Raw genomic sequence first — 134114 nt, 5'->3', positions numbered from 1 at the left:
AAATGTTCTTTAGTTGCGCCAAGCCCAAGCTAGGTAGGGGTGAGTTGCCGGCAGAAGTAATGGTGTTTACGAGCCATCCTAACCTAACCTAACTTAACCTAACCTAACCTAACTTAACGTAACCTAACTTAACTTAACTTAACCTAATCTAACCTAAACTAACGTAAACTAAACTACTCAAATATAGTCAAAGTGGGCCGCCACTTGGCGCAGATTATGAACATATTAATGAACATATCGGGTGGCTCCCTGGAGTAGTAGGCGCAATTCAGGAATACTCGACCCACCATGTACTCGACTACCTGACCACAGAAAACGTATTACTATAACCCAGAATGCCAACCGCATGGTAAAAAGCATTAAGTGGTTTGAGAGAGCTTTGCCTGTCAATCCGTAGGCAGCGCCACCAGCGTTGCTATGCTATTGCATGGCAACGCTGGTGGCGCTGCCTACGGATTGACAGGCAAAGCTCTCTCAAACCACTGCTTTTTACCATGCGGTTGGCATTCTGGGTTATAGTAGTACGTTTTCTGTGACCTGACTCAGGTCAGTTGGCGTAATTAATGCTCGCCCGAGAAAACATCCCAAGAACTTAGGTACCCGCCAAGGTAACCTCGCACTCTATTAACTCGTCCACAGGCAAAGAACCCCATAATTTGCGTAAAAGCTATAAAAATCCGATCTGCTAAAATCACTAAACAAACCGCACATTTTTGTCGACTAAAGCAATGTCAACCCTTAATGATGATGGTACTTTGGCACTGTTGCAAAACAGCTAAAACCACTAAACAAACCGCTCATTTTTGGACTATGGCAAGGCAATGTCAACTCAATGATGATGGTACTTTGGCACCGTTTCAAAACAGCTAAAATCCCTAAATAACTGTCTCATTTCCGGTGATAAGAACCCGAGACAACACGTCAGATCCGATCAAATATTAGTCTCTTCTGTCTACGAGGAACAAGCAACTAGGAATCGTCTTGGAAGACATTTATCAGGCGTAAAACATTATATTACACAAGACCTATACCTATATTTACTATACGATTTGCCAGAACAGATTGGACATTATTTAGCTTGCGTTTAACTTCTATAAATCATGCTTAAGATAACGTTTTCTAAAGTGCCAAATCCACCACTAAATATAACCTAAAAATTGCCTTGACAATTGAAATAGTCTAGATAATTGTCTATACTATTTATTTTCAATTGTTATTGCGTAAATAGAAATAGTTTTGGAACTTATTCAAATTATTAGTGAAATTTTTTTAAAGTTTGAGATTTTTTCACTAACTCTAACTCTGAATGCACTAACTTGTATTAACTGGGTCCATCCAACACAGGTGAAGTGAAACAATATTAGAATATTTATTTTGTTCGATGCAGAGGTTCATGTAAACGTACAAAGTTCACTTTTGCTAACCAAACAAAGTAAACGTTTTACGCCTGTCATTAAAGTCTCTATCGTTAAATATTTTGTAGAATCACCCTAGAATAATCTTCCAAATAAATTTCGTTTTCTGATTTTTTAAAATTTATATCTAGCAAATAACTGATTCCTAGTAAAACACAGTAAATTATTTAGCCAATCACTGAATTTTATGATAAAATTATCTTGTTTACGTCACTGCTTACTTGTAATTAAAAAAAACACGCGGGTGGATGGAAAATGAATTAATATGCATATTTAAAACGATACCTTAACCTCTCGGCCTAAAAGGTAAGAAGGTGTGGGATACATACAGTACTGTACTCAAATGAACAAGTACAATATAAGTTAGGATGTTTCAAAATTGCATTACACCAATTATCACTGCATTTAACTATTCATGCTATTTAAGAACGTTATCTACACAAACAAACACGAATACACAAAAAACACAAAAATAATGACTGTTATAAATACAAAATAATACATTAGTAAGGCTAAAATAAGAATATAACTGACAATTAGATGTAATATATTCCAAAATAACAGTAAATACAATTATTAGTTCAAATATCTACATAATATATATATATTTTTCAGGCTGGTAAAAATATAGGCTACGTATAATACGTTGGTAAATAAGTACAATGTACGGTATCCGAATCGTCCTAAACTGCGTCATATAAATTGTCTGTACCCCTCTGTATTTAAATCCTAGGAAATTTTGGAACAACCAAATACTGTACACTAAAATACCCCCGCCGCAGCAAACCTGCATACTAAGCGAATTTCTATTCACCTGATTTGATTTACACTAAAATGTCTCCTTAAAATATCACATTTATTCCCTATTTAAATGGCATTAGTTTAACGAGTACTTAGGTTTACTGCAACAGAGAAGGTCAAAAAGTGTTTTTCGTTGAATGTTAATAGTTTTGTATGAAACAAATGAATTTCCTAAATTTTATCAAAATATGTTCATAAACAAGTAAACAACAACAATTTACTTATTATCCATAAGAATAACACGGGAATTTTAAATTTACAATTTTTTTTAATTTTTCTCTGTATGAATTAAACGAAAAAGTAAATCGGTCCGGGGTCCAGGTCTTACAATGAGTACTACGGTAATAGCTTATTTCCCTATATGGGAAATTCCCTAAAACAAAAAATAAATATTTTGGCCTGTGTCTAATCACATTTTCGGATTTAAAATTCAACTGTAAATTTGCTAACGCATATAACTTTTTCCGCTAGACAACGTTTATTTACAAGGCCTAAATGAAAATTTGCCTGTAAAAATAATATGTTTTACGTAATATTGTATGTTTCAATATTTAAGAACAGAAACACCTTTGAGGTTTATGATTAATTTATATGAATACTACGTCAAATTTGTATGTTTTATTTAATCATTTGTACGAAATCACTGAATGAAAACAGTAAAATCCAATATGAAATACAATTACTTGTATTAATATCTAATGATACAATCATATAAAGATATTTTACTATTATTAATCTAGATAATTTTACCTACTATTTGCATTTACTTATAAACATAAGATAAATTTATAAATATGTAACAACCCACATATCTCGTCGATCCATGCACTCAAATAAAATGGGCTTCCTTTCTATAATATCTAATAATGAAATAAATCGCAAATAGACATTTACCCTAAAACTAGCACGTATTCTACGTAATCATCTATATCAACTGGATATATTTTTATAGTAGCTAATAATGCCAGTAATTTAAAAATGTCTGATAACCAATATAAAAAATCAAAGTATTTAAAATTATGTAAATATTACAAATACGTTAACAACTAACTCACTTCACTCTTTCCTTAAAACTAACTTTATACAACTTTACGATTTATTATCAATTGTATAGTATCTTTTTTGTATTAATAATGCAATTAGTTTAACAAATTCCTGATAATTAATTAAAAAAATCAAAGTATTTAAAAATATGTAAATATTACAAATACCTTAACAACTTGTTCCTTAAAACTTTATCATCCATTTCAATTGGATTTATTCTGTAATATCTAATAACGCAATTTCAAAAATTCCTATAACCAATATTAATAATCTTCAAGTTTGTAAATTGTCATAAAATTCCAAAAATATGTAACCATTTCTACACTTTCGCAACTTACGTTACTATACTTTAATACTTTATTCTGAAATGGCGACCATACCAACTGGATTTAATTTTTATAAAATCCAATACTGCAATGCAATTACAATCAAATATTTTTTGAAAATTAGTGTATATAATTGTACGTATAAATGAAAATACGCAAACTCACTCCACCATCCCCACTTACGTTATCATCCATATCAATTGTATATCCTTTCTCCGTCATGCTCCGACGGCGGCGTATCGTAGACTGTCGGTCCTTAGTTCTTCTTCTCCGTCCCGAATGACCACTGGTGATAACGCTTATCATGGCGCGCGCCTGACCGTGATAGTGTGACCCCCCCCCCCCCCACCAAGCTACTTGGGTGGTCCGAGCTACTACAGCGATTATAGGGGCTTACAGGCTCCACGCCTTTTTGGAGGGGAAAAAATGGTCGGGATGTCGGTTTGGAGGGAGATTTTGTCGGGTTTTCGTAGGTAATCTTTTTTTGGTGGGAAGCTATTTTTTTTCATTTTCGTATAGCTTTGAAGTTTTATTAAATTTTTCTGTATAGTTTGTAAGGATGTAAATTTAGATTTTGTGTATGATTTTATTTATTTTTTGTTTAAAATATACTGTTTTTTTTCATATTTTATTTTGTACAAAATATTTATGTACAAATCGTGAGCTGTTTTACATTTTGTTTATGTTAAACAGTTTTATTCTATAGATTTTTCTGTATTTTTTGTGGGGCTATTATTTAGATTCTTGTATACACATAGAGTACAGTTGGTGGGTTTAAACTGTTTTGGAATTTTATTACAAAATTCCCGTGTGATTAGTGTTATTTTTATACATTTTATTTTTCGTCTTCAATTTTATTTTGTTGTATTTTCAGTATTATTTATTGTTTGTGAGGGTTTCGGCATAGATCTTTGATATGAGTGTTGATATTTTCGTTGGTTTAGGCCATTTTCCGTGTTTTTATTACAAAATACCGTTCTAACTGCAAACCAGTTGATAAAATTTCCTTTAATTCCCTCGTGTATTGTAGTTTTCTGTATATTCTGTGAGAGCTTCAATTACGATTTTTCAATGGTAATAAACTAGTTGGTTCAATTAATTGCTGTTGCTTATTTTAGTATGCTTAATGTGCGAATTTATTACTTTTCATATTGTGTAACTTTTAAGTTAATACAATTCTTTGTTTAATTCGCTTAGATGTTTTTATATTAACAGTTAACAGTTTTGTATCAACAGTTAATTTGTTTTTCGTTTGTATCATTGTATTATTCAGCGTGACAGTTTTAAATGATTTTGTAAACACCATGACGCAGACATTTGAGGTCTAAACAGCTGGAACTCTTTTAGCTACTTCATTGTTTGGGATAGATTTGTGGTACCAAGGGCTCTAATATGAGCTCTAAGTAATAGACATGCATAATTTAAAAACAAATACCCCGCCGCAGCAAAGCGAATTTCCATTGTCTGATTTCATTCTCACTTAAATCTATTAAAATAACATTAGGCTTAGCGAGTTCCCTCCCTAGGATAGCTGCTATCCCAAAACCCCCCCCATAAAGCCCAGTTCCCATTGTCCGATCATGTTGGTTCGCGAACTCATTCAAGTATACCCCACCTTACATCTTCAAGCCAAATTTAATCAAAATTATGCAAATATTACTCAAGTTATCGTGTTTACGGACGTATGTATATATATATAAATATATATAACTAAAGATAAAGTAAAAAATAAAATATGCTGAGGGTACTTTGATATTTCAATTTAGCTTGCTTATAAACAAATACAAATCAAGATAATGGTATTTTGGGCCTTTAGGGACATCAAAATGAAATAGTATATCGGTCTTACCGTGCCACCTACGGTAATAGACACTTCCCTACAGGGCAATTCGCTAAAAATGAACATTCAAAAGCAAACATTCAATGGGCGGAAATACAATTTATCAAGTTATCAACAATATGAACCTGTACCATAGCCAATATAGGAATTGTAATAAAAGTAGAAGGATGGAAATAAATTCTGATTGTATTAAAAATTACACTTAAAACAATTAAATCATCAGCAAGCAAAATGGTCAAGATTTCAACAAAACTATAACGCCACCATTTGGAATCTTATTTTTTTGAATAAAAGTTATTTAGCCTACTTAGCTGAAGGCTGATATTTTAAAAGTATCTTAGAGGAATAATAAATTATTACCTACATTGTTGAACACTTTTACCTTAAATATTTTATCCCTAGACTATTCAAACCCCACTAAATGCAAGGAGTTAAATGACACCAATAAGTATGCATTTGGATTTTTAGAAATCCAGTGTAAAGTCATGGTCATGCCCCTATAATCGTAATGACCCTATGAATAAAATAAAGTAAAAATATAGAATACAGTAGGCCTTAACCACACTTCTTAGGATGTATACTTTACAAGCTCTCCTAGCTTGAATGATGATGAAATATTACTTTTTGTGGGAAATGATCTAACTTTCAACCATTTCAAACCCCTACCAAGTTTTTCTTTTTCAAAGTTGGCTGCCGTGCCTATGTGTAAAATAATCTAGTATAATAGATGTATATAGCCAATGGTAGAATACATAGAGATGACATGTTTCTTACTATTTTAAAATATATTATCTCATAAAATACAAATTTTGTAAAAAATATTGGTAGCGAAAAATAAATTTGCAAACTCTACAGATGTTCATGCTGTTGTTACTATTTTGTGTGAGTTAAGTATTCATAGTAAAAACCGCAAATAAAGTTCCTTTCAAACATACTTCATTACTAATTAAAAAAATTACACATATAACTCAACTTTAAACTATACAGAAAAAAATAGCAAAAACAAATCAAAAACAATTTTACCTGCTGAGGGAAGAGTGCATAATCCCCAAGTTTCTGTTCCGTAGTCCAAATCATGACACCTCCACTACACACACATTTAACGTCATCCTCCTACCACGGTCGGACACAAACTAAAGCACCCTGTGAAGTGCTACCCCCTCCCCACAGCTGATAACAGAGATAGCTGTGTGGCGCGCGCCGACAAGGGTGGGGGAAGGCACATTGTTATAGCGCGCAGCTATTGTTGCAGCGCGGTATTCCGGGCTTCAATATGAATAAATTGAAACTAAAACTCGACCACTTATTATTTAGGTTTGTTGGTGGAGATATTTAAATTTGAGTAAGCACTATGTGTGTTGTCCGAATAAAGGATGTACATATTTTTGTGCTAGGGTACATATGCTGCACTCGCTTTAAGCCGGAAATCCCCCCAAAAAAGTAGATTTTTAGCACGACGTGTAAGAACGCTATGCGTTGCTCCTCAATAGCTCGGAAAAATTCAAAGTACACGAGAGCTCGAAAACTCGACCAAAAAAGTATGCATTGTAGAAACTTCTCTATTTTACCCCACGTTGTAAATAAAACATGTGATTGGAATTTCTTCCCTTTTTTATTTTCTGTTTATATTTTGTTGTCATTTTTCCACCATCATGGCAACCCATAAGGCCCATGTAATTTAAAAAAATCTAAATTCATTTTTGTGCTTATTTTTGATCCTATTTTAATTAATAATTTTAAAATAGCTCGAGTAAACGTACATTTTGCAATATCAACAGTGAACGTTTACTTTCTTCCATTAACCACGATTGAATTGATACCGGAGACAAGATGTAGCAGAAATACAAACTAATCGATTGGACTGAATCTTCGTGATAACACCTTATAATATTTTGTAAAGAGCCTCCACATTGCGTGATAACACACGAGTTCACGGGTGGTCTTGTCTGTCCAAGTTGGAAGGAGATCGAACTGATTATGTATGTACACTTTCATTTTGACAGCACAGGATGTTTTTTCAGACACATACAAGATGTATTGGGCAACGTCAAAGTCAACCAAATTGTAAAAAAAAAGTTTGTGCAAACTCTTAGTATTTCCATTGTAATAACAGAAGAATAAAATTACAAACGTATTTAATTATGGTAAGTTTGGAACTTAATTTGTTTTACATTTTTTTATCAAATTAATAATTGTTTAATATATCCTACCCATACATAGATTTTTTTCAAATTCTGTTTATATGTCTATCCTTTATTTTGATTTTCGATATTATAATTTTTCCTAACCTCCGCACAACACGTATAGGCTACTATTATTATTTAATATTTTACTTTCATAAAAGTGTTACGAAAATGGCATTATATACCACTATCAGCAGAAAAATATACATTGTCAAAATGAGCTTATGGCTGAGGGGTGGGTGTAACTTTCACAACACAGTAAAAAAATACATTTTCGGTTGGTTTGAAAACTGTAGTTTCGACTTTAAAATTTAAAACTTGAGTACATTCGCTGATGCATTTATTTCGTCCTAAATTTGAACTTTTGGTAATGGTGCTTCGATTCTGCAAATCTAATGATCAAATCATAAAAAAAGTTTACGTAAAGATTCTACGCACTCGTGATTACTAATCTGTGATGTAATAATAAACACATATAATTTTTTGTTTGTTTTTTTGTTGTTGTTAAATATTAACTTGAGCTCGCCCCGTGGTCGAAAACTTGACCAAAAGTATGTATTGTGCAAACTTCTCTATAACCCCACGCTGTAAATAAAACATGTGATTGGAAATTCTTCCATTTGTTTTTATCTTTCCAACAGTATGCGTTGATTTTCCCTGCGATGTACACGAGCTGAGAAAAAATGTGTTTAATAAACATATTTGTCTTTAAAAAAATAGAATCAGCCCCATGTTAAATCTCCTTAAGAAAAGTTGAATTTCTATTTTGAACCCAATTAACATAAATATTCTCAAAAAACAAATAAAACCTGTACATATAGAACTGATTACCTTTCTTTTGGTACAACCCGCGTGTAATTCGGTCCAGTAGTATGGTCAGGCTAGATGACATAAGTTTTGCAAAAATATATAATATATTCATATGTTTTTTGTACATATCAGCCATTTTAGACTGTAGATGGTAAATACAGAGTCAAATAATTAACAATTTTGAGTGCTACCAAAGTCTCTCATCTAAATCGTAGTATGGCATATTTTTACAAACTTAATTGTATCTATGACATTTTCAAGTTAATGTTACAATTATTACATAATGTAAATTAGCTACAAAAGATTTGGATTGCTTGACTAATTCATGACAAGACTCGTTCTCATGAACGAGTTCTGTTCTGTACAATTTCTCGGAGAAGTCATCCGTGCTTATTTGCACGTACTCCACTGCTATCACGTTATGACCGTCCATGGAATGTGCTTATGACGTAAAAAAGCGAACATATGATTGACGACAGTATGACTATTGATATAAGGTTTAGATCAATCCCAGGCCAAGGTTGTATGACCATCTTACTAATATTATAAATCTGAAAGTTTGTGAGTTTGTGTGTTGCTCAATCACGCAATAACTACTGGATGGATTGGGCTGAAATTTGGCATGATGATAGCTAACATTCCCGATTAACATAGGCCTATTCTTATCTCAATATTCCTTTCGGACTTCGCCCCAGTGGCTCTGCAGTTCCCTATGTAACCTTATGAATATTCATATTTAAAAGGAATTAAAGAATTTAGTCAGCTGTTTCAACTTTACAAGTTGGTTCTATAATATGCGCATTAAAAATTTATAATATTTATCAACAGGGTGCATCACTATTATTTTATTTATTTATGAAAACAGCTAATTTGAACCAAAAAAACCGTGATACACAATAAGAACTGTCAAAGTAAACTAAAGGCAATGTCTATAACGACCGGGTGAAGCAGAATTACTGATGGATTAATGGATAAAAATTATTCACTCGCAGAGTGCTATGCCATTGTTGAAGCAATATTTTCCCTTTTAGTCCCATAAGCTATTAATTTATATGGTGATGAATATGCTATACTGTACAGCTGTACTGTAGGATTTCCTTATGGTTACACATTTGGAGTATATTTTCATTTGCTAATGGCCACTTCCTACTAACGACTCAATTATGCTGGATACCTTCAACAAATTTGCTTCTGAGAATTTGTTTTAAGAAGTTATTTGTTGCTCCTTAATAATTCGGACAAATTAGGTATATATTACCATTTGGTAATGGTTTATTCCTATTAAAGCCTCATTTACTTATGCTAGAACACTTCAGCTAATTTGCTTCTGAGATCTAAGAACGCCTCGCGCAGCCGGAACGCCCTGTATATATATATACGTACAGTATGTGTATACGGTGTACTCAAAGCCATAGATGAGTAGCTTTAGATCTATGGTTATTTGTTGTGTGTTAATATATTTCTGTTTTAGACAAAGGAATTTTTTAAACACCCTGTACATTTTACCTTTAGAAGATGACACGGTTTGAATTGAACTCCAGGCCTATGAGATAGCATGTACATTGTACAATACACACACGACGTTCTTTAGAAGATGTTCGAAAACGAAAAGGTTTTGTTCCTATGAATATTCAACAAGATATTTTGTAACCATAACATTTTAGAGGTTGGCTAAAACGTTTGTTACATTTTTATCTGTGAAAGATAAATTATTTTTCTCTGAACGTCATCTATCCAATACAAGGGAAATCGACTACCGAATATTACACATGCCACACGTAGGTATTTTACATTAGGTTTAGCACTCACGTATCTTACTTTAAACAATATGTTATTTAACCAATGGTGTCAGGTGATTTAATAGCTTCCTCTACAAATTGAAGACGGAAAATAACCCTACCTAGGACTAAAAAAAATCAAATGTTTTACTTTATTTTATACTTGACTAATAATAAACGTATTTTGCATTGAACAAATATAGCTGATTAAGTCATTCTAAACAACTTGCAACCCTTCCAAACTGAACAGCAGGAATCTCAGCATTCACAGCTTCCAAGGTCAATATTTTCAAGGATTCAGGCTTCATTTGATAAGATTAAGATTATAACTCATTCCGTGTGTTTAGTGTCATTCGCAGTACAAATGACGGTTTAAAACACACTTAGGTGAGTAATAAATAACGTTGATACAGCGACGACCGAGCAGAAACAAATTACTGAAACGAGTGTATCTTGATGTTTGCCGCAGTTCCTGCCTTAGAACTACTTTAGGGGATGTAATCTTATATCCATCTTGTTATTTTCTTTTCTATTTTATGGAATATATTATGTAACTAACATTTTGTTAGTAGATTCGAAACAATTCCTCGTCATATTGTAGCAATGTTTCAGGCATATCCATAAATCATAAAAATGATGGGTTAAGACAGCTTTCTCTAAAAAGAAATTTCGATCGGATCCCTATAGTCGCATGACTTCCGAAGAATTTCGTTCCCTAGATCGTATTTTCCCATGGCCTTCTTTGAGCTCTCGTCAGTTAAACCAAGACAAAGAACATATGACTCCCAACATAACATATAACAAACATATAAACATTGTTAACATATAGCAAAGAATATATTAATTTTATTTAGTTTATACAATTAATACCTTTTGAAATTTAACTTTACGTTGATTTTTCATAAACTTATGTAATGCTTTTGATTTTATTTTATTTGACTCAATTCTTTAGCGAAGAATATGACTTTGCCACCAACGGGCGTATTCGTGGAAGATTTCGTATTCTCTAAATTTGAATTAGTTTACATAGCAAAACAACATGACGACAGTTTTGTGGAATAAATTACAAACAATATACCAAATTTTCGTTTTGGAACCGTTAATTTAAATAACGGAGCAGTATGACGTAAAATATAGTCAATCATAAGTGTATTTTTGTTCCTCGCTCATTTTTATCTCACTCGATTCGAAAAAGTGGCACTAGTAGTAAATTAAATAGCAGTTTATTTACATTTTATTCTTGCACAATACTTGAATCTATAACTAGATATCACACGGATAAAATTAAATTGTTCTTCCGACACCATGTTTATTTACGTAATAAAGAACCATATAAGCAAGCAGATACGTCTGTCCAATGTCATAAACATAAACATAAACATCAGATGATAAGTGAATAACATAGAGTAGCCAGAATATACAGGGTGCCCCCGTACACATACAGCCAAACTCTGTGAAATGGTTTCATGATTTCATGGTATCGCTTCTTTAACCATATACTGAATCCTCCATTTTGTAATTTTTACTCACCAATTTTTATCTTTAGGTAGTTTCAATCAATCTGTATAGCTTAGTATGCATGTTAAGGTAGAGGTTAGATATGACAAATATGGAAAACAATTGGAGGTTGGTCCAATTTAAAATTTCATAATTGCGACCATTATTTTTTAAAATTTCAATTACTAAAAATATGACTGCCTTTATGAAAAATGCGAAGAAAACTTTTTTTTTAAATTTCCTTAAAATTTCATTTGATAAATGTTATGTAACTTTCTTATATGTTCATATTTGGATGGTTTAACACCCAAATACCTGACTTAAAATGTAAAAATTGTATTGCAAATCTTATAGACGTTTCACTTGAGAAATAAAATATTTATGGTTTTTGGTCTAGGTCTTTATAGAATCCCCTCCAACTATCAACAAGTTAATAGCATGTGGTAGGGTTTAATCTTTGTTGGATGAAATGGTGTTCATACACCGAAATACTTAGACGATTTAGAAGTTTTGTAACTATTATAACATAATTGACCGAACGAAACGAGAATGATGGCGCATCTGGTTAACAGCGTTGTCTGTGAATTTAAATAGAAAATTTGGTTTATTTATTAAACATTCTTCATTCTACATATAGAGGAGAATCAGCCCCTTAATTTAATTACAGCAGATGCTAGAGGTCAAACGGGCACACATTGAATTGTTTCAAGCACGAGTACTCACACATGCTTTATTTCAACAAAAACTTTAGAGTGCAAAACAACTAAGTTACATAAATATGTTTAAATACTTTATAAAAATTATTGTATGATAAAACAACACTCAACATACTTTTACTGCTCGACATACAAATCCTGACAGGGATTAACTCAACTGATAAATATACTGTTAAAAAAATAATTAAAAAAAGAAAACATTCGTTTCCGTGCCAATGTCAGAAAGATGTGTTGTTAGAGTTCATTAGAAAAACAAACCACATTTTACGTTAGTAAACCGCATTAGATTGGTTCCTCAAACAGAACAACGCACGGGGTCAAGAGGGAACCAAACATTACGTTTGCACCCGATGCTCGATTTCGAGCTCCGCTAGCAATAGAGCGAGGTAGCCAATGGGGGAAGTGATAGGCCAGCGTATGAATGGCGTGTGTTGTCAATCGATAATGCGACCAATTATACATAATTAAGACGAGTAGAGTTGGCGCTGGCGGGACCACCCAGGCAGGGACCACACACGGGGACCACACAGGACGCTGGCTGTAGTAGTGGCGCTGCCCGCACACCCGCCACCCGCCAAAACAGATCAGCTGATCGGGGTGGAGGGAGATTTTCATACGGCGAAAACAGCTGTTATCAATAAAATGAGTTGTGGGGAGTTATTTAGGGAGAAAACGAATGAGCTGGAGTCGAGGAAATCTGTGCATTAGCCTACTTCTAAATTCCGCTGTTTTTTACACCCTAGAACATAAATGAATCAGATGCAGTCGGGAAAATCAGATTTTCATACGGCGAAAACAGCTGTTATCAATAAAATGAGTTGTGGGGAGTTTTTTTTTAGGGAGAAAACGAATGAGCTGGAGTCGAGGAAATCTGTGTATTAGCCTACTTCAAAATTCCGCTGTGTTTACACTCTAGAACATAAACGAATCAGATGCAGTCGAGGAAATCTGCGTGTTTTTAAACATTTAAAATTAGTTTGCTTATTTTTCCGGGGGAAATTGTCCTGGTTTGTAAAAAATATTATTGCATCGTAATCAACAGTTTATGAATGAGATGGAGACTATTGACAGACAACACCTTTTTCTATCAGCTGTCCGCTATTATGACAATAATTCTCTTGTCACTTTCCTTTGCCATAAAGAACTTATTTACATTGCAATATCTACTGCATAGGAATCTGGCCTTACTTACGTAAAAGGTGACATTTAACGTTAAAAGCATACACTATTTTAATAATTTATCAAATAAATTTTAAAAGAACTATTTTTTTTAAAGATAATGAGTTTTTCTTGGAACTTAATGACATATTCATTTTGAAACTATTAACAATTAGCAAACTGTACTTATATTGATTATTTAACTATCATCAGATAATTGAGTAAATTATCCATATTAAACCCCTATTTCCGGCTTATTTTGTAAGCGATAATGTAAACTAAGGCTCTCTAATTGAGGAGCTTCACTTCTTTCTTAATGACATATATTTGTGATTTGCCAGTAACTATAAATAATATGGGTGAAAGAAGCCCAGCTTGAGTTCCAAACAGATACAAGAAAGTAGACCCCATTTTCAAACTCGCTGTCATGAAAAACAGTACACACTTTTCTTGAAAACATACTAACATACAAATTCATAAAAACTTATAGAAATTGTAGAGTCATAGACACCATATTCTTTTTTAATTAATTAAAAATAACAATACAGTACGTGGTACGGTACATTGGAAAGTCTTTCCCCCATTTTTACGTTGATGAACACATATATTTTTTTAGCCTTCACAATCCGACACAACATCAATAAGTAAACATATTTATAACACGAATCTGATCAAGCTTTTCAAACTCTTAGATGCATTCGGTGCCTTAACTAATGGAGTGAAAACATTTGAAAAAATTATTTAAATATATAGTTTGTTGAGTTGTTTTAGCAACAAAAAAATGTGTAAGAAAAATTAAGCTGCCTTATATTTTTGCATTGGAAATCCTTTTGCAGACATTTTGTTAGCGGAAAATGTTTATACTGTACGTGCATGCTGGAGAGTCTACCTACCTAATTTTAGGTGTACAATTTATTTATTTGAAAAGCTTTTGAGTTAACAATACCATGAACTCAAAAACTCACTATGTATTCTTTTAAACAATAATTTATGTCAGAGCTCAAAACTATTAGTGTCTTTATTTCATTTAGGCCTACCTTGAAGTTGCACGCCTTTAGCCTTTTGTCCACGTCAAACTAACCTCTTGTCGTGTGTTAAAATATAGGTCATTTTTGTTTTATTTTTAGTTCATGTCCGAGAGTTTAATCAGGGTTAATAATATTATATTTGGACACATATTTGTGGACATACCAAACTTTTTTTAATCCCTTAAATTGTAAGTGCTGGGACTCAGCTCAGGGGACATTCGCGTCATATTGAATTATTGTATTTATTGATCAGCCAATTTATTTATCCACTTTACCACATACAGCACATTTAAACACAAAACATTTTTATTTAATCCGCACATCAAACCGAAATACTCTTTGAACTTCTGTTTTATTTTAAACTCTGACTGATCACTTTTGAACTAGAATTTCAACCAGTCTGCAGGTTTGCTGCAGTGTTGTGTAATTTGATAATCGCTACTGTTAGCGGCCAATGCCTAACTTTCGAGAACGCAACTTTTCCTACTTTCCTGTACTTTATTTCACGTTTACGCCTGGTATTGGAGGACAACCTCGGTGAAAATATTCCGCGGAAAGAATTCTCGTGTTACTAATTTATAAAAAAAATGCTGTTTATCATTCAGAATTAGTTTTTCTCAACAGTAAACAGGGTGAATAAAAAGTCAATACCCCCATCTAATGTTTATACAGCAGATATACAGAGATATCCTTTTGGTGGTCGTGCAATCTTAGTATGAAGTTTTATTTTATGACTTTGATAACCTTGAGTGTCCCCCAAAAATGGGGAGTTTTGGGGGCATTTTAAAATTTTTAAATGGAAACTCCCTTCAAAAGACACCTCATTTTGAACTGTTTACAAAAACTTAAAGAATGATGAAAACCAGAGTTCGCTATCTCCTCTCTATCAAAAATGGTAGCCAATATTATTATTACATTGGTTTTTCCTATCTTGTTAAAGTCCAGACTTCAATCAATTTGACGGGCGTCCATTTTGGTTAGAGAACAGATATTAAACTCTGGTTTTCACCATTCTTTTAGTTTTTATAAACTCTTCAAAATGAGGTGTCACTTGAAGGGGGTTTATAGTAAAAAATTTTGAGTTGCCCCCGAAATACCCCATTTTTGGAGGACACTAAAAATTTTCAAAATTATAAAATGAAACTTCCTGCTAAGATTGTACGACCACCAAAAGGATATCTCTGTATATTTACCTAGGGACAATTTAGAGGGAGGATATTGACTTTTTTTCACCGTGAAAAGAGAGGTGAAAAAGTAGGTGTACTGTAACACACTAGTTTTTAAATATTTAAAATTTTGAAATTTCAAATGATAACTTGGTTCGTAAGAAACTAATTTTGAATTGTAGCTGACTTTTAACAATTTTGGATTTTTTTACCCTCAAAAATGAATTTTGTGAAATCTCCCTGAAATATTTTTGAGTGATTAAAGAACAAATAATTTAGCATTTTGAAGCGTTGTACGCCTAATGGTTATAAGAAAATTAAAACAAAATGAAAATTTAAATCTCTTATGTTATTTTTGCGGAGAGTACATAATATGTTGCAGTTTGTCTGTTTAGGGATCTATTTTCTTAAAAATTTTCAAATTTGTTTATTTCATACTACGCTATTAACATTTCGATTAAAACACACCTTATTACCTTGACTGTAGCAGCAAACCTAAGTAATCATTGACATTTTTATTTAAATCCAAAATAAATCTGAAATTTTTAAGATAATATTTTAGTGCAAATCTTACCAGGTAAATGGAAATTCTTAGTCTACAGGATTGCTGTGGCGGGTTTTAATGTTAGTTTTATTACATGATCCATGTATCACTGTTGGCAGCCCATAGAGCGTCTGAGTTCTCACTATTCAGTTTACGTTATTTACAACGATTATATACAACGTTTCCCAGGACTATATCTGGTTCGAATCCATCAACCATTCCAGAAATATACAGTTCTTGTGAACAGAAGTCGAGCTCTAACTCTGAGACGTACCATAAACTGTAGCACTAACCGATGAAATGGCCCCAAACAAACAAATTCAAGTTTTTTGTAGCCGAAAGAGAACCACCCCCAGCAATTAGTACCGGCGTCTACCACTGATGCCATCTTCAACCCTAATATTGGACTCGGAGAAATCCATGTCCTCGTTAAACGCTGCGAGACAAGCGACAGTTGTAAAATCTCTATTGGGTAATTTTATTTATTTGAAATATTCCCATTTTCAATCTATTTTATTTTAACAATACAATACAATTTTTACCCTTATCCACTATACTATGTTTGAATATTTGTACAAGACTAGCATAACTCTTGACAAACATGTTGGTGCAAAATGATGTAAACAGCTTGACTGTTTCTATACAGAAAGTTTTCGTCCTTTTAAAAATTTAAGTTTTAATGTTTGTTCCATGCCCAGCTACGATTGAGTACGATATTTTTGACAAAGATTTTATGTTATTTGAAGGTATATTTTACCAACATAAATAGACAATTGTTGCTTTATTTCAATTGTAGGATGAAAACCAACTACATTTTGTATTGTAATTCTACGTTATGTAAGTAACAAGTACATTATTTAACACAGCAACATGTTATAAAATAAACCATAGTTCTGACACTCAAAGAACTTAAAGGGAAATGAAATTGAAAATATTTGGCTTTAAAGAGATTTTTCTCCACTAGATATTGTATATAATTTAAATTTTCACTTTCCATCTTTTCAGTCCTGTTGCCAATTACAAAATTGATTTAGACAAATAATTAATTAAAACGTTTAGAGTGTGTCACCGGATACACATAAGCCACATCTGGCCACTCTTTTGCACGTTGCAGATTTGCACTTTGCACATCCTACATGCACGTGTGCAACAGTGTGCAGCGTAGCTAAAGTGATATTATAATGAGAAACAAGCCAAACTGCTGTATGCGATCGCTACACTTTCATTGTTGTTTTACAAACTAAATATCCGTTTTGCTTTTTGAGTTTGTAATTGAAAAATCTGTGAGGACCGGAAAATTTAAGTATTTTGGTATTCTTCAAACTATTGGGACACTTTTGTACAACACAAAAGAAATGTTCGTATGGATACAACGTTTAAAAAACAATCTTCTTATATGCCTCAGAATTGGAGTACAAACCTTGATAGCAAAAACAAGTTTCATAGTTTTGGATACCGGCACAAAAAATTGAGAAAAATTCGTGGATACATTCTTTGAAGATGGAGATTCAAGCATAACAGGTGGTTGTGGCAGTTGTATTTGGAACTGGAGATTGTGGCTGAGTCAAGAATCAGGATGTTGAGGGAATTTAATAAGGAAATAGAACAACATGTTGATAAAAAAATATCGTCAAAAATATTGTAGATAGTGGACAATTTGAGATGGTGAGACCAGATTAGAAAAAGCTGAGAAGACTGGGAAGAAAAAGCAGCAGATCGGGAAGTCAGGAGACAGTGTTTTGGCACAGCAAAGTACCGCATTATGTTTTAAGAGCCACAACAGGTAAAGTACCACCTTTAGTATCAGGAGTCACAACAGGCAAAGTACCACATTGAGTATCAGGAGTCACAACAGGCAAAGTACCACATTGAGTATCAAGAGTCACAACAGGCAAAGTACCACATTGAGTATCAGGAGTCACAACATGCAAAGTACCACATTTAGTATCAAAAGCCACAACAGGCAAAGTACCACATTTAGTATCAAGAGTCACAACAGGCAAAGTACCACATTGAGTATCAGGAGTCACAACATGCAAAGTACCACAATGAGTATCAAGAGACACAACGGATAATGTACCGATTTTAGTATCAGGAGTCACAACAGGCAAAGTACCACATCTGAGGTACCAAAGACTTCTGATACTAAAAGATACTTCTCATCCGGTAAATCTATTTGAGTTAGAATGCACATTTCCCTAGCCAACCTTTTCCCTATAAGATTCCTTACCTGGTAGGCACCAACTTCAGACTCCAGGAAGGGCGAAGGACGACCCATTAGGAGGATCATCAACACGACCGGGCCGGCGCCTAGCGACAGGGCGACATGACGACACGGTGTCGGCCATGAGCTAATTACACCTGTCGCCTGTCGCACGTGTGGCCTGACATCGTAAAACACATTAGCGAAATGGCGAATAGTCAGAACTTACCGGAGAATTAGACGCCGGCGCTGAGAACCCGTCACTGATGAGGTGAAAAACTATCAGGGATAGCCTCAGGAACCAGTATTGCTGTATAATTAAATTTAAGGTCTAGTTTAACAAATTCAAGCCTTCTTGTCTACAGTAATTTTCGGATGAAAAAATGCCACAACGATTTTGATTAAAATTTAGTACCCATGTTATAGTCCTTCGACAAAAGTGAACCCTAATTGCTGTAAAAATTAAGGTTCAAAAGTTATTGCAACGTTTGTGATTTCCCCCATAAATTATCAAAATAACTCACCACTTACCCATGTGCCATGGATATGCTAAATGGAGTTGATAAGTTAATAAGTATTCGTTCATCATTCATTCAGTGACTCAGTGGAGGTTTATCCCTAGGGAGGGTGGACAACTGCGAGTCCCGTTATCATTGAATATATAACACTTTAGCGTTATATGTTCAATGCCATCAGTTAATTAAATCATAACAATAAGGTACTTTGAACCGGGCGACACTGTAAATTCAACAATAAATGTGAATTATTATTGACCACCTCCATGTTCATATCAAATTCCTTTTACAAATTCAAAATTTGATGAAAATTCCCCTACTTTGAATCCTCAAAAAGGTAAAATTTGCCACCGAGAAATAATGCAATACTTCTTAAACAGTATTTTGTGGCATTACACAAGGTTCCATATGAAAAGAAACATTCTTATCTTCAACAATAATTAATTTACCACACAGACGGGATGTCTTCTAAATAAAACAATGCGTATCTCCTAAAACAATTTGTCCGGGATGTTCCACCTATCAGGGACTAGTATCTGTGGTCTATTAGTCCATCTCCAATCTAGGCCTGGACCTACAAGATGAACCTTCGAACAGCTGATGAATTGACTCTCCCCAACAAAGATAACACTCTGCGATGAGTCAGCTGATTCCGAACATTAGGTTACATGTTACAAACTCGGACAATCCATTATTCCCCGCATAGGTGGCGCCACTACGGTGTTATTGATGATACACCAAATAACGATGTTTTTATCGCCGTCGTAAACGTAGAGATAAGTTTCTGATCGTTCTTGGGGGGTTAGTCACTTGTACGTGTAAGTTGAAAATGCAAAGATATGAATTAATTGTTAAAAAGTTACAATGCCATAAAAAGGTTCTCTCCATTAATAAATATTTTCACAGACTCACATGAAATAAGGTATGCTATAATTTACAATAAATAATATTGTCCTATAAGTTTGGCTTGGCCAAAAAGTAAGCTTATGACAGGAAATCAGTCCTTTACATCAGCACACTCTATTGATGGTTCAACTCAACTAAGTTTAATTCGTTAAAACCATTGTTTTAGCCCCGAAACTGCTATTTAGACTAAAATAAGGTGAAGGTTATTACCTCGTCTGCAGATCCAAAATTGTAGTTTGTACTGTAGTTACATGTTTCGGGCAGAACGCCATTATCAAACTGGCGTAATACAGGAACATCAAAATCCACTTATTGTAGCTTCGTCAGGTAGACATTTAGTTCACATACACACGATGTCACATACACGAAGACACATACGGACGGATAAAATACATTTACGTAGGCCTACCGATTTGTACATTGCCGCGACCACGAGCAGGAACAGACCCAAACATGTAACTACAGTACAAATTACAATTTTGGAACTGCAGACGAGGTAATAACCTTCACCTTATTTTAGTGTATTTCGTTCTTAAACCAGCTACAACATTATCTATCATTTTAAGGATGTAATTTCCAGTTTTATTCGTAGTCAAAAGCGGAATTGAGTGGACGATTTGTGTAGCTCTGACAGCTCTGTCCTAGTAACTAACAGCTGTTTCCTTAGCAAGAACCAAAGAAACAGCTGGGTTCAGTTCAGAACCATAAAAAAGCCACTAACTTTTTCAGAATTTCAAGACCAACTTCGAACTTTTGAGTTCGTGTTCATCGGTGTTTTTGGAGTCAACAGATGTTTCGAGAACCAATTGTTGCACAACGCCTCTATTTTGCTAACTTTTCACGGAACGGACATTACGCCGAGCCAAGCACAGGAGGAGCGGACAGTAGTGCTCGCATTCCCCACTATCGTGCGCCCACATTGGCAATGATAGTGTTTTATCAAATTACACTAAATTGCAGCCCAATTAACAAAGGAGTGGGCCCAAGTGTGCGGCGCCCCAGCCCCGACCAAACTTGGAAAATTGCCCTTTGTGCGGTTAATAGCAGTGTCCATTAAAAGGATGCAAATAGAAAGTACGGTAGACCCACATAAAAGGGTTTAAACCCATCTTTGACTATGGAGAGTAGTAATCGTCTCATTATTAAAGTTGTATCTACCTGAATGAAAACGTTAATAGCAGTTTCTATTGTAATCATGCAAAAAGAAAATACGGTAGACCTACATAGGAGGGTTTATTCGTTCGACTATGGAGTGTAGTGTAGTCATCTCATTCATTAAGTTGTAGCCAGGTTATCAATGATAATGGGCGTAGTTGCATTTAGCCAACGATATTGTTTGTTTTGCTGGGCAGCTGAGTGGTTATGGAGGTTGTGAAAATACATTTATTTCTTACTAAACTGTTAACATTTTATACTACAAAAAAACTTTTACCCTCCCTATTGAAGCAAGCCTTAGTACTAGTTAAACTAATTATATTTAAATAGAAGGGAATAAATGTGATATTTTAAAGGAAACATTTTAGTATAAATCCAATCAGGCAAATGGAAATTCGCCTAGACTGCAGGTTCGCTGCGGCGGGGGTATTATTTAATAATCCTAGCTAAAGAACAAGTTCATCTTAGTCAGTAACTAAGTTATTATTTAATTCATTCAACTCTCATCCTCCATTTATATTTGTCTCTTCACATCTACTGACTCTTAGTGTTTTGGCATCGTAGATACACAGACTTTTGAAAGCCAATCCCAAAGGGAAAAAATCGAGTTTTCAGAGTTATAAGTAAAAAATGTTTGATAATTAATTAGTCTTAGAAAGGAAGGACCTTTTATGATTTTACCATTGAATTTCCACTATTAAGAAAACGTTGCAGACACTAAATTTATTACAATTCAAATAAAAACTCTCAGCTATAAAAAAAATGTTTGAGCAAAATTAATAAGACAAACGGCTTAAATTAGATGCAAATTATTCAACATTCTCTCCGTTTTATCCACTAATGTACATACCGACAAAGTATGTAATATTACTACAAGATATTTCTTAAACGCAAATTGAATTTAAACTACCGTCATTAACGCACAGGATAAATTCCCCTATTAAATCGGAAAGAACGTCGAGAATTCATTTAAGGAGAGTTCCCATTTGAGAATGCGATTTACCAGGACATTAACACGGCGTCCCATTTGTTCTATGTCCAGCGACATACAAACTGCCATTAAGTCTAACCGATAATTATACACGACAAAAACGCCAGTTTAAAGCGGTAGGGAAAATAGTAGCGCGATAAAAACAATTTAGTGTCCACAAATAACGTGGACATTGCGAGGCAGGACTCCGGCCGTTAGAGTTTACAGCCACGGGATAAGCCATGTGAACGGAGGGGATTTTGGATTTCGGGAGTAACTCGATAGGGCATTGTGAGGCTGATATATGTGCCACAACGGTCGGCTTTTCAATTTCATCTACTTTATTTCACGGGTTGAAATTGATTCTGTTTTTGTCGCAGGGAGGGGACTACTTGGGTGGTCGGGCCACCCAAGACGAATCTTCACTTAACACTTGCACTACAGTAGCTCACACTTCTACTGGGCTACACCTCCCTCCACCCTCTGGTAACACTGTACTGTGCTGGTTCAGATGGTCAGGTACAGTCTTCACTTAACACTTGCACTACAGTGTAGCTTACACTTCTACTGGGCTACACCTCCCTCTACTCTCTGGACACTGTACTGTGCTGGTTCAGATGGTCAGGTACAGTCTTCACTTAACACTTGCACTACAGTAGCTCACACTTCTACTGGGCTACACCTCCCTCCACCCTCTGGTAACACTGTACTGTGCTGGTTCAGATGGTCAGGTACAGTCTTCACTTAACACTTGCACTACAGTGTAGCTTACACTTCTACTGGGCTACACCTCCCTCTACTCTCTGGACACTGTACTGTGCTGGTTCAGATGGTCAGGTACAGTCTTCACTTAACACTTGCACTACAGTAGCTCACACTTCTACTGGGCTACACCTCCCTCTACCCTCTGGTGACACTGTACTGTGCTGGTTCAGATGGTCAGGTACAGTCTTCACTTAACACTTGCACTACAGTAGCTCACACTTCTACTGGGCTACACCTCCCTCTACCCTCTGGTAACACTGTACTGTGCTGGTTCAGATGGTCAGGTACAGTCTTCACTTAACACTTGCACTACAGTAGCTCACACTTCTACTGGGCTACACCTCCCTCTACCCTCTGGTAACACTGTACTGTGCTGGTTCAGATGGTCAGGTACAGTCTTCACTTAACACTTGCACTACAGTAGCTCACACTTCTACTGGGCTACACCTCCCTCCACCCTCTGGTGACACTGTACTGTACTGGTTCAGATGGTCAGGTACAGTCTTCACTTAACACTTGCACTACAGTAGCTTACACTTCTACTGGGCTACACCTCCCTCTACCCTCTGGTGACACTGTACTGTACTGGTTCAGTTGGTCAGGTACAGTCTTCACTTAACACTTGCACTACAGTAGCTCACACTTCTACTGGGCTTCACCTCCCTCTACCCTCTGGTGACACTGTACTGTGCTGGTTCAGTTGGTCAAGTACAGTCTTCACTTAACACTTGCACTACAGTAGCTCACACTTATACTGGGCTACACCTCCCTCCACCCTCTGGTAACACTGTACTGTGATGGTTCAGTTGGTCAGGAACAGTCTTCACTTAACACTTGCACTACAGTAGCTCACACTTATACTGGGCTACACCTCCCTCCACCCTCTGGTAACACTGTACTGTACTGGTTCAGTTGGTCAGGAACAGTCTTCACTTAACACTTGCACTACAGTAGCTCACACTTCTACTGGGCTACACCTCCCTCCACCCTCTGGTAACACTGTACTGTGCTGGTTCAGTTGGTCAGGAACAGTCTTCACTTAACACTTGCACTACAGTAGCTCACACTTCTACTGGGCTACACCTCCCTCTACCCTCTGGTAACACTGTACTGTGCTGGTTCAGTTGGTCAGGAACAGTCTTCACTTAACACTTGCACTACAGTAGCTCACACTTCTACTGGGCTACACCTCCCTCTACCCTCTGGAAACACTGTACTGTGCTGGTTCAGTTGGTCAGGTACAGTCTTCACTTAACACTTGCACTACAGTAGCTCACACTTCTACTGGGCTACACCTCCCTCTACCCTCTGGTAACACTGTACTGTGCTGGTTCAGTTGGTCAGGAACAGTCTTCACTTAACACTTGCACTACAGTAGCTCACACTTCTACTGGGCTACACCTCCCTCTACCCCCTGGTGACACTGTACTGTGCTGGTTCAGATGGTCAGGTACAGTCTTCACTTAACACTTGCACTACAGTAGCTCACACTTCTACTGGGCTACACCTCCCTCTACCCTCTGGTGACACTGTAATGTGCTGGTTCAGTTGGTCAGGTACAGTCTTCACTTAACACTTGCACTACAGTAGCTCACACTTCTACTGGGCTACACCTCCCTCTACCCCCTGGTGACACTGTAATGTGCTGGTTCAGTTGGTCAGGTACAGTCTTCACTTAACACTTGCACTACAGTAGCTCACACTTCTACTGGGCTACACCTCCCTCCACCCTCTGGTAACACTGTACTGTACTGGTTCAGTTGGTCAGGAACAGTCTTCACTTAACACTTGCACTACAGTAGCTCACACTTCTACTGGGCTACACCTCCCTCTACCCTCTGGTAACACTGTACTGTGCTGGTTCAGTTGGTCAGGAACAGTCTTCACTTAACACTTGCACTACAGTAGCTCACACTTCTACTGGGCTACACCTCCCTCTACCCTCTGGTAACACTGGACTGTGCTGGTTCAGTTGGTCAGGTACAGTCTTCACTTAACACTTGCACTACAGTAGCTCACACTTCTACTGGGCTACACCTCCCTCTACCCTCTGGTAACACTGTACTGTGCTGGTTCAGTTGGTCAGGAACAGTCTTCACTTAACACTTGCACTACAGTAGCTCACACTTCTACTGGGCTACTCCTCCCTCCACCCTCTGGTGACACTGTACTGTGCTGGTTCAGTTGGTCAGGTACAGTCTTCCCTTAAAACTTGCACTACAGTAGCTCACACTTCTACTGGGCTACTCCTCCCTCCACCCTCTGGTGACACTGTACTGTGCTGGTTCAGTTGGTCAGGTACAGTCTTCACTTAACACTTGCACTACAGTAGCTCACACTTCTACTGGGCTACACCTCCCTCCACCCTCTGGTGACACTGTACTGTGCTGGTTCAGATGGTCAGGTACAGTCTTCACTTAACACTTGCACTACAGTAGCTCACACTTCTACTGGGCTACTCCTCCCTCCACCCTCTGGTGACACTGTACTGTGCTGGTTCAGTTGGTCAGGTACAGTCTTCCCTTAAAACTTGCACTACAGTAGCTCACACTTCTACTGGGCTACACCTCCCTCTACCCTCTGGTGACACTGTACTGTGCTGGTTCAGTTGGTCAGGTACAGTCTTCCCTTAACACTTGCACTACAGTAGCTCACACTTCTACTGGGCTACTCCTCCCTCCACCCTCTGGTAACACTGTACTGTGCTGGTTCAGTTGGTCAGGTACAGTCTTCACTTAACACTAGCACTACAGTAGCTCACACTTCTACTGGGCTACACCTCCCTCTACCCTCTGGTAACACTGTACTGTGCTGGTTCAGTTGGTCAGGTACAGTCTTCACTTAACACTTGCACTACAGTAGCTCACACTTCTACTGGGCTACACCTCCCTCTACCCTCTGGTAACACTGTACTGTGCTGGTTCAGTTGGTCAGGTACAGTCTTCACTTAACACTTGCACTACAGTAGCTCACACTTCTACTGGGCTACTCCTCCCTCCACCCTCTGGTGACACTGTACTGTGCTGGTTCAGTTGGTCAGGTACAGTCTTCACTTAACACTTGCACTACAGTAGCTCACACTTCTACTGGGCTACACCTCCCTCTACCCTCTGGTAACACTGTACTGTGCTGGTTCAGTTGGTCAGGTACAGTCTTCACTTAACACTTGCACTACAGTAGCTCACACTTCTACTGGGCTACACCTCCCTCTACCCTCTGGTGACACTGTACTGTGCTGGTTCAGATGGTCAGGTACAGTCTTCACTTAACACTAGCACTACAGTAGCTCACACTTCTACTGGGCTACTCCTCCCTCCACCCTCTGGTAACACTGTACTGTGCTGGTTCAGATGGTCAGGTACAGTCTTCACTTAACACTTGCACTACAGTAGCTCACACTTCTACTGGGCTACTCCTCCCTCCACCCTCTGGTGACACTGTACTGTGCTGGTTCAGTTGGTCAGGTACAGTCTTCACTTAACACTAGCACTACAGTAGCTCACACTTCTACTGGGCTACACCTCCCTCTACCCTCTGGTGACACTGTACTGTGCTGGTTCAGTTGGTCAGGTACAATCTTCACTTAACACTTGCACTACAGTAGCTCACACATCTACTGAGCTACACCTCCCTCCACCCTCTGGTAACACTGTACTGTGCTGGTTCAGTTGGTCAGGTACAGTCTTCACTTAACACTTGCACTACAGTAGCTCACACTTCTACTGGGCTACACCTCCCTCTACCCTCTGGTAACACTGTACTGTGCTGGTTCAGTTGGTCAGGTACAGTCTTCACTTAACACTTGCACTACAGTAGCTCACACTTCTACTGGGCTACACCTCCCTCTACCCTCTGGTGACACTGTACTGTGCTGATTCAGATGGTCAGGTACAGTCTTCACTTAACACTAGCACTACAGTAGCTCACACTTCTACTGGGCTACACCTCCCTCCACCCCCTGGCAACACTGTACTGTACTGGTTCAGTTGGTCAGGTACAGTCTTCACTTAACACTTGCACTACAGTAGCTCACACTTCTACTGGGCTACACCTCCCTCTACCCTCTGGTGACACTGTACTGTGCTGGTTCAGTTGGTCAGGTACAGTCTTCACTTAACACTTGCACTACAGTAGCTCACACTTCTACTGGGCTACACCTCCCTCCACCCTCTGGTAACACTGTACTGTGCTGGTTCAGATGGTCAGGTACAGTCTTCACTTAACACTTGCACTACAGTAGCTCACACTTCTACTGGGCTACACCTCCCTCTACCCTTTAGTGACACTGTACTGTGCTGGTTCAGATGGTCAGGTACAGTCTTCACTTAACACTTGCACTACAGTAGCTCACACTTCTACTGGGCTACACCTCCCTCTACCCTCTGGTAACACTGTACTGTGCTGGTTCAGTTGGTCAGGTACAGTCTTCACTTAACACTTGCACTACAGTAGCTCACACTTCTACTGGGCTACACCTCCCTCCACCCTCTTGTAACACTGTACTGTGCTGGTTCAGATGGTCAGGTACAGTCTTCACTTAACACTTGCACTACAGTAGCTCACACTTCTACTGGGCTACACCTCCCTCTACCCTCTGGTAACACTGTACTGTGCTGGTTCAGTTGGTCAGGTACAGTCTTCACTTAACACTTGCACTACAGTAGCTCACACTTCTACTGGGCTACACCTCCCTCTACCCTCTGGTAACACTGTACTGTGCTGGTTCAGTTGGTCAGGTACAGTCTTCACTTAACACTTGCACTACAGTAGCTCACACTTCTACTGGGCTACACCTCCCTCTACCCTTTAGTGACACTGTACTGTGCTGGTTCAGATGGTCAGGTACAGTCTTCACTTAACACTTGCACTACAGTAGCTCACACTTCTACTGGGCTACACCTCCCTCCACCCTCTGGTAACACTGTACTGTGCTGGTTCAGATGGTCAGGTACAGTCTTCACTTAACACTTGCACTACAGTAGCTCACACTTCTACTGGGCTACACCTCCCTCTACCCTCTGGTGACATTGTACTGTGCTGGTTCAGTTGGTCAGGTACAGTCTTCACTTAACACTTGCACTACAGTAGCTCACACTTCTACTGGGCTACACCTCCCTCCACCCCCTGGCAACACTGTACTGTACTGGTTCAGTTGGTCAGGTACAGTCTTCACTTAACACTTGCACTACAGTAGCTTACACTTCTACTGGGCTACACCTCCCTCTACCCTCTGGTAACACTGTACTGTACTGGTTCAGTTGGTCAGGTACAGTCTTCACTTAACACTTGCACTACAGTAGCTTACACTTCTACTGGGCTACACCTCCCTCTACTCTCTGGTGACACTGTACTGTACTGGTTCAGTTGGTCAGGTACAGTCTTCACTTAACACTTGCACTACAGTAGCTTACACTTCTACTGGGCTACACCTCCCTCCACCCCCTGGCAACACTGTACTGTACTGGTTCAGTTGGTCAGGTACAGTCTTCACTTAACACTTGCACTACAGTAGCTCACACTTCTACTGGGCTACACCTCCCTCTACCCTCTGGTGACACTGTACTGTGCTGGTTCAGTTGGTCAGGTACAGTCTTCACTTAACACTTGCACTACAGTAGCTCACACTTCTACTGGGCTACACCTCCCTCCACCCTCTGGTAACACTGTACTGTGCTGGTTCAGATGGTCAGGTACAGTCTTCACTTAACACTTGCACTACAGTAGCTCACACTTCTACTGGGCAACACCTCCCTCTACCCTTTAATGACACTGTACTGTGCTGGTTCAGTTGGTCAGGTACAGTCTTCACTTAACACTTGCACTACAGTAGCTCACACTTCTACTGGGCTACACCTCCCTCCACCCTTTGGTAACACTGTACTGTGCTGGTTCAGATGGTCAGGTACAGTCTTCACTTAACACTTGCACTACAGTAGCTCACACTTCTACTGGGCTACACCTCCCTCTACCCTCTGGTGACACTGTACTGTGCTGGTTCAGTTGGTCAGGTACAGTCTTCACTTAACACTAGCACTACAGTAGCTTACACTTCTACTGGGCTACACCTCCCTCTACCCTCTGGTGACATTGTACTGTGCTGGTTCAGTTGGTCAGGTACAGTCTTCACTTAACACTTGCACTACAGTAGCTCACACTTCTACTGGGCTACACCTCCCTCCACCCTTTGGTAACACTGTACTGTGCTGGTTCAGATGGTCAGGTACAGTCTTCACTTAACACTTGCACTACAGTAGCTCACACTTCTACTGGGCTACACCTCCCTCTACCCTCTGGTGACATTGTACTGTGCTGGTACAGTTGGTCAGGTACAGTCTTCACTTAACACTTGCACTACAGTAGCTTACACTTCTACTGGGCTACACCTCCCTCCACCCCCTGGCAACACTGTACTGTACTGGTTCAGTTGGTCAGGTACAGTCTTCACTTAACACTTGCACTACAGTAGCTCACACTTCTACTGGGCTACACCTCCCTCTACCCTCTGGTGACACTGTACTGTGCTGGTTCAGTTGGTCAGGTACAGTCTTCACTTAACACTTGCACTACAGTAGCTTACACTTCTACTGGGCTACACCTCCCTCTACCCTCTGGTGACACTGTACTGTGCTGGTTCAGTTGGTCAGGTACAGTCTTCACTTAACACTTGCACTACAGTAGCTTACACTTCTACTGGGCTACACCTCCCTCTACCCTCTGGTGACATTGTACTGTGCTGGTTTAGATGGTCAGGTACAGTCTTCACTTAACACTTGCACTACATAGCTTACACTTCTACTGGGCTACACCTCCCTCCACCCTCTGGTAACACTGTACTGTGCTGGTTCAGTTGGACATGTACAGTCTTTACTTAACACTAGCACTACAGTAGCTTACACTTCTACTGGGCTACACCTCCCTCTACCCTCTGGTAACACTGTACTGTGCTGGTTCAGATGGTCAGGTACAGTCTTCACTTAACACTTGCACTACAGTAGCTCACACTTCTACTGGGCTACACCTCCCTCCACCCTCTGGTAACACTGTACTGTGCTGGTTCAGTTGGTCAGGTACAGTCTTCACTTAACACTTGCACTACAGTAGCTCACACTTCTACTGGGCTACACCTCCCTCTACCCTCTGGTGACATTGTACTGTGCTGGTTCAGATGGTCAGGTACAGTCTTCACTTAACACTTGCACTACAGTAGCTCACACTTCTACTGGGCTACACCTCCCTCTACCCTCTGGTAACACTGTACTGTGCTGGTTCAGATGGTCAGGTACAGTCTTCACTTAACACTTGCACTACAGTAGCTCACACTTCTACTGGGCTACACCTCCCTCCACCCTCTGGTAACACTGTACTGTGCTGGTTCAGTTGGTCAGGTACAGTCTTCACTTAACACTTGCACTACAGTAGCTCACACTTCTACTGGGCTACACCTCCCTCTACCCTCTGGTAACACTGTACTGTGCTGGTTCAGATGGTCAGGAGGTACAGTCTTCACTTAACACTTGCACTACAGTAGCTCACACTTCTACTGGGCCACACCTCCCTCCACCCTCTGGTAACACTGTACTGTGCTGGTTCAGTCGGTCAGGTACAGTCTTCACTTAACACTTGCACTACAGTAGCTCACACTTCTACTGGGCCACACCTCCCTCCACCCTCTGGTAACACTGTACTGTGCTGGTTCAGTTGGTCAGGTACAGTCTTCACTTAACACTTGCACTACAGTAGCTCACACTTCTACTGGGCCACACCTCCCTCCACCCTCTGGTAACACTGTACTGTGCTGGTTCAGTCGGTCAGGTACAGTCTTCACTTAACACTTGCACTACAGTAGCTCACACTTCTACTGGGCCACACCTCCCTCCACCCTCTGGTAACACTGTACTGTGCTGGTTCAGTTGGTCAGGTACAGTCTTCACTTAACACTTGCACTACAGTAGCTCACACTTCTACTGGGCCACACCTCCCTCCACCCTCTGGTAACACTGTACTGTGCTGGTTCAGTCGGTCAGGTACAGTCTTCACTTAACACTTGCACTACAGTAGCTCACACTTCTACTGGGCCACACCTCCCTCCACCCTCTGGTAACACTGTACTGTGCTGGTTCAGTTGGTCAGGTACAGTCTTCACTTAACACTTGCACTACAGTAGCTCACACTTCTACTGGGCCACACCTCCCTCCACCCTCTGGTAACACTGTACTGTGCTGGTTCAGTTGGTCAGGTACAGTCTTCACTTAACACTTGCACTACAGTAGCTCACACTTCTACTGGGCCACACCTCCCTCCACCCTCTGGTAACACTGTACTGTGCTGGTTCAGTTGGTCAGGAACAGTCTTCACTTAACACTTGCACTACAGTAGCTCACACTTCTACTGGGCTACACCTCCCTCTACCCTCTGGTAACACTGTACTGTGCTGGTTCAGTTGGTCAGGTACAGTCTTCACTTAACACTTGCACTACAGTAGCTCACACTTCTACTGGGCTACACCTCCCTCCACCCTCTGGTAACACTGTACTGTGCTGGTTCAGATGGTCAGGTACAGTCTTCACTTAACACTTGCACTACAGTAGTTCACACTTCTACTGGGCTACACCTCCCTCTACCCTCTGGTAACACTGTACTGTGCTGGTTCAGTTGGTCAGGTACAGTCTTCACTTAACACTTGCACTACAGTAGCTCACACTTCTACTGGGCTACACCTCCCTCTACCCTCTGGTAACACTGTACTGTGCTGGTTCAGTTGGTCAGGTACAGTCTTCACTTCACACTTGCACTTCAGTAGCTCACACTTCTACTGGGCTACACCTCCCTCCACCCTCTGGTAACACTGTACTGTGCTGGTTCAGTTGGACATGTACAGTCTTTACTTAACACTAGCACTACAGTAGCTCACACTTCTACTGGGCTACACCTCCCTCTACCCTCTGGTGACATTGTACTGTGCTGGTTCAGATGGTCAGGTACAGTCTTCACTTAACACTTGCACTACAGTAGCTCACACTTCTACTGGGCTACACCTCCCTCTACCCTCTGGTGACACTGTACTGTGCTGGTTCAGTTGGTCAGGTACAGTCTTCACTTCACACTTGCACTTCAGTAGCTCACACTTCTACTGGGCTACACCTCCCTCCACCCTCTGGTAACACTGTACTGTGCTGGTTCAGTTGGACATGTACAGTCTTTACTTAACACTAGCACTACAGTAGCTCACACTTCTACTGGGCTACACCTCCCTCTACCCTCTGGTGACACTGTACTGTGCTGGTTCAGATGGTCAGGTACAGTCTTCACTTAACACTTGCACTACAGTAGCTCACACTTCTACTGGGCTACACCTCCCTCTACCCTCTGGTGACACTGTACTGTGCTGGTTCAGTTGGTCAGGTACAGTCTTCACTTCACACTTGCACTTCAGTAGCTCACACTTCTACTGGGCTACACCTCCCTCCACCCTCTGGTAACACTGTACTGTGCTGGTTCAGTTGGTCAGGTACAGTCTTCACTTAACACTTGCACTACAGTAGCTCACACTTCTACTGGGCTACACCTCCCTCTACCCTCTGGTAACACTGTACTGTGCTGGTTCAGTTGGTCAGGTACAGTCTTCACTTAACACTTGCACTACAGTAGCTCACACTTCTACTGGGCTACACCTCCCTCCACCCTCTGGTAACACTGTACTGTGCTGGTTCAGTTGGTCAGGTACAGTCTTCACTTAACACTTGCACTACAGTAGCTCACACTTCTACTGGGCTACACCTCCCTCTACCCTCTGGTGACACTGTACTGTGCTGGTTCAGTTGGTCAGGTACAGTCTTCACTTAACACTTGCACTACAGTAGCTCACACTTCTACTGGGCTACACCTCCCTCCACCCTCTGGTAACACTGTACTGTGCTGGTTCAGATGGTCAGGTACAGTCTTCACTTAACACTTGCACTACAGTAGCTCACACTTCTACTGGGCTACACCTCCCTCTATCCTCTGGTGACACTGTACTGTGCTGGTTCAGATGGTCAGGTACAGTCTTCACTTAACACTTGCACTACAGTAGCTCACACTTCTACTGGGCTACACCTCCCTCTACCCTCTGGTGACACTGTACTGTGCTGGTTCAGATGGTCAGGTACAGTCTTCACTTAACACTTGCACTACAGTAGCTCACACTTCTACTGGGCTACACCTCCCTCTACCTTCTGGTAACACTGTACTGTGCTGGTTCAGATGGTCAGGTACAGTCTTCACTTAACACTTGCACTACAGTAGCTCACACTTCTACTGGGCTACACCTCCCTCTACCCTCTGGTAACACTGTACTGTGCTGGTTCAGTTGGTCAGGTACAGTCTTCACTTAACACTTGCACTACAGTAGCTCACACTTCTACTGGGCTACACCTCCCTCTACCCTCTGGTGACACTGTACTGTGCTGGTTCAGATGGTCAGGTACAGTCTTCACTTAACACTTGCACTACAGTAGCTTACACTTCATCACTCTTTCTAAAGGTTTAGAGTCGCTGAATCGTCATATAATAATGTTATCTGTATATAAATGAGTTTTTCGTACATAAATATACCCTTTTACGCCTAAGCGATTGTTCTTGCACGTCATTTTTCATCTCCAGTCGGTGACGTCCGTGTAACGGGGTTACCTCACCCACCGTGACGTTACAGATCACTCTTGGACTATTTGTCAATTGTCACCCTCCACGTGGGTGGTCCAGAGGTTTCGGATAGTTTAGTTTGCGTAAAAGAAACCTTTAAGGGGATACGCCACTATCTCCAACTTTTTTTTTATTATTTTATTTTTGTCAACCTAGTTAGTATATTTTGTTTATACTAGACTTAGTTAGAAGATTTAGGTACAAAAATATTGAATTTATAACTTATTTACTAAATTTATATGCGTTTTTAGTTTTTTTCACCAAAATTTTTAAGAATTCGTTATTGAGAATAACTTTTCAACTACTGATCAGAATGACATATTCTATTTATTTCCTGATTCAGGATGAAATAATGAGTAATTCTGTGTATAATCGTTATGGTAACTAAAAAAACCAAATTTTTAGGACACCTTTTATTCAAAATATAAAAAAGCTGAAAAAAATATTAAAAATTTTTGCGTAAACATAAATATTTTTAGTAAATGTAATGCTATAGGGCTTACTATACACACAATCCTTTATTACTATATAAAGAAGGTCTGGTGAAAATTTGAATACTATAAGTATAGTACTAACGGAGTTATTCAAACTTTTGTACAATAATAACCTAAAAAACACGGTATTGAGATAATCGCAGGTGATGTAACAGGTGGTTGGCAGGAGAAAAATTCCCATAACTACACTAATTTATTATTTTATATTATATATAAAAATAGCAAAGTACTTATTTTGTTTTACATAAATGTACCCTACTTTATACCTTCATAATACATAATTATGATACACAATTAAAAGTGTACATATCAGGAACAAAAAAAATAGTTCAAAATTTTGTTAAATTGCTGGTTGCGGCGTTTTATATTTTATTTTTTTTATACTAGAAGGAGTTGTCAGATTGGCAAACAATTTTAGCTAAATGTTCACATTTAAATGACCTATCTAAAAATGCAACTTTTGGAAAATGTAAAAAAAATTTAAAATATGGCCTACAAATAGTGGCGTATCCCCTTAAAGCCAGCGGGAGTCAAGCGTTACACCCGCAAAGCCCATTAGGCAGTTGACGTGACAACTAAATTGATCGTCGACCTGTATGTTTTCCTTGTACTGTATGGGGCATTTTGCATAATGCTCACGCAAGCAAAGGCCAAAATGCCTACGTTTAGAGTACGGTACATGATTAATGGGCACTTTTAACAAATTTGGTCCCTCTGAGGGAAATTGATACAGGTTAAATTACTTACACAATAACAATCTTATCTAACTTTTTTCAAACTGAAAGTTGATTTCTGAAACAGTGCTATACACATTTCTCCTTGATATTAACAATCGTTATATTTGGAATCCGATGAATGGTGTTATTGATGGGTTATTTCAGGCCATGATATAAATTGCAGCGATAGAGAGTGTATGCACTTCCTCTTCTGATGACGGAGCTACCAAGGCACGCCGATGATGCAGTCTTTCTGATGATCATGGCGTGACAATTACTGCGCCAATTAACTCTCAAGTGACTGATTGTTCTGTGAAGCACTTTATTAAATTAATTAAAGCTAATAGATAACAGTGAACGTTGAAATGATGGTGTGAGACCTTACAGCGGATGCTTACGGCTTAATTGGCAATCCAATTGTTGAAACTGTGCCTTTTCCTGAAATAATTGTTGACCACCCAGAACCATTTTGTACTGTCTACGTCAGTTAATTTCGTATGTGAGAATCTTAAGCGCGTTTGAGAGAAGGATGTCCAAAATACTTTGAATTTTCGTGAATATGACGGGATTGGAAATCGTCCCTCTCGCACTGAGGTCCGAGGCCCACTAAAACTATTAATATTTTATTTAAATAGACATTCTATTTACATGTAGTTGAAATCGTCGATCCTTAGATTTGAAATTAACTTTTTAAACGATCCGAACTGAACAATCAACACATTTTGAACTTCAGTTGCTTCGCTATCTTTTGGTAAGTTTTTTTTTAGTTTTTACTTCTCGATCGGCATCGAAACATTTCCAAGACTCAGTTGGGAATGCATTGCAGGGACTAACAAATGTTATCTTATTCCCTCGGTTTGAGATTTTAGACCACAGATCAAAAAGAATACACACTTTTAATCTACTCTTAACCGGTGATTTAGATATAAAAAATGCTAAGCATGCTTTATACAAATAAAAATAATGCTCCCAACGTATTATTTGACACTACTGTAATAAATCGGCGATCATGTTACAGTTGTTGTCCCGCTGTCTTTAGTAGCTTAATTTCTACTTTCTTCTAATTCTCGGTACTAAACATCTCTAGAATTAAGTAGAGATTCGTGGAAACTAAACAAATTGATCAAACTACCTCAACTTCACGCCGATCCATTGTCCGATAGACCGGACGTTAAGGTCCATAGTTTGGCTGGACAGACATGCAAAATAGACGGGCGCATACATTGTAGGACCACCAGACTCGTACTGTCATTTCCATATTCAAGTGGTCCTAGACCGCGAAGAGCGCCCACCCAGTCCAAGTCCAACTCTTCAACCTTTATATACATTACACTCAACTGATACGTCCGGTAAATACTTAGACTTTATTACGGGTTTCAAGGACACATACGTCTAAAAGCGTAAAAAACATACTAGAATAGCAACATGGTGTATATCCAAAGTCAATGTCTCAACCGATCATTTTCAAGCATCGAAATATCAATGAAAAGCCACAAATCCCTTTGGGATATATCACTACTTATATACAGTATCCTATCAATATCCAAAGTCACTGCATTTACAATGTTTCTTAAAATATCAGGTCCAATACTGTATAGTTCATTATTTTATTTTTCTAGCCTATCTACTCTAGTGGCATTTATAAACGTTTTTTGTAAGAAACGCACCAAACCCTGGTCTTGTTACTATCTAACGTCGACCTATTAGAACGCATAATTAATTGATAGTCAAATGACAAATGACATCTGTGTCTGGTAACGATCTCGCTTGGAATTGAACCAGCGACCTTCAGATTTGAAGGAAGACACTATAACCACACTATAATTTTAGATTTATGCCGATGATTTTTGCCCTTAAATACGACGTACAATAATCCGGATGTCTGAAGGCACCACCAAACGACCTTGTCAACACCAAAGTATGTTTTGATAAATTAGAAACTGGATCCAAATCTAATCGAATATGCGGTTTTATATTTAAACTTCTGAAGGGTGGCCAGTTTTTAATTCGTGACCATATTTGAAGGGGTTCAGCTTTATAAACGTCATCTATCTGTGCCTGCTGGTGTCTGCCTGCATGCCGTTTTCGATCTCTATCTTTATCTCCTTGAGCTCAGAGAATAAGTAGACGGAAAAGGTATCTAGGCCTATTTATATTTATTTAATGAAATATATTTCGACGGCAGCAGGCACAGCTACTTTTAAAAGATTTAACAAAACAATTCTACTGACTAACAACAAATAGGACAACAATCTAACAGTCAATAGAATACAACAAATCAACAAGTAATGAAATATCATAAAACATAAAACTCTACAAAAGTAAATAATAAATGGTGACTGAACGACATACAACAAAATATTTGAATACAACTAATTCAAAGATCCTAGATTCTAATTGACAGGTCACTGCTCACCTAGGATAGAAAGGAATTTTCTTCTAGCCATTTCGTAACCGTCAAAGAAAAAGTCCAAATCGCTTGACACCGTGTTTCTCAGACGAAGAGTTATTGCGAGTGAACTCATAAGTTCATAAGTTCAGTAAATTGAAACATAATTAACACAAAACCAAATTTATTGAACTCACAAATCATACTAAACTAAAAAGTAAACAAAACATAATAATATAAACAGTCATCTAACAGATGTTATAAATAAAACATATTGTTTTATTTCTTGATACATAACACTCCTTCACCTGTCAGGTAGTCCTTGAGATATGCCGGTGGTCGACGGATCCGAACAGATCGAACACTATACTCATTGAAGTGTTTTGGGAGTTTGATCTACAGATACGAGACCGAACAGTTTGTGGACTCGTGATCATGCTAGGGGAGTCTTGAATTAAACCAAAAACGTTGGGACCAGCTAAACCAGAAACGTTTGAAACCAGCATCTGTTTGATGAGGGTTAATTGATCCTTCTATACCACTAAAGGAATTTCGAGATTGTTGCATCGCTGATGGTCGCATTAGTTGTAGCCTACATCTGGTATTCTTCTAGCATTTTTTGTACGTCTGGTATTCTCATCATAAAAGGATTGCGAACCATTGATTGTGGTTGCACTGGAGTGATATGTGCTTCTGGTGATCTCATCTGAATAGTATTCAGGAATAGTGGATGGAACGGTGGGTTTACCGGGGATTCAGGATAATCCAAGTGTGAGTTAGGAGATGCTTTTGATATTTCTGAGCAAGGTCTCAATTGGTCGATATGACGTCATATTTAAATTCTTTATTTTGTTATCAAATGGTAGCTCAGTGGGCCGGTTATCCTAGTGACTTTAGCAGAAATCCACTTTGGTCCTCGTTGATTGTAGCTTCTTCTTGCAAATACGGAATCATTTTAATTTCATCTGAGGTGACTGTGGGTAATCATGAAGCGCTTTATCCAAGATTTTGTCTTCTTTGTCATTTGAAGAATAATCAGGGTGAAGTATGTCTTTTTTTTATAAGATGGTTCTAATACACCTTCCGAACAGCAGTTCACTCGGTGACATATTAGTTGAACAATTTGGTGTTCTATGAGATTATATTAGGAACTAAGCCAATCTTTTTTGCCAATCTTCTTGAGGTATACGTCGCAAGGAATTTTTTGTCTTTTGGACCATCCTTTTTGCCTGACCATTCGATGATGGTATTAACCATGGGTGCGGATACCATTGGTTTCATTAAACGATCGAAATTCTTGTGAAGTGAAAACCGATTCGTTATCATAAGATACTATTGTGTCTGGAACACCATGTGTTGCAAAAAAGCTTCTGAGAACCTTTATAGTCGATCTTGAATCTGTAGAAGGCACCACAACTAATTCTAACCATTTACTGAAAGAATCAACAACAATACAAAACGAATTGTTTTGGAAAGGCCCAGCAAAATCTATGCGGAGACTCCAAGCAACCAACAGGGCAACTGAGCTTCTGATCGAAAATGTATATTTGTACCCGATTGTCATTTCATTGTCATTCTGAAATATATGTAAAACATTTGTCGTCTTTTCCCAGTTCAGGTATCAATGTATGGTATTCGCCATGATCAAATCGCCTTTAGTTGATGTAATATGCACCCACTCCCTATCTTTGCGATCGTCATCTTCAGCTACAGCAAGCAATACCCAAATTTCTTCCTCGTCGTCCGTCATATTTCTAACTAACAACACTTGTTGACTGCAAACTCAATAAATGACGACGAAAAATTACTGTAGACTGCGCTGTCCCCGCAGCGGTGCAGAATCGCTCCGGCGTAAACGCCCCAGCGATGACGCCGCGGTGGTGATGGTAGGGTAAGTGGAGGAGATGAAAAAAACACACCAATATCACCACTGCTCTCATCGCTCCTTTGCGTGCAGGACTTTATGAAACAGGTCAGCAGCATCTCTCCTTCTCTCCGGAAGTTCTAATGAATACAATTCCAGCGCCTGAGCAAAGTCGCCAGTCGGCCATGGGCGCCTCTCTTGATAGAGGTAGCCACTTCTAACACTAACCAGGAGAAGAAATCTTTTCTGGATGGCGTCCAAGCGTTGCCTGTCAATTTCAGTATAGGATAGGGTGATTTCAGAATAAGAAGCATATTCAAGCCCTTGTCTGACTTATGAACATTACAGGGACTCCAAAGCCTGAAGACAACGGATACTGTGTACCTCACGAGAAGGGCATGAGTGGCATGACAAATCCAAACATTTTGTTTACTTTACTGGTAATATGGTCCACATGGTCATCAAATCGTAAGTCGTGTAAGAGAAATATGCATAGATCCTAAATGGTTGAGGTTATTTAAGCAATGTCTTCGCCCAAAAAATAAAAAAATATGAGATGATTAAGAGTTTGAAGACACTTCACTATAAAACTTCAGGCCATCAGTGAATACGAGGGCACCAAACGTCCACCCAAGAAGATCAGTGGTGAAGACATATTGAAAGTTATATTTTGTAGAGGGCTATGGCCTATGATAGCCACTTAAACATACGGTAGACACAATTTATTCCTACTACTGTTAAGTACCAAGTATCTTGTCTATAAGGAAATAAAGATTTTATTTTATTTGATATATATATATATATATATATATATATATAATATTCTTTGGCCGTGCCTAAACCACCCTTGCTGCTTTGCAAACAGCTTCCCAACTATGTCCTAACCAAAATTGGATTACGTCATAAGCTTGATATTTTACAGTAGGATGGGAAGTAAATTATACTTCTGTATCCCATATCAATACTTAAGCGCCTTTATATTTGTAATAATGTATTAACAAAATTGTAAAACTTTTAAGAAACCAGTATCCTTATACGTATAGACTTTTTCACTTTTGTACTATGTTGCATCACTGTTTCTCAAAACAAACAAACTGGATTTGACGTTTTGTTTTTGGAGTGAGTTGCAACATATGATTCTGATTCATTCTCATTCACTGTCAAAGTCTAGGGGTTTCTATAAGTTTGTGTATTGATGTAATAGAAGTGTCGTTTATTTGAGATTTATAGCAAAATTACAATGACTTACAATCTATTAAGTTAGTGTTTTAAGAAACTGAGCTTACCAAACAACCTGAATTATTTAAGATATACATGCCATTTATTAGGTCTATTCAACCAAACACTAACATAACCCTAAATTATATTTAGTTGTCTTGCTCTTGCTGTGTTGAATGATAATCATTTATGAACTACAACTAAAATTGTAAGGATGTACAGTTTTGAGGGCCAGTTTCGCAGGATACCAGAGCAAAATTTAGCAGGTGCAAGTATAAAGGAACATCGTGATGAACTTTTAAATAGGGCTCATTTTGAAAGATCTCAGAGAGAGGTAAGCTAATAAAAAGCAATGTTTTTTTATAGCCTTAGTAAGTTAGACCTTAAGCCCCGTTCACACGGGGTGAGTTTACAAGCTACACGCCGGCTTTTTTACACGCAGCTAGTAAAATAGCTCAGTGTGAACGACGAACTCGCTCAAAAGCTGCTTGTAAAAAAGCTCTGGAAAAAGTTGACGCTGCCGCTACTTTACACGCCAACTCGCCAGCTTTTGAGCAAGTAGGCGTGTAAAGTAGCCCAGTGTGAACATATTCATATTCATATTCTTTATTCATATTTTTTGTACAAAGGTGGTACAATGAAACATAGGCCTAGTTGCTTGTGCGCATGTTATTCAAAGATGTCGGAGGATTTGGTTCAAGCTAGCTACTGAGCGAGTGGAAAAAGCATCGTGTGAAGCGCACTCGCCAATTTGCCGGCGTCTTTTTTACACGTCGGCGAGTTGGCGAGTGGACAATCTCTGTGTGAACAAATACTAGCACACTCGCCAATTCGCCGGCTTCTTACACGCTGGCGAGTAGCTTGTAAACTCGCCCCGTGTGAACGATGCTTTAGTGTATTAGTAAGCATTTTGTTTCAGCAAATCTACAGTTTCCCAAACTTAGCTCCATATTGACTCGAAAGGTGCAGAGTTTGAGAAATGCTGGTTTTCAGGTTGAAGGCTCAAACAATTTAACTTAGACTAAACGGAGACTTATACTAATATAGCCTAGTAAACTTTTGTCTTTTTATGGATATTTTGTATAGGCTATCTCATTCATGGATACGGTACTAAATGTATAACACCATAACATTAAAATACTATAAATAAACTTGTTGGAAGAGAATGCATAGCCTAGCTTAAACCCAATTGCCTTGAAATATAAAATAAAACTTGAATGACAGACTGGCAAGGCTACTGTACTGGCTTGCACACCGGTCTTCAGTTAAGTTGTGTGTAACATGGGCTTAATGTACCGTACCCGCTGCAAGTAATACCACAAGGCAAGGACAATATACTGTACAATTTGGAGCTACCAAGTTCTGTTGTTCGTCACCAGAAGTAGGTTATAGTTATAAAACCGGTGTTGGTTCTGACTTTTGTGAACACATTATTTATGGGTTCGCCCACAAAACCAGCCAGCTGGGTAATCAGGACCAGGTTTGTGAGGCTTTATACTGTACGCCCAAGTTATTGCAAACTCCTAAAATGTTTAGAAAGTATATTTTCTGCTATCTTGGCTTATGCAAACCAGTCAAAACGGTCGTGATACTATTATAAAAACTAGAAAGCTTTCTTTATTTTTTTTTACTTGCTAACCATTTATAAGTTACTGGTTTAGCCTATGTTAATTTATCTAACGTCTTTGTGAAAACTATACAATTTTTGTTGTGATTCTTTATCAACTTTTATCTTTTAATTCTAAAGTAGGCTAATTGATAAGTTACAGTATAGGCTAACCGGTTGAACCCAATTATTCAACCTAAGATTGGAATTCTGATTGAAAGTCAAATTAAGCTTGTTACTGGCTAAAAAAGTAGGCTATAGGCCTACCTAGTTATTTATTTAAAGCTAAAGTTTAAGTAAAAGTAAAGTTTAAGTTTAAGTAAAGCAAACTGTAGAATCTGAGACACAATAACATTCATAATATAGGTAGGCCTATCTATAATCTTCTTTCAACATACAGCCTGTAATCAGGCGTTATTTGTGGACATATGCTTCTACAAATATTTCCTTGCTAGCCTAACCTATCTAGTAAGTCTTCAAGTTCGAATTTCTAGATTAAGCATTGAATTCTAACAATTTTATGTGTGATTAGGAATGTCGAAGAAGGGAGAAAAGTTCAGTGTGCATTCAAGCACACCTAAGGAGCTTTGCGGTACGACAGGCTCAAAAACAGCTAGAACGCAACGAATTTGATGCTATCGTAAAAAAATGTGAATCGTCAGACCCAAATGATGCTACACTTACTTTGCTGGTCCAGAAAATTTTGTTCTTTTACAACCCAGATGTTGATGCAAACAGATTGGTAAGTCTGTAAGGTTATATTTCAGCAAAGGAATTTGTATTTTATAAACTAATTCTGTTCAGTTTTTTTAAAAGGGGCTGTTTCCTAGCCTAGTTTACCTTCTGTTCCAACTGTTTGACTTTTACCTTTTATTTTAAGGTAGGGAATTTAAGAAATTGCATTTTTTTCTCATTGATATTTAAGCCTCGTTCACCCTATTCCTTTAATGTTCTCTTATATAAATTCTATTGTACACAAATGTCATTGCACTAAATTTGTGATTTTACCAAAGTACGGCTTATGCCTGAGCTGCTTCTCCATTTGATGTAATAGTATTTAAATTATCACAATATGAGCTACTTAGATTTAGCAATTGCAAACTTTTTAATCAATCTAATTGATATTGGTTGAAATAAATTTATAACAATAATGTGACTTTTTTAGTAAATTTAGGCCTAGTTTAACTGTGGACTAAAGAATTATATTTCAAATAATGTTAGGCCTGTATTTTAAAATATTGTCTTCTTTAAAACCTATTTCCTTACTAATGAGTTAATGACATGCACAATTTAAGCAACATAATTCAAACAATTACTGATGTTCATGTTTGGCAGGTGATCGTCTGTCGCATGGTGTTGAAGCAATGCAAGCGCTTGCTCACGTCTTGCATTGAGGACTCCCTTTGGCAGTTTAGAGTACGTAAACTTCTCAGCATCTGCATGTCTCGATTTGGACCAACGTTCGACCGAGAAGTCATGGCCACTCCTCTTCGGCTTTTTGAAATCATCACTTCCCAGCAAACGTTGCAAAAAGATGTTGGACTCTCTGAAGAGCGAGCTGTTGCTTTTCTAGTTCAGGTATTTAACAGTGTTTTGTGTTGAAAATCGTGAAGTGGGACCTACTCTAGTTCAGACATTTTGGGTAGTCAATTTGGCCTACATTGAGCCTTACAAACTTTGATTATGGATGTAGCTAGATTTAAGAGATTCTACTAATAACACAGTTTGATGAGGTTGTATCACATACTTGATCTGTTTTCAGATGTTCAAGTTCCTGATCAGGAAGGGTTACTTGGCTCACATGAGATTTCTGTTGGAGGCTACTTGCCCCCCTCTACTGGACGTTACCCCCACTCCCCCCACCCCTCTGGCACAGTGTATCTACGACCTCATCACTAGACCTATGTACCTTGTACACCAGACAACCGACTACGAGTACAGGTTGGTTCACTGAATAATTTTGTTATTCCCACAGTGCTTCTGAGGAGTTTGGATCATCATTGAGAACTATAGATTGGTTCGGAAAAGAAGTAGAGTCAGCTACGGTAACTTACATGAGAAAATAAGAGTAGGCCTATCTAGTGGTTACATAACCAAAGGTTTCAAAACATAACAAATTCCAAAATATAGGACTCCTTCAGAGAGTAGGTTGAAAAGAAAAATGTTTGATTAATCCTATACTAGGAAGTTCTAATCTAGAAAGGCCATTTTCTCAGGCAAGATAGCTGAACTCAATTCATTTGAAAAAATACCTACTAAGCTACTTATCTCTCTTTAAAAAAATAAATACAAAAACAAAAATAGATACAAAAACTGGACAATTTAGTGAATCATATGTCACAATAAAATAATTATAAGTTTCGTACATAAGAGCCTCAATTATATATTAGCCTATTTAGTTTTCCATCTTTCCGTGTGATCCGAAATTCTCTGCCGAAGTTAGAGTACCAAGAAATCAAGTGATATTTTCTTGTAGTATGACTGTGCATGGTAGAGTACGCAAAAACTATCCGCTTTGCCATGCCTGTTTTCTCAAAAGATCTTTAGTGGGGGATGTAGGTAATGGTTTCAGTAGGAAAAAGTCTTGAATACGTTCAACAGAAAACATAATTTTTAACTTGTTTACAATGTTATTTTAGCACTTTTACCTGATATTTTCTCTCATCAAACCTTGCCGCAACCGCTTTAGATTGATTTATTAAGATTCAACTCAATTTGCTTTTTTCCAGAAATTTAATTTCATCTCAGTTCACTAAACCTATTTCTTTGCTAGCATCAGACTTGCATTGTTTAATCCTGATAGATCTGTTTTGAGTTTTATGATTATCGAGAATTTTATGATACTTTAGTGGCGATGAAATCACAGAATATACTCATTTTCAGGCACCTAGTGATGGAGCATGTAGCTAAGGACCTTTTCTGTAGCCAACCATCAGAACCGATTTCTCATTTCCTACTGCCTGCACTCAACAACGACACTCGATTCCCACTCACAGTCTTCATACAGACTCTCAATTCTGGTCACCTTCCCATGTCATCATGGCTACTTCATTCTTACCTGTCCCTAGATAAACAACTTACCTGTAAGTAGTTAAAATTAGGTAAGTCGTGTTTAGTTTAAAAAATGTTATCAACTGTCAATTGGATGTCAATTGGAATGTTATAAACTAATCATCACTGTCTACAATTTGTTGTTGTTTTTAGTAGTAATTAGTGCCATGGTTTTAATACTAGCCTTTATATCCACCAGAATCATACTTCACCTACGTTTCAAGTTTCAACCTAAATACCAACATTTTTATAAAATAAAAAGGCTTTCTCAAATATTTCATTAGTCCTTTGTTATAATAAAATGTGTGGTACAGAAATAGGATTTGATCTTGTCTATCTACCTAAACTGCATCAACTACATTGTGTTGATTGCCTCAATGTATCTTATAAGACTAAAAATACTGTAAAAAGATTACAATATTTATATTTGTCAACGTGATTTGGAATATACAACACAACATGAAGTTAAAAATACTATTTACAATAGATGTTATTAAACATTGTATTGATTCTTAATTCTCAATTTCAGTCAACACAAGCAAAGAGTTGTTGGATTACCTTCAGGTCTTGGCCGAGCTAACTAAAAACTTCAACCGTATGTTGGCACCTCCATCTCGAGACGATGATGATGACGATATGAGCGATACTGAAGAAGACAATGTAAACACATCAGAAAAAATTGAAATTCAGGTATGATTTTTGGTTTGACATTGCTGACATTGTTTGTCATTCTTTTGATATTTTTTGTTTGTCTAATAAGATGATGAGTAAATACAACTAATTGTAGATAAGGCTATTTAAAAAAAACTGGCCTGTCAAAACCCATCTGCCTTTCTCCATCTCTCACTCCTTAGTAGCTTCAATTTGATATCTTTAGTTCGAACATTTTCACTGTAACCTTCCTCTGGGTCTTTTTTACTACTTGTTTTAGACTCTTTATCATCCTATCTTCTCAAAACGTACTTAGCAAAAAATACATTTTAATCTTTTACATAGCATCACAATAAATTCATGATAGCTAGGCCTACACAACACATTCCTTTGTCACCATAGGATAGTGTATTTGACTTTTGATAAAATTTAAATATACTGAATTTATTATCAGTGGAAACTAGGACTGCCTCCTAAGAAAAGGACGACTAAATTTAGATTAAATTCAAGCATTTCATGCTTACTTACACTTAGGTGAAATATTTTTACATTCTCAAACATTAACTGTTTGAACCACTGATCACAAACTTGATTTTTGTAGTTGTTTGAAGACAGATAAAAGCTTGATTCTAAGAGAGATCAGTTCTGAACCTAGATGGCATTAGATTGGAATCAATGATGCTATCTAACAAAATATTAAAGTAACAACACTGGGCTAACATGTCTGTTGTAGGTGTTGGAGAAATGTATTGAGATGATCAGTGGGGAGGAGCGTGTTCAGAGGCTGCTGACAGCTGTAGACAAGATGATTCAGCCAGCTGTACTGCAAGCACTGTGTCAGGTGTGCCACAACCTGCTGATACTGAGGAAACTCAACAACCACAAGCACAGGTGCGCCAACATTGCAACAAAAACTGTTAGAGAGTTTGCCTTTAAATCTAAACACTTTTGAAGATAACTTTATCTGGGTCATCTTTGTCATTAGGCTATCAAATGAGTAACGAAACTCGACGTTACTAACTAAAGGGTTGTTGTTAGTAAGTAAAAATATCAGGTTTGGTAAAAAAAAACTCCATCCTTACAAAAATGTAACACATACTAATGGTAACACTAAATAAAAAACTCTGTGTTTTAGTGACATTTTTGCCAAATTTTATAATCATTCAGAAACTTAAATGTTGGTGCTTGCTATTAATGTTGAGTAGTATATTCTTTAAATTTCTAATGTTCTTTTCTCTCCTTGCTTCTTGATTATGTGTCTCATACAATTAAGGCTTTGTAGATAAAGTAAGGTTAAAAGTATCGTATAAAATTCATTGAATCTTCCTCCAATCAGTGTTCAATTTAAAAACTTAAAAATTGTTCAATTTAAAAAACTGATCAATATCCTCCATTGCAGCCGCCTTCTGTATCTACTCGCCCTCAAACCACAGTTCCTTCAGCAGCTGTGGACGGCCATCCTAGGAGCCAATCAGACGTCACTGTTTGGCTCCCCCACTCCTCTACTCACCGTCATTGCTCGTGGAATACCCATGAGCGAGCAGGAGACTGAGCGGATCGTACCACTGCTCGCTACCTTTTGCTCACTCTTCTCACTGCTGGTCGCTTCACTTCACGATGCAGAGTTCTACAGCGATGATGACATTATGTGTAGGTTATCTGGTGTAAATTTATTTTAATATTTTTGCCCTGGGATTGTGTTATTAAACTATGTATTGGTTATAAATTTTAGTTGGAGGAAAGATGCAATGGTTTGTAACATTCAAGAGGATGTTGTGGCAAATCAGGTTTTATGTAGGGATCGCTCAGTTCCAAATGTTGATTTTCAGTTGTACCTTTTCTTGGCCATGAACCTAAATCAACAATCAATGCTAAGCTTTTCATTTCCCTATTTGATTCATAACAGACTCTCAAGACCTGCATGGATATGATTTTTTTAAATTTCTGATAAGAATAGGAAAGTCTCTAAATGCCTAAAGGAGGGAAAATTGTTTGGACTCTCCATGTTGAGAAAGGGCCAGTGGCCTCGAAATATCCAGTGTTTATTTTGTTTTGTGTTTTCTTGTAAAACCCGCATGCTTGTTTTGTGTTGGTTACATTTCTGTAGTGAATGAAGTGGGATGCCTACATTTCTTAAGCTAAGCCTAGCCTGCTTATCCTATCCTTTCTCACACCTATTCTCAGGCAATAAGCCCTTTCTCTCCAAACCTAAAGAAGGGAAGAGTTATACCAACCAGTTTTAAAATTCCGGGTGGATAAACCAACATAGATTTTCCCAAGGCAGAGGCAGGTAATCTGTCTGGCCATTGATTCAAGCTCGGTTAAGACAGGGTATGATGAAAAGAGGTTTAGTTTAATATCCCATTTACCTATAGATATCTTGTGAGTTTACAACTTATTGTTACAGTAAGAGGGACCACTACAATGCCGTTCTCTCTGCCAACATTGGTCGGGATGACTGCTCGTCTGAAGGAAGTCAGCCTGGGATTGGTGGAACTTGCGTTTCCAGACTCCCGGCCCAGTGTCAAGGACCAGTATAGATCAGCTGTTTGTGCAGACGACAATACCTACGCTAACACAGTCATGTGGTCCCATTTGTTTAAGGTTAGTGGAGTAAGCTGTGTAGTTATTTCAGGTGTTTTTAAATTACATTTGTTTCTATGATGTGACTTTGGAAGATGGATTACTTAATCACTTCCCTAAGACCTACTTGTACTTTTCCTCAATGTTTGGGTTGAAAGGCGAAGAAGGCTAATATGAATCCAGGAAGAGTGTGGAATGAAGGGCATTTGTTAACCTTGTTTACTGACTAAGATGTGATGTCTTAGTAGAGCTATTTGTAAAAAGAAAAAGCCCATTTATTAAGAACGCTGGGTCCAGTATATATTTTTGTTAAAGAGGTTGGCGGTCTCTTTTATCTTGCATTTGCCCGTTCACATGGATCACAGAGGCCTGTGCCTGGAACATATCCAGCAGAGCAAAGGGTGAGCTGGTACAGTACAAGGGCACCAAACCAAGTACAACTGTGCAACAACAAGGGTAAAAGGGTAACTGTACTAATAATAAGTAGTGGCAGGTACAAATTCACGACATTGTCACCTTGGGCAAGTCTGTAGCGCTACCAACTGAGCCACTTACCAATTGAACAAATCATTAAAAATCTACTGTGAAACCAACGACCATGTGATTTTTAGGCAAGCACCTTAACCACTCAACTACCCAGCTCTTCAGCATCATAATAGCTCTTCAGAAGTCTTGGTAATAAGTAAAAACATTGGTTTTGAATTGTTGAAAGAGTTTTTTTGGAGTGAGACCTCTGATATTTAGTGTTCTGATATTTTTGTTGCATTTTTCTCGTACATTGGTGGACCCAAACCTTTGGGTCAGAGAATTATCATAGCTAAAAGCATATGATAATGCATAATGATAAATAGGTGTTTGGTGGGATTTGAACCTGGACCTTCAGTATTGAAGTCCTGAACTCAAATCACTGAGATCTCCCCCAATAACCCCCCCTTTCCCTTATAACTTATATATTTTATTTTAACATGTTTGAATTTTACCTAATTGCCTTAAGTTTTGCTGATGATTGAATCCAGCGTTTGATAATACCACTGTGATTTCACTTTATAGGCGTGTGTGAAGCTGATGCGGCAGTTGTACAGCAGAGACTTGCGACGGACGTTCTGTCCTGAAGGGCACTGGATATCGCAGTCTGTGACGCAGTCCCTGGCAATGGACCGTCCGTCAGATGCGACGCTGCGCAACAGATCACGACTGAGACATCACTACATACCCTTCCATGACATTGTTGCGTTCACCAGAGAAGAGCTGGGTGAGTGATGAGAATGAGAGTTCACTTTTAGTACAGAGTGTCTTTGTGTTATCCGACCCTCACTGTAAATTATTAAGTACCCAGATTTTGTGTGTTTTCCGCAGTGGGTACATTAAGGTTTCTTTTTGCCACTCATGTCTATTGTCAAAGAATTTATCCTCGTATTCCTTTCTGACCATGCACATTCTTTCTGAGCAGAGCTTTACCTTTGAGTTTGTTGATTGCGGTTTTGCCGAAGCAGTCTTAACACCTAGAGTCACATTCTTTTGATAGCATTGCTTCTCAGAGTAACGTCTTTGGAGCTATGCCGTGCACTGCACCTGACTACTTTCTGATTGATTTAACACGCTGTATACCTCACAGTTTGTTTTCTCCTCACACTTCTTGCTTACCTCTTTGCTACCACTTAAGTGTTAGTCAAGGTGCAAATATAGACCTGTGGTTGAGTGGATCGCTTTATCTAGTATTTCATAGATGAAGTGGTGTTGTCTTCAATTTTTTGTTACTATTATATTATTTGTGACAATGGCTTGTAAATAGAAAAAAGCACTATGAAAGATAATTGTTCCTTGAGTTGGCTTTACAACTGAACAACAATTTACATTTTCTGTATTTTTTTACCTTGCCCCTGCTGGTTTACACAATGCAAAATAGTCCTGAACAAAACTTTAATGTAAAGATATTGTTGTTGTATTTTCAAGGCCTATTTTTGTTTTTTTCAGAGGAAGGACCTCCCCCATCAACCAAAGAAGTGCGGATACTCACCATACTTAAGGAGATTCCGTTTGTTGTGGCGTTTCAAGAGCGAGTGCTTGTGTTTCAAAGTTTAGTGTTAAAAGACAAAATAAGCTACCAGTCGATGGCGAGAAACTTCCTGCATGGACCCTCAATAAATATCATGGTCAGACGGAACTACTTGTATGAAGATGCGTTTGACAAACTCTCACCTGAAAACGGTAAGTTCACCTGCCATTATGTTAGGTGCTTTACCCCTTTACACAATGCTAAGCAGTCAACAAGTACATTACAAGTATAAAACGGTGCAATGGAGTATAATTTCGGGTGTGTACTCTAAATATCCTATTTCATTCTAGTTGCACTCCTGATTATCATTCCTCGATCTGGGTTTTATTGGACCTCTCTATGATCTATCTGTATAGAGATCCTCTTCCCCTACCATCTACAATCTCCTCTCATCTGATGTCTCTTCACTTATCTTCCTTTTAGGTCTTAATCTCAGCCTCGTCATTAAATCCATCTTCTAGGAATTCTTACAACATGTTCAAACCCTCTTAATCCAATCGTAATGTGCACTGCATGTTGCCAAGTTTTACAAAATTGTCCCTTGCTGGGTTTCTGACAAACCCTTATTCTCTGAACCTGACAGTGCAATACAGTTGTTTATTTACTAGGGATGGACAAGATTGGATTTTTAGTTCGAGACGAGACGAGACGAGATTTTTTATTTCTCATAAAATTTCGAGACGAGATCGAGACGGGATTTCCCTTCTCATACACAACGGGAAATGCACGTTCAACATTTTTAACTGATTTTGTAACATTGTTAGATGACTGTTTAAATACAAAAATAATGATAATAGGCAAGAATATTTACAATCTTTTATTAAAAAACATCAGTATAACATTTTTTTATTAATCACGCCTAACTTATTAAAAATGCCTACGATTAGGAAACATAGTGATATCAGTTAGGATAGAGTTCAACTTATCCTAAAATAAAATAAATCATAAAATAAAAGCAATATTAATTTTTATAAAATAGTTACTTGTTTTGACTTTTTATAGTAATAAAACATTCCTCACATTGCTTACACTTAACAAAACTTCTCAAATGTTATTAAAGTAATATTATTAAAATAATTAAAGTAATATTTACATTTAAAGAATTAATTAAATAAGAACGCCTTCGCAAAGGAAACACAACTACAACACGCTCCTGTATTGCGGGTATTGCATTGACTTTCTGCAGGCGTTTTTAATTTTTTTAATTTTTTTTTTTTATTCTCGTCTTGATAAAAATCTCGGCCAAAAAGAAATCTCGTCTCGTGTAACGAGATTTAAAATTTCCCGAAAATTTCCCGAAATTTCGAGACTTGACCATCCCTATTATTTACCCCTACATTTCTCTCGTGTCCGCAGAGCCGGAGCTGAGGCTGGTGATGAGGGTACAGCTGGTCAGTGCCGTGGGCTTGGATGAGGCGGGAGTGGACGGTGGAGGGGTGTTCCGAGAGTTTCTCTCCGAGCTGCTCAAGACCGCTTTCGACCCCAACCGAGGGTTTTTCAGACTGACCAAAGACAACCTGTTGTATCCTAACCCTCATGTACACCTGCTGCACCCAAACTTCCTCAAGCACTACTACTTCATTGGCAGGATGCTGGGGAAGGTGAGTACCCTCTGCTAATTTACAAAAACTGTTAGAGAGCAACTTTTAAACTAAAAGAACTCCTACTTTGTGAGAAGTCACCATAATAGCTGCCAAGCTAATTCATTCGGAGAAAGGTGTCCATTGAACTAGTGAATGCAACATAAATATAATCTTAAAAGTTGTTGTAGTGTCTATGCCAAGAACATTTTATAAAAAATAATCACTCTTAAGGGATTTTCTTTCTTTACCCTACCCTCCTAAAATATCAGTGCCATGATTTCGACCATGTATCATACATTTCCTTGGATTTTAACTTTCTCAGGTTAGTTAGATGAACTCTAAAACTCTAAACCCTTTTCAAAGATTTAATAAACACTTTTAAGGAAAAAGGGTCCAAATTCCTTTTAAACGTTTGGTGAATATGACATGAAATGAACCCGTCCCTCTTGCATCAAAGTTCAAGACACTAATCACTAAGCTAGATACACACCCAATACCCAACACTTTTAACACATTTCTTAGCATGTTATGTTTTATGCCCATGTGTAACAGGCCCTGTATGAGAACCTACTAGTAGAACTGCCACTGGCAGAGTTTTTCATGTCGAAGGTCGTCGGACGACACGCTGACGTTGACATGCATCATCTCGTCTCTCTAGACCCGATCCTCTACCACAATCTGCTCTACCTCAAGAACTACGAGGGAGACGTACAGGATCTGGGATTGGACTTCACCGTGGTGCACGACGAACTGGGCGAGACAAAGGTGGGGGGGGGTTCATTTTGGTGGGATTAAATTAAAGAGCATTTACTGTCATTAAACTTGGGTTTTCAATGGACACATTCCCTAAGGTTTATTCATGTACGTTAAACATCTCAGCTGAAACCTTTAGTTAGATTATTACTTTAAGGATGAGACACTTGGAATTGACCATCGTTAAAATGAGAATTACTCAGAGATTATATATTTTTTAACTAATGTTAGTTTTTTTGTTAGCAAAAAGTTGAAAAATTGCTCCTATCTATAACATTTTTTCCCTTTTAGATTTCCTCCTTGTAGAATGTTGCTGCCTGTGTAAATGTGTAGTCAACCATGAGGTAAAATGTTCTTTCAGCTCTTCTTCGCTGTTTAGCCGCAGACCACCAAGAAAAGACATCAGTTGCAGAAACAGATTAAAATCTCTCGGAGGAAGGTCAATTGCTTTTACGTTTTTTCCATTAAGAAAACGAATCTTCGATCGACTTTCACAATCGGCGAGATTCTCAATTAACGCAGCCATTACAAACAAGCACTATGAAGTGCACAACAACAATAGCGAGTTCAAAACAGTGTCATTCTCTTCCAGTTGGCACAGAGTAACTGCCGCGCATGCGCTGAATGGCGATCGTAGTGCTAACATGTGGAATTGTGGAAATGGATCTGATTTTCAGAACGTACTTTTACAAAGCAAACAAAGGGTTTTTTTGGATTGGTATAACGTTCTCAAGGTAGGCAGGCATACTGATTTTGCCTATATGGACATTTCCCTGCAGTTATAATTGGGTTCCTTGGTCTAAAGCCATGATGTCATTTATCCAACACTTTGATTTCTATTCTTGATAATTAATCAAAGTATTATAATGTTAAATTTTATTCTGATTGGATAAAGGTGGATGAGTTGAAACCAGGCGGGAACAATATTCCAGTGACCTCAGCAAACAGAATAGAGTACATTCACCTGGTTGCTGACAACAAACTGAACAAACAAATCAAAATGCAGTGCTCAGCCTTCAAACAGGTTCGTAATTTCTAATTTCCAGTCTTTTAAGTCCATCCATTGTGCCTTTTTTTAACTTTTTTTGTATTCAAATCAAACTAAAAAGCAATACTCGAAAGCAATTTAATTTGACTTTGTAAACAGTGCCGGATTTACCACTAGGCCGCAAGCAAAAGAGGGTTGGTACAGCGTTTTGCACTAAACATTTTTATTTCATAGTATTGATAATTTACTGTACTACAGTTTCGGGTGACGATGACGATGCCCCTAATCGTGGGAGATGTTTATAATTTAGCAGCTATCTCGAGTGGTGACAGTGGCGTTCCCAGGATTTTATTTCAGGGGGGGGGGATGACCACCAATAAGGGGGGCTGGATTGTATGGAATATCTCCCAGAAAAAAAGGGGGTCCCCCCAATATGGAGTTTAAAGCCTAAAAACATATTTTTATACATATTTGAGCTCTTAAATATGCTCAAGCTAATAGTATTTATGTTAGCTAATAAAATATAAAATATTTCGGCGGGAATATATCACTCCCACCCCCACCCCTGATGATGATGTCCAGTGATTGCGGTAAATGTTCTTGATTTCACAGCGATCCCAGTCAGTCGGGGTCCTCCTGTGGTTGGATCGAAGATTAAGGCCTTTTTTCTGCCGATGAAAGTATTTAGCAGTGACCAGGGAACAGGAGTACGCACTAACATATCGCTTATGATTTTTGACTATTGGTAACCTAATGAGGTGTACACCCAAGGGCACCCATACTCGAGGGCAAATAGGGTTAAAGCCAAACCATATTTTCACAAAATTGTTTTACAATACAGTTCTTACAATTAGATTTAGCGAGTGTAGAGTAAAAAATCTTACTGTAGTTTGGATTTTCTCTTATACTACATATTTGTCCAGGGTTTGGCAGATGTTATCCCTTTGGAGTGGTTGCAAATGTTTAGCAACAAGGAGTTTCAAGTGTTAATTTCTGGAGCTGAAATCCCTGTGGATGTGCATGATCTTCAGCTTCACACTAATTATACAGGTACAGTAAATACTGCCTTTAACTATTAATACCTACACCTTTAGTTATCCAATAGTCAATTATACTGCCTTTATTGACCGTTAACTATCAGAAAACGTCCTGTAACATGGTATCACAGAATTTTATTATGTAGCCTATGTATAGTTTTTAATTTGCTCTATATGTTTTTTTTTTATTTTCTACTTTAAAAGTAAAAAGATTATCTGAATTACAATATATTCTTCAGCTGATCTGCTTGAAGAGAAGTGGGGCTAGAGGGAGGTATGAGTAGTTTAATTGCTTGGTAAAGTCTAGAAAAAATTTGAAGATATAAAAAGGAAAGATGCTTGAATTTGAGACTGGTTAAATGTAAATTGTCGATATCAGTAGGGCTTTCAGAAAATTTGTGATTTTTCTCATACTCTTTCCAATAAATTCTCCCCAGTCTAAAAATGATGAACTGGTATTTGTTGGGTATTTATCAAAGCTATTCTGTACAGGAGGTTACACAGCTGAACATCCTACTATCAAAATGTTCTGGACGGCAGTTTCCGACTTTGACGACATTCAGAGAAGACAGCTGCTTAAGTTCGTTACCAGTTGCTCTAGGCCACCTTTATTGGGCTTCAAGGTAAGTAACACAAAGTAGTTTTAATTATCAAAATTGTGTAAAGTGGTTAATGAATACAGTAGATTCTATGGAAATGTGAATTGCTGATTAATTACAATATATTGTATAGTTCCTGGACTCCTCATAAGATAAAAGAATCTTTCTTACCTCTGGGAAATTTAATAAAAAATTATGACTAGTTTTTTGCAAGCGCAATATTATAAATACTTGTGCATCAAAATCCCATGTACATTTAAAGGTTGCAATATTTTTACTCTTAATGTTTTATTTAGTACATACCTAAAACCCAGGAGTACCGAAGGATTTTTGCCACCTAACAATAATGTCACGTTGACGTAAAGCAAATACAGCAAAGTAAACATAGATGTCCTTTTGTTGCCTCTTTCCAAAAGCTCTAACTTTAAAAGGTGAAAGACCAGAGGATAGATCCTTAGTTTGATATAAGGTCCTGTGTACATAGATTATCTTTAGTCAACAAAATCTCATAAAAACATGTTTATTTTTGTTTTTATTTATGCCAGTGGCATTTTTTGACATTTTTTTTGGAATGGAACGGTCTAAACCGGTCTTGTTATCTAACGTCGACCATTTGTTAGATAGCACAAAGACAAATGGCATTATTTAGTACTGTGATTTTTTGCGCCACGGAAAGCCAGATAGTTAAGTGTAAACTAACATTGTAAAGTAACATTTTGTAGTGTAAAAAAAAAAATAAACCATAGCTTTTTAGACACAATTTTCTTTAATTTCAAATTATATTGTCAGAAATGTTTGTTAGGAGTTGGACCCACCGTTTTGCATCCAGCACGCAGGGGTGGCTGACAGGCTTCCGACCGCCTCGACGTGCATGAATCTTCTCAAACTGCCAGAGTTCAAATCGGAGACGTTACTGAGAGACAAACTGCTGTATGCGATACAGTCAGGCTCTGGGTTCGAGCTTAGCTAACACCTGGAGGCCTCTCGTATGTGTCTTTCATTGTATATACACTCTGTAAATAAATATCTGATAGGGTTGTATATGTTGTTTCAGTTTGTAAACTACCTGAATCACTCTATTGTGCTGTATGGTTAGCTGTGTGTTTGTAGCTTACTTTCAAATCTGGAGATTGCTGGTTCAAAACAAAGCCGGGTTGATCCTGAATCCAGCTGCCACTTTTCATTGGACTATTAATATTTATTGATCGTTCTTTCTTCTGCGTGGACCATCTAACTGTATGCTTTTTAACGAGTGAAAAAATGTTATAATGACGTAAAAAACACAAAAATATATAAAGCCCTTTCGTCTTCTAGGTGACAAATTATTAACAGTTTTTTTTAAACCTTTGAGCTCCTTCCATTAAATTAGTTTTCCCCCACATGGTGATTGCAAATAACCTCCGTTATAGATTTTTACGTTAGTTACAGTTTAAGGATTTAAAAATACATATTTTGCATAGAAAACAGAAGTGGTAAACGTCATAACCTCAAGTGGTAATAAAAAAATATGGAGTTAAACACAACGTAGGTTAAACATAAGGCTACAGGTGTTAAGGGTGGCTGAAGTTGAAGGTTTATTAATAATAGCTGTATTTCGATTTCAGGCTTCCAGTTTGAATTTGGTCCCTACTTACCACTGTACTTAAATGGGGGAATAAGGTTGCAATATGTACTAATTAATGAGGGTGTTGTAGGTCCTAGTGTGAAAATCACATTTACCAATTTATCATAAAATCACACACAACGAATTTTTGCATTACATAACTTAAGAATGCTTCCACAGTTTGCCCATTTATATAGTCATCCTCTAAAATGGCTGCTAAGATCAATTACAAAGCTAAGGTTATTCTTAATAAATCAAAACAATATCAATCGATAAAACAAAATTTTATTTACATACATAACAGGAAATAAAATTCTCTAAAATTTACAACATACTTTAAACACTGGATAAATTTTAACAAAAATAAAACCACATCTATAATACACTTATAACTATTTTTCAATAAAATACGTGTACTGTTCTAAGGCACAGGTGATTACAAAATAATACCGTGACACTAACCTCATAATACTTGAAAACGTGACATTGATATTGTGAAAAACTTTCAAACACGATTTATGTGATTCATTTCAACAAGGGATTAAAATTTTCGAACGTTATGTACGTTTGTTCACACACCAACTTCACAAGTGCGATAAAATACATGAGATTTACACCACAAGTCAAATTTAAACGTCACTTTTGACATGAAACAAATTGACAACATTTAGTGACATCCATCACGACAAATGAAAGTGTTACATTCAGCAATTTTTAAACAATATAGAACCAACATTTTATTACATTGTTTTGCCAATACACATACAAATATTTTACAAATTGAATCTTTACCTGGCCTCTAAAAATACTATTTTTGGTTGAAATCACATGGTAACGGTAAAATGTTATAATAATGGTTCATGGATTCATAGGTTGGACCCAAATTTCTTTAGTCAACACCTCTCAGTCTTAAATTCTAATACAGTAAAATATTTATGTAAACCTTATAATGGTAATATGTGTAAATCAGAAACAACTCAAAATTTTGCCCAGGGTATGATTTTTAAATTTTAATATATGTGGCTTAGATAAACATTTACTACGGTTGTAATGTTTTTCACACCTACAAAAATATTTGACACTAACAGTTTTGTGTTAATCAAAAGTCAATAATGATCTTTTGTTGAGAATTAATTATATTAACTACTGTTTAAAACTACTGTGTCACAACTTGGTATTTTGTATAAAAAAAAAATAGGTAAACATTTATTAAGTGTGAATACTACAGGAATGTGTTCAGGAATGTTAAGGATGAGCTTGCAAACTTTAGCAGTTATGCAATTCAAACATCAAAACATAAACTACTTGAATTGAAGGAAATATAAATCATTCAATTAATTAAAGAAGCATCAAGTTGAGAAAATGGAAAATTTCGTTTTTTGACATGAATACATGTAAGGTTACAACATTTTCAAAATTAGCTGTTTTCCCAATGGTAAAGATAAATATTAAAACTACTGCATGCACATTTCCGTTATAAGGCCATGACAATCAGTAAAGAATTGGTAACAATTAACTATCAGGATGGGCCATGAAAAAAGGCATCATGTGATAAAAATCTCGTAAAAATACTATACCCGGAATATCTATAGGCAAAAGATTTACATACAGCTCTTTCAAGGCCACAAAATATTTTTAGGTGGAAATCTCAAATTTTAAGTAGACAAAATCAGTCTTCACTGATGAATACTGAAGGTTAGGATCTCGTGTAGACTATGTGCAAAGCCCCCCAAACACAATAATCACAAAAAGATAAATACAAAACATTCTTCAAACTTATGGTGGTAACATGTCTAGATATATATAAACAATCTTAGAAAACAATAAGAAACTAGTTCTAAAAGTGAGAAAGCAATCGCAAACTGTGTACATATAAAACTATCTTCGGGATAATACATATGTACATTCCATTTACAAGGCTGACTTAAATCATACCTGTTACAAAAGTATAAACTTAACAAATACAAGGTTATTCTGCTTAAAAATACTTAAAAGAAATACAGTGGGTAGGAATGATCTATCATGCGGAAAACAATCAAAATCAACAATTCAAAGTATCACAATAAATATAACAATCATAAAACTCTACAAATTTAATTCACTTATAAAACCCAAAAGTTAAAAAATATTTTAATATCTGTACATTTATTTAAATATCCCTCACAATTTAAAAATCTCCTTTTCAACAACAAATCTTAACAAAACCTAAATTAATTATTGTACAAATAGTTAAATTAACATGAACTTAAAACGAATATATTTGGGTCTACTGGCACTGAAAAGTTTGATTTCCCAATCAAGAAACTGAAATAATAAGTTAGGAATTAGAATTGCTTTAGAAAAGATGCATTCCATTCTCAATATAACTCTAGTTTTAATATATTTTTAAATTTAAATACTATTAAATTCTAATAATTGTGATTTTACTGGACAGTCAATGTTTCCTTGCTTTTATAAGCTATATTAAAATCTTTTTGCTATGAAATTGATAAAATGCTAATAATAAAGTCAAGTTTGCTAATGTCAACTATACATATTGATAATCACTTGTGTGAATTATGCATATCTTGTTAGCTACTTCTGTATCATTTGCTTATGAAAAACCAAATATTGAAAATGGATGCATCTCTTGTTGGCGGAAGACAGAAAATGAATGAATGAGTCAAGGAATGAGATCAACGGGTAACAAAACTTAGGCTTCATGACTAGTAAAGATGTTCTGACGGTTAAGTACATTGTCCTGCAAGTAGTAGTAATTAAAATAACTGAACCGTATAATGAAAAATATGTGGGCTAAACTTAAGTACATTATACGTACTTAAATATTACATTCACACATACATTCTACAGTGTGGTAGAAAAGTCCCGAAACGGTTGTATATATTTGTTACCAATATAGATGAATTAATGATACTTGGTATATAAATAGTAGCTATAAATGTCTACTGTTTTAAGCTATTATAACTTTTTTATGCCTTAAGAAACGCCCACGAGGAGTCAGACAAAATTCTTAAATAGCAGCATAGGTCGAGTTTGGTATCTAATTAAAGGTCTTAGTTAGTAGAATACATTGCCGCAAACCCGAACTCAAACGGACAATTGATTCAAAAATGGCAGCTGTTAAACTATTTCTTGAATCTGCCATTTTGAATCTTTGAGCAGCTGTATTTTTTTACTCAGTTGTTCTATTGGGCTCAAATTTGCAGTATTGTATTCTACTACATAAGACCTTTAATTTGATGTGCATGTCGACATATGCTTACGTTAATGATTTTCTTCCGAATTCTCGCGGTTGCCCCTTGATGAGGTAGCGTAGAATAGCAATGCAAATTCAATGAGTCTTTGAACATCTGTCATTTTTGACTCAGTTGTCCTTTTGAGTTCAGGTTTGCGGCAATGTATTCTACTAAACTAAGACTTTTAACTAGAGACCAAACTCGCCCTATGCTGCTATTTAAGAATTTTGTCTGACTCCTCGTGGACCGTCCCCCCTTAAGACATAAAAAAGTGATAATAGCTTAAAACAGTATACATTTAAAGCTATTATTTATATGCCAAGTATCATTACTTTATCTATATTGGTAACAAATATATTTAACCATTTCGGGACTTTTCTACCACACTGTATATGTTCAAACTATAATCAACAGATAAAGGATATTGTTTTTGTTTGACATAACATGCGACTAAATATACTCTTTTCTATGAAAATACTATAAATTATATAACCTAGAAAACAAAAATAAATCAATTCTTTACGATAACATAAAATAGACTATAAACAACAAACATTTGAACAAAATGTTTAAAATATTCATACATGCAAGCAAGCTTTGAATTGTAACACACCTTAATAAAGATGTAAACAAATTAAAACATTGTCTTTCCTTGACTTAGATGAGTAATTCATCTCCGAACCAGGCACACTTAATATACAAATTGCACTAACCGGCAAATATTTTGGTTTCTAAGTGAGGAACGATTGTACATTATCACACAAATACATACTGGTAAAATGTAAACGCCGAGATATCTCTTAAAAATTTACAAACGTAAACATTTTCTAATATATTATTTCTCATTTTGAAAACATAAATAAATCTGTACAATTGAGGCATCTTTTGGTAAGGCCTGATCTCAGGTGGATACTTCATGACTTTATGCGGTAATGTAATAAAATATATAAAAAATATACATATTTACAAGACAGTCTAAAACACACGTATAAGCTATGATGTCGGATGAGCCAAACCTGCTTTATAAGCACACTTGTGGTAAACACAGTGATAACAAACGATAAAACTTTGTAACTGTACAAACAAGTCGAGGACTTTGGTCCCTTCAGCATTGAGCGTGTCTTTGGTTGGTCTGAGGAACTAGAATTACTGCATTTCAGTCGTCTCCTATCTTATCTCCTGACAAGACTGTATCTTCACTCAAATCTGAACTCCGTTCCTGAAAAAGTTCCTTTTGAACTTAAGTGTTGAGTAAAACCCTAAACATTAGAAGATTTTTGTAATTTGTAAACTCTTTCTTTACACTTGAAAATGTCCTTCAGGGAACAAAATATTGTGTGCACAGTGTTTTTCTACATGTTCTATGACCTACCTACACTTTCAAGGTAAGCTAGCTCCTATCCTCCTTTTTCTACCATTCAAAATCCTGGCCTACAGCCTTTCCTTGAAAAAAACAGAAAAGGTTTAAAAATTAGAAGGTTTTTTTACAAAACTTATTTTACACCTCTTAGACAAATTTGGAGGACATGCATATGAGGTTGGGCGAACTCAATAAAATGGCCTGATGATGTTAAGATCAATTTCAGCCTAACTCCTAACTATTCTAACACATGGTCCTATAGAACAGCCTTAGTCCTGTGGGGTTTCGGCTTTCTGGACTGAAACATCATGAAACTAACTAAAGACAGCCTTCCAGTAATCACACATTTTCAGCAATTTTCCTGCCAAAGTCCAGAACGTGCTGGATTAGCGATCAACTGTAATTTAATTTTACCGATACAACTAAGGATGGGTTTTTCTAAACTAGACTAATGTCTGCATTTCTGTGCTGCATTTCTCTAACGGCGGACACAGCACTAACCGGAAGGCTCCGCTTGGAGGAAGGGCCTCAAAGGAACTTTTTCCCTCTTGAAAAATGCATTTCATCTATAATCTGTTAGCGGATTTGATTTTTGAGCAGACCTTTTGTTCTTGTCATTACCAAAAGCGTTTGCGAAGATTGCGCGATCGAAAATCATGAAAATAAGTGATGACAAATAAGTCTATGGCAATTGAGGTTCCCAAAAGGCATTCATGATTTCACCACGATCTCAGGAGACAGTAAGTATGGCTCCTGAGATCATGCAAGATGATGACCATTTAGGAGATGATGCATAGGTACTCAATTCTTACGCGAACGCGGAAGATGTCCATAATTTCACCGCAACCGTAGGGGGCGCTCACGATTTGGTGACCTAGTTTCGTCGACCTAGGACAATTTAGTTCATTTTCAATTTTGCATCACGTTTACAATTCTGCCATGAATGCAGTAGTTGTTTAACCCATTATAGTCCAGCAATTAATATGATTAAAAATCTACATTCCAAATCAATCTGATTCAGACCAGACCTAATTTGGATTTTGGCTGGCGCGAAAATCTAAATCTTTGACCCTGAGACCCTAAGTACAAAGGTTTGACCCGAGATCCCTAGCATTTTTAAGCCTATTAAAAATAAAATGTCATTATTTGTTGGCTAATCTCCCAGCCTCATAAGTATATTCACCGGTCAGATAGTCGAAAACGAAGAGACGGGTTCTGTGGATAACAATTTTATTAGAAGAAAGATATGTTTATCATTGTACAGGATGAGCTTAAACAATTCATAGGCTTGGTCTACATTTACAAATTGAAATATTTAGGTTTTAATGGCTCATTGTCAATAACTTTACAGAAATTACTAATGAAAAAAAAAAACACTTCTATCAAACACAATGATTGGCAAAGTGACAAGATAAGAATTTGTGTGGATTGAGTGAAACTCATAAAAATTTTCTTGTGTGTGATAAAATTCCTTGTCCCACACTAAATGATAACAGGTTGTAATTCATCAACTGGGTAGTCGAGTGCGTAAAGTGCTTTCAAAACTGAAGTGTTCCCCAAGTGCGACCAGTCTGAATCCAAAGGCCTTGTCAAACTAAGGTTGATTTCAGATAAAACCAAAGCATTCCCTTAAAAAAATGCTGAAAGCCTAAAAAACAAAATAAAGGGATGGACTGTAAAGTAAAAGTAAATGTTAAATATATGATTACCCGCAGGACAGTGTGTAGTGGCGTGGTGTCGTGGTAGACATGTGTGTAGCCGGGTTGGTTGGGTCTCCACTGCAAAGCCCTCAGTTCCGCCCGGGTCAGGGGAGGGATCGCAGGACAGTCGTGACCCGCCACCAGGCGGTGGATAGTGTGCATCGTGTGTCTCTGCGTCAACTCTAGGTGGCGGTGTGACCGGCCCTACAACAAACAATCGCAAGCGTCAAATGAAGGCGGTGGTTCAAAGCACATACTGAATAAATGGGTACATCTGTTAAATAAGTGAGCAAATAAATGTTACCAACAATTTCATTTAGGAATATCGTATCAAATTCACCATGTACAATTCAAAAATTGGTAATTTAATTTTGCACTGCGTTTCCTTTAGAGCCAAGCTGAATTCCATAGCTTACACAAGGTATTTTCATACCTTCTACTAATGTAAATTATTTAATTATTAATTCCTGGTGATATTAGCACTATTTAATGGCCAAATATTTTACTTTTAGTTGAACAATATATTTTACTTTTGTTATTAAAATTTCTAAAAGTAGTTTACAGTAGACTCCCTCTTATCCGGACTCCTCGGGACCGAGGCCAGTCCGGAAAACGGGTTTTCCAGTTAAACCGACGTCCCCAAATCTCGTTAAAATGGACTGTTTACTGTGATATTCGACTTAAAATTAGGAGAGCATTGTATTTAGACACGTGATCAATGGTCTTAAATCTTTCCCACGAGAACAGATGTTTCAGAACTGCCCACTTCCTGCCGATCTAGTACGGTTAAACCAATGTGCCGATAAAAATTTTCCGGTTAAAGAGATGTCATTTCCGCCGAGTTTAGTCCGGTTAAACCGATGTCCGGTTAAGAGGGAGTCTACTGTATGAGAATAAAAATAAATGAAAAATAAAAATATGTAAATTGATTGAGCTTACATGATTTCATGAGTTGTGTAGAGAAACCATGGATAACCGACTATTTCAGACTACTATAAATATCAATATTGATCGAGTAGTAAAACAGTTCATATAGCTTGTGTTTAAAAATCCAAAGCTTGCAGGTTCGTTATTAAGACAGGTCAATTCAGATCCCAAGACAATTTTCTTCCAGTTATCAATTATAACTAACAAGTCAACCTTAGATGGCCGCAAGATATGTAGATATATGTAGGTTGAGGAGCAGAAACTGCTTTAACATTTATTTCAGAAATCAACTATGAAAGAGGATTTAAACACATTATTTGGATCAACAACTTTATAATCAATGCTTGTTACCTGAACATGAAGGCTGTGGCGGGCGGCTGATGAGAAGCTTCTCTGACAAAGTAGGCAGTGGTGAAGCTCCCTGCGGCGTGCGTGTCTGTACGCATTGTGACGAGTCAGCTCTTCCTGCAACAACAGGTTAGAGTTTGACAAACATGTTCTACAAATGTAAATTAAATGTTTTAAAACCAACACTTAGTGAATGTGTAAAAAGCGGTGTTTTTAAATTAGATACTACTTGTTTTTAGACAATTGCACCGTTTAATTTTACTACGACATGATAATGATACAAAGATCCATTATTATTACTTGCAAGACAGCAATGTCATTTAAGTGTGAATTTTAAGCTGAATATTAATACAAGGTTGGTGTAGAATGGAGTGAGGTGAACTGTGTAGCTATGACTAAGACAAACCTTTTCTTTACCCAGGATTATTTTATTACGCCCAATGATCCAGGATAACTGGGTCTAGTTCTATTTAATTGCAGCCTGGTTGTTTTATGATTCTAATCCAGTATCAAATAAAAATCTCAAATTTTTAAACGTAATACAATTGGAATATGAGCATCCTATTCCAAATGTTACATAACATAATCAAACGTTTGCTGGCAACATCTGGCATTACTCATTTCAAAATTTCCGTGTCACAGTGCAAAATAATAAATAGAAATTACCTCTAATACTGATATTTTCTCCAGGCAATGAATCAAGAATTCACATTGTATCAAAGTTATATACATAGTTTATTTGTTACTGTACATAGACCAAAAACGTGTTTCAATTAATGCTAAAAGATTTTAAGGGACACAACGACCAGTATTTTGTCCATAAATTCTAAAAATCAGCAAACTTCAAATGAAGAATTTGTGGGAAACAGCTAATGGATAAGAGCGACTTAGACAACCCGGGATAGAGCGATGGTAACATTAAAAACGTAACAAAATGCTAATGACATAAAAAAATAAAACAAATTTTAGGGATTGGAATTTCAGTCTTGCAATATTGTACATTTTGAGCGGTTGAGTAGAACACTGAAAAATAGAAAAAAAACAGACTTGACAGTTTGATTACACATCATATATCATACCAGCTATGATTACTGTCATTTACCATGATTTGGTATCTGGTAGTGATACCAGATATCTCTTATCAGTTTTTACATGTTTCCAAAATAACAAATGCTGTTGAAGACTGGAATAGTTCAATGGGTTATTTTTGAGACTGGATGGAAAGGTATTGCAATATCATCTTTATCAGTTGGATATGATGTTTACAGATATAGGCGTATTTAAATAATTCAAATGCCCTTAGTCATTCATCTAGAGATGTTAGTTGTTATACTAGTTTTAAGTGTTAATTTAGCTAAGTTTATCACTCATACAAGAAGTTTAATAGTTTAAAATAGGTCAAGAACAATTACCAATGAATACAAACACTTTAAGAAGCTAAATGCTTATGGAGAATAGTCAGACTGGAATTTTGCTGCCGAAATTAGCTTTGAGCGGCCACCACTATGATCGCTTGTGCGGCGGCCGCGCTACTCTCTCTTGCTCTAAGCCGATTCTTTGTCTCACTCTCGCGATAGTCCAACTAGCGGCCGCTGTGGGAACTATCCAAAATTCAAATATTTCCGGACTGAATTTTTTACAAAGGCATTGCGCTTCTTATAAGTTTTGTATTCATTGCAATTACACTAGCCTAGTGGTTTCAAAAATCAGAAAAAAATAATAAAACATGACATGTGTGTTTTACATTGTGTTGTTACTGAGTGAAACACAGTCCAAAAAAAAAAAAAGTTTTTATTTCCGCTCCTATGTTAAACCTAGATGAAAAATTAAAGAAATTGATGAACCACATTATTCTAAGCAGCAAGCAAAAATAATTATCCTGTAAAACAACACAGGTTTAGATTTATTCCTATTTAAAAGCAAACTTACATTGCAAAACATCCAACACATATTTTTCATCCAAAATCAAATTTAATACCAAGATAAGCCTGTAAGTGATACTGTAACTGTAAAATATATCACAAGATCTCAAACATCGTTTGTAAATTTACAATTGCTGGAAGGTGATGATGTTGAAGTTTTGTAAAGAATATTATTTGGTAGTAAGTAGCAAGAAATGTGCTTGCAAAGTGGCAAATAGAACGTGTTGTAACAGGTGTTCCGTTATATGCACAACATGTCTGCAAATATACAATTGTCATGACATCAACATCAATTTAATTTTTACGGCTTAGCTTACACCACATTCACAATTCTTTTGAAATTTGTAAGAGAAGCAGTAAAGGAGTAGAAATCGTGAGTAAGTCTAAATTTATAAATCACAATTATTAGTATAACGAGACCAAACAAAGATGCATTAAGAAATTTCAAAAATAAAGCCCAATTTGTAATAATTTATTAAAGCTTAGTTTGATATGGTTTGAAAAGCTTAGTATGAAACCTAATCATGCCAATGTCTGTTTACCTTTGATGAAGAAATACTTTCTATTATCGCCTAATGCAAAATAAAACTATGTAAAAAAATATAATATTTATTATTTACCTTATTCTTAAAAGTGACATCACAGTCCCGGCAGGTGGTGGAAAGATTCCTGGTCCGTCTCCGTTTGGTATCTTCTCTGAAGTGGCCCTTTCCAGGCCTCTTCAAGCCTCGACCACAATTCCTCAAAGTGCTTTTATCTTCAGACTTTTCAGGTAAAGACGAACCTGGGTTTTCATTTAACCTTATGGGTGAAGAATGTTCTAAATCATAAACACAATTTAAACGAGAGGTATCACAGGTAACAGACAAATCACTTTGATTATCTCCACTTAAGTAGTTATTCCGACGGTTAATTTCATTTTGAGCAAGAGAGGAGGGGATAGTTGTATTTTCTACGACAGTTTCAGTTTCTGAAGGAGCACTTGTAACTACAAGGTCTTGAGAAGATGTATCACTGCCCACAGCTGTGTTTCTATTTCGCCTTATTTTTTTCCTGACAAAGAAATTTTTGGGCATTTTTCTCCTGGTTTTCTTTGTTTGGTCGTAGTGGAATTCTCTTGACGATTCAGTGTTGTTGACTTCACAAGATGAGTTTGAGGAGTTGGAAAAAACTGAAGACTTGTAATCCAGAGGTGTGCTTGGTGATTCGTCTTCTGAATTCATAAATTTTGAAGGTGGTGGGTCAATTGTTTCAGATAAACAATCATCAGGGGATTTTCTTCCAGTTGGTGACTCAGCAACAGTTTCAAATTCATCTCTTTGGGGAAGGATTTCAACTTCAATTAGTGGCTTTGAAATGTCAGTAGTGTTACTTTCCTTGTTCAAATTATCCTTGTCACAACTGTCTGAATGATTGCTATCTACAATTTTGCTCTCCTCAGTAACCTGATCCAAAATGTTGGTTGATGATTTCTCGTCAATAAAAACATCATCATCACCATTTTCAAGGTTTGATGACACTTTATCAACACTTTCTGGGTTGGAATTCATATCAGAATCTGGATACACTTCTCCAGGACTGAAATGAGGATTACTTGGACTATAGATCTTCTCATTTGCCAACGAGTTGCTACAGCCAGTGGGTGAATACTTCTCATATGGTACCCTATCATTTTCATTTGTTTCATAGAATTTGTTTAAACAATACTTCTTTGAAGAGTTTGATATTAAATTATTATCAAACGAATCACTAAATGGTGAACTTTCCCTTGACATGGAGCATGGATTGCCATCACTCACATCAGTATCAGAGTGTTCTGAGGATTCTTCATCTTTGCTGTCATCACTGGAACTTGACTGTGAATTGGAAAGAGATGTGAATGTTTGTGATTGGAGTCTTGAGGTCAACTCGTCTAACTCTTTATTTCTTTTCAACACAACAATCGGTTGCCAGTTTTCATTTTGTGATATATTTTCAGTCAGATAAGAGTCAACACTCAACGTTGATTTCCCATCAATGTGTTCAACAGACGATTTCCTATTTTCATTTTCTTCTTCACTATCTTTTTCTGAATAACTACTGCTGCTATTGTCTGACTCTCTCTGCAGAATAAGACGGCTGACTTTGACAACTGGCGAAGAATTCTCATGATAGTCACTGATAACTTTCCATTCAGCTGATGGCGCTTTTAATCTAACTTCAACATTGGCTGGTCCCAATTCCAAACCAGATTTTTTTGAAGCCTTAGTTTTCTTCTTGTTTTTCTTTTCTTGTTTTTGTGAAATATTCTTGGATATATTAAATATTTTTTTCCAAGGTAAGCTACATTTAAGTTCAATTTTTCTTCCTTCTTCGGGGATTTTATTAGGAAATTCAGATCTATCGTCAAACTCTGCTACCTCCTCTTCCACAAAAGGCCAGTTCCCAATATCATTAATGAGATTTTCATTAATTTCTTCATAGCAGTTAGTAGTAAGAAGTTCTTCACTTCTTCCGAACAAAAGTTTAGATTTAAGTTCATTTTCACAAGCATTTTTCAATCCAATGTCAGGTGGACATATACAAGATTCATTGACTGATAGTTCGGTTGTCAAAACATCAGCACAATCAGCATCCCTGACTGATCCCAACATTACATCTGACTCACTTTTGCCATTATCAAATTGCATTTTACCAGCGTTTTCATCTAAATCCTCAATGATGATGACTAAACTTGTGCTATTATCCAAAGACACATTTGGTATTTCACTTTCAATACCATCCGTACTTTCTTTAAACAACGAATGATTGGTATCTGAGAGGATCCCTAATCCACCAACATAATCATCAATCTTTTCGGAGTCAACATGTACACAAAATATATTTCCTTGAGCTGTTGTATCTTCGTTAGCTATCAACAGCGGACCACCAAAATTATTTTTTGATTCATCATCTGTCAAATGACTACTATCGTTTGTCAATTGAGAACTCGTTTTGTAATCTGAAGTATTATTTGAACAGTTCATAGTGTTGGTTCCTGTGTTCAGACAAGGCTCGATATTTTCACAATGATTTTGTAAGCTGTCTTCTCTATTGTAATCATTTTGTATTGATTCATCATAGTGGTGGGTATTTGAATCAACTTCAGTAGCATCCTGAGTGATTGGTTCAGGTAAAACATCTGAAGTTTTTGGTTTATCTTTTGTATTTCTTTTACGCCTTTTAGTGCGGGGATATGCGAACACACTTTTTCGCTTTTTAGATTTAATTTTGTCATTTACAACTGTATCGGTTTCTCTCTGTTTCATCTCATGTGTAGCACAAGAGGATTTCACAGATTTAAAACGATATTTTCTTTTTGGGTAGGGAATAATATTACAGCTACTAGATGTTACGATTCTAGTCGAATCCCTCAAGTTGTAGTGAGTCTCTTCAAATTTTGAAAACGAGTCTCCATCAACTATAGGGTGATTATTTTTGATCTTTTTTCTGTCAAGAATTTCATCAGCAGTATTAGTTTTTGTTGAATAATCGAGAGATTCATGAGATGGGCTCTCACTAAGAGGTGATTCCACAAAGCCTTCATCTGACTGAGAATAAAGTCCTGGAAAATTGGAATTATTAAGTAACATTTGTTTTGAACCAACATGTTCTAGAGCAAGGGCAGCTTCAACTAAACACTGTAATGGGAAAGTTTCCTTGTTTAAATGTTGATTGTTTCTTAATGAATCGTGGACAGAAGTAATCTTTTCATTTTGACTCTGTGTTATGTTATGTGTCTGATCATCGTCAACACCATCATCAAATGACATGTCACTGTTGTAAGTTTCTTTGTGGCTTACATTGTTGTTTAGAGCTTCATCATCTTGATCATCTACTGGTTGAGTTGTCGAGAACAAAACATCCTTTCCAGTAACCAGCAAAGTTGCATTAGTATCTTCGTTTGGCGCATCCTTTGTTGAAATGTCATTGGTGTTGGAATCATTACAAGATACGTTATCACTGGTCATATCTGTACAGCTAATTGTAGATTCGTTGGATACATCCTCATGGTTAGGAGAAAGTATATCTCTATCTTGACATAAAAAGGAGTTTTCTTCTGGTGACATTGGATGGCTTTCATTATTCAAAGGGCTATTGTGTACTGTTCGCAACAGATTTAAATCTTCAGAAGATGAGGTTGATTGGTTATCTTCTGTCTTTCCTTTCGATTTTTGGTCATGAGCAGATTCTTCAACGCTTCTGTTCAATAGGTAATTAAAGTTGTTCAATTTTGTAGAAAGAAAGCTGGGTTGATTATCATTTGATTCAGTTTCTGGCAAAGCTGGTTTCTGAAGAGCTGGTTTACTATTCTCTCTTAAGTTCTCTTTAAAAGAATCATCCATTTCACTTGGAGAATCAACTAAAATATTGTTTTTATGAGGTTGCAATTCAATAGATGAGGACACACTTATTTCATTTTGCTCTGATTGAGCAATCTCTGTTTTGCTGGGTGGAGAATACACCCCACTATTTTGATTGCTTACTTCTTGAACTGATGATTCAGAAAAACCTTTAAAATTGGTGGAGTCGTTCACTGAAGAACTGAGATCATCATTAGTGTCAACATTTTCACAGTACTGAAGTTTAGAGTTTTCTGGTTTGTGTTGATTGAAAATTCCTGGATAAGCATTTTCTTTACTTTCAGTATAATCACTTTCAGGTTCCGGAGAAAAGATTTCTCTTAAAACTGCTTCTCTTTCTAATATTTTTAGTGAGTCTCTTCTTAAAAAAACTGATTCTTTTTGGTTAAAAAAACAAACCTTGTCTTTCAAAGGGGTCGAACCATCTTCTTCTTCATTTTCATTAGGAGTTTCACCTCCTACTTTCACAGTGGACCTACTCTCAACTGGAACAACTGAATTTATGTCTCCTGACTTGCATAATTTTAAATTTACATTTTTTGGTTTTACTGATTTTTCTTTGGAAAGTTTTCGCTTTAAGTTGTATTTTGTAGGTAACTCATCCTTAACTTCAGAGCTAGAGCACAAGGGATCATCAGGTGAAGCAAGCGGTTCTGTCGATTCATGATCACTACAGTCACTAGCTGCACTTTCAATTGCACATGAATTTTCATTTAGCATAGGCCTCATTGGAATTTTACACAGACGAGTAACTGAGGCTATTTCCTTTGTTTCTTGATGCCCTGATTTGAAGGTTTGAGTTCCCTCTACATTTTCTTTTTTGGAACATAATTTATGAAACCTTTGCCATTTTCTTGTTTTAAAGTCATGGAAATAACTAAATCCATTGGTTTTTATGCCTGAGCTGGGTTCTTCTGCATTAACATATATACACTCGCTAGCACAATAAGAATCTTTCTTGTGAAAATTATTGCAAATAGCTTTTTCTGTTGATAAATCTAAGGGAAGTAGATTTCTTGATGTTATCACTGATGTTTTGCTATGCATCGAAGGCAGTATTGGGGTTTGGAACATTCTATCACCATTTTTAAAACCAGATAAGCATTTTTCTACTGTTGCCATCTTCTCTGTTGAATTCATTTCGCTCTCCAAACTCATTGGAGAACTGGCTTCTTCCACAGAAAACATACCTTTACAGATGTTCATTGCTTCATTTTTTAAAGGATTTTCCAAATAATGTTGTCTTTGGTCTATGTTTTTTGTGACAGCATAATTTATTACCTCATTTATAATATTTCTGACGTTCACAACTGATTCTGAGTAGTTTCTGAATGATCCTTGATAGTGGGGATGACTATTTTGGAAAAGCTCATGATCATTTTTCGAAGAAAAGTAATTAAATGTTTCATTCCTTACTATTACAGAAGTTTCAAGTCGAGACTCTTTGTCTTCAACTGCATTTTCTTCATCGGATCTTTCAATGTCCTTTTCAATACTACACAATACTCCAGTGTTACTTTCGTTAGCAGTTGATGGAAGGACGTCTTTACTTTTGCATGGTTTCTCCAAATTATTAGAATTGTCATTTTCAATTAATGGTGTTAGTTTATCAGTAAAATTGGTGGACTCTTTGTTGTTCGAAGATTGTTTCAGATTTAGGGAATTTGCCCCTGATTGTTGGGAATCTGCTAATGGTGAAAGCTGATCTTCGAGGCAAGTTTCATTTTCTGATGATTCCTGAAGATAATGTAGGTTGTTTTCAGCCAAAACGTTAGAACATTCGGTATGATCACCTACTTCTTGGACAGATTTTACATTTGATAGTCCCATTAATTCAAGAGCATCATCTATTTCCGTGCTATGTTGGTCGGCAGCATGATTTTCAACTTTATTATTAACTAAATCTTCAATAGAAAATATTGCCTTGCTTTCATTTTTTGAGATTTTGTTTTCATCAACTGAAGGAGTCTGGTCAGCATTACAACTTATTTCACATTTAGCACTCAAATCAACATCCATGTTTTCACTGTCATTTACCAAATCAAAACAGCCAATCTTGTTTGAATTACAAGGAGACTGCAAATCTTCGAAGTTTAGTAGGTTTTCCCCTTGACTAGACACAATTTGGGCAACCTCAATGGGTTCATCATCTTCCTTTCCATGATCCGACATAGGAGAAAATATAGACCTAGCTGGTCTCCTCAGATGAGCTACAATATTGTTTGCAGACGGGACTAGTTTTATTACAGAATTAATTTGATAATATTTCTTTTCATTCTGGATGAAAAGCTCAGTTGTCTTCACAATACTTTCTTTTTCTTCTACAACCGGCGAAGATTTGTGTTCCATGACAGACTTAGAAGTACTTAAATTAAGGGCGCAACTACTTGTAGAATCCACTTCACAACTATCAGCATCAGAAGGATTTTCAGTGAAAGGCGCAACATGAGCAACATTGTTTCTTACTGTTTTACATCGGTCTGTGATGGATTTTGAAATCAAATCGTTGATTATGTCTTTGGCAATCAAATTTGCTTCCTCAGTGATTACAGGGAAATGAGTTCCGTATTGATCAAACACTAAGGTTTTGCCCAGTGTAGTTTTAAGTCCACAATACAAGTTCAATTTTTCAAAAATCTTATTTTTTGGAAAATATTTTGTTATTGTACGACATTTGTTTTCGTTTTCTTCAGAAACTTTTTTGTTAATCAAAATAGCTTTTGAACATTGTGAGGATTGCTCCGTGAAAATGCTTTCTGCCAGAATAACACCGTTATGTATTGGAAGATGTGAGGTACATTCACTATTAGTTTCACTTGACAATAGTTGATTTATTTCTGAAAATGTCTGAGCCTCTCTAAAATAGTTTGCCGATGACCTTCTCTTTTCCTCATCTATAGCTTGAGCTAAATCCTTTTCAAGTTCATTAGCAGCATCGATATCAAGAGTTTCATGGCTTATATTTCTGGATCCATCTGAAAGTTTTTCTGTACAGTTATCCATTTGCTCATTTAAATTTTGATTTTTGTTTGCTATACACCACATTTTCTTTGATTCGTTCAATTTCAGCTTTAAGCTAATTGGTGGCATAGGAGGTGACTTTTTGGAATCATCTGATTTTCCGTCATTCAAATGGTCATCTGTTTTATTGAACACCTCATTGTTTGTATCTAGGATGTTTTTGAGACATTTTTTATCATTCATTTGAAGGATGGATCCATCTGCTCTCTCGCTTCTGTCAATATTATCAGAAAAAATTGTTGAAAATGACTGAAAATGTGTATCATGGGAGTTTATATTTGAATCTGACAAGTCTGGAAAATCACAAGTTTTAGTTTGGTATAGATTATTTACATTAGAGTGGTTTATGTCCTCAAACATTCCTTCTACACTTGGAGATGATGGCATTCGGTTGTTCAAGTCTTTGTTGTTTGAAGTATTTCTATCATCGATCTTGAAAAAATCATTTATCTGTGAGTTCATGTCACAATCTGAATACACGTGAAAAGGAGAATAGGTTTCCTTATGGCTTCCCATTTCCTGAGAGTGCAAAAACTCCTCACTAGGAGAAGGTAGGCATGTTGGGATTCTTGCAGGGAAGCTTTGAATTTTTTTGTGAGTTCTAAAGTTTTCATGTTTTGAAATATCTTCAGACATCAGTTCTAAATTAGAACTGGTACTGGTAATTAATTTTTCTGGATCAAAACTATTTTGGTTTTGGCCAATAGATCCATTAGGTTTGTCCAGTTGATTATCATGACTATCATTTATGGACAGTTTGCAGCTTTGGTTGGATTCTATTTGATTTACATCACATTTATTTAATTTCATAGGTTGTACTATTGCCATTTGTGGTGGTTGAGCATTGTATTTATTACCTTTGTTAGAGTCATCCACATTGGAACTACATACCTTGTTTCCAACATCAGAAGGTTCATTAACTTTATTTTTAGAAAGGTTCTCTGCAAGAGAATCGCAGTTTTCTTCTTCTCTAAAGTCATCTAAAGATGGCATATTCAGGTTGCTACTTGTTAGAGGTGGATTCAAACAGTCTTTTTCCCCTGACACTTCACATCTTGGAGTGCTTTCTGAATCTCCTGTGTTGCTTTCAGGTGCAACTTGTGTTTTAGAATTAAGGAGGGCTTTGTTTTCAACTGCCCATTCCTTACTGTTAGGGAGCCTCTTCAATTTAAAACTGGTGGGTTTCTTTGCTTCGTCGTTTGTTGATTTGCTGGGAACTAGTACGTCTGGTTTAGATTTGTTTTTTCCATCTCCATTTTCTACTCTACTTATTTCTTCAGATAGTTCGACCAATGTTGAGTACTGTTGGACGTAGGGAACTTCTACTGTTATAGTGTTGCTTTTTGTTTGGTCGCCGGAATGAAGGGTCACCACATTGTCCTTGTGAGAAGATTTTTTTTCAGGAGGAAATGGAACCCTAAAGATTTCAGGTGGTCCATTCTGAGAGGTTATCAGTACAGTCTTTTCTGCAGGGTTTTGATTTTCATTGTTTATGACGTCCATTCTTTCTCTAATTGAATGGTTCTTATCAGAATATAGTTTATCTCTGCCAATTAGATCTGATTTTTTAACCATTAATGGAGGCATGAAGGTATTAGGATCTCCGTTGGGAAATTCACAGTGAACCTTTTCTTGGTAACAATCATTGAGTTGTGCTTTACGGACTGGATCTAAAAATGCACTTTCAGCAGCTTTGTCCAGTTCTTGATGAAATAACCTCCTCGGATCTTTAGTTAAGTCTTTATTTGAATACAATCTGGCAGGGTCAAAATCCGAAGTGAGTTTATGATAATCATAGTTTGGATCCAGGATTTGAGTGTTGTCATACGGTAGGTACTTGTTTGGGTTTATCGGGTGTTTAAAATTATAATAAGGATCTGGATGTACTGGAGGCTTGTAATGTTGGAAGTTACCTGCAGAGTATCTCGGTGTAACTTTATTGTATATTGAGGGGTTGTTTCCCATTTGTGATTGCTGAAGCCTTGGATCGCAAGGTCGAGTCATTGCAGGTGGAACTTGATGACTATTCACAGCTGACTTGTCTGTGTTATTAACTAGTCTTTCAGTCATTTCTACAAAATCATAGGCACCATCACTGATTCGCCTGGTATCTCCGTAGTAAGAAACAAGGTTATCAAAGGACATACTGCCAGTTTCAGTACTGGGAACTTTGTTTGTTGGCAACTCACTGTGAGTCTGAGGATCATTTTTGCTATGTTCTACATTATTATCTCTTTTTGAGCAATCTAACGGTTGAAATGCACTGTTCTTTCCAGATATCCCTTCACCATCTCTCTCGGCCCCATTCCAAAAACTGACTCCTTTGTCATTGTCATTTAGAAGGTTTGGCATTGAAGGTGCAAATGAGGGTTGATTTTGAAATTCTGCTGACAAAGTAGAATTCTCAGGATTTTCATTTGATCTATTTGATTCATCAATACGTTTTCGTTCATTACTAGGACTACTACTTCTAGATTTTGAGCTACAGTTTTGGGAGGTTTTGAATCTTTCTTGTATTTTGGCAGCAGCCTCACCTTCAAGTGATCTGCAGTCAACCACAATATAAGGTGCTCCACTGTTTCCTAAAGCCAATGGTTCTGACAACCTCGTTCCTTCTTCCTCGTCATCCTCCCATGTGGCTAAATATTGGCGAAGGTCCAAGTCTGGTCTTTTCTTCCCCAATGAAGAATCATATTGAAGGTTCGCCTTGCGTGAGTCAGAAATGGACTGCCCGTCGTCTAACCCAGCTCTAATATACGGATCTCCAGTGGGAAGAGCGAAATTCATAGAGTAACTGAGTTCATTAATGGGGTTGCTGCAATTCATCATACTTCTGTCACTTCCTTGCATGGCATACTGCATTTGGTGGGGATGATACTGCTTGTCACTCGGTATTTTACAAGAGGTGCCATTTTGTGAAACACCTGTTCCTTGAATCTTATTGACCTCACCGAAAGGTACAAAACCTCCTGGGTACCCAAACTCGTAACAACTTTGCAGGTTCGGATCCAAAACGGACCTTTTCGGTTCCGGGACAGGTCTAATTATCTCGGACCCACCACTAGAACCGACCATTCTGTGGCGTTGAGTACCTAACGACTTCTGTGTTGCGTCCATGTAGTGAGGATCTGTCATCTTCAGTCCCGCTTGAAGCTGAGCTCCTTGACTGACAGACTGATGGTAAGGTGGTGGGGGACAGTTCATCCTGGGACCGTAGCTCCTAGTACTGCCCCAGTACGGTGGATACATGGGATACTGAGACCTCATCATCTGCTGCATCTGCTGCCTACTGTCGGGCATGAACTGACCACGACTCATGAACTGGGAATAATGCCTGTCTGGAATGCCTGCAAAACTGTTATCAGTGGGATAAGCCTTCTTCCTCGACAGAGTCGGTTGCATAGACCTCCTGTCTGTGAAGTACTGCCTCGAGTCATCATATCTGGGTTGTGTCGGCTGATACCTCAAGGGAGCCGGGTTGAGGGGATATCTGTCTTGGAAGTGTTGGCAGCATGCTTCTTGACATTTGACCATGGGGGTGGGTACCGGCTGGTGAGGGTACTGGGGGTAGTTGGCATGCTTGGTACTTCCATCGTACGGCCCCATGAACATTGCCTGCTCTCCACTACCGTAGTACATCCCCTCTAGCTGGGAGTTGTAGCTACTCCAGGTTGAGCCGATGTTATGCTGCTTGGCAGCTCCCTCTGTTGTTCGTGATGTTTGCCCATGGTTGCTGTTGAATCCACCCCCACTCTCTGCATAGTTGTTTAACATTTCGCCCTTTGTTCTTCATTAACTGCAACAAAAGAGATGAATATTAATTAGAGTTGATTAATATTTTGGTAGAGGTTATTAGTCGATTGAATTAAAATTAAAGTTAATAACATTTTTTTGGAACATTTTTCACACACTGAAAGACAATCTCTCTGAAAAGGTAAAAAAGCCTCATTATTGTTTACTTACTGTGAAAATAATTGTAAACTGAACATGAAAATTGCTGTGACTAAGTACAAGTAATCTTAAAACTAGATTTTGATCAATTTTCATTTCAAACAGCTGGCCCGACAGAAGTCGTCATATGGTTTTATGTCAAATGCTCGTTCACATCGCTCAATCACGTCCTGGTTTTAAGTGTTATAAGACGTTTCTTTTATTTACTTTCCGTGCAATTTTTTTCAGTACCTACTTATTTTATTTTTAACAATAAAAATAACCTATCTCTTTCTAAACAAAACTGCTACCTAAGAATGATGAAAAGATTATTGATTTTAATTTTAATTTTTAATTTTCATTAAAATTTTAAATTTAAAAAAAAATTAAAATTTTAATTAAAATTTTAATTTTTTAATTTTAGTTTCATATGAAAGAAAGTTTTAGCTCATTATGATGTCTATTTTACCAAGAACATTCATAAACTAATACTGTTTAGGTGAAATTTTATAACAAATCTGTAAAATTGTAATTTCCTAAATATTTTTTTACAAAAAAGGGCTTAAGTTTCTCAAAGTCTAATGGGGAAAACCTGTTGCAACAAACAAATAAAATATACTGCAGTTTTTAAACAGTTTCGTGGTAAAGGGAAATCTAGGTACGTTTTTTAGCCAAGCATCCATTACAAATAAATAAGGGATACTTAGATTTATGCCATGAAAAACTTTCATGACAGTAACTTTGATTACATGTTTAAAGTCTAAAACTAAATAAAGGGATATGCCATTAAAAATATTCATCCCTAACAAGCAATCTACAACAATCAATTTATTCTTCAAAAGGATAATATAGGAACATTATCTAATATTTATTTTTCTTCTCCATAAGAATATTAAACTTTGGTCCTACCATATAACATATTATTTACTCAATAATTTAAGAATAAATGGTATGCATTCACACGCAATGTCTTTTTAAACAATCTTTTTAAACTTTCGTCAATTACCGTAGGCAGGTTTACAGGTTGTTCAAGTAAACTTGACACACATTTATCACGGCAGCATCAATTATTACCTGGGCTGAATTAGTTAAAGTCAATTAATTGAGATGACTATCAGTTATCTAACGTATGATCAACTCCACCCACTGACTGCATGTCACAGGATAGTTGGTGTCAATCGCACAGACGCGTCCTGTTGAGGTAAAAGCTTCAACAGACTTTATAAATATTCATCTGCAGCTTGTACAGGTTTACCAAAAACTGTATGAATTTGCTTTGGAAAGTTTTTTGTTAAAGCTTTGACTATCGATGCACCTACATTCCACTCTCATCTTCAAGTTTTTTTTTATAGTTTTGTCATAGTTGATGTAAGCCACTGACAGATTGCCCTAATGTAAATTACTAAGTCAAATACACACACATTTTTACCAAGTCAAACTGATTAAACGACTTATTGTGAGCTATAGCAACTGTTATGACCTAATATATACATCAGTAAAAAGGTAAAAATAGAATTTTAGACACTAGCGCATTCTGTGACTGGCTCAAAGAAAAATGTTCTTTGTTGATAAAAATTGCAAGATAGATGGGATGTTTACATCAGTATCCAATAGCTAGGGTTAAAGATTTTAAAGTAAGTTTTAAGATAGATCAAGCTTTTTGTTTCATAGGACCAAGGCCACAATATAAACATGTTCATATTAATTGACTTTATGACTCTTATATAGTTTTTTTTTAAAGATCAACAATAAGTGTTATGTGCCTGATTTAAGGGGCAACTCACAAAGCACCAACCATCTGGTCTTTTCCCGTGAGCTTCTCTGACAAACCTTTACAGACCGTTGAGCTATTGGTTGCACAGCTTACCTAGCCAGATATGGAACTTGAACCCACAAACTATGGTGATGTCTTCAGGTTTGACACCGCTCGGTCATTCATCGGACAAAGCATTATACTGTCTACCACACAAACACTAGTCTAAGAAAAAAAGTTAACAGAGGAAACACGCCTATGGGACAACTGTACGCTTTTAGATACTTGTGAGCCCGAGCCCTTACTGATGGAAATTCCTATCGCACTGGACCCAGGGTCTTCCTCAACCATAATCGTTGTAGACCATGATAGCAAGGAGGTGGTGTTGGACTTTGCCCTAGACACTAGTGCTAAACACCACTTAAGTGTACTTTTGCTTGTTTTTTCTGTACCTTAACAAGTTCGCTGCGAGAATTCCTTTGGCAGTACGGTCGGAAATGTGACGCAGCCTAGGCGCGCCAGTGAATCAGCGAACGCAATAGCATTAAAATATTTCAGTCTTGACAGTGGCAAAACAGCGGTGGTGATGGTGCTGTGTTACCCCGAGAGTGGACGTAAGTTCACTGAAAAACTCACAGATAGCAGCACTGCCTGGATCCGTAGCCAGTGTCTTTGTAATGTGGCTCGAAGAGAAAAAGTAGAGAAAAAGAAGAGAGTAAAGTATAGGACCAGCACAACATGCTGACATAGTTTAGTTGATCCCCGATTAATGCGGAGGTCACAATAGACCAACTTGTATAACACTGCACCGTGACTCAGACTGGAGTCGTACGCACGCTGTGCCAGTACGGCATGACTCCGATCGGAGTTATCAGCAGCGAACGTGTCAATAATTCTCTGTGCATTAGTCAACTAAAAGCACAAGCATAGTAACCCTAAACTTCTAGCCTACCTACTGTCAGTGCTGAGGTAACTCAAAGCCCATCTTAGTTCCCATGTTATAGCCAACATTACATAGTCTAGCTTTCTACTGGTTTTGTTGAGTTAATACTTCTGTGGCATCAGCTGCTGTAGGCTATATTCTTATTTTATTTTAATATTTATTTTGCAACAGATGTTGGGTTGCTGTTAAAATGTTTTGTTATGATTCTGTTGGGATGTTTTGATTCATCATTCTTTGACAGTAAAACGTTTTCACTACGGTATATTCTTAGTTTAGATAGTGGTGTGTATTATTTTATGCAGATATAACATCACTGTATACTGGTGATCCCGAACTTCAACAACAACAAGAACAATATTCCTTTCTCAATAATTACCAATATCGCTAGAAGAAATGTAAGCTCAGTTTGCAAATCAATGAGAGCAACAATGAACTTTCTACCTACGTTAAGCAATGCAACGACTCTGGTAACATATCTGTTCATCGAGTTGCAGTAAAGCTTCTAAAGTAGATGTATATTAGAGATATGGTATACAAAAGTGACTGTTTCTATTGTGATGGAAAAACAGGAATTTATTTTATTTGAAGCTCAGCTTAGTGCATTTGAAAAGTTGTTTTGTTAATTTGGAATGCAAAAATTAAGTACAGCAATCCCAAACTTGACTACCAAGTTATAAAATATGTCAGTTACAGTATAGCTTCCAGCCATTTTTTTTTTTTAGCTAGTAAGTGTAAGTTTTATCTTTGACTATCAATACAAAGTTTTATTATGTTAAACTTGTGTTTGATATATTGTTCGTAGAAGCTCAGAGGGTTACTAGTTACTATAGTTTCTCATTTAAATTATATTCATGCGAATGATGGATTTGTTTACACATAAACTTGATCAACAATTTTTTTACACAAGAAATTATAGCTCATATTTTTTAACATATCATTCAAAGCTTAATTTGTATCAACTTTAATCAATGTTTAAACACATAAAGCACAATTTGTATCATGCATGAACAAATTCTACAAAAAAATCTTTTGGCAGAATATGAAAATTGTAATTAGTACTATATAATGACAAGTTTGAAATGCTGCAGATTAACAAACAGCTACCTATTGCTTTATAATTTCAAATTAAAAATACAGAACTAAAATAAATAAGAGATAAATTATATGGACAAGAACATTCAATATTAACACTCTTTTCTATCTAAATGGGATCAATAAATATTTCATTATCAGCGCCATTAATGTTCATGATCTCATGTTTTAGTTGTTTGAATTATTCAATAACAAAAGTTTTCAAATAAACTACCACAAGGTAGTGGACATAGTTCATAACACACTTTCTTAAATTTTGTTTATATTTTAACAGTATTCATGATTATATTCTCAAAATAGCCTATACCGTATACCTTAAAAAATACTTTAGTAATAATTATTAAGTTTTATTTTTCAAAATATTTAGTTTGCAGAATTTTAGAGTTACATATCAAAAAATGTTTTAAACGACCCTAGCAGTATTGGTTTAGTCACTGGACACCAAAAGAAATAGTTTAAATAGGCCCATATTGTCATTCTCTTCATGATTTGATAGTCAAATTTAGTTTATTTTATATTAAAGACTATCCTATAACGGTCTAAGAATATTTCTAAAATATATCCTAATCAAAGGCCACAACTCTTATTTTGTATATGGCTATAAATTAATTATGCTACCTAAAAAAGGTCGACAGATAGTAACAAGACCATAAACACCAAAATAAATAAACATTGCTTTGATAGTCAGTAAGAAAATTGAAAGTAAGAAAATATCCCAGCCGTAGCAGTCTAAAGCGAATTTCCATTTACCTAGTTGGATTTTTACTAAAAAATTCCCTTAAAAATTGCAGATTTATTTTCTTTTTAAATAACATTAACTTAAATGAATAGGTACTTAGTCAGGTTACTTGTCAGGGAAGGTAATAAAGTGTGTTTTTATAAGTTAATAGTTTAGTATGAGATAAACAAATTTGCTAATTTTTATCAAATATATCCCTAAACAAGCAAACTTCAAAAGTAACTATGCATTAAAATAACATGAGTTTTTTCTCCGTTTAACCATTAGGCACGCAACAACGCTTCAATGTAATAAGTTATTTGTCTTTTCAAGCTCTACAAAATAGTTTAGAAATAAGTTGCAAAATATTATGTTTTGGGGGTCAAAATTGGAAAATCTGATTTTAATTACATGAAGACCCCCTTAAAACCCTGTTCACCTAGTCTGACCATGCCGGTTTAACTTGTTCAAATAAACGTAGGTTAACACAATTGTACCAATTTTCATCAAAATCGGATGATTTTTACTCGCCTTATCATGCTAACGGACACATATATAAAACAATTTAAACGGTGGTGTTAAATAAAAAAAAATTATTAATTTATTTTTGGCTGGTATGGGATTGGATATTCTTCCAACAGAATTAACTGTTGCTGGATGAAACAATTTTTTTAGTGGTTTAAGTTTAGATGACATTTTAATTTTACTAATTAAACTATTGGGTAACTTTGAAAACTAGTGATAGCTATTAATATGGAGCTATAGTAAAATTGATAATTTACTTCAAAAAATTAATGTAAACAAAGATATTAATCTTTGTAATATCTATAATTACACAGAAAACTTGAAATTTGTAATGATGACCTACATACACCTGAAATACTCTGAATTATTTCAACTTGGTTCTTGCTAAAAGATATTCCTTTAGTAATAAAATATGTCACAGTCAAAGTCAAACGATATGCGCAAGTCGTTGACATTAAATGACAAACTCGTTGAATATATTCCCTGAAGAACACAAGTAGAAAAAATGTCAAAATAAATATGTTAAATATATTCTTTAAAAAATATGAAACAAAACTAAACAGTTGGGAATGTATGTATCGCTTTGAAGTGCATTGATATTACTTTGTTGCACAGTAAACTTACAATTATCACTACCAATCTAACAAATGTTTTAGTTATACAATTATCAATAGAATGCTATTAAACACAGTCAATATTAGATATAAAATATACAAAATACATACTCAATTCTCCATGCAAAAAAGTTTAGTGAAACGTTCATTGTTAAAGTTACACATGTGTATTGTCTTCACTCCTCACACTAACTGATCTTGATTCTCTTAGAGCAAGCTGACCAACATACTAAAACTAAATCTACCCCAACAGTAGGTAATATATTAAAAATGTATATTTTAATAAAACTTATAAAATAATTGTGTTTAGCACAAAATTTTACTTTCTTCAGTAACAAGCAAATAATATAAAGGAATAAAATTTATTAAGTGTCCCATTGTAGCTTTTTAGTGTTAAGTTTGCAGGAATGGTTTTTGAATGATAAAAAAGTGAAAAAGCTCATTATTAATTTTAGCTAAATAAACTAAAATAAGCTAAATAAATTAAATTGGTTGTTCCAAAATAAAATTTGATTTTAAACACTTAGAGAAAAAGCACAGGATAATTTGTTGATGGTTTTTATTTTTGCAAAAAGTTATTAACATTTCATAAATTTGTTGTAGATACCATACTAATTTACAATCAATATTCTGAACACTTTGATTAATTCTGAGAGGTTAAAATCAATAATAGTCAACGTTATCATATGAACTCAGGGGTAGGTAGCCTTAGAGCACTTGTTTCATCTGAACCTTACGCATCTGTAATTTTGCCAGATTAGAACAAAAAACAGTCCAGGCAATAAGAAAAGTTCTCTAGCAGCCAAAAAATCGGAGTTAAATCTTGGCAGCAGGTAAGCATAATATTGTGTTATACATTAGTAAAAAAACACTCTTGCAATCTTACTTAGACAATGTGATTCTAACAAGACACTATTTTTAAATTGAATAATGATTATAATTACTGAATTTTAGGTTATGAGGACTTTTAAAGATATAAAGGGTAAGATCATGAATAAACTATAATTATAATGGAAAACACAAATAAATCTAAAAAAGTATACATCATCGTAAAAACACAACATTTTTTCTACATTTTTTGCAAAGAAGAAACATAGATGAGGATTAATGAATTTACTCTAATTTTCTAATTTACTTTAATTTTCTCTCTTCTAGTGATACAATTCACTAGCACGCTGGTCTAGTGGTAAAGTGCGGACTTAGGTCCCTTAGGTCCCAGGTTCAAATCCTGCTTATCACCAATGGATTGTAGATTTTATCAAAGTGGTAATGCTGCAACCCTCTAGGACTAGCCTGAAGTTATGCGGACAACGGTTCCAAACCAGAGCCTACGTCCTAGGATGTGAAGGAAGTACAATAAAAGAGAAAAAAGGTATAAGGATTGACTTTCTTTTTATTCTTTCTTCTATAATCATACATAGCCTGGTATATGGAAAAAAGTATCTTTTGGGTATCTTTTGGGAAACCAAAAAAAGTGGTTTTTGAAGTGATGTCTGTATGTGTGGGTGTGTACAAATCCACACACTAAACCTGTAGTCTGATTTTGATGAAATTTGATACGTCATCCCATGCTAATCAACATGATTTCAATATATTTTAAAATTTGGTGAAATTTTGATTTTTTAATGGTAAATTCTCAATAAAAACTGACAAAATAATGGAAAAATAAGATGTTTACACAAACAATTAAAATTGAAATCTAGTATATAGTCCTCTTAACCCTGAACATAATGGCACAACCCACAACACTGTAGAAATCACAGTCCAAGTTACTGCAATTTTTGTGGTCCATCCCATGATACCCACATTTCATTAAAATGTACAGCTACATACACATGTGGATGTTCAATTTCAATTTGAAGCAGCTGATGCAAAAAGTATGTGTCAGTTTGCTGCTATTGTTTATTTAATAAACAGAGACATATTCCAACTCTTAAATCCTTCAATATAAAACTATAAATTAAGATTTAATTATACACCTAAAAAAACACACAATTCAAACAATGCTAACATAGTAAAAAAAAATACATTATATATAAGCTTAATTAAAAGTTACAAAAATTTAAATAAATTTTGTGTACAAAACCATATTTCCTTTAAATAAATTAATGTTTCATATCATTATGGAACACTAGCAGTGAAACACTTGAATCCAAGTGACCGGTGAAAGCCATCGACAAAAAGAATCAATAAAAGGAATATTTTGAGAGTAAATTGTCTGTGGAAATGACACCAAGTCGTAATCCACTTAAAGGTGCAAATTCTGTGTCAATTAGGTGAAAAGCGAGATATAACGTCGATATCCCACCATTTGATTGACCCGTCCCTTGTAAATAATAAATGATTCTGACAACACCAGCTATTGTTTGGGAATTTGCAAAGTAAAAAAAGCTAACAATGTATTATGTAAATGCTTAGTGAAAATATTGATAAAGAAAGAATACGTGCAAAAAACAGCCTTAAAAAGTAAATCAAATGCTTACCATTAAAATTAGTAATGGAAAAACAAACAAAAATATTATTTATGGATTTGTTTTTTAATAAAATTTATGTAAGTGTCTGATGTGAATTAAAACACTGTTGATTGTGTAGTTAGTTAGTTTTTAACCAGATTATCAAAAAGCAAAAGAAAGTCATATACAGCAATTTCTAAAACATTTGATCTTCAGTTAGATGTCGTTCATTTTACATTTTTTCATAACAAAAGAGAGAACTATTTTTGAGTGATACATTTTTTTTACCATAGGTTAGCTTCTTTAACCCCTTTAGTCCCATAACAAAAACAGCTGGAGCTGAGAGCTATGTGCACAGCTATGTAGCATATGTGCTGCTGTCTGAGATACAAGCTTAAAACTAAGAAGGGCTTTGAGTTAGTACGCATCATTGTTAGTACAGTAGACTGTTATGTCTTTTCAAAGGCTAAGTGGTCTACAGCATTGCCTTCTTGGCCAGAAGAGATCACCATCAGAGTTTGTATTTATATAAAACATGTAAAAGTATCAATGTTGAAAGATGTGCTGTTATTTCTTTTTTTTATATTCCTTGCAACAAACTGGCCCAAATTTGAATTACTAATTCAATTTAATTGTTCAGAACAATCAATACAAAAGCACAGCTGGGAAGCCGAGTGGTTTCAAAGCTCGGTTAATAATCAGGTCGATGACTCGATCTTGAGAAGTCAGTAGCTTTTTGATGCATCAAAACTGGTCACAGCTGTCCTGATAATTAGGCTTTTAATTGGTCCCAGCCAGTGAAACAGCTAATAATCTTAGTCGGTAACAAAGCTACACAAAGTCATTCTTCATTTATATTTGGGTTTACGCCACGATAGCGTACCCATCTTAGTTGACCATTGTGGTGATGACGATAATGACCATAGACCTTGTTCGAATCCTGCCTTGATCTGTTTTAGTGTGGAATTCATGAGGGGTTTACTGGTCCGTACAAAAGCTTGATGGGAGAGAATGATGACGGCTGTACTCTTTGTAATTTAAATTTGTATCTCAAATCAGGAAATTCGAGGCATTTCCCTTCCTACTGTGTGTCTATCCCAAAGTATTTCATAAAAATCAAAGATATATGACTATAGACATAACTAAATCAAAAGTTGTTTCACAGCTGATAATAAACAGAAAATCAGGAGTAACCTTTTTGTGAGAAGATTTAAATTGGCCATGGTAAGAGTTCTATATTTGTCCCACAAAAACATTTGTTTGTATGTGTTTTAAATGCTTCAAATAATGATTTAGCTTTCTAGATAACAATTTCGGTAACATAAGATGTAAAAAAATATTAATATTAATATTACTCAATTTTGAGGTTAAAAAAAAGTAAAAACGTGTTCATCAATTTATAAATGTTAAACAAGGTTTTTATACAGACATGGTATGACCAATGAGCCTTGAGAGCGTATTACTAATTCACACAGCGTGTAATGTGGCATGTTAACTACACAGAGCGTAACGGAGGACTCTCAACTGTTGTCTAAACATCAACCGAGTACCACAAGATTCTGAACTGTTGTCTAAACATCAACCAAGTACAACAAGATTCTCAACTGTAGTCTAAACATCAACCAAGTACAACAAGATTCTCAACTGTTGTCTAAACATCAACCAAGTACCACAAGATTCTAAACTGTTGTCTAAACATCAACCAAGTACCACAAGATTCTTAACTGTTGTCTAAACATCAACCAAGTACCACAAGATTCTGAACTGTTGTCTAAACATCAACCAAGTACAACAAGATTCTCAACTGTTGTCTAAACATCAACCAAGTACCACAACATTCTGAACTGTTGTCTAAACATCAACCAAGTACCACAAGATTCTAAACTGTGGTCTAAACATCAACCAAGTACCACAAGATTCTTAACTGTGGTCTAAACATCAACCAAGTACCATACGATTCTGAACTGTTGTCTAAACATCAAACAAGTACCACAAGATTCCTAACTGTTGTCTAAACATCAAACAAGTACCACAAGATCTGAACTGTTGTCTAAACATCAACCAAGTACCATAAGATTCTGAACTGTTGTCTATACATCAAACAAGTACCAAAAGATCTGAACTGTTGTCTAAACATCAACCAAGTACCACAAGATATTGTCTAGGACTTTGTAAATATTTATTATTCCACTTGATTTTTATATCTTGGCATTTAAGAATCGTAAAACACAAACTGCAGTTATGACTCAAGTTTGAAATCAACTATTACAGTGAACTTTTTTATTATACTTACATGACCATCACATGGGCTTCGCTAATCTTATCTCAGGCAACCTGCAAAAAAGATAACATTTTAAACTAAGTGAGGTTTAATGTTCATGAATGTGAGTGAGGTAGAACCCGAAACGACCACTGAGGAAAAGCGTTCATCTTGTTCAATTTCGGTATCTATAAATTTCAAAAACTTTATACCAATCGACCCTTTAACAGTGACACAGATTTGCGTGAATATTTTAACTAAGTATGAAAGCAGAGGGAGTGTAGAATGGAGTGAGATAATTGGTTGCGTTGACTAAGATCAGCTGTTTGTTAGCCAGGACCATTCTTTAAAAGCTTGATGACCAAGGAGGCTTCAATATACCATCAAACGACTACTGACCTCACAGCTTTGAACTGGCAATCCTCTGATAACTAGGAAAGCTCACTCAGCTATCTTGCCTAATAAAGTTTGTCCGTGGAGTTGTAAGATTTACACCTGCTTGACTTACATTTTGTTTGCTCTAGCATGTCAAGATTTGTCAGTGTAGTTACAACATTTACATCTACTACCACTTACAGTATTGCTTTGCTTTAACATATTCTATTGAGAGTTTTTCACTGGAGTCGCAATATTAAAGCCTACTCTTAAACTTAAGACTAAAATCTTTAACAGCATTTCATTTATATTAAAGATTAAACTTAAATGTGATGGCTAAAGAGTTTCAGGCTGTAGTGTTCAATGTACAAAAGGTGACCAAAGAATGAGGAAACCCCTTAACCTGAGCTAAGACTGGCTCTAGTAAATGAGCCTTCGACAATAGTGAACACCAAAAGCCACATTGCGGAAAGAGAGCGTCTTGCAAAGGTAGTCGGAATTGCTGCAAAACCTTGAGCGTCATGCAGCATGTCAATTCAATACCTTTCAAACAGTCCCTAATGGCACTTAGCTTGACTACTGCTTAGTCTGGGATTAGTGAAAATATTCAATTGGATATTTTAAAGCTAATTCCAAGTGGAGAGGGTTGTGACCAGTGTTTTCACAAAACCAGAATAATTCTGCTAATCAGGTCAAGAAAATCCGGTTTTATCCAACTTTAATATAGTTAAAAATCCTATTTTATCCACAAGAATTGTTCTGTTCAATCCCGCATGATCTTGACGTACTAATTTTAATTAGCTCATTAAACCTTTCAATATTATTGTGCCATAGTAATTTTATCAAGTAGGATTCATTTTTTTGGAAAGCAGAGTAAAAAAAGAAAATCAAATGTCAGAGCTATGGTTTTGATTAAAATCCTTCCTAGGCAGGAACGCTGATGGAATCAATGATTGCACAAGCTGTAATTTGACCGTCTTTTGCAGCTGGTTCTAAACCTACATAGCTTGAGCCTTCTAAAGGTTCACTGGGATGTATATTTGACTAGCTGTTTTGCCTGATATTCGCACAGGTAAACTTTTGAATAGTAAAATAAATACATCACCTGTGAAATAATGGTGTTAATATCATCGGATCATCATTGGATGATGAAAATAAACTATCAGTTAAATGACATACTTGTCGTAGCACTTTGAACCAACACATAACACTGCTTTAAACAGGTCTGCCCCAAATCATGTATTTTGGAAAGTGTCGTATTTGTTTAGTTTGTTTAACAAAATCAGGGTTATCACTGTTACAAAGGGTTTTCAAGACAGTTAGAGCCCTAGTGGCCGCCACCAGTTACTGGCAACTGCAGTTGATGGTACAGGCAACTGACAAGCCACTCCACCAATAGCCACCGTACAACTAGTTGATAAAATGCTGATGAGCAAAAACATACAATTGATTTTGTGCAGTGACACATGAAATTATACTTAAAAATGAGGAATACAACTAATTTTATCAATTATCAATTATTTAAGATGGGGACGCCACTATGTGCGTATTTTAACCCAAATATGAGTGAAGGATGAGTGTAGGATGAGTGGTGCGATCTTGTAGTCTTGTTAGTAACTAAGGCCTACATGTTCCTTAGACACAGCTGTTAATTTATAGCCCATACAGCTAATGGCAACTAAGGGACCTACAGTTTAGAGTGGAATCCGAACCACATTTTTTCCTTGGTAATTAACGAATTGGTCTAATTATCAGGATAGTACTGCGGATAGTCGAGTACTCACTTGTGCGGACGTTAATCCACACCAGGGAGCATCGCATCCTTAGTGCATGCCTATAAATATCCACAATTCGTGACCTCCTAGTGGCTGGATTACAGGACGACGCCACCTGTCCCAGTAATGAATCAATAAACTTTGAAAGGAACTACCACGAGCTCCTACTGAGGAACTACCAAGGACCACTACTGAGGAGCTACAAAGATTTGTCATTTGTAGCTCATCTAAATACAAATTTCACTTATCATTACAATTAATCATAGATTTTGATATTTCAATTAACGTGGTAACTTTAATTTCTTAAAAAAAATGTCAAACGTAAAAACATATGATGTTAAAATACCCAATATTGGGCCCATCTAGCTATTTTGCTAATGGCGGTTTGTTGCCTCAAGTTAAAAGAGAAATTGAATGCTTCAGTTTCAAGTTGCAATTTATTTAGTTTGGCTACAACTGTAACTAGTATTTATCAGTTTTACTTGAACATAACTTGCTCTTTTAAACTCTAGATCCAATCTTTGATCGATTTAAAATAACTTTGGATTGCGCAAACTGCTCTATTTTAAATAATGTAACGATTGGGTGAAATGTGATAGCTTTATCTTAATTGATTCTTTATTTTAAACAATTACTGTAACGAATAAAGATACTAACTGATAAGGCTTTGCAATAAATTTGTACCACGTTATGGTTCTTAAGACAATAAATACTAGTATTTGATTGGAAATTTAACCTGGTGTTTTGTGCGTCTCATTTAAATTGGCACGTTATAATTGAACTCTGAAAATGCATAGAGCTGAACATTTACTTAAATTTGTTATTTGAAATATGTCTAAACAGGCCGGGTATGACAGTAGATCGAAAAAATGTCCAGAATGATAATATTTATGACTAGGCCGTAAATGAGTGAATTAATTTTTTTAAGGTACATTCAATAAATGATCAAAAATTATTTTTTACTTGTACTGCAAATTGTTTTGTTAAAGACAAACTAGTAGTATTTCTAAATTAATATTAGGTTTTTGAACACTTTGTGCTCACGCTTGTAAGCTTAGACCCGAACTGTTTTTAAAATTATAGTACTATAGTATACAATTTTTTTAAATGTAAAATTTCATCACAAGATATCCATAAACAACGTTAACTTTTCTCTAACAGAATAGCATGAGAATTTTAAACGAACAGATTCTTGAAATTTATTCTTTAACCTTTATTTGTACAGCATCAGTTCAAAATATACTAGATTATTTGTTTTTTAGAGTCTAAAATGGCTGTAATGAAAATTGGGTATTTTTTGGTTCTATAAATAAAAACTAAAAAAAAGCCAATTTGAAAATTTTAAAACTCCATAACACCACGCCCCCAAGACCCAATCTCACTGGTTCGGGAGCTCCTTCTAGTGTATCCAGCCCTACAGGTTCAAGCCTAGTTTGGTCAAGATTTAAATGAAATTTCTCAAGTTATCATGTTTACATACACACACATCATGGGCTATAAATATAAATTTTAAACAAGTGTTTTTGGCCTCTGGGGACATTAAAATTAAATAAACTGCATACGCTTTCTGACACATACTTTCTCCCATAAGCTCGTCAATAACCTTTATTATTATGGGTAAGCGGAGAGAGTAAATATGATAGTTTATAGTTAAAAATCACAAAAGTTGCAATAACTTTTGAACCGTAATTGTTACAGCAATGGGGTGTTGTAATATTTTTTTAGAATTGTAAGGACCATAACATATTAATTTTGTTCAAAACCAGCTTTTCTCCGAACATCCAATTTTTTTGTTATTCTATGGGAAAATAATATAAGCTACAATATCAAAAGCTTCTATTCACCCATGAAATAAAATATTTTAATCTTACTGTGATCTCTTTTTGTTACATTAATCTCAGCAAATAAAACTACAACATTTCTCAAGTTAAAATAAATACCCCCGCCACAGCAAATCTGCAGATCAAGCGAATTTCTGTTGGCATTATTTGATCTTCACTAAAAGATTTATTAAAAAAGGAAAAAGGGCAGATTTTTGCCCTTTTTAACAAAACAGTGGACTTAACGAGTAATTAGGTTATCTACTACAGGAAAGGTGATGAAGTGGGTTTTTAGTAAAATGTAAATTGATTTGTATAAAATAACTTTCTTTAATATTCCAATTATTTTTATAAGATCTACTTTAACATTTGTAAAAACAATTGATATGTAGGTGTATAAAAGAGCCATGATAGTGTATCATTAACGGTCACTAGAAGTGGAAACCGGATAACCAAGTTTTGTAATCAGAAGTTGATTTGCATACATTTACTCAACACTACTGATTATTAATGACTTTTATTACCAAGTTAATGACCCCTTCTTGTTGAAAAGAATAGGAGAGTCGGAATAGGTAAGTGATAAAGGAACTTTAAGGTAGATTTAAAGGTTATGCCTAGAAACAAGACAATGGAGAGGGAAAAATGTATTGTTTGTTGTTGTTTGTTTAAAGTCATCTTTATGATTACAACTCTGTATAATTTTTACAAGATAATACTTATAGTAGTACTAGTAGTACACATACTAGTAAACATGTTATAGGTATTTTAACATTTTAAAGAGGTGACTAGTAATAATTATGAATTAAGAAGCAATAATTTTGTCGAGAAATTATATACTAGCAGAGTACCCGTCCTTCGTACGGGGTTGGGATATAAGTATAAAATGCTTATTGCAGTTACACTCAAGCTTTGCGTTTGCAATGAGGGAGGATACAGTTTGATAAAATTTGCTTCTTTAAATCTACAGTATTCTATAGTCACATACCATAGCCATAATGATCTACCACTTCACCTAAGATAGAGAAAAAAATAGAGAAAAATTAATTATAAAAAATTCCCAAAATATCACAAATTATTAATGAAATTAAAAAAAAAAACAACTGTAAACAATCCTACTTTGACAGTTAGTTCTCATTGCGTATCACATTTTTTTGTTGCTGTTTGATGCAAAAAATATAGTGCTGCACCCTGTTGGTAAATCTTATAACTTTTTAATGCTTTTGCATATCATAGAACCAAAGTTTTAAGAACCAACAACTGACTAAATTCTTTAATTCCCTTTAAATATGAATACTCATAAGGTTAACATAGGAAACTACAGAGCCACTGGGGCAGAGCCTGAAAGAGTTTTTGAGATAAGAATATGCCTATATGTTAATCGGGAATGTGAGCTATCATCATGCTAAATTTCAGCCCAATCTGTCCAGTAGTTAATGCGTGATTGAACTTCAAACACACAAACTTTTACATTTATAATATTAGTAAGATAAGATAAGATAAGATAAGATAAATATACTTTGTAGGTGAAACATCAAGAAAGAAAAAAATAGTACTTAGTGTCACAATAACATTCAAATGCTCTGGGAGAACTTAAGTTTTAACTACCATTCTCTCAAATGTATCTTTATTTGGATCTTCTAAAGCTTTTGTTTGATTTATTTGTATTTTTGGTTTAGTGACAACATCTTTCAAATTATCTTAGTTTTCATTGGCTTACAAAGGCCTTACAAGGGCTTTCAGACTATTTCATTACCATTACCTACTCACTTGAAAAGTATTATAAGATCATCACATCACAATACCTATCTATTATTACTTTTAGAAAATAAATGCTGTGTTTATATTGTTTTAAAGAAATCTAAATCAGTTCTGGTATAATGGTGCTTACATTTTTATCAGTACCCCCTGTAGCTAGAATATAAACGTATTTAGTCACGGTTGCATAATTCAAAGTTTTGATTTAATATTTTACATAATTATTTTGCCTCCAAAATTGTTCTAACAACACGAAACATAGGTTCTAACGACTGTCTACAGCTTAACAATGATTACAAGAGTACTGTTGTTTAATATGACCAATTGGTTATCTTCTGGTCTGATTCAATAAATATTTTCATCCTTCACACATATAAAAAAAATGTTTGTTCTCAAATCAGACCTGAAAATTAAGGTTGATTTTCTGAAACTGTGAATCAGTCTATTTATACACACAGAAAATTATGTTTCAGACAAAATCTTATTTATGCTAATCTTTATTTAGAATAAAATTAGAAGGTAAATTATACAGAAGGCCTTGACGTAAGCCTTTCAATGACACTTCTTATTCTTAACCACAATTACCAGCAATTATCTACAGCTCCCCGACATAACAAACAATAATCTTTTAACGATGTTTTTGTTGTCACCAACCAACACTGATTTAATATTTAGTTAGTTGTGATTTCATCTGTGCTTATCCATGTCCAACTGGTGTTCTAAAGCTGTTTTGACTAGTGTGCCTGGTCGTGCTTGGATTATTGGGCCTGTGAAGTTGATTACTCCTCATCATTTATCGGTAAGATCATAGAAAAGTATAATTAATCCATATTAACCATTAAATATAAAATGTAAAACTGGTGATTAAACTACACTTTGTCAAAATAAACAATTTAACACAAAAATTTGAAAAATACAAACATCTTTAAAAAAGCTTTTAAATCAACATTATTTTCCATTGTAAATTTGTGTCTGTGCCATCCACTTTGGTAAAGAACGGACTGTAGAATTTCCATTCACATTAGCTACATCAGTGTTATATAACATCTCCAACACGGCAAACACAAATTAGGTGAAATCACACTTGTTTAAATAATTTAAACGTACAAAAAATAAACCTGCTATTCATGCTTGGATATTATAAAGGTGTAACAATCAATATGTAAGTTCCGTTATCAAACTTTTATGACATTTGAAAAGAATTTTCCTGTCAAAGAAAAACAAACATTTCTTATCAGTGAGTCAGTGCATCTGAAGATAGCTTTTATCTTAGTTCAAAGTATATGGTTTAGGCTGCTTAGTTTCAAGTAGAATTCAAGGTGTTTTCTTCTTTATCATATACTTAAAGGGAATAGGTCAAGTATCATACCTTTTAAAGTGATTTTTAAGATGGATTGAGTACATGAATGCAAAACAATGACAAATAGAGTTTTGGGATACACATAAAACTATATTGCAAGGATCGAAATCCCTAAAATCGTTGTGCCAGTGGTTTGGTTATTATGAGTAATTGGATTAATTAATTTTGTTTAAAGTTAATACAAGATTTTAAGTGATTTTATGTTCACCTGTGGCATTAAGAGCTAAATGAAGGTAAGGTAGAATATCCTAAATATCGTATTAAATTTAAACTGCATTCAAAAATAAAAATTGATAGTGATATTATTGTCTTCATCGGGTGATTTAAAACTATGTATAGGCCTACTATACATTCATGTCTATTAAAAAAGTGGTACAAGCTTAAAAGGAAATTTACAATACAACCATACATTAATACATAACAAATAGGCTAACTTAGTTTAAACGTTATAGGATAAACACACAAAATAATATAATATTTATATTTCTCTAAACTCATTATGCTGGGTTTGTATTAGGATATGTAAAGTTTAAATGTTGCCTAAAACAAAATAATAATATTAATACAAAAAATTCCATTTTAAAATCATAACAGTTTACTGTACATATTTAGCCAGTGAAATTTCAATAGGAACTAACTAAGAAACTTCAAATTTGGGTAAAAATACCTTCAAATTTAAATGCTATAATTCTGATTGCTGCTATAGCAATCATAATTTTTAAAGAAGGAGAATGGTAGAAAGGCAGTTTTTACGCAATTTCCAACTCAAATCTAAATACGCCGCAGAATTTTTTTGGGCCTATTCAACACTAGGTCTTAATTTTATCAAACATGACACACAATTTACTATAAAACCATGACATTTTTGTGAGTAGGGTACATTATAACACCAATTTAACATATTGAAAACAAAAATGAAATTTCTAAAGATCTAGCTTTTGAGAAGATTCAGCCAGAGTTCTGTGTAGCTAATGGCTTGCCTTGGGGAACTCAATAAAAACTGTATCACCATTGTGCAACATAATTTCCACTTAATTGATAAGATAAGCTAATTGACATTTGTAGTGTCCTTATCAAACCTGGGGCACCTAGCATGATGATTTGGCAGTGTTGTTCCTTTGATACATCTTATTTTGTTTACGTCTTGTATTTTGAAAGTGCTCAAAAGCAACAAGGTTTTATTGTTTTTTGTGTATTTGATAAAGTATTGTATTTTGTTTAGCTAGAATCCACAATATGATATATTGTTTATTTTATGATATAGGTATGAAAAAATTAATTTAGGTACTTTTGTCTTAAGTTTATACATTTATGAGAAAACAAGTCAAAATAAATCATATTACATTGGTAATGGCTCAAAAACTAAAATTCATCTTGTGATATTTTAACAGTAGTAGGCTACAAGAATAAACCTAAAAAATAATAAACTAAAATTCTTTCAAAAATTAAAAATGGTTTTTTTGTTTAAAAAAGGTCATTTCATAGTTTTTATAACTAAACGGTTCACAAAATGATTGTAAAGATCACACCAATTTATACAAACCAATATTAAAATTGCCGTACTATTGAATTTGATGTACGTTACTTAACCAGAGAATAGAAATTAATTAATTTCAAAATTAAATAATCAACAAAATGGCAGTAAAAGGCCTAAGATAATTTCTCAAGTCTCCCCTTCCATTAGTTTACTACCTACTGTAAAATATTATTATATATTTTTTTTTGCAAATGTCCTATAATAGCAAATTATACTAATTAAAATTTAACTGCCTACTTTAGATAAATTCCAAAATTTACTTAATTACTGTAGGATATAAAAAAACTATTTACCATTTAGATTTATCATGTTACCATAAAAAAAAAACTACATAGGCTAACATCATAGTTTTTCACTATCTTATGTGATTTTTTGAAAATGTTATATATTGTGGTGTGCTGATTTGTATTTTAATTGTTGTTTTACTTTTAAGAAACAAATGTTAAAATGAAATGTAAAAGAATTAAAGTGTTTTTATAAGAGTTGCATTTATTTCAACCTACCGTTTATTTTCTGGATCTTTTGAACGTTTTTGTAAATAATTGAAATCTGAAGTACAGTTGAAGATTTTCACATGTTGTCAATTGACTAAATTAAACACATGAGTGTTTTAAATTTTTATAAGAATAATTAGAACAAGATATAACTCAGCAAAGCTTACTGGCCATTGAAAGGAAAATTACCTTCCATTGATTGGCAACAGTGTTCATAAAAAAATGGACAGGAATACTAGAGTTGGACAGAATGCCACAACCTAGAGGAAAAGAGGCTCATCTCTAGAACATTGGGGTGGGGGGGGGGGGAATAACTGGAACCTATCTGATCCCAGGCTTTAGTAGTTTCAATGTAAGAAAGACTTAACACGTTCACTGCGGGCGTATCCGATCGGATACGGGCCGAGCGCTGTCCAGGAGCTGCCGTAACCGATCGGATACGCTCGGCAATGCCTTTCGTATATCTTTGTTTTTGCTCTAGCGTCGGTCGAAGGCGGACCTATACCACGTTAGCGTGTAGTAGGTGACTTGCTTGTTATTGTGTTGTAGGTTGGTAGTAAAATTTCCCCATAAAATCCCCGTCCGGCAAACTTACAAATCAACTTGTTGTCCCGTCATTGTCCCTCCAATTGGCAATACAATGGGACCGGCTACGTTCCAAGCAGTGCTGCTATCTGTGAGTGTTTAGCGAACTACGTTGACTCTTGTTATAAAGTAGGACATTACCGCACGTTATTTGCTATTCGTCCTACCGAAATATGAGAGGCAATCAGGTTTGTTCGACGCTGCGGGCTGCGCCGCACTGGGGCTACGCCTGCCATTTGATGGCCCACAGCGAACGTATTAAAGCCTTTTAAGGTTTGACAACAGAGAAACTTAATCAATTCAAAGATTTATTCTATGTTTTTATTTTCCACGTTATCCGACCCTTCTGTTTATTAGACCTTGCTGCAGCTAGTTTGTGTCGGATGCTAGAGACTACTGTAGTCCTAAGTAGGATTCCCAAGTTGCACATATATGGATTTTTTTCAGTCCCTTTTATTGAGATAAACTTGCATGCATTGTATGTAAAAATAATGTTATGATAGCTAATATATAATTGGTATTTGGGACCTAATGGGTTAATGGTGCAAGTGACTGGTCAAGGAAGACTGCATAAGCCAAAGATGCACAGTTACGACTACGAGGTACGATAACTTGAGAACTCCAAGGAACTATGGTTGTTGTCAAGAGAGAGGCCTAGTTGAAATCTAACACATTGTTGAGCCTTAATCTGTAAATCATCTACTACTAACATAATAGCCAGTTCCTACTCATATGCAGCAATTATTCTTGGATTGGTGAAAACCGATATTAAAAGAAAAATCAACGTTCCCATTAATTAAGAAACTTAATTTTTTTACATTGAGTTTTGTGGGTCTTGTGTGTTGCTAGCTTAGTGATGATCTACATCTGATTATAAGATAGGACATTTGCCAGGAATTGTTAAGGAAAATGACAGGAAAGCAGGCTTACCTTTAAATAGTCCAAAGAGACCTAGGAGGATTAAAACCCTCCTAGATAGAGACACATATATAAACTACTTTTGTGTTGTTTATATGTGTCTCTATGGACTTATTTAAAGGTAGGCCTGCTTTACTGTCATTTTCTTAGCTTAGTGTTTGGCGTCTCAGACATCGCTGCAGAGGGGACGGGTTTGATTCCCGGCACATCTAAAAAACGTTGATAGGTTTGGACCGCTTTAACTTAAAAGCTTTCAAATTTACTTTATTATACAAAAACAGTACCACTGGCGTAGACACAAGGAAAAAAGTGCAATGTAATGAATTAATTCCTATGGGCAAAGGTATCAATCACTATAGGCTGCAAGTCCATCATCAGTCGAGGTATGTGAATGGAGTAAAATGTTTGGATGTAAAAAATCTAGGGGGGGGGGGAGTGCTCAGAGTTGGTTGTAATCATTCGCACAATGTTGATGTTTTGCAAAGTGTAGGTTGGATACAGTTGTTCATCAGTCTGGTTGATAGTGACCAAAGTTAGGGGAACTTTGCATGCAGCGATGCAGGTCACGGGGTGACTGAACAAGAAACCACAGGTATCTCTGTAAGACTACAAAGGACAATGGTAAACACGGGTAGTCCTAAGCACGCCTATCAATAAGTAAAGTTTCCACAACTTCTATCACTGCCTCGATGGAAACTGATGAACACCCGCTGTCAGCCTTGTGCAAATGTGTATGACATTATGCGAACTCTGTTAGTCACTTATGCACATATTTTACGTCCAACCACTTTCTACATACACATATGTCAACTGGCAATGGATTTAGGGGTTCATCCCCTTCCACAAATTCAGTTTAATTCTTTTAAACAGTGACACAATATATCGCTCAATATATATGATTGATTGATTGTTTTGATACTGGCTAAGTACAACTTTTTCTTTGCCAGGACCATTTATTAAAAATCCCAATGATAATGCTGGGTCCAGTTTCCATACATCAAAAAGCTAGTGACTTATTTTAGAATTGAACTGGATACCTTTAGCAAGCATTATAACCACTACAAAACCATAGGGGTGGGAACTGGAAATAAGATTAAAGGTGGAAGTAAAGATTACAATGCTGATGTCAGATTTAAACTATCTCTCTAAGATTCATATCCAGTTTTAAATACACACTCATGTCTGTGCCACTATCTTAAAGTATTGATTTCCCTAGACAGGATTTCAATTGACTCTTATTTACAGTCAGCCTTTGTATAAAGCTAGGCTACACTTGTCCGCTTTGTTCCGATCCGGTCCGGTCAGCTAGAAGAGGTCAATTGAACAATATTCAGAAGGACACACAGCATTCTATGATTCCAAACCTCGGAAATATCCGAGCCCTCACAAAACCCAGTTCCTTGCCTGAATTTCAAAAGTTGTGGCTACAACTAGTCCGGTTCGCTCCGCTCAGGAGGATCTCGCCTCCAAAGAATGCCCCCTGGAGGATCGTTCTGCGCCAGACCAAACTAGACTGAATCGGACAAGTGTAGCCACAGCTAAAGCTAATATCGTTTGTTGTTCTGGTTCACCAGCTACTGACTGTTAAAAGTTCTATTGATACAATATTTAAAGGATTTGAAGCAAAACTTTAATCTATTTTTGACTTAAAAAGGTCTTCTCCTTTTCTAGAAAAAGAAGGTCTAACTATTAACAATAGTTAGCTAAAAAATTAGAAGAACTGTACATTAATCCTTCCAAGTACCTCATGTATGATTAAACCATTAAACCATTGGAGTCAAGAAATTTGTAAATGGTAGGCTATGTTAATTTTAGTAATAAACACCTACATTGATTAGTTTATTTTTCATGAGGATAACAAAGGAAATGACAAACTGCATTTAGTACTGTGAATATCTTAGTAGGTAATAGGTAAAATAATCCTTGATCAGCGAATACTATATAAGTCATAGTCCCTACCATTAAAAATAAAATATTTTCTTACAGTGAAATTCGCTAAAAGAATATTAAAAATGCATCGATATATCTTGCTTATATTTTGGTTAATCTCCATTGTAAAAGCTAGTTTAGTTTTAGTTGACGTAATTCAACGTACATTTAAATGTGCCTTATGAATAAAGATTATTTGACTTTGATTTCTTATTTTTTTCTTCAACCTACCCTAAGAAAAAGTCCTACATCAGGACGAAATATCACGGTTATGTCTTGTGTTCTTTTATTGTGTATCTATAGCATTTGGACTCTAATTTTCAGGTAGCCTAGGCCTAAGCTAACTGAACTCTATTCCTTTTTCAAACAAATCTTTGTTAGGATATACAACATTCTTCGTCTTCATGGTAAGAATATATTTAGAATCTGTTAGGTACACCAAACTGGTTTGCAAAGGTACCACAGTTATATTTTACACAAAATTAATTCTAAGGACTTTCCAAGTAAAAAATGTAGTCTATCTAATTATTGAAAACATATAACTACACTGGCAAAGTGAAGTAGGTAAACAGAAGTACATATCCGTAAGGCATTTAGTGGAAATGTCTAGCAGTCGCTGATCAACGACCTGTTGACTAATTAGCAGGCAAATCCAGGAACAAGTGGCGCACTCCAGCTAATTGAAGATAACCAATCAGCTGATTATGACATTAGGAACATTCCTGTCAGTAACGGGCCACTTGATACCAACAACTGTCAGATTTCAAGGTACCTATATCTCTTGTATTTAAAAGTACTGGAAACAAACTAAGCAATCTGACCTATTTAGAAAAAGGCCTACTTTATCTTCGATATAATCAACTTGTTCAAAACACATGAATATTATATTCAACCCTATAAGGTTGCTCTAGATCATGAGATAGCCTCCTACCTCCAGCAAGTCCACAGACTAAGGGAATTTCCATTTGTCTGATTCATCAACTTTTAAAATAATGGTAGGTACCGGTAAGTTATATTGTGAGAAGTTAGAGTGTTAATCCATTTTTTATCTCTAACCAACATATTTTAATCATTTAAACTAATTTTCATCTAGTTTCATTAATAAATATTAAAATTGTCATTTTTATTTGAAAATACTCTGCCAACCCAGGGTCTTGGAAGAGTGGTGTTTGGCATTAGAATCAAAATTTGAATGGGCTACAAAATTAAATCTGTTAGAGATGGATCAATAAAACTTGGTAGGCCTATGGTTCTTTAATTTATCTAAAAGAAAAAAGCTTGTCAAGTTTAATCAAAACCTGGGAAAATGGGTTTTAAAAAGTATTTTCTTGTGCATTGACATTGAATAACACCCCATCATTAAAAATTAAAGAATAAAAGATACAGTAAGTACCCATTTACTGAAACAGTAAATTTTATGTTAAAGATATATATACATCCACCGCATCTAACAAGTCTGGAATTTTTTTGTTTATCTACGCCAATGGATTTTTTTACGTTTTATGTAGGAGAGCGGGCCAAAGTAATGAGGCTAGGACGTGAGGAGTACGGTATCAGAAATCTGCATGCAGGTATAAGAGTTGAAGAGTTTAAATTTATAATTTATCTTTCTTACATGCAGTGTGTGAATATAACGTGAAATTGCACAGTCAAGATCAGGCGTACAAAGCCTGGCGCGTACCGTCCAAGTAGCTGAATGAGGAGACGCAAATGAGGAATGTGCACCTTAATTCGATATGCTCAGAATGAAACAAAATTCATACGCTTAACTAGGCTATTGACCCTAAACTAACATCGGTTGTAGGCCTACAAATCGAAGTTAATTTTTAAGCTAGTACCCACACTGGCTACACTATCTAGGTACTAACTGGTATTCAACTACACTTTCTTCATAGTGTGCCAAGCTATAGCCTACTGAGCGCTGTGGGAATACGCGCCTAGCTACAACAAAGTTCTATTGCAACAAAAGAAGGTAGGATCAGAACGTTAAGCAGAAGATTGAGCAAATGCCAACCCTTGTTCATCAGAATCAAATTTTTGATAGGTAAAATGTTTTAACTAGAAGCACAGTCCATACGCATCAGACAAGAAAAAACCATGAAGTAAACCTTCCCTTCTTTAGGCTTACAAAAACAAAAATTGCTTTCTTGACCAAATTTGACAATATCTTGCCCCAGAATAATATAAACCATCACATGTGAAAGTACATAGCCCACTCGGTTATTTCAATTGTTCAAAAACAGTCTGGAGGTAGGCCTAAAGTAATAACTCAGTTCATTATAGCCTAAGCTTTACCTTCCTAATCTAACCTATCTTCAAAAACCTTACAGTCTTGAATCCAAATAAAGCCAGATCTTCCTCATATGTTTAAATTTGAACTGATTAGTCATGATCAACCATGAGTTGCATTTCTAGAAGCCTTTGACGTATGAAAACCTTTGCATTGTAACGGCCTTTAACCCTCCGTCGGACGCACCTAATCTATTAAATACCACAACATGAACAAATTCTGCCATTTTCGTGTTCCCTTCCCAAAACCTGTCTTGGCCACTGTGCTGCTTCCTGCCCTTCCCCTTCACACCTCAGTATCGCTGTTTGCGTTGTTTCGTGCACACATATCTTTTTTCGCTTTGTTGTATCTGATATATACAGTGCGACCAGCAGTCCCGTTTTTATTTTGTGATGCATTTCAAAATAAAAACAGGACCGATCTCGTTTTTATGTGATATAAGAGATATAGGCCTATCTGTTATATCATACACAATGAACTAAGTAATTCCATTAAATATAGAAATAAATAAAACTGTTTTTACCCAGGAAAGAAAATGTTGAGTATAATTTTACATACAGTGTGATGGGCTTGATCGAACTGTATACTAATGGATACAGTCGTGTATGGTCTGACAATGTTTTTTTACTAATTGAGAAATGCTTAGACGGTGTGAAATATGTAGCCTATGAAATATATAGGCTAGGTCAAGAGTTGTTATAGCCTATAAAGTAAAATAAAAATTAGGGAGGAAATATATGTCTAAAGTACCGTACTTAAAAAAAGTTTAAGAAAAAATGAAAGATATCTTCAGAAATATATAGTGCGACCGGTAGCGTTATAAAATAGATACAACTGACGGAGGGTTAAATAGTTATTGACTTAATTAATCATCTTCTCCACATTATATCCTAGCCTTTCCTACCCTCTTGTCCGATCCTCTCAAGTATTGGAACAATTTTATTGTGAATAGAATCGCCACGTAGCACTTATCTTAGGACTCTTGTCTCTAAAACTCTGACTTATGGCTCTGAAATTGTATTTTTGGATTCAGTGTGAAAATACTGTAAGTAAACACATAGAAATAAACTTTATAACCTTGGCCTTAAGCTTGGATAATCATTTTGGAATAATAACAGTCCAAGCCCTAGAGTTCTTTTTACCATAAATTTAAAAAATGGATTGTCTAATGGGTAGGCCTACAACTCAACAAATGCTATTTTACAGCAAATGATTCAAATGACAATGGTACGCAATGACACCAGGATACTTCCGAATATCAATTTTACATAGGCTAAGTTAAATAATACAGAATGTAATGTATGAAAATAATTTAAACAGATGATACAAATATAAACTTACAGTACGCTAGTTGGTACTTTGGTATTAAATGGAGGCCACCCTGATACGGTGCGCTGCGGTGGTTGTTAGGTTGGGTTTAACTTATCATAAATAGAAAGTATGACTCATCTGGTATTGTTTGATTCATAGCGAAGTGAGGAAAGTCCTACAAACATATTTATGATAACCCAACATAACATACCCGCTGCAGCGCACTGAAAATATGTGGCCTCCGTATGATACCAAAGTACCTGCTAGGCCAATTATTCCCAGCTGTACGATAATCTCGTCATCCAAACCAACTGAACCATACTCAAAAACTAAACAATAACAGGCTGTCACCTGGGATTTCATTGATGTCTAGGAATTTTTCTGTTAAAATAGAATGAAAGCTACCAGATTAAGAAACTTAATGCTCTTTTAACCCTAAAGTGCCCACACAGAGTAAATTTTCTCCAGGCACTCCTTAAATGTGAGATTAAATAGGTACGCAAAAAAGAGTCCCATTGCTCCCTCCCTCAGAGTACCTTCCACTAGACTCATTTACTAGATTACCTTGAAGTCTAGGTTGATATAGCACCAGTTTTGTGATGGCTACATATCTTATGCAAAGTTAGCGCTGTAGGGCTATACTCAGGCCTGTCAGGGGATTTTCTACCCGTGCAGGCATTGGCGTTAATGAATATATGTAGCCTACATGTTATGTACTAAGTTATATGTTACCGTACACAATATAGGCCCTACTGTACTAAGTTGTTAATTAGGATTTATTTTGGCTTAATGATTTGCTCATGAAAATCGTATAAAAAACCTAATTTAATTTACGAAGTGCTGTGCTTATCATGGTAAGAGACTCTGCAAGGACCTTGAAGTATAATCTTGTAGCGTATTGACTCTTTTAATTATTAAAAACTACTTAAGCTATTCTAATAACAGTTTCTACCTAATAGAGAAAACTAAAGTTTAATAAATCTTAATCTACAAGTTTAGTACAGGCAACATTAAGGTACCGGTATGTAATATGTTAAGAATAAGTTAAATTGCTTGTTGTTTCATTTTATAAATCCATTAAAACATGATTATGGTGATAAGTTAGGCGAGGGCAATATAGGGTTAAGTGTAGGCCCTACTTTTAACCAGATGCCATGATAAAATGATAACGAGGTACGATAAAATAACTAACATAAAGCTGATTCAGGAGATAAGTAGCCTTGTTGGGTACAGTTTCTTATTGAAACTATCAAATTGAAAATATTGATTAATAATCGATATTTTTAAATATATCTATATAAAATAAAACTAAGTATCATAACCTAACCTAACCAACCAAACTTGCTGATGGTGAAAAAATCGCATGAAGGTTTACTAATCGAATCGATACTTTCAATCGATATTAGCGTAGCCCAGTTAAGAAACTATACCCGCATTGTTGATATCTAGGGAAGTTTTAACTACAAACAGATACCTACCTTGACTTAGCCTTTTGGTGAATATTTAGGCTAACTTAAAGTAGTCCTAAGTTAGGCCAGGCCTAGGCCAAGTTCTAATAATTTTGTTCTGCTAGCCTTTAGGGTAATTTCTAGATAAATCCACGAGGAACAAACAATGCGACATAGACAATGGAACAGTGGTTGGAAGGCATTAGAAGTTCTATATAACAAATTAACAAGAACAAGATATAATAAGTTAATGTTAAATGAAAAATACTGTTACTATGGTAGCTAGGGCTATTCAATGGGTTCTGAAAGGGCCTTGGCAACCAAACACCAAACAATAATTACCTATAATTCTGTTATTGGTGAGATATTCCACAAGAAGCTACACTAAAATATATAGTAAATACAAAACTAGAATGTCGAAATTTCACGATCTAACTTAACTATGACAAAAACCGCAAAAAACAAAATATAACTTACATTTTGACGGAACTGCTGTCGTAGAAGTCATCACGCCATAACGTATGGTAAATAAACAAGTCGCCACTACAGCAGACTTCTGACGCCAAAGAACAACGATACTATATGAAGTATATTTCCAACGGTTATTGGTTAACAAAATATTGAATGTAGTGTATGTTTATTTAGTAAATGAAAAAGCCTATATACTGACAGTTTAATTTTCCTGGTAAATTATGGACATGTATCGATCATTTCTTTGGTTTTGTTATTGATGAAAATTTCACGTTACTAACTAAACCCGGCCGTTAGTAACATTGTGACGATTACGTGGGTCCAAAGGTGGTCAGCACGCGTGTGTTGTTTTTCTAGTAGGGCCTTGACAATGAGTGTGTATATATGGCTATTTAGTGTGTGTACATGGGTGTATACAGGCTATGCTATGCGTGTGTATATAATGAATTAATTGTACATATTTCTACTACGGTTTCAGTGTAATGTTGTAACATAAGAAGACGCCCTAAAGATGCCACACATGCTAGCGAAATACAAGCGTAGACGCATAGGAATATAATATACAAACTTTATGAAGGACAAATTCAACATAAAAGGTGATATTGCAAATGTTATTAAAAAAAGAGTCCATATTATAGCCATATAGGGGCTATACATGAGACAACCCTGTTCGATAATCAGTCATAGTAACTTTTGCCAAACAGTAAAGAACAGATTTTTAATAGCTTATCCCTTGTATGGGGAATTCGCTAATATGCACCGTGAAATCAAAATCCAAAAGAAACTTTACAGAATCGACACTATTCAAACAATACTCAATCCAAACAATAGTTAGTGACTAAGGCCGGCATATTCCTTAGACACAGCTGTTAATTAATAGCCCATACATGTCAACCTGCCACGTCTTAGTGTGTTGGTGGTGGTCACGATGGAAGGTGGTGGTTGTAACTTGTCACTGCCGTGCGTGGTGGCGGGTAGGCGGCAGCGTACATGGAACGCACACGACAACCTAGTAAAAAAATTGCGGTGGGTCGTCGGGGTAGCGCCTAATCACCTACAAGCAAGGTGGCGGGTAGATGGCAACAAATAGAGCTTTACGACAATCCTACCCCTCTGAAAAAAACTGGTGGTTACAGGGTTCCGTGGTGGCACATAGTTGACAACAACACGTCAACCTGCCACATCAGTTTTTTTTTCTGGTGGCGGGTTGTCTTCTCTGACCGAAAAACTGAGGTGAGAATGAATGAGAATGAGAATTATTTATTTCCTGAAAGCATGTACAAGGAAACGTCAATACATCAAAATCTTAGCCTAAGCCTGCAACACACCATGCAGAGAATTGAAAAACAAAAACAAAACTTATTTATCATCACAGTTCCGAGCTGTACAAGGGAGTTTGTTAAAAAACTTATATCTCTGTATACAATAGCTAGATTGGACCTTTCTTAATCTAACATAGGGTACATTCAAGTCGTCCTTCCTCCTAGTATTGTGAGGGTGGATATCACTTCGAAGTTTGAGAGAGCCTGACTCCTGCTTAGTACACAGAAGAGATTGGTAAATATATAAGCTGTACACTGTCATAACGGATTCAGAAATAAAGATAGGTTTGCAGTGGTCTAGAAAATCAGCACCTGCCAAGATTCTGACTGCCGCCTTTTGGAGCGTCAAAACCCTCTCGACTCCCGGAGTGCCACCCCAAAGTCTTAAACCATAAAGAATTATGCTCTGAAAAAAGGCAAGGTAGGCAGTTCTTAGCCATTCAGTGGGTACAGAGTTCTTCAAGTTCCTGAGCAAGTGAATCACCCTGGAAAGTCTACTACATACAAAAGATATGTGACTATTCCAATCCAGCTTAGGATCCAACATTAATCCAAGTAGTTTAACGCTTGTGACATCTTGCTTAAGCTGTCTAAGACTAAATATTATGGACTGAGTCTTACTCTCATTCAGGAAGAGAAAGTTAGCTCGGAACCACGCCGAGGCCATTTGGAGAGTCTGAGACATAGTGCCCTGCAGGACATTTAAGTTATCATTTACCCCAATCACAGTAGTGTCATCTGCATAGCAAACAGCCCCCTCTCCCAAATGCAAAGAAAGGTCATTTATCATTATGTTGAAAAGCAAGGGCCCAGCAAGGACAGACCCCTGTGGGACGCCATGAGTTAAAGATTTGACAACAGAGGACTGACCATTTACAGAGACAAACTGTCTGCGCCCACCCAAGTATGATCCCAGTAAGTCCAAACCCTTACCCCTAACTCCATAAAAATGGAGTTTGTCAAGAAAAAATTTGTGGTCCACGGTGTCAAAAGCCTTGATGAGGTCACACATTGTGGCCCCAGCAAAGCCTCCCCTCTTAAATGATTTTAAAACAACCCCAGTCAGAACTTCAACTGCATCAATTGTGGAACGGCCTGATCTGAAACCATACTGGGCTGACACAAGCAGTCCATTACTTTCAAAATAAGGTAACATTTGATCCTTATCTTCAAAAATCTTACCAAACACAGGGAGAATAGATACAGGTCTAAAATTTTCAGGCACATTATGGTTCCCCTTTTTATGGACAGGGACTACTCATCTGGCTGTTTTTAGGACATCTGGAAAAACGCCCTCCTTGATACAAACATTGATACAATAGGTGAGTGGAACTAAAATATTATAAATCACAGTCTTAATTAAGATTGCAGAGAGATCAAAAACATCCTTACTTTTAGAGCTATTCATCTTATGTACAACAGATAGCACTTTCTCACAAGAGACAGGTTCAATGTTAAAAGAACATGTTGGTCTAGGATGCTGGGCTAGGAGGTTTACAGCGGGGGTTGGTGGAGTACCAATTGCATCCCGAGTCTGTTGGACAGAATTAATGAAGAAATCATTCAGCTCCTCAGCAGAAAGTCTAGTAGTTGGTTTTGCTTTTGCAGGGCCCCCCTCTTTTTTGATGACAGACCAAGCGGCAGCACAAGAATTTTGAGAGGACTCAATGAAATTGGTATTGTGTTCTTGTTTTGACCGTACTAAACTCACCTGGTAATCTTTCTTTATCGCTTGATACCTCCTCTTGGCTTCAAGGGTTTGTCCACCTCCTCTTGAGGTGGCAGGTTGTCATCGTGATAAGGAAACAAATAAGCAACCATTCGATAATACTAATGATTATACATCTCCCGATTATATAATCAACGATAATACCTAGGCTATTCCCGCACCCCTTGGCTATTCAATGGAATGATCACCAGCTGGCAGGCTGACTGTCAAATCCAAATGTCATTACTAAAAAAAACCATACCGTCTGCTAAATTTGAAAGAACAAGCATACTCCAACAACTTGTTGATCAACAATCAATAGAGCCGTCGTCTTAGAAACTAAATAACAGTTGAAATCGATCAAAATCAAGTCCCACGACAGGTGTTCAAGTTTTAAATGAATAAGTTTCTTGTGCGATAGATAACAGGGCGTCACCAGTCATAACCTACAATTTGAAGCTTGGTGAGTAAACTTCTAACTACATCTTTTTAGTGGATATTGGTTTAATATAAACCTAGGTCGATAACAACAACTAGTCTTAAACTATTTTACCTTGCTTATACCCACCAATAAGCGCATAGCTTGACATTCTTTATTTAAATAGGTGGCAGGCGTAGATGATCTTCAGTGTGGTAAATTGTATAGTTCAGTTGTTTCAAGTTACAGTGCAGTTAGTTACCATGTGCTTGTTCACTCTGAAATCTCCCCAATCAGGGATTTTTAACCTCACTTACCACTTAAAACAGTTGTAGCCTTATACCTCATACTGAGAGGTAATTGGAATAGGCCTACTAAGTTAAATACTGGCACTACCATTACCCACAGTAGTGTTACCGTATATAAATCATGTTGAATCAATTTCATCTCTAATAATTATGTTGATTTTTCATCCTCACACCTTGATGGAATTCATCCTTAAACCTAGTTGCTCAAATGAAATGTACCTATGCACAATTTCGGGTTCATAGAATACTAACCTTATTTTAGTAACTGATGTCACTTGTATTAGTTGTACTGTATTCTGCAGCTTGATTCTCACCTCCCATTGGTGTAAGTAATTTTTCCATTTGTAAAATCCCCTCAAATTCAGCTAAACTTGTATTAAACCAACATCAGGAATAAGGTTGAGTAGTGCAGTGACTAAATTCTGATTTTTAGGAGGTAGTTTAATTGGATAAGTTTAGGTTAAGATTAGGTACTATCCTAATATCATCATACTCCCTGATCTCCCTGTTGTGTTATATACCACATAAATCTCTTTCCAGTCCATCAGGTACATACTGTAGGAACTTGCTCCTCGCAAATTGACACGTGCTTTCTTTTATTCGCTTGACATTAGAATTTAAATGGGCACTAGGATCATACTGGGTAACCTGCAAAGGTAATTATGCATTTTTGTGGGGATGATCACAAAAATTGCATAGATTTTGTAACTGAAAAATGTATGTACGTAAAAGTAAAGCAATTAAAATGAAGTTGTTGGATTTTCATCAACAAGAAGACGTTTTAGTTTAACGTTCTTAAGCTCATGTCCGGTTTATTTTGGTGCTGAATTTCTGCTGTTTTTGAAAATTCATATTGAAATATAACTAACAGTAGGAATACTTTGGGTGAGAAAACGAGCACTCCTGACGGTCCTTGTGATTTGTTCTTGTGCATTTACTTTCCTATAGTTTCAGCTTTCAGGACAGCACCAAAAAACAATTTTTTAATTAGCTTTCTTTTGAAACTTAGAGCTTCAGTAGTCATCAATGACGATTAGTAAGTTCGTGTTTGGCCGCTCGATATAGGAATCCAATGAGTAAGGGTGGTGGCTTTGACCATTCCCTTTGTTTTGATCCTGAAAAAGCTATCCATCGAGACTACATGGGACAATTTGCAGCCAATTTTTGTTTAACTTTAATATTGTTAAGAATGAGCCTTTTGTTGCGATCAAAATTCTGTTATCTCCCTTAGGTTAGGTTAAGTCCCTTAGGTGTCATGTGATGGATAGTAGATTTGAAATAAAATACAGGGTGTCCTGTAAGTAAGGAGGCCTACTGTGTACTTACAAAAAGTTGAAAACAATGTATGAGGGACAACAACTTTGGCAAGAGGTTTTAAAATGTGTCAAAAAAAGGGTGAAAATCAAGAATAAAATTTTGTCTAAATCTTCGTTAGCAATATATCTGCCATTTTGTGTGTTTTTTTAAATTTTTTAACTGACTTGGCTGGTTTAGTCAAGTACACTTTTTAGAATTTAAAATTATCTATAATTCAAACCACACCAAGATCAAAAAGGTCGAATTGTAAATAGCTGAGAAATCACAATATTTAGGTGACAAAGTAAGGGGCATCCTTACCTTCTATGCCTTATTTTGCCTGGCCTGTACAACAAAAAATTATCGGTTTGAAAGATATTGCAACCTACAGGTGATTTGCCCCATAAAATAACATACCTATTTAGCGCTTACCTAGATAAGGTTTGTTGACAAGTTAATAAGACTCCCATTCCATATAGTATACTGCTCCCCATACCCCTATAGCATTTATTTAAAATTTCGATATTAGAGATTTTCCATAATAACTCATAAATAATGGAAAAATCTGATTTTCACCATAACTGCTCGAAAGAATTTGATTAAAATCTAGTATTTTATAGTCCTTCGAGCTCTAAACAAAATGGTTTAACCGCCATTGCTGTAAAAAGTATTGTTAAAAAGACATTGTCACCGTTGTGATTTTCCCCATAAAATATAATTAATCACACTCACACTGCTGACACATCATGATAAAGGTTGTTGACAAGCTAATTGGAGAAAGCATGTGTCTGATTGCTGATACAGTTTATTTACATTGACTATAGACATACAGTTAACGAACGACGGTGTAATTTCATAGTGAATGGATTACGTTACAAATTAGTGCCTGCAACTGCAGAACTGTTCAGGCACTACTTTGACGTTACGTATTTGCGTGATTGGGACTGCAGGCGCTATATTGGGGATGTGTTTTCTTGGCTTACGTGTACACCCAAGGTTGTAAATACACCGTACACTTTAGGAGCGTTGAAACGCGCAAGTGTTTGGCAAGGTACGTCACAGTATAGCAGAAAATGCGTAAGAGTTTTGATTTCTATTCGACCATTTAAATAAACACCGATAAGGAAATATTAATTTCCGGCTGGAACGTCTTTGAGTGGCCTTTGTGTGCATTATCAATTGGGTTAGCTCCACGAACATACTTACAATCGCGTAGTTAGGTTAGAGCTGGGTTTAGGTTTGTAATGATAAAACCACTGTTATTTTCAACATTTCTTATATTTTTATTTTTAAGAATTTAGCAGGCAAACAATCACACATTGTTGATAACTACAGTGGAACCTCGATACCAAGACTCATAGGAATAAAAAATACTCGTTATCAAGGTTGATTCCTTACTGAGGTTTTCAATAACATTAGCGAGAAAATAAATTCTAGAGGATTTGAAAGTGATACAGGTTTTCAAGGGTGATTTGCTTCGAGGCTCCACTGCACCGATCACTTTGTAAGTAGGTTCCAATACGAGCCATGTAATGCCTAAGTACCAAGTCACCCCCTGACACCCCATGGGAGGTGGGGGAGGCGTCGCGACGGTGGTGGGGCTCAGTTGGCAGCGTGTCGACGTCGGCGTCCACCATGCCAACACTGCGGGCTAGACTTCGCACCATGGTGCCGTCCAAGAGCAAAGTAAGTGGCTAACCCTTTCACTCGTACACCTGTCAAAACATCATCGATTCATTGTGGGCTTTAGAGATTGAATAGTCTTAATATAACTATCGAAACATCCCCGATCATTGTTGTTTTTTTAGATTTAATATTTTGATTTATGAGCTCAACGTTTTAAATTGGATTTTAACTTCATATAACTGACAAAACATCAACTATTTATTGTGGATTTTTGCGATGAAATATTTTTATTTGTGTGCTCACCATTAAAACTGGGGTTTAACCTCCCTTTAACGGGCATAACTGTCAAAACTTAACTGATTCGTTGTGTTATTATGAGATTAAATTATATACTTGGGGGCTATGAAAATATGATCATTGAACAATTTGGAACTTTAAAACTACATTACTTCTTAACTTTACTTTCACTGGCATAACTGCCAAGGGTGTTTGGTAGTAAGTGTCAAATATTTTAAGGCATTGTTAGGCACGCAAATTGCGATAAAATACCCATTTTGGATAGTTATGTCCCACTCATACTCCCGCCAACAGCAATTTTTAGATTTTTCAAAATTTAATGAAATTGTCGAATAATATCTCAATTTTCCTAACTCCTAGCCAACATAATGATTTTTTACAATGGATTTTTAGAACCCCCATTAAATATTCTATCAAAAACATTTAGTTTGGCACAGCCAAATTCATATAACACATTGTAGCTTGAATTCAACTTTAATAAACATTTGGAAAAATCATTAAAAAGGGTGTGCCATCTCGCTTAAGAAAACTCTTTCATACGCCGTGTTAAAACCTGCCAAATTGTATAAAAGACCTCTACGCATTTCAAGCTTTAAAATTATATACAACTTTTGACATTTCACATTTGCCAGGGGACGATATCAGTTTCCACATACTTATTTTGACAATCATTACGCTCAAAAGAAGAAGTTATAGTACGTCTCTCATGGTAAAAAGTATATAAACTTGAAAATAATAAACATAAATATCTTATTTCTTATTCTTATTTCTATTTCTATGCAATTTCCCTTAACATTTAATTTGTTATAGGTAACGGGTGTTTCAAAATGAATATCGGGGTTATAACTTGCATTACATTAAACTTGCCGCTATAATTGACACATCAAATGAAAAATCAACTCAAAGAGAATCTTTCCAACGACACATTATTTAAAAAAATCGATCCAGTAGAACTGTAGATTTAGCCTAGTTGTACAAAGTTTAAAATAAATCAATAACATGGTATTTTTTTACCACTAAATTCGGAGGCTGCTTAACCTTTTCAAAATAACTTTTAAATGGCGAGAAGCATTTCTTGAAAATACTTAATAAAGGTAGCCAAAGTTGCCTCCAAATATAAAATGTGAAACCCCCCGTTTTCAATGTAGACAATTAGACATTGTAAACATTTTCTTGTCTTGTGCTGTGTTTCGAATGGTGCTCACATTGAAAAAAAACTTTTATGTAAAATTCTTCGAGTTCCTTTTTAATTTGATGTGTCATTTATAGCGGTAGGGTTAATGTAATAAAAGTTATAAAAGCGTTAAAACCTCGATATCCATTTTGTGAATCTCGACACACGGTACTATGTGTTATACTTGCAGCCAATGATCGATTAACATAGCCAAATCTATTTTCATCGTATATAGAATTTAAGTTATTCAATTCACGTCAACTTAACCACGTTTGATTACCTCGCAAATTAATCTAATACATATTTTGAACAACAAAGATATTGACAAACTACACATCAACATCAACTCACTTAATAAATAATACAACAAATCTAAATAATCTTTGGGTCGCCACTTATGGCTCCACTTATGGGAATTCAGTTTACAAATCTTCAAATCAACTATAAGTGCATCCCTTGCCAGTTCCCCACTACCCTTACCTAATTTAACTAAACAGAGGTCGATATAGAATTAAAGTGGATCGTTATGAACTGCCATTTGGAAATTATATTTGCGAGTTTTGCATGTTCAGACCCATTGTTTGGCCGAAATACAGTGAGACAGTCAGGGGCGTTCATGGCCTGAACGCACGAAGCAGACTCCCCTCCTGATTTACGTTAAATCCACCTTTGTCTCCATTATAGTCGGACTTTATATTACTGAACATTTAAAAGTATTTTCCTCACTGTATTTATTGAATACTTTTTTTGACAGTGTAATTTTGTTGAATTGTTATGTCTTTTCTTGGAGTGGAACACAAAGTTTGACGATTAAATTGAGGTATCTGCAAACTTAAAATGCTATGAGAAGGGAAGGAAACATCCCACGACGTAGGAAGTGGTGAAGGAAGTAGTACAGGCGAGCAGTGTGGAGTTTAGGAATGGATTAATGTATCTGCAATACTAAGACTGCTTTCATAGTAAACTAATGATTTTACCCGAGCAAAGCTCGGTCCCCAGGTACTATGACATTAACACCTAGTGACATTAACATCTTCTCTTACGTGAGGGCTGTTTTTTGTAAACAAAACTCCTCCGTTATTTCAGGACCGATTTTAACGTTTGGGGTGTCAAATAATTCGTCTCAATTCGTAGTTTTGCATAAAGGTTTTAGAATTTAAAAACTCTTACCCTTAAGGACACGAGACGCTCTCAAAGGTCGCATTTTCCCCATAAGAATTGCATTGAAAACAAATTTAAAAACAAAAACAGCTGTATATAAGAAGAAACTCATCAGCTTTTTGGGAGTAAATATTGATGTTTGTAATATTTAGGAGGTTATAGACAAATCCAAACAGTCAATCAGTTTTGTTGGAAGAACAGACAATTAATATGAAATCTTATACGTACGAGAAGAGTAGAGGAGAGGCCTGGTCTCACAGTAAGGAATCCAGGTACACAATCACTTTGGGAGATGAATAATTTTTGCCAGTTATGCTAAGCAACTTATTTTGGAAGTAAAAAAAGAACCTAGAATATACACATCATGTTGTCACAGTGGTAAAGTAAACCTACCTAAAGTCAGGTCAAATAAATACATGCAAGAAATGTTTACTAGTAACAGCTTAAAGTCAGGAAACATTTGTAAAAAACACTAAAAAATAAGGCCGGGTCCAAAAAATGCTAAAATATTTTTACAAGAAGCGTTTATTATTTCAAAGCGCTATTAAATAGCGTGTTAAAATCTATTTAAATTAGTTGAGCGGAGCGAGCGAAGCGAGCGAAGCTCTTATACGTCGACTCTTATGCATTTCGTAATACGCAAACTACTCCTAGACGGCTGAATCAATCGTTTTCAAATTTTGCATGGTAATAAAGACCATATCGGTGAGTGCCAACATCTATATGGCATTACAAAGGTCTCTCTGGAATCCGCCCCACTGGGTCTAAATGTTTCAATGTAATCCTTATGGAAGCAGTATTTGATACATAAACAATAACATATGATCAGCTGTTGACTTTTGAATGCAGTAGATAAAGAAATAGCTGATAGCAATCCACAGATATTAGAACAGAAACGGTATGGATCATAAATATAATCAAATGACGACACTAGCTTGAGGACCGTGACGTAGGAAGTGGTAAAGGAAGTAGTTAAGGGACGATTAAATTTAGGTACTGTATCTGCATTCCTAAAAATCTATGGGAAGGGAGGAAAACGGGTCCGCGACGTAGGAAGTGGTGAAGGAAGTAGTCAAGGCAAGCTGTCCGAAGTGTGGAATCTGTTTATGACCAATAAGATTTAGGAATTTTCAATCCAATAATGCTAAGGGAAGGGAGGGAAACAGGTCCGTGACGTAGGCAGGGGTAAAGGAAGTAGTAAAGGCGAGCTGTTCGTGGTATGGGATCTGTTTATGACCATTAGATTAAGGGTATTTGCAACCCTAAAATATTATGGGAAGAAAGGAAATCAGGTCCGCGACGTAGGAAGTGGTGAAGGAAGTAGTCAAGGCAAGCTGTCCGGAGTGTGGAAACTGTTTATGACGACTAGATTATTAAAGTATCTACAAACCTAAAATGCTATGGGAAGGGAGGAAAACAGGTCCGTGACGTAGGAAGTGGTGAAGGAAGTAGTAAAGGCGAGCTGTTCGGGGTATGGGATCTTTTTATGACCAATAGATTATGGTATTTTCAATCCAATAATGCTAAGGGAAGGTAGGGAAACAGGTCCGTGACGTAGGAAGGGGTGAAGGAAGTAGTAAATGCGTGCTGTCTGGAGTTTGGGAGCTGTTTATGACGATTAGATTAAGGTATATGCAATCCTTAAATGCTATAGAAAGGGAGGGAATCAGGTCGGTGACGTAGAAAGTGGTGAAAGAAGTAGTAGTAAAGGCGAGCTGTTTGGGGTATGGGATCTGTTTTTGACCATTAGATTAAGGTATTTGCAATCCTAAAATGCTATGGGAAGGGAGGAAAACAGGTCCGTGACGTAGGAAGTGGTGAAGGAAGTAGTAAAGGCGAGTTGTCCGGAGTGTGGGATCTGTTTATAACCAATAGATTAAGGTATTTTCAATCCAATAATGCTAAGGGAAGGGAGGGAAACAGGTCCGTGACGTAGGAAGTGGTAAAGGAAGTAGTAAAGGCGAGCTGTTCGGGGTATTGGATCTGTTTATGACCATTGGATTAAGGTATTTGCAATCCTAAAATGCTATGGGAAGGGAAGAAAACAGGTCCACGACGTAGGAAGAGGTGAAGGAAGTAGTCAAGGCAAGCTGTCCGGAGTGTGGAAACTGTTTATGACGATTAGATTAAGGTATCTACAAACCAAAAATGCCATGGGAAGGGAGGAAAACAGGTCCGTGACGTAGGAAGTGGTGAAGGAAGTAGTAAAGGCGAGTTGATTGGAGTGTGGGATCTGTTTATGACCAATAGATTAAGGTATTTGCAATCCAATAATGCTAAGGGAAGGGAGGGAATCAGGTCCAAGTCGTAAAAAGTGGTGAAGGAAGTAGTCAAGGCGAGCTGTCCGGGGTGTGGGAACTATTTATAACGATTAGATTAATTTATCTAAAATCTTAATATTCTATGGGAAGAGAGGGAAACAGGTCCGCGACGCAAGAAGAGGCGAAGTAAGTAGTTAGGTGAGCAGTGTGGAGTGTGGGAACTGGAAACCGTTTGTAGCAGTTAGAATAATGTATCTGCAATGCTGAAATCCTATGAGAAGGGATGGAAGCATACCCACGACATGGAAAATGGTGAAAGAAGTAGTAAATGCTAGCAGTGCGGAGTGTGGGCAATGTTTGTGGCAATTAGATTAACGTATCTAAAATACTAAAATGCTATGGAAAGTGATGAAAACAGGTCCACGATGTTGGAAGTGGCTTAGGAAGTAGTAAAGTATGAGCATTGTAAGAGAACCGTCTGTGGCAGTTAGATTAATGTATCTTCAATCCTAAAATGCTATGAGAAGGGAAGGAAACAGGCCCCACGACGTAGGAAGTGGCGAAGGAAGTAGTAAGGCTTGCAGTGCTGAGTGTGGAAACTGTCTTTGGCAGTTACATTAATGTATCTGCAATCCTAAAATGCAATGGGAAGAGAGGGAAACAGGTCCACGACGTAGGGAGTGGTGAAGGAAGTAGTAAAGGTGAGCAGTGTTGAGTGTGGGAATGGATTAATGTATCTGCAACGTTAAAATGCTATGGGAAGAGACTGTAGACTGTAGTTTAAAATGATTACGAAGCACGAATCGATACATATTTTCGATACATGGAATCGTTTACAACAGAAATTTACAACTGAGTTGACAACAGCTGATTTTTACTCCATAGAGGCTAAAAACAATTTTTACTCCCTAAAGAGTAAAAATGCTACTTAAGACCCGCAACGCATGCATTAAGAACGACTGTTTTTACTGCAGTATAACAAAAACAATATAATATGAACCCTTGATGACTCCGCTCAATTTTGTGGATGCCTCTGCGAACGCCACCTAGTTACATAAGCATTTACCGGGTATTTTAAACTCATAGAAAATTATGACTCTTATTACTGTAGTTTTAAAATAACTTCTGTATAATACCGGTTCTTGACAATTGCTCGATTTCGAGCAACAGGTACACTAGTTATATTTAATATTTGATCTATAGCCAATTTTTAAGGTAGGTTCTGAACCGTAGGTCAACACAATTAATTATCAAAGACCTTTGGTGATTGGCGGGGTTAATACAAGCTGTATGTTGAACGAATCAGAATTTCCCCCGTAGAATTAATCCTTCTATTAACAACACAATAGAGCTTGAAATTGCTAGTGGTTTATTAATACATAATGATGGATCTGTCTTCGTTTGGATTAGACAGTTGATTGAATGGACTAGGCTGGTTGTTACACAGTAGGTGTTATACATCAAGACACATTGTTGTCTATTGATTCGATGGATGAAGGTCAATATTTTTGGTAAACACTTGCGTGGTGAAACTCGTGAGGTTAATAATATACTTACCCTCTCTTAACCTGTGGCCACTCAAGTCCAAGTTGATTTTTGGCCTCAATAAGTTCTATGGACTTTTCTATCTTCCACCACGTCGAATTTACCAATCCATATCCGAGGGTTTTCGTTAGATTTTTGTTTCGTAACGATTGCTTCAAGATATGTCCTATATTGTCAATCTAAATACAGAGCCAAAACACAGACAAAACTTGAGCTGCATTTTCTCCGAAAAGAATAAACCTCTAAGGCACTGCTCCGAAAAGAATACGCCTCTAAGGCACTGCTCCGAAAAGAATACGCCTCTAAGGCACTGCTTTGAAAGTGTAACACGCAGTGGTCCTTTCAGAGTTATGCACATCGGAGTTATACCTTTCGGAGGTACATCTTTTGGAGCACCGCTAAACTAACAGCTACGAGTGTGTTTCAGAATGGCGGCGGACGGATCATGAGTGATGAAAGCATTAACGAAGGGCTGCTGGAGAAGCTGCGGGTTTGTGCGGTCAAACCTGGGGAGAACATCGAACAGCTGAGGTCGGTGACAGCGAGGCTGCATGGCAGAGCGGCGTCACAAGGTGAGAATAGCTAGGCTGCAAGGAGAAATAGTTGTAGAGTTGATTCGGTAGAGGTATAGTCTATATTCTTATGCTTTCTACCTCCACATGCTAGAACGGAAGGCTCTACAAAACTGTTGGAAGGCCAAACAAGAAGAGTCAAGCATTTTTCACGTAGCTTCAACTGCAACCTGGGACCTCGGCAACCTTAGCCTCAAAGTAGGCTATCAAAACTTCATCTGCGGGAGATGACCACGTCGTTCACTTGGAAAAGATAATGACCGACGTTTCTGCAAAGACGTGAATTCTTTGTAGTAATCCTCCTCGGTAAAATTCACCTTGATCCACTATCTTCGTCAATTTAAGCACGCGGACATCGCCCGAAGGGCCAAAGATCGATTCGACAGCAAATGTTGAACTCAGATTGAAACATATCCTTCCATGGTTCACATAGTTTCAGGAATCAATTTACTGTATGTTCGACATAACCACTGCAAACCATTGTCCATCCAGTTCTTTAAGGCTTGTTGAGAATATTCTGGAAATACCGTTAAATCTGGTCTAGTTGTCTTCAACCAACGTCGTCTTTCGAGATGCAAAGCCATACTACATGTTTGATAAACCTGGCGATCGGCTGCCTCTTTTTACATCGCATTTCACCGTCCACACGACTGAGCTACCATGAGTGTATTATAGGATAGTAGTCGTACGTGTTCTTGTATTACTATGTGTGTTGAGAGGGTTCAACAGCAATGTTCACACCTGGCTGTGCTCTGTTGTGGTTTGGCGAGTGTCCCCGCTTCATTGTATTTTACTTGGGCTGACTCCATCGTTACCTAACCACCATTATTGCACGTTGCACAGCAGCTTGACGACGGGGCACGCTTCTTGAACATACTGGTGGTTAGAGCGCGGGACTCCGGTTCCCGGGGTCCCGGGTTCAAACCCTGCCAAATCACCAATGGATTTTATATAAGCGATAATGCCGTAACCCCTAGGTCCAGCCTGAAGTAATGTGAAAAAAAATTCCGGGCTCGTGAAAAAAAATCCTACAGGCTAGGTGCAGAGGGTCGCAGCATTATCACATAGATAACAGGCATTGCTGTTTAGCGGGATTCGAACACGGGACCTCTGGGACTAAACCACCGTCCTCTACCACCAAACCATCTTGCTTCTCAATATCGACAACAATAATGAGGAAAATAATACCAAAATCGGCTATGTTTACTTAATTACAAAATAAATCATCCTGACTCTAATTTGATTCAATTAACCTATTTGTTTCTGTGGATTTATTTTGAAGTCTTTGTACCGTAAGACCATTAGGTTGGGAATGTTGTATTCAAATTTACTACGAACAGCTGTTCCACATTACACAGTTGGGTTGCCATCGTATTGTTTGTTATTGTCTGATTCAGACCCAATTATATCAGTCCGGAGGTCAGCCAAATATTTTAACGACGAGAATATTTTTACAAGTGGATTGTATTTGGCGGAGGTTGAATTTTTTAATTGCGTTTAGCAATGTGCTGAGTCGCTAAAAACTAATACTTTTGGATTAAAGGAGTACATAGATACTGTACCCCATTGCCAAATTAAAGCTATTGCTGATTTAAGAATAAATACCCCCACCTCAGCAAACATGCAGACCGAATTTCCATTTGCCTGATTAGATTTTTACCTAAATCTATTTAAATAACATTAGGTTTAATGAGTACCTAGGTCTGCTGATACAGGGAGGGTAATAAAGTGTGTTTTAGTAAAATACTGTATCGATAGCTTAGAATAAAATAAATGCATTTGCCAAGTTTGTTGTTACATATTAGGCAGTTATTTAAAACCGTATTTAGTTCGTCTGTTTTGATTCTTAAAAAAGGCCAACAAAAAGATGAATAAGTGTTTATTTATAATACAAGTGCTAACACACAGCGTGTATTGGAATGTAAACAATTTGAATTGACAATGAACTATAAAGTGTGCCCTGTTGAACAGGGACAGTATTAACAGTTTATCGACTTTTATTTCTGTTTGGATTCTTTTCTACCCCCCCTCTACTACTTTGTACTAGTATAATTTCTTAGTTTAGATACATTACTGTCAACAAATATTCAGTTGTAAGATGAAAACATGAAAAATAAGTTTTTTCCACTGATACTCTAAAAATACAATGTCAGTAGTAAAATTCAATGTTCTTTATTTGAATGTCAAACTGTAATACTCCAACTATCATGATCAGCGAAATTGGAAAAATGTACATTTTGAACTTGTAGCACACTATTAAGATGCTCATTCAATTATCTTCTCCAGCTGATCCATATAGGATGTATGCTATATTATCAAAAGGTAGAGAGCGAAATGATCTAGTGGTAGAGCGCGAGGCTTCGGTCTCCGAGGTCGTGGGTCCAAATCCCTGCAATCAACAAAGGGTTGTAGCTTTGTGGTAATGATGTGATCTTCTAAGCCTAGCCTTTGGAATGGTTTAAACGGTTTCGGGAGCCTAGCGTCCTAGGATGAGGACATCAAAATACAATGATACCGAAGAATTAATGGAACTAATTCTAAGTCTTGTGACATCTTACTCGAAACCTTGGCGCCGTTTGTACCATTCCCACCAAAGTTTTCCGACAGTAAATATAGCAGACGGATTTAATTGGATAAACATTAGACTCACGGAGCCGGCCAAAGGGGCGAAATTAACGACGACTTTCGTTTGAAGCGTTGGCAAAATACGCGGACATTTTGTTTTAATTAACGATTAAGTGTGATATTTATATCTTTATGTTTACATTTAGTCCAGAGTGTTCATGAGGTCGTTATTTTAGCAGCCGTAGTTGAGGTTGGGGTTCGCATTACAGATTTATTTCTGCACAGAAGCACAGAAAACATACCACAGAAGATTCCTGCCATGTCGTACACGGTTTATAAAAACTGCAGTCTTCTGGGATGTCTGATTCTTCGTGATGTTCCAATCCAGAGCTGAAACCTTACTGGACTGAGGCTATTTTAGGACTTAAGGTGCATTGTCCCTGAAGCGACTCTTGCGATAGTAGCTGAGCGACAGTAGCTCAGCGATAGTAGCTCAGCGATAGTAGCTAACCATGTCATTGTCCCAGAAGCGATTGTTCTAGAGCGATTCTGTTCATTAGTTTGTTGACTTTCGAGTGAATTGGTGCTACTGTAGTGCCATGACACCAGCTAATTTTAAAACGTTTTTATTAGCTCACTTTCTTAGTCCGGTACAAACTTTGCAATCAATAACTAACTTCCCGACGAGCTAGAGAATTGAAACTTTAAAAATAGCTCACAAATGGATGACAATGCAATATACCATTTAATTTTCATATTCGCCTCGGGCTAAGCCCCATGGGCTTCCAAATTTTTCATGTTTAAATTTTGGAAGAATGTAGGCCTAAATATTTCAATTGAAGTCAGCTGTAAATACTAAAATTTGACAGTTCGAAGGGCAGAGGTTAAGAGGTACAGGTTCTGCTCCCGAGAGATTCTAAATATAAAATAAGCAGCTCAAAGGAAGATAAAACATATGATTACAGATAATAAGTGTTTGGTTATGTATTGACAGGCCATGTAAAATAGATTTAACATATTTACACATTAAAGACTAAAAAGTATAAAATAATTATAAATAAAAAATAATTTTAAAAAATACCACGTTTTTAAACGCACTAAAAAGTAAAAATAATTTATAAATATGTGGAGAGAATAAATACTTGTAAGATTTAAAACGATAAAACGTGGGGCGCATGCAATGGATAATAATACAGTAGTTCAATAAGGTGAAGATAAATTGTAAAATTAGTATGCGCCCCACGTTTTTCTTTAAATCTTCAAGTATTTATTCAATACATATGTTGTACTTTATAATGCGTTTAAAAACGTTGCATTTTGAAAAAGTTTTTTTTATATTTATAATTTATAATAGTAGTGATCTATAATATTAAAACGAAAGTGTGTTTTTTTCGTTCACGATTCTGAATCAACCACTCGACGGATTTTCACGATTTTTGTGTTGAAAGAAAGATAATTTTGAAAACTAGGGAATGTCGAAGCCATAATTTTAGTTTAGGGTCCCAGTTTTTTAGAAATTAAGTTTTAATTTTTAAAAAGTCTAGCAGCCGACGCTAAGATTCTAAACTAGCTTTTGGCATAAAATAATTTGCTTAACATAACAGCTGTAAACATTCAGCTTTTGTGTCACAAATTCAGCATTTGGATAAAAATGTAAAGACATACTTAGGGTTGACTTATTTATACTATGTGTAATGCAAATCATTGATACGTTCAATTCTTCTGTAAGAGGATGACAGATTAATTAAATTATACATAGTAAAATACTAGGATGTTCAAATTATTTTTTTAAAGCAATCTTTGTAATCTTTGATTTGTTTTAGAGCAATATAATTAGTTTTAACTAACAGCTGGTTAAATATAAACTTTAGAACTATGAGGTTATTTTATTTACTCTTATTTTGTCATTGATTATAGGAAATAAGTAAGATTAGTAGAGATAATTATACCACAGTTTAAAATAGTTTAGACCGAAATTAATTAAACCACAGTACAAATCGAGGCTCTGTACACGAGTCTTAATAAAAAAGGATAAATGCAAATTATTTTACTATTCCATATTTCGAGGAAAAAATAGAAAAATAACAATGTTTACATGTTTTAATTCTTCATGGTAGCTTTTTGTTTACAATTAATGTTTGTCTTCTTTAACTTTGTTTGGATTAGGCCCGGAAATATTGATGTCATAAAAAGAAGATCAAGAATAATCAGGAATCACGATTTTAAATTACCACCACAACCTCAGCCGAATTTTATACAAAGATTGAACACAACGTCATCATTGACCTAGGATACTGCAATTAGACAAACCATCCTTTTATGAAATCATGTACAGTGTGGTTACGTTTGGGGGTGCCTATCAGCGCCCCCAAACGTGAAAATATCGCTTTCATTTCAACTATGAATATATTGTAGTTTAAATGAACTAATATGGGAAATTACGATGTACACTTATTCAATGAGGGTGGGTAATTATTAAGGATAGAACTGATAACTGTATGGATAATAAACATTCACAATTACGTCATTAGCTTTACTAGCGTGTTTACTTTTTATATTCCTGCTACATGTGACCAGTTCTTTTTTCAAATGAATGTTATTTGAACCAAACAGCTGTTTCAAAACAAACTGTTATTGTTTTTACTTTTCTTTGTTTACACTTATTTATTTAGCAATTAATGCAGTGATATAGATGTAAAGGATAGGTGTGGCGATTTATGTGTACTGTGAATTTTATTGGATATTATCGTTTTAGGTCGTTTCTATTCAGACCTACTGGAAATTGGGTGTATAGTAGTTGTATTGTGGAATAATTATGGAAGAGGCAGGTATGCTATGGAAGGTGGTATAGTTGACTAAGTCTATACACTTTTCAATTGACTATTACTCTTTCTACTGTAGGCTACTTATAATCAGTGTGCGTCTGTGCGAATCGGCTGCAAATCTCATTTCAACGCTTTTCACATCGTAAAAATTGCAGAATTGCTGTTTTATTGTAAAATTATCGGATTTAAAATGCATATCGTATAGGTCTATGATGGAATAAAAACATATTTGGTCACACAACATTTGTTTACAAGATGATTTTTCACATTAAAACCGCAAGAAACTTTGTCTTTATATGTGTAAACTAGCTGAACTGAATTGTACACGGTTTTAACTGACTACTGAATTCCCGTACGTAGGACGGGCTAACACCTCGTTTAATATTATGTACATATCTCATATCTTCTTCAGGGGTAAAAAGCAGTTTAATATTCTTTGAAGACATTACGACCGAAACCCGTCCACACCTACAAATCGCTCAGCGACTGCGACTCTGACTCCCCTCAGAGCAGACCCGCTACAGTCGCTGTGTTCAGCCGCTAGCCGCTCGAGTCGCAGTCGCGTCAAGGACAATGGTCCCATTTGAAACAACGCTAACCAGTGCTCAGCTACTATCGCTGAGCTACTATCGCTCAGCTACTATCGCAAGAGTCGCTTCAGGGACAATGCACCTTTAGTCCTCTTCAGCCATCAACAGTTAGTGAGTCGGTGGCTCAGTCGGTAGCGTCGCAGACTTCGGGCCCAAGGCAGCGATGTCGTGGGTTCGGATCCTGGTCACTGCCGATAACATTTTATCAGTACAGTTCACTTTTGTACTGTACCGGCTCACTCCTTGCTTTGCTGTAAACGATCCACGCACGGGCGCTTAGTCTATGTGGACGGGCAAATGCAAGGTTAGAAGAGACCGCCAACCTCTTTAAAAAAAAAAAATCCTGGGATGTCTCAAAAGGAATTCTTATTTACTTCGGTAGTAACAAGTAGTTGTCATGTCTTTCATGTCACAACATCTGCAAATCCGCATGCAAGTGTCTCTTTCAACTCTAAAACTACTTTCTTTGAGATCTGCTCCACTAAACAGAGTTTCTTTTTAAATGCTAAGCTTTCTGTGTGCTCATCATCAATAGCTTACTGTGTAGCTTTGTCTCTAAACTCTAATGTAATTTAGCTCATAACCGTTGGCGTATCCACTTTGGAAATCCTTGCACTTTTAATAATATTGATAAAACTGTTGCTGGTTTTGATGTGTTTTAGATTGCGCTTGAGTTCATATGGATTAAAAAAAAGAAGCGGTTAATATTATGGAATGTTGGACTATATTTGACAATTGCAGTGTAATATGTTTCTGTTTGTTATGAGATTTATTCGTTTATCGTCCAAATTAATAGACCATTGTTCAATTGAGTTTTGTCTATTAGCGGCCGTGTTGTACTCACTTAGGAATGTTTATTTGAGAAGACAATTTAAGTATTTAGTACTTTGTTTGAAATGTAAGAAAAAATCAGTAGCATATTAAACTGCTTTTTTTTATACATTGAACTCTACACTTTCGACCCAGTCATATCACAGAATGTTAGTTTGTTTGGGAGTGAACTTACTTATCTGATGTAGTGGTGAATTATTTCAAATACAATTAGTTGTCCATTGTGAGTTAAATGGACAAAACTGTAGGTCTCTAAAGGTGTTTTTCGTTCTCTCAAGATTTTTAATTCTGACCACTCACGTGAAATCGTTGAAAGACACAACTATTTAAGGGATTTTCAAACGAAACCTAAATAATCACTTTTGTAATGGTTTATGTTGTTCTTGGTCTCGAAAAGCGTATTATTAATATAACGATTGTCAGTATTAACTTTACAAGAAGATTCGATAATTTAATATAAGACCAGTAAAGTAAGCTATTTTCCAATAAAGCTTCTGTATGTTCCATGAATACGACAGTTTGTTTTGATTACTGCGATTTGTTAGATTACTGTGAAGTATTAACAAATTTTAATAACATAAATATTAAATATCTTTATAATTTAAAAAGAAAAATGCCATAAGTATGAAAGCAAACGTGTTATTTCAGTGTTATAACGATTACGATGCGATACGACAGTGCATGCGATTGAACAGACATTCGTGAAAAGCAATGACAGAACGACGCGAACTGTCAGAAACCGTTACAAATGTAACTGTTACAGTGGCGGAACAGTGAAAGGAAATACAATACCTGTGACATGCATCCAATATGTAATTTCGATGACATGATGATACAGCAGTGACAATTTTCAGTGGTTTGATCAGTAGAGCTAATGGCGTCCCCATCTTAAATAATTGAGAATTGATAATTGAATTAATAGTGTCATATGACCTGAGTCAGGTATTCAGGTATTCCTGAATTGCGCCAACTACTCCAGGGATCCACCCGATACGTTCACTGCACCAAGTGGCGGCCCTGTTTGATTGTATAGTTGAGTAGGTTAGGTTAGGTTTAGTTCGTTTAGGTTTGGTTCGGTTAGGTTAGGTTAGGATAAGTTAGGGGGATGACATGTAAGCAAGGACATTTCTTGTGCTGGCAACTTACCCCTTATATGGCTTGGGCTTGGCTATAATAATTAAAATTTGTTGAGACCCTCTAAGGGCTAGGCACAATTAAGTAACCCTTTGGCATAATTAATACACGACCTGGCGAATACGAATCTTAGACAGTGATGTTTTGTGTTTCGTAAAAGTGCTTCATCAGAATAATCTAAAATTATTGCCAAAAGTAGATTCGGAGAGACAAGGCCAATATTTAAATCACTGTGGATCTTCTGATGCCAGAATACACCGTCAATCTCATGCCAACGAACATTGCAAATGCAATCAAACTAAATAAAAAAAGATCCACGGATAACACAATTAGTGGATTCTCGGGCAGCGGTTTTGGCGCGAGTGGCGATCAGATGTTCAAGCCGTCAGCTGTTTCATTGAACTTGAGACGTGAACAGTTGCTCCTATGGCCGAGGTCCAGAGACTCGCCTGTTGATAAAACAGTTGCCAACTGAACCATATGATATTGCTACGGCGCTAAACTCGGGTTGAGTTTGTTGTCAGTGGACATATGGTGTAAAACGGCAATGTTTTTGTTGTGTATCTTAACTTATAACAGAACTGACCGTGTTACTATCTCTGATGAGATGTGTTATGATTGGAGTAGGAAAATTTAAGTCTATGTCCAAAGACGTGAATAAAAGCAAGTTTAAGTAACTTAAAAATATCGACAATTAAAACCTTCTACCAATCACACACAAAGTACACTTACATGGATAAATTAAGATTGATATAACTTATGTGTAAATAAAATCGTTTTGGTTGGTTTACGATTAGTAAATTGTTTGACAATTTTATGTCGGATATTATAAAATCACTCTAGCTCTTGAAGCCTTAGTGCCTTAGGTTTATAAGCCTTAGTGAAACCCCTATAATTAATATATTTATTGAGTGGCTTTAAGTATATGGATGGAGTTATACAAAACAGAGAACGTTCTACTCGGCTGGGAGACCTCTCATTTTGTTGTTTTATGTCTTGTTGGTAGGTTGGTCTCAGTTAGGCCATAAACTCCTGAATCTCTAATATTTAGTTAGGTTCATAAGTCAAATCAATTTGCTATTGTAGTTATGTAAATCCCAACCTACATACATACTCATGTTCTAACCCATGTGCCCTCATATAAAATAGTGCATTTTTTAACCCTCTAAAGTGAAAATATTCTAACAACGTAAAAATTCGATTAAACTGCGATGCTCTAGATCGAGTCTCTATCTAAGAAATCGTCAGCGAAGTTGAAACAGCACGCTAGCACTATTAAACTTGTGTACACTTGGAAGTTGAAAAGCGAAGACTGGATTGGTCCGTGTGACACGAAAGCTGGCGAAATCTGGGAAACTATCTGTCACAACATGCATGACACTTTCATCCAGGACAAACTGGCGGAAGATTACTTCACGACATGTGGTTCAAATCCCGCCAATCACCAAATGCTTAAGCTTTAGCGATGCAATAATGTTGTGACGTGGTGATACGGAGCTGAGACCGTTTCCAAATTTCTTTGGAAGCTGAAGAAGATAAAATCCGTTTGTATTAGACAACTCCACACAGAGAAGTAATACCATACTTGTCTCCATAACTTTTTTTCCTGTGGTCATACGAAAATCAACTATTAGCATTATTACGTCATAAGCTCAGTAATAGAGATTACCTATAACATATTGAACGGTAAGTATTTCGGCGATTGAATTTTTAGCAATTGGAAATTCCTGAATTCCTAGTTTAAAATAGAATTTTATAATAAAGGCGACGTGTCCAACCAAATACAGGAACCCTTAACACAATGCTTTTGTGTCTCTAAATAGGTTTCATATACTTTTTTCAAGTTTGACGTAGTTTTTGTGGATTTTATTTTATTTTGGTTTTTATAAAGTCAACATACCTGGGTGCGTATTTTAAGGCAAAGTATGGGGCTATATCGCTTTTGTTCCGCCGTTGAAGGCTAATTTCTTCATATCACTTTTGTTCTGGAGGTCAGCAGGTAGATTTCGGGACTGGCCGAAACATCGCTTTTGTTTCGCGGACATCTCTCTTTTTCCGCAAGAGCTGGTTGTACTCCCCCTTCCCCAAATCCTCTCTTTTGCCCTCCTCCTAATTCTTTCTTTCACGCGGGGTTTAAAATTCGTAAAAAATATCAATAATTTAAATAACTTAACCTAACCTAATCCAACCTAACCTTACCTAACCTAACCTATGAAAAAAGTACTGTATTAGGAGGAGAGCGAAAGAGAGGATTTGGGAGAGTGCACCCTCCTTTCTCGGAGAGAAAGAGATATTTCCGTGGAACAAAACCGAAGTTTCGGCCGGCCTATAAATCTACTTTTGACCCCCGGAACAAAAGTGATGTAAAGAAATTAGCCTTCAACCGCGGAACAAAAGCCACACGCATGTATGGAGTATGGATAGAAGATAGCCGTCTCACCTAAGGCAATTTACCCGTATTTTTTGAAATCTCAATGATGAATAACAACACCTGGGTAGTATTTTGAGTCCTAAATTCAACTGACTTTACTCAGCATCGAACTGGCGACCCTTTGATTGGAAGGCTAGCCATATAACTACACAGCGACCAGGGATACAGAATGAGAAATAACATATTTTTGCGTGCCTATTATTTGGAAAGTTTTAATCTTACCACTAAATATATAATAGTAGTTTTACAGCATATATTCGATGCTGCCAAAGTCCATTCTATTATAGAAAGGATTCTTTTTTGTTGTTGATAAAAAGTCATGGAGTTTCACCTTTAAAAGAAAATGTGGTTCTATAAACAACAAATAAATAACTTCTTGATCAGCATTGTACGTGTTCGCCCATTGGGTCTGATAATGATTGGAGTGTCCAATCGAAATCGATCACCACTTGCCATCTTTTTGTATATTTACCGTTTTGTGAGTAGCAGTATAAGCGTAAATATATGTTTTAAGTGTTATAAGACGTCTCTTTAATTACTTTCCGTAACAACAAATACAATGAACACATTTGAAACACTGCGCTAGGTCATATCATTTCCTATCTCGTTGTATATGTAACATTTTAGTACAGTAGCCAATTTAATGATATTTGAGACTGGGAATTGTAAATTACTGAGATGAAATGGAGATCTGCCAGAGAGTAATTTCTGCTTCTCATCTGAGTTCTCATGTGTTGCTTTTGCCACCAGAAGCTGCAATCTGCCAAATAATATTTTTCTTTACGAAAATACACAGCCATGAAAACAGCTGGTGTGGTTAAAAATACCACTGTTTCACAACTGTAACTTTTCAAGAATTAGTTTTTTGTGCAAGGTCATAATTACGATTTACAATGATTATAAAGTAAATCAGCCAAAATAAGATAAAAATGTTAGCATTTCTTTTAAATCAAAATTCTGGATTCCATCTTTAAGATTATACTATTTTTTTTAATTGTTTATTTCTTTGGAGGGTTAAAGAATACGTTTAGTTTTTCTTAAAATTTTGAAACTTGGAACCCTGTACCATGAGAGGGAGAGAGAGAGAGAGAGAGGAGAGAGAGAGAGAGGGGGAGAGAGAGGGAGAGAGAGAGAGAGAGAGAGAGAGAGAGAGAGAGGGAGGGAGAGAGAGAGAGAGAGAGAGGGGGGGGAGAGAGAGAGAGAGAGAGAGAGAGAAATTCTTTATTTATACACATTATTTTGCAGCAATACATTAAGAAATAAAAATATCACATGGGTCACAATGACCTGTGCGTGATAGAAATGAATACTTGAACAGAACCGGTATGGATCATAAACATAAACAAATAGCTTTGCTGGCCCAAACCCGAATCCTATACTAATAGCATTAACATATATATGGTTTAGGCAGCTCGATTTAAGTAATGTTAAATAATGTTTAATTTCAGGCCAGTTATATCATTTTTTTATGTTTATGATCCATACCGGTTTTGTTAAAGTATTCGTGCCCTGTCCAAATAACATGAAATTCGTGCATTAAGTTTAACTAGTGTACATGTTGCTCGAAATCGAGCAATTGCAAAGAAGTAAAGTAGTTACAGTATTTAAAAACAAATAATTAACTTATTTAAAAACGAATAAAAGTCATAATTTCCGATGAGTTTAAAAGACTCAGCTCATAGATTACGTGACTAACAGTTACATATAATCAACATTTCTAGTAAATATTTGATCATTTTTCAAAAGCTGATCTGGTTTTTTAGTGTATTCTACATATCTTTCCCACTTATAGCCGCATTAGGTGGTCCAGGTTGACCTTCGTCAATGATAATGTAGTCTGCATAGTACTACCCGTTGTCGCTAGTATGTTTACAAATTTCAGTAATTTTTTATAGCGATGACATTTTGTTTACATTACTTAAGAACTGCCTGATTTTCTGCATAACCTCTCTGTCATAATTTTATTTGCTTCAATTGGCATTAATTTGGCTACCTAGTTACTGTTATAACGTAAGTTATATTTACCTGAAAAAAATGCAGAATTGAAAGGCCAAATGTCGTTCAGATGGTTTTTTGTTTCCCTTAAATGTGAATAATGCAAATCCTTCAGTGAAAGTTTTATTAATGTTTCGTGGATGTAGTCATATTATTTTAAAATCACTTGAATTTTATGAAAACATATATTTAATGTCCTTGCCGTACCAGTTTAATTAGCCCTAGAGTGTTTTCCTTTGCCAATCATCATAAAGCTCTATTCCTTTTTATTTTACTATTCTTCAAGCAATTAGTTATATATTTTCCAAACGACTTTTCACTGTCCAACACCCAATATAAGTAATTCAAAATAGTAACACTTTGGCTAACATCCCTGTTCATTGTTTGTGGGAATCGTCATATTGTAAGTGCTCTTCATTATTTAGGATGATAACGATAGTAAATAGTTTTTTTTAAATCTCTATTTTTTCTACTTGGTGGTGTTCTATGACTATGTGGTGTCCTATGTTTCCATGGTAAAAAATCGGTTCTTTCAATTATTGCTCAAGAAATACAGTACCCTGTCAATTCATTTTTCTTTTTTGGTAAAATATATCAAATTGCCCAGGCTTTCTCGATTTTTTACATTGGAATAAAGTACGAATGTAAATTAAAGTAGCAAATATTTAATTTCAACCAAATCAGTAAATGTAACCTATGCGTTTCGTTGAATTGGAAAATAAATAACAGCAATTAAATTATACAGCTGATCAAAATGTAAACAATTATGTTCTTCATAAGGATAACATGGGAACTTTCAAAGCCACTGGGGCAGAGCGCAAGGGGCTTTTTCGAAAATGTAAGGCCAGTTTGCAAATCTACGCGACACGCTCTTTCCAATGAGACGTCAATGGATAAAATCGGTTAAGAAATGGCGAAGGAGTTCAACCGACAAAGTTTCATGTAGCGTATTAATTATATAGATTGTATTTCTACTATAACTAAAATACACTATAGCAATTTGACGATCCTCCAAATAAACAAAAAAGTGTCGAAATCTATATTTCATAACAGTTAACAGTGATAAATGTTTCGCCAGGTTTTATGAAATTACCGATTTTTTTTAGTATTTATAACAAAACATTGTATTATAGAAAAGTAATGATTAGATAACCGGATTATTTTTCTCCATGGAAACTTTTATAAGAAAATCAGCATTCAAAACCTTACCTGATACCTTATGCCATATTTTTCGTATTGAATTATGAAAACGAGAATATTGCATACTTATGGGTGCAATAACTTGAGACCAACAACTGTTTAATACAATAAAGTGCTCTCCCACTGTTGAATTTTTATTCCGTTTTCTTTTCCACCATCTTACCAAAAACGGTTTTGCACTTCCACTGTTGAATTTTTATTCCGTTTTCTTTTCCACCATCTTACCAAAAACGGTTTTGCACTTCCACTGTTGAATTTTTATTCCGTTTTCTTTTCCACCATCTAACCAAAAACGGTTTCGCAGAAACGATGTGAAGATCGCTAGTGGCCAATACTTCCCAAGTGTAAATCAAGATTTTTTTATCAAGTACCATCATTATCTTGATAACAAAGAGTGTTTAAATTTGTAAAGAAAATTGTAATATACATTTTGTTAATGTTCCCAAATAAACTGTAATTCTAATGATATTTGTCTAAAGTAAGGGAGTATTGAGTAGAATAGTTTGTGAAAATCATGTAGAAACAATATTATGCGTAGATTTTGTGGTATTTTTGTCGAGGACATTCTTATTCTGTGTACAAAACAGTTTGTTTATAAATACAGTACTTTAGCGTTAATAGTCAATTCAACTAACCGCCGCGCTGGTCATTTTGCCAAAAGTCTTGACGCAAACCAGTCTTTCAATTTTGTTGTTTGGCCAGCTTCTGGAAATATAATGCTGGCATAATTACATACTATGGACTTTACATGTTCAGTGTTTTCAGTTCCGTTCCAAGATACTACCGACCTCTTAGCATGAAGTGTTGAAAAATGTACACAAAGCTAAAACTAGACTAATAAGAATGTCCTCATGGGCTTATCCCAACTCCGCGCAGTGGTCAGAAATCTGTCAAAACCGACTGTCCAACTCC

The 134114-nt window shown here is 36.3% G+C and overlaps 3 protein-coding genes across 4 annotated transcripts in view; 2 read left to right on the top strand and 1 right to left on the bottom strand.

The window, feature by feature from the left end:
- Window positions 1-40125: 40125 nt before the first annotated feature.
- On the top strand, window positions 40126-56129 carry LOC128997141 (ubiquitin-protein ligase E3C-like). The gene is made up of 17 exons (XM_054422725.1): window positions 40126-40515; window positions 42320-42529; window positions 43123-43365; window positions 43550-43728; window positions 44671-44870; window positions 45368-45528; window positions 46223-46380; window positions 46889-47139; window positions 47897-48093; window positions 49123-49324; window positions 50047-50280; window positions 51485-51729; window positions 52264-52476; window positions 53360-53488; window positions 54376-54502; window positions 54982-55112; window positions 55891-56129. Exons 1-17 carry the CDS (start codon window positions 40396-40398, stop codon window positions 56056-56058), a joined length of 3168 nt encoding a protein of 1055 aa, XP_054278700.1. The 5' UTR covers window positions 40126-40395; the 3' UTR covers window positions 56059-56129.
- Window positions 56130-60280: 4151 nt separating this feature from the next.
- On the bottom strand, window positions 60281-105986 carry LOC128997409 (uncharacterized). Its single transcript, XM_054423047.1, has 6 exons — window positions 105950-105986; window positions 87909-87949; window positions 66805-77383; window positions 64266-64379; window positions 62997-63191; window positions 60281-61146 (listed from the first exon to the last, which is right to left on the bottom strand). The coding sequence occupies exons 3-6, from the start codon at window positions 77359-77361 to the stop codon at window positions 61084-61086; spliced, it is 10929 nt and encodes a 3642-aa protein (XP_054279022.1). The 5' UTR covers window positions 77362-77383; window positions 87909-87949; window positions 105950-105986; the 3' UTR covers window positions 60281-61083.
- A 3366-nt stretch (window positions 105987-109352) lies between these two features.
- The window catches only part of LOC128996294 (cytosolic carboxypeptidase 1-like), a 161227-nt gene continuing 136465 nt past the window's right edge, over window positions 109353-134114 (top strand). The window contains exons 1-2 of one of the 2 annotated variants that reach the window (XM_054421520.1): window positions 109353-109436; window positions 119487-119631. In XM_054421520.1, the coding sequence (XP_054277495.1) occupies window positions 119505-119631 (127 nt within the window). In that variant the 5' untranslated portion in view covers window positions 109353-109436; window positions 119487-119504. Of the gene's footprint in view, window positions 109437-112638; window positions 112682-119486; window positions 119632-134114 lie in introns of those variants that run through there. The other variant, XM_054421519.1, reaches the window with a different exon arrangement.

This window comes from Macrosteles quadrilineatus, unplaced genomic scaffold (genome assembly GCF_028750875.1).
Source record: "Macrosteles quadrilineatus isolate MER2022 unplaced genomic scaffold, UCM_ALF_1.0 Scaffold_6__1_contigs__length_79288215, whole genome shotgun sequence".
Taxonomy (NCBI): Eukaryota; Metazoa; Arthropoda; class Insecta; order Hemiptera; family Cicadellidae; genus Macrosteles; species Macrosteles quadrilineatus.
The sequence above is the reverse complement of the archived record's forward strand: the minus strand, read 5'-3'. Positions and strand labels throughout refer to the sequence as shown.

Excerpts from the sequence above, each read along its gene's own strand:
- LOC128997141 (XM_054422725.1), top strand. The coding sequence starts at position 40,396 with ATGTACAGTTTTGAGGGCCAGTTTCGCAGGATACCAGAGCAAAATTTA. Across the intron at positions 44,871-45,367 it reads CCTAGATAAACAACTTACCT|TCAACACAAGCAAAGAGTTG; the intron begins GTAAGTAGTTAA and ends TCTCAATTTCAG. Across the intron at positions 47,140-47,896 it reads CAGCGATGATGACATTATGT|TAAGAGGGACCACTACAATG; the intron begins GTAGGTTATCTG and ends TTATTGTTACAG.
- LOC128997409 (XM_054423047.1), bottom strand. The coding sequence starts at position 77,361 with ATGTTAAACAACTATGCAGAGAGTGGGGGTGGATTCAACAGCAACCAT. Across the intron at positions 64,380-66,804 it reads ATGTCACTTTTAAGAATAAG|GAAGAGCTGACTCGTCACAA; the intron begins GTAAATAATAAA and ends CTGTTGTTGCAG. Across the intron at positions 61,147-62,996 it reads CACTACACACTGTCCTGCGG|GAACGGAGTTCAGATTTGAG; the intron begins GTAATCATATAT and ends GAACTTTTTCAG.